General features: G+C 46.0%; 2 protein-coding genes across 3 annotated transcripts; one reads left to right on the top strand and one right to left on the bottom strand.

Moving 5' to 3' along the window:
• The first annotated feature begins 33748 nt into the window (after positions 1-33748).
• Drd2 (dopamine receptor D2) lies at positions 33749-104243 on the top strand. Of its 2 annotated transcripts, none has more exons than XM_045145836.1 (8): positions 33749-33762; positions 90757-91072; positions 96139-96248; positions 97621-97757; positions 98947-99137; positions 100040-100126; positions 102047-102374; positions 103671-104243. In XM_045145836.1, exons 2-8 carry the CDS (start codon positions 90788-90790, stop codon positions 103862-103864), a joined length of 1332 nt encoding a protein of 443 aa, XP_045001771.1. In that variant the 5' UTR covers positions 33749-33762; positions 90757-90787; the 3' UTR covers positions 103865-104243. The 2 variants fall into 2 exon arrangements, with proteins under 2 accessions (XP_045001771.1, XP_004666521.1); XM_004666464.2 differs by lacking the exon at positions 33749-33762 and adding an exon at positions 34278-34388.
• A 9307-nt stretch (positions 104244-113550) lies between these two features.
• Positions 113551-125110, bottom strand: Ankk1 (ankyrin repeat and kinase domain containing 1). Its single transcript, XM_045146076.1, is given in 21 exon segments — positions 113551-113651; positions 113654-113763; positions 113765-113876; positions 113879-113950; positions 113953-114030; positions 114033-114107; positions 114110-114240; positions 114242-114461; positions 114464-114583; positions 114586-114745; positions 116493-116569; positions 116572-116592; positions 117619-117701; positions 117703-117765; positions 118316-118390; positions 119929-120106; positions 120109-120147; positions 120150-120211; positions 124793-124815; positions 124817-124893; positions 125020-125110. Coding segments are annotated over 21 exon segments (1968 nt in total).
• Between the last annotated feature and the right edge of the window lie 19069 nt (positions 125111-144179).

A 144179-nucleotide genomic window follows, 5' to 3' on the forward strand; every position in this document is an offset into this window, starting at 1 on the left:
GCCTCAGTCTTTTATTTTCTGATCACGTCATGCAAGAACAGACTTCAAGAAAGGTACAATTTCACAGAATTCATAGAAACTTTTTGTTATTCCTTATCATCAAACAATCCCATAATTATTCACCTCAAGTAAAGTCGTCAGGCCCCTGTAATGATTAACTGTTTTTACATTTTCCCCATGTATGTGCGGTCAAGCACTTGTGATTTCCTGGACTTCTACTTTTAATTACTTTATTAAAGGTGAGAGGCAAAACAACCACAAATGGGGCTTCCCATCATTAATCACTGATCCAGCAGATCCATTTATCCTTTAATTATTTATTTTGAAGTTTCCTTTTTACGTCCCTCCAGTACTTAGACTTTGGTCCCCCCTTGAACTATTTCTGACTTCGGTTGTTTTTCTGTAAGGATTCCTGGTAAAGAGTCAATTGCAATTGCCACCATTTAGAAAAATTAGTCATATAACAATGTTTACGTTGTTCCAGGAGGTTCATTGTTTCCTCCTAAGTTTACTGTACTCCACGCCTGACTTTCTTTAAGGCCTTTAAAGAAAACAATTATCTTTGACCCATTTTCTTGTTTTTCCAATTCTATGCCAGAGCCTCTTTCAGGTACATTGACCAACACTTTACCGACAACAATTTTTACTGGAAAAGTAAACTTAGAGATTGGGACACCAAGTGAAAGACAGAGAAAGACAAACATTATACAGAAAACCACATATTGCTGTGGCGTAGAGAGCCAAAGATTTTTCTATAGAGGGGCCACATCGGACTTCAAGGAAGAGACAGCTGGGCTGGAACTGTGTCAAGCAGCTCTTCAGCGCTCGATTCCTCATGATCCTGAAATGGCATGCTTGCCGTCTCCGGCAATTGGGAAAAGAGTAACCTCACCTTGTCAGAATAAAAGCACATTAGTAAGGCATTCCAAGGGGGGGGGTAGTTTGGCAATGTGCATTGAAAAAAATATGACCTTTGACTCAGTGTTCTTTGCCCTAGGAATTCTGGTTTTTGAATGGATGGAGTGCTGGCTGTAAGCTGTCATTGTTCCAGGTAGGTTGACCAAGGCAGACTTTCCCCCTACCTATGATGTTTATATTAATTGTCCTCAACTTGATAGGACCTAAAATCACTTAGGAAACCAAGCTCCAGGAAGGTCTACAAGTGAGTATATAGATTAGGTTAACTTTTGGGTATGCCTCTTGAAGGATTTTCTTGATTAGATTAATTAAGGTGAGAAGAATCATCTTTATTGTGCATGGCACCATTTCCTGGATTGGGGTCCTGGACTCTATAAAAATGAGAGAGCTAGCTAAGCACCAGCATTCATTTCTCCCTGCTTCTCACTGTGTCCTGAATGTGCCTAGGTCCCTCAGCCTCATGCTTCCATACCTTTGCAGCCACAATGGACTATTACCTTGACCTATAAGCGCAAATAAACCCTTACTCTCTTAAACTGATTTTGGTCAGGTATTTGTCCTAGCAATGAGGAAGGTATCTAATACACTACCCTTGTGGACATTGCAACTTAGTCACAGGGAGAGACAGGAAGTACATGACACCATTTCCTGCTCTACAAGAATAAAGGCTGGATAATGATAGCTACTTGGAGAAGGATAGCTGAGTCACTCTGTGGTAATGATAGTTATCGGAGATTTTCTTCTGAGGAAGTCATATCTCAGCTGAGATCTGAAAGGTGAATGGGGATTAGTGAGGCAGGAAGTGTCCATGGATGGAGAGTGTTTCAAGCAGAGGATGCACCAAAGCACAGCGGCACAGAGCTTGCATGTTTAACAGATCCTGGGAGGTTCACTGTGGCCAGAAAGATGATCAAAAGTGAGGGGATGATAAGGAAGAGGGGCCCGAAAAGGAGGCAATGCCTCAAAGAAGTAACTCAGAATGCATGTAGAGGCTCAAAAAAGCATCCTTTATGGTTATGATATCCAAAGCTGTAGACAGCTGACGTCTCAAACAGTAGATCATCACCAGCAGTGACAATGTAATAGAACGCTACATGGCCATAAAAACATGATGTAGGAGAAGATTTATTGACATAAAAAGATGTCCAGCATTGTACTGTCAAATAAAAATCAACATATAAAATTATATGCACAGTATGCTCCACTTTATTCTAAAACTTATGCAAAGATCCTGGGGAAATGCATACCAGCCAATTAACCATCACTGTCTGGTTGCTGGGATTGCCAGTATATTTTAATTCTTCCCTTTTTGTTCAACTATAGATAAACTAATCAAGTATAGTGCAAGTTTTGCTTGGGCAATAAGTGAAACTTCCAAGACTTAAAACCACTGAAATGTATGTTTAAAATTTTAGAATCAGGAAAATCTTAGACTCTATGCTAAGCAAGGAAAGAATTGTTCAAAATTAATAAAATGAAGCTGATAGAAATGCAACTGACACAACATATCAATGTTAACATTTATATGCCTCAACAAATTCTACCTGGTTATGTATACCATGTCCATCCCAAACATGCTGCTATTCCGAGACACATGCAGCAGTGGATGGGCCTCAGACAAGACCAGCTTCCCGTACAGTTCTCTTTGGTTCTACTAACTACTTGGTTCTCTTGCTTCATCTTAGATACTTTTTGAGCCATTGCGATTTGCAAGCAAATAAACTTATGACATTCCACTACGGTTCACTCAAGGCTTCATGAATTTTGCTACTTGTGTGATCCAGTTTGGGACTTGTGCACCCATACCTAGGCATTGTAAGTGTACATCACTGTCTTGGAGAGAGGAGGAGGGGGTGAGAGAGGAGAGGCTGGTAACATGCTTTCTTCAGTCTGATGATATCTCATAGGTATAGGGACACATTTCATTTTTGCCTTGGGTGTTTTAATCAGTCAATTTGATGCTCAGTTATTAGGGAGGAAGAGTTGCTATTTGGGTTCAGTGCTTTGAGTTAAGTTTGATTCTTGAATGTAGGGTGCCAGCAGTAATTTGGACCCTTTCTATAGTGGGGCTGGTCTGTCTATTGAAGGAAGCATTCCAGCACTCTTTCTATCCTTGGGTTTCTGATGGTTCTCTCACCATCAATCCTTTCCATGACAATTGGTCAATCCAGATAATGCTTTTAAGTCCAGTTCATGGTCAACTGTGAGGCTCCCCCAGTGCTGCAGTTTATATATATCTTGAATCAATTTGCTCCATGGAAAAAGTATAAAACTTTTAAAGCTACATGGAGCGCTAAGATCAAATTTGATTTTAGTACTTATTAATTGAGTGGTCTTATAAAATTGACTTGCCCTTTAAGAACATGAGCTTTTTTTTTTTTTGTGAGACTGGATTATATTACATAAAATGATGGGATAGTATAAACTCTTGATGTTACAAAACATTACATGTATTTAACAAAAATTTATTAAGCACCAACTATGTAACTGATATTGTACTACACATTACATAAATACTAGCATTTAATAATCAATAATACTGTTACAAATAACTAACCAATAGTATTGCATTTGTGCTTCTAATGTTTTAGCCATGCTTTTAAATTTGTACGTGGTAATTCTTTCATATTATCAAATATTTGTTAAATTCCTACTATAAGCCTAGTCAGGATAATGATGAGCAAGGACTTCTCTTATAGCTGCATGGATATAAAACAATATGAAAGCTTACTGGGGAGACTCACAACTCACCAATATGCTGAGAAGTGACAGTACAGTGCTTAGCACTAAGGAAGACAACTCTATCTCACTCTCCAAGGCTCAGGGACCATCACAGAAAATATGGCAGAAAAGAATTTAAGAGTGAAAGGATAGGGAGGGGTGCTTTGGAATGCTGTCTTCTTGATACAAAGTGGCCATTGCATTTAGGACCTCACAACCTGTATAAGATGAGTCCAAAAGATGATGTTATCAAAATAAAAAAGGGTCCAGTAGGAAAAAAGAAGGGGTTCAGTGTGTGGGGGGAATAAGAAAGGTGAGACAAAGAAAGGTCATGGGGGGATTAGATCAGGATGCATTGTGTACAAGTATGGAGGTTGTTGATAAAATGTTTGAACAAAGGAAAGCTTTATGTAAGGAAGGAAGGGATGATTTGAGGAAATTTGTGTCTTTAAAAGGGCACATTTTTATCAAGGTATTTGGAACCTTCTCCCTTTTGCCTGCTGTGTCCATTATTTAGTAAATCTAATGCTGATGGGGAAGACTTCCTGACCTCCAGGCTTGGGTTTGGCTCCCTCCCTTGTGAGCCTCTTATATCCTTTGTAGCTCTCAACATGCTGGGCGGCCATAGTCTGGGCACTTGTCTATATGCCCAATCAGGCTGCCAGGTGTGATGCCCACTGCCTGTGCATAGCACAGAGCAGGTGCTCAGTAAATGCTTATTGCATAGATGGAAGCCCCGAGAAGAAGCTTTGGGGCCATGGCAAGACACAGACAGACTGCAGGAAGATGAGGGGAAAGAAAAGGTGAGTCTTGGAGAGAGTAAGAATGGATGCTTCAAGTATTTTGCCTGAGAAGGGACGAGGTGAGGATATGAGTAGATCGAAGATGACCCAGGGAAGATGGAGAATTTACTTTGTAATACGGGAGACAATCACATATGCTTAATTATTGATGGGAAGAATCTAGAAAAGAAGGAAGAAGATTAAGATATGGGAGACTGTATTGGTTAAGTGGTTGCCATAAATTTGCACAGCAAGCCATATCCTCTCAGCACTTTAGAATACTAACAGGTAAATACCTGAATTCAATTCGGTGTTCACAAGCTGGTCACAGGGCTCTGCATAACATCATATCTCTATGAGGAAGAATGTTCTCCATCCTCCTTGGACCCAAGAGCTAGCCAGACTGTCCTTCTGTAGTGTTGATGAAGGCTGAAGGAGGAGGGTTAGGGACACTGAAGGTCTTCTAAGGCCCTGGCTCAGTGCTGGCACATTATTGCTGCTGCCCACACAACATTATCCAAAACATGTCACAGGGAAATCTCAATCTCAACAGCCATAAAGCAGAGGAAAATATTCTCCCTGCAGTGAAGCAAAGCAAAGAGAGGGGGGAAGACAGAATTGTGGGTTAATAATAGAGTCCAGAATGGCAAGAGAATAAAATTCTGGCAGTAAAGTAACTCAAATGATAAGCTATGAGGTCCAGGCTAGATGGAGAAGGAAGAACAGAAAGTGGGGGCTACAGAGAGGATGGGTACAGGAAAGAAGAGGTGCTGATCGGGGCAAAGATGACCTGGGGTGTAAGTAGCTTAAGCATGTCAAAAGTAAGAGATTGAAGGGGCTGTTGAAGATGCTAACCACATTTGGCAGTGGCTGTGGCAAGAGAAGTACAGAGGAGGTGAACGCAGAGGAACCCAAGGAGAACAATGGTGGGAGAAGCTCAGGGATTTGCAGGGCAGTCTGTGCATGCAAGAAAATGCCAGTAAGACTTGGGATGTACAAGTTACAGCAGGGCACTTGGAAGTAGGATCAACGTGCCCATTGAAGGGAGGGTGTCACCCGGGAATCAGGCAAAGATAAGAATGAGTGCAATTTGCTTCCTTATCTGGGAATGGAGGTGAGATGTCTGCAGGTAGTAGTAGAGAAGTGGAAGACAACATCCTCAGCTCCTTACATAGACATTTCTGTACAGAGGAATGAAGAACAGTTCCTAATTGAGAAGCCTGCAGGGGAAGCAGCATCCCTGGGAGAGAGCCAAGTTTCAGTTAAGCTGTGAAGAGAGGAGGACACATGGCTGAAGAGTCTGCAGGAATCAGGAAGTCTGGTTACCACAGAGTTGGTTCTAAAGTAACAATGGGCTCTCACACTGCGATGGAATAAGTCCAACACAGTAGGAGAGGAGAGGTCAGTGAGGGGCACAACAGCAAGGGTAGGGGCAGTTTGAGGAGGAGCATCCCAGGTCCTTCTGGAGAGAGGGAATCCAGGACCAGGAGAGCATTCTGGTGATAGACTTAGTAACTTCCAGGACCCTCACCAAGTGGGAAAACCACATACATCCTTTGAGGACAAAGCATCTTTCACTCACTAGAAAAGCAGATGGCCTATAAGAATTTTTAATATATACCTCAGTGCAGCTGGAGAAAACTGTAGGGGAAAATGGTAGAAATGCTTAACCATGAATAGATTTTTAACTCTTTTTGTGGATAGGATTGTGGCTCAAATCCTCTGGCGCAGGCAAAGAGAAGGGTCCACATCCTGGGATGTAAAGTCACAGAGGTCAGCTCTGTTGCCTCCGAAACTTGGGAATTACCTGCCCAGATACTTCAGAACCTTTGGCTATGAGTTTTCATTTCTCATTAACCTTCGTAGGGCTGGCCCTGATAATTAAATCACATGCATTATGTACCAGTTCATCTTCTCCAATTAAGATGATAATTAGTTTCCACGTTCTACCAGGTATTTACCATCCACTCTATGAAAAGAAGCATAATGAAACAGTCACGACATGTAATCACATTAACAAGGGAGGAGCCCGTTGGGAGAATTTGAAAGGTCTAACAGTAGAGCGGAGAATAATGAGACTTCAAGGTAAACGCAGACCCTGTACTGACTATCACAAATCCAGTAGCGTTTGGAGGAGAAAATGGGCAGTGTAGAAGACTTGGTGCTTTTCACCTTGACAGGTCATAGGAACAGGAAGCTTGTCTCTACAACAGTAAAAGCTGTATTCTTATGAATGAAGTCTAACTGCCTATGCTGAGTAAGGAAGTGTACCCAGTGTTTTACAAGCATTATGTCTGTTCTAATATATGAGGTAGGTTATAGTTTGAATCTGAAATATCTCCCATTATATTTCTTTAAATTTATGTAGAGAGAGAGAGAGAGAGAGAATGGGTTTGCAGGGCCTTCAGCCACTACAAAGGAACTCCAGACACATGTGCCCCCTTGTGTGCATATGTGACATTGTGCACTTGTGTCACTGTGTGTCTGGATTATGTGGGACCTGGAGATTCAAACATGAGTTCTTAGGCTTTGCAAGCAAGTGCCTTAAATGCTAAGCCATCTCTCCAGCCCTTTCCCACTGTATTTGAATACTTGGTCCATAGTTTACAGTGCTATTTTGAAGACTGTGGAACCTTTTAGAGCTGGGCCTGGGTTGGTGGTAGTAAATTATGGGGGACAAGTCTTGAAATATTAAATCCCAACCCCTTTGTAATAGTTATTTTTCTCATTGCAGTGTCTATGCCTGACAAGAAGCAGCTCAAGGGAGGAAGAGCTCATTTTGATTGGTTTACAGCTCCAGGGGATGCAGTCTCACCATGGTGGAGAAGGCGTGGAGGCAGGAGCAAGAGGCACTGGATGCTGGCGCTCAGCTAGCTCTCTCCTTTCTGTGTGGCCCAGGACACCCAGCTCATGAAACGGCACCACCCACATTTAGGCGAGTCATCCCACCCCTAATTAACCTAATTTAGAAAAATCTCTCACTGACATGTCCAGAGATTTGTTTCCTTGCTGATTTTAAATCCTGTCAAGTTGGCAACCTAGGTTAACCATCACACTCACATTCCAATGGCTCTGTGTCCTGGTCTACAATAACATGAGGAGCCTCTGCCACATGCTCTGGCTACCATGGCTTTCCTGCTCCAATGGACAGAAGTGACTCTAAGACCATGAGCCAAAGTAAATCTTCCCTCTTTTAAATTTCTTTCTTTCTTTCTTTCTTTCTTTCTTTCTTTCTTTCTTTCTTTCTTCCTTTCTTTCTTTCTTTCTTTCTTTCTTTTCTTTTTTTTTTTTGTTTTTCAAGGTAGGGTCTCACTGTAGCTCAGGCTGACCTGGAATTAACTCTGCATTCTCAGGGTGGCCTTGAACTCACAGCAATCCTCCTACCTCTGCCTCCCAAGTGCTGGGATTAAAGGCATGTGCCACCATGCCTGGCTCTTAAATTTTTTTTTTTTTTTGTCAGACATTTTAGTCAAAGTGATGAAAAGCAGCTATTCGGAAGGTATTGTGTTTATGTTTTATGAAGCCACTGAGGCCTCAAGTCCTTTGGTTAGAAGCAGCAGAGCTGAGGCTTTGGTGCTGCTGAGAAGTGACATTCTCCTCCATGTGGCAAGAGATGGGTGTACAGCGGGAAAGCTCTGAAGACAATGGTATTCCTCATTGCCATCCACATTCCATAGTGGCTTGGTCATGGGTGGAAAACACATGGCACATATACAGCCTGTCACTCCCTCCACCTACTTGGCTCCTAGACATCTCTAATTTATCACTCATTCTCTCCCGCTGGGCCCAGACATGGCCTCCTGCTCCTCACTGCAGCACACCAGGCAGCCACGAAGCCAAAGACTGACCTACAAAATCCAGCCTCTTTGTTCCTCCTGACTTAGAGGCTCTGAGGAAGCCTGAGTAGCAAAACCGGGTCTGGAGTCTGTAGGAACCAGTGTGAGTCCCTGGTTCTCCGTCAAACAGTTCGCTGAGCTGTTCCACCTTGGAATATGAAAGCCCAGTGAATGCTGAAGTGTTGTAAGGTTTCCGTGGGAGAATGCCTGTCTGTCAATGTGGGAACCACAGTTGCAGGTTTCCTTCTTTCACAGTGGCAGTTGGCATGTTCAGAGTGTGTCAAGACCAAGGCTATATTTCTCAAAGTCTTATAACTCCCGGTTGTGGTTTGATTCAGATGGCCCCGATAAACTCATGTTTTCTGAATATGTGGTCCTTAAGTGGTAAAAATTTGGGAGGAGGAGCCTTTTTTAGGGAGGTGTGTTGCTGGGGGTGGGCCTAGGTAAGTTATAGCCAGTTCCCCCTTTCTAGAACTCAGCTCACTCTCTTGCTTCCATCATTCACCTGCCGTGGCAATAGTGATGTATAGCCTTTGATCTTGTCACGTTTCCCTTGCCGTCATGAAGCTTCCCCTCATCACTGTAAGCCAAAATAAAATTCTTCCTCTCATCACTGGTTTTTGTCAGGTACTTTGTTCCAGCAACCAGAGGATAACTCCAATGCCTTCCTCCTGGAAAGTCAATGACACAATCACACAGATCCTAAGGAATGAAAGAGAGTGTGAAAGTCCAGGGCCAGTGGTTAGAAACATGCCACAGAGCAGTTTAGGCAGGTGTAGAGAGAGACCACATAGAATGGCCAGAAAATCAGTTCTGGAAGAGGCAGAGAATTCTGGAGCTAGGCCGAACCTGGTTGTAAATCTAACCTATACTGTCTAAAGTATATAATACGGGAAGTCTGAGGAGCATCAGGAACTGTGGGAAACAAATTGTGTGCTATACAATAAGACATGCTGTGTTGGTTAATTTCTGTTGCCACCTTGATCTGTTTAGGCATCCACAGACTTTTTTCTTGGTTGGGTCTCTGAGGTTGCTTCCAAGAAGGACTGACTGAAGGAGAAAGTCTTTCCTCCAGAGTGAGCCCTTCCCCTAGAGTGGGTGGCCCTCCCAGAAGGGGGCTTTATGTAAGGAAGCTCTGGGAGAAAAGAGCCTCTTTCTTCCCACCTGGTTGCCTGTGCTGCTTGTTGGTGAGAGCCTTCACTTATGCATGTATCTATTCTGTCCAGCTACACTCCACCAGCATTGTAACAAAGTTTCCTGCTGAGTGCCAAATATGCTAGCAGCAGAGACCAACTCTGAGCCCCTGATATGGTGGCATTTCTTGGGGTGACCAGCCAACAACTTGATGACATTAAAAAAAAAAAAAAACACAGTAGGGAATGGGCAGCAAACAGCAGGGACCCAGGCAGAACTCAGGACCTTTGTATACCTTTGGGCTAGAAATCAGACCCACCCCCAGTGACACCTAGGGCTGAATTCCAGGATCCACCCCCAGTGACACTCCTTCTGTCAGGCAGTTGGTGGTGAGCATTAATAAAACACTTGAGTCTATTGGGGGACATACATTCAAACTACCACATTTTGCTCTTCTTGCACATAGTGTTCTGCCAGAACTACCACCTATGGACTTACAAAGTGCCTTACCAATGGTATTCCACACAGCATTACTTCTAACCAAGGAACTCACTTCACAACCCAGGTAGTGCAACAGTGGACTCATGCTCATAAAATTCACTGGTCTTACCATGTTCTACCTACCACCCTGAAGTAGCTGGCTTGATAGAAAGGTGGGATGGCCTTTTAAAGAAACAGTTACAGTGCCAATTGTAGGTGGCAATAGCCTAGAGGTCTGGGGCAGAGTTCTCCAGAAGGCTGCATATGCTCTGAATTACTGTCCTGTATAAGGTACTCTTTCTCCTGTAACCCAGATTCACAGGCACAGTAACCAAGGGATAGAAATGGGAATGGTATCACCTACAATTACCTCAAATGACCCAGTAGATAAATTTTTGCTTTCTATTCCCACAACCTTACACAATGTTGGCCTAGAGATCTCGGTTCTAGAGTGGGACGTGATTTTGTCAGGAGGCACAAGGAACACTTGACTCCCACATGGTCTCTTGGTATTACCATTCCCTGTGATCAAGGTCAATGGGAAACTGCAAAAACCCAATCAAGAGTGTCATAAATGGCCCAGATCCTTCATGGTTGAAGATATGGGTCTCCCCTTCAGATAAAGAACCAAGACCTGCTGAGGTGCTTGCTGAAGGTGGGGGAAATATAAGATGGGTGGTAAAATAAAATGTAGTTACAAATAGCTAAGGCCACATGATGAATTACAAAATGAGGACTATAATTCCCATGTGTGTTTCTGTCCTGCTATGGGAAACTGAGTCACAGATAGAGAATCAGAAATGTTATTCTTGTTGACATGGACTCAGGGGAATACCTTCCAAAGCCTCAGTATTGATTTCTAATTGCTCAGAGGTTTTATGGACAATTATGGCAGGCAGTCTGACATCATCTTGAATTCTTTATACTATTGGTGGGTGACAAATTTCTAAGGTTACATGATTTGGAGTCACAAACAGAAAATTCCTTAGCAATCAGTCAGTGATAAGAAAGTACAAATGTAGAGCAGAAAGCTCTTTGTTCTTATGGCTGAACTAGCCTGATCAGGCTGTAGCTGCATAGATAGGGAGGAGACTCAGAGTCATGCTGTCTCCATGATAAAGCTTGTACAACAGAACCTTGTGATTTAGAGTATCATCTGGGCCTGGATTCTTTGTTAAATTTCTTCTCAAACATTCCCCCCTTTTATGTCTTTTGTTAATACTACTAAGAGACATCATCTATTTTGTTGTCATCATAGATGTTGAGCCTTTGATATCCCTATGGAGGTTTTTATATTGAGAACATAAGGGCCAAACAGAAGGTTCATGAAGAGCATTAGGAGGGAGCCAGCAAATGGAAGAGGCCAGGATCCTTACCAGTGCCCTGATTATCTCTGACATATAGACCTTCATAGAGCACAAGCTGTTATAAGAAGCAGATACTTTTTCCAACCAGGCACCACAAACACCAGCAGGACTAGTGGACATTGTATCCACTTTCCCTGGTATCCCATGTCAAATTCCTCAGGCTTCTACTGTGTGTGGACCAGTCAGTTTCCAGGATTGTGAATGGAGCAGGGTAATAGGCTTCTCAGTAGGGACATGTGTCCTCTGGAGCTTATCTTTGAGAGGACCCCTGGGTCTCTGTCAACCTGTCAGCCTTCTCAATTGACTGAGGATGCTGTCCTCTTGCAACTGGTGTGATGAGTTTATTATATCTCTTTGTTGATGGGTATGGGTATAATTCCATAAGGGTATGTGGGTTGCTTTATGTTATAAATTTTAAGGGAACACTATCAATGGCAGAAGAATGTGGTTTACTTTTTACAAATCTAAGCAGAGGCACTGTCAAACAACCAGCATGACCAATGGCAGCAAGCATGAACAGTCAGAGTTCAAAATTGCTTTTTACCTTAGGGCTGGGCTTTAGATTTGTCCCAAATACACATTAGGGTCAGACTCTTAAGATCCAGTGATATACCTTTTCCTTGGTAGGGCTTTATCCATTGGAGACTTAAAATTTATGCTTGATTCTATTGGGTCACCCATTTAAATCATTACCTTTTGTCTTTGGCTGCCGCAAACTCATAGCCATCTCATAAGCAAATTATATTTGGTCTAACTTTAAAGGGCCCCATAATCTTTATCAACTCTAAAGATTATTGTATTTCCCAAGTTTCATCTGAGGTTTATTACTATCTGATAACTATAAGTCTGTAAAATCAAAACAAGTTACATATTTTTGATACATAAAGGCACAGGGAAGACATTTCTATTGTAATAAAGCATAACAAGGAGAGACTGGACTACTGCAAATCAATACCCATCAAGTAAACATAACCAGTGAGGAAAACTTCTTGATTAATAAAAATAAGGCAAATAGTGGCTGACTAATTAGGGCCAAACAGAGACAGAAGGCATGAGTTAAGAGCTTAGTATTTAAGTCAGAATCAAACAGGGGAGTCTATTGTTCTCAATCTTTGTTTATATTGGAGTATTTTGTGATCATATTCTCTTACTGGGTGTTTAAGACCATGTAGGTGACCAAAACTAGCAATGTGTTTTCAAAGTCAATAATGACTCTGTAGGACAGACTTTCATGGATCTGTGAGGAGCTCTACGGCTCTCAGCATTGTGTTATCTGCTAGTCAAGTGCATACTGACTACATGGCTTCTTTTGGAAGCATTTGTTGAGGCTCACCTTATTGCAGATACACTGATTTGGAGTTCATCTCTGGGTCTCTGGGTCTTCCCTGATCAAAAAGACAACCAGAAGCTAGAAGCTAGATGTGTTCCATCATCTCCTGTGGCCTTTTTACCTTGGAGAAGGAACCATAATATTGGTTATCCTTTTAAACTCCACTGTTTCCAATTGACTTTGGCCTTTACACATGGTTAATAATCACTCAGAGAGAATGGACACATCTGATTAGCAAAACAGATTTAAAGAAATTCAGAGCTTATCTGGTTAACCAAACAGATGTGGTTAGAGAATGACACAAAGATTTAAAATCATTCTTACTAACATTTAAGTTTAGTTGTCAGGTGACATTGTAAGCCACATCCAGAACATAGAAAGCAGACACATTTTATCCTTTAAATATGTCAGTTGTAAATATAGGTAGGCCCTGGAAAAAGTATTTTACCAACAACTTTAAATCAATTGATTTGATCTAGAAATTGTATGTCAGGAACAGACAAGACAGTATAAACTCTTGGCGCCTGGGTTTGAAAACATCTTTGGCTAGTCTGTATACCTGTATGGGTACCAATTACATTATAAAAACCAGAAGCAGAGTTTAAGATCATTTCTCTTCAATAAATAACATTTGAACATGAGGTTTTGTCCTACAGCAGGGAACATGTCTTAAGTATCAGTATATCTATAAGCAATAAACTTAAGATATCAGAAACTTAAGATACCAGATTTAGTAAAACTTTGAGACTGTTTGATTATACATAGCTTAAGAATAAAGCCTTGTCATTTTTTAAACTATTCTGATTTTAAGATACATTAGAGACATTTTAACAGATGTCAAGTAATTTTGTAAGCAAGTACCTTTACCCATTTTTAACTAAGCATAAAGCAACATTTATGACTGTTACAATATATGCAGCTTAGACGGGCATGGTGGCAAATGCCTTTAATCCCAGCACTTGGGAGGCAGAGGTAGGAGGATTGCCGTGAGTTTGAGGCCACCCTGAGACTCTATAGTGAATTCCAGGTCAGCCTGGGCTAGAGTGAGACCCTACCTCAAAAAAAAAAAAAAAAAAAAAAAAAAAGAATATAAGCAGCTTAGACAAACTATACCAACATTATTTTATATATCAGAATTTCCTAGGACATGGGGAGTTTTGTCAATTCCTCTAAGAACAAAGTCACAATGACTAAGTCACTTTTTATAAGACTTAGCTGATAACCTTAGTGATCATCATCAGCAGAACCAGCATGAACAAGAGAGGAACCATCTCAAAGTTACAGTGTTTTTAGACATCATAACGTTATAATAGAATATTAAACACCAATGCACAAATTTTAATCTTAAGATTTAGGTTGTTTTAGTAGATTGACAGACTCTAAAGTCAGTCTTTTATAATCATTGTCATGAACAGATTAACATCAAGGAGTTGAAGTTTTACCCTTAGTATTTTAAGGCATGGTGACATAAATTCAAGACCTGAATACCATTATATCCTGCAACCAGCTAGGATCATTTTTTATTAGTCTGATATTGGCCCTAGGAAAGTCCCATAGTCATCTTATATGCCTCAAGTAGTCTGTAATCTGATCAAGTACTATAAGACTCAGTTTATCTGCTTTGGCTTTTTGTCTAGTAAAAATTCTTATCTGACATAGGTGCTTTCAGGAGGTAGAAAACAGGAGAGAAAATGAAGATTTATATATATTTTAAAGTTTTGTTACTGTTTAAATTTGTTTCTTCTTGTATATCATATCTATATGTCTTTAAGCTTTCTGTTTAAACTTACACATACCTTTTATCTATATACTTTTACCCTACAGTCTATGTAATCATTCTGTTACAATATCTTTTTATCAGACATTTAATATCCAACATTTGAAGTTTCCTTTCCAGTTTATTCTCTAACCATTTAATCACATTATAACTACCAACAAAAGCTTTCATTAAAAAGTAACATTTTTTTTAACTGTATAGACAAATCACCATTGTTTTCATTCTCTTCTGCCAATAAATATATTTTCCATCCTATGGAGGACACTCCTCAGTAGGGTTATGCATGTATCAGTCAGTTTCTGTGGTGGAGCAGGGAGTCCCAGAATACTCCTTAACACTTTTTTTTTTTTTTTTTTTTTTTTTTTGGTTTTACGAGGTAGAGTTTCACTCTAGTCCAGGCTGACCTGGAAATCACTATGTAGTCTCAGGGGATAGCCTCAAACTCATGGTGATCCTCCTACCTCAGCCTCCCAAGTGCTGGGATTAAAGGCATGCGCCACCATGCCCGGCTCCTTAACACTTTTTAACATAACTATTTAAGTTTGTTTATGTTATTAGGGAGGCCATTGAAAGTCTATTCATGAAAGAGTAGGCCAGACTTGATTTGTAATGTTTACCCAGAATATACATTTAGATTTTTTTTATCCTTTTCAGATTTTGGAGCCTCTCTCCTTATAAGTTCTCTGAAACACATATTTATTTATTTGCAAGTAGACAGCAACCGAGATACAAGAGAGACAGACAGAGAGAGAGAGAGAGAGAGAATAGGCACACCAGGGTCTGTCGCCACTGCAAATGAACTGCAGATGCATGTGCTGCTTTGTGAATTTGGCTCTACATGGGTACTGGCGAATCCAACTCGGGTTGTTAGGCTTTGCAGGCAAGTGCCTTAACTGCTGAGCCATCTCTCCAGCCCTGAAACACATTTTTTAAAGTATGAAAGCAGTTTACAACATTATTAGAAATATTAGAAGTTTCCTGACAAACTTAGTATTGGGTACTTCTGAATCAATGCATAATCTTTAGGCTGCTTTCTGTTGGCATAGATAGATAAAATAACATTTAAACTGTTATAATTTATAGCAAACTTCTTACAAGGAGTCCCCATCTGTTTGCAGCAACTCAGGACCCACCCGTCCTCATCTTGGGCCCAGAACCTCGAGATTCCCCATGTCTGTGGCCCCCTTGGCTCTGCAAGGCAGGGAAGCCAAGGAAGGAGGGTCATCAGGGATTCCCCTGGGTGCGACATAAACCCCAGAGGGGTCTTTGCTTTGGCCTCTGTGTCCAACAAGGAGACTTGCGCGTCAGGTTTCCCCTCCAACTCCCTGGGTCACCTGGCCATCACACAGCCCAAGCCCTGTGGGGAAGCACCAACTGACACATTGTAGGTGCTGCTCATGTGTATTTTCCTATTTTTGCCCTTGTCCTGAAGAGCTGTCCCAGCCACCGCATATTAAATCAAGACAGATAGGATCCCCCCAGGTTTCTAGTATCTGACTGGGATTAGCCTCAGAGCTCTACTATTGCTGATCATTTCCTTACCCCTGCGGAGCACAGTAGGACAGCATAAACCTAAGGGAGATCTGTGCTGTGGCCAGGTCATCTCTTTCAGTTCCCTTTGTCAATTTGTACAAAGCAAGGAAGGGGGACAAAACAAATTTTGAAATAGATATCTTTCTTTAAGAGCCAAAAGCTATGAAAAAACAAAGGCTAGAATTCCTAGCAGTAGCAAAGAGCCAGAAGTAATTTCATTATGAGAACCACCTCAGAACTGGTCTAAGAATCTTATCCACGTTAAGTTCAGCGGCCTTGGCATAAACCTACAGCCACATTACCACCTGGGTTCATCTCCTTCCATTGCCCAGTCTTTCCCCCAGTGTCAGGCTGTGCAATGGTGGAGCACCATGTAGCCCAGACAGCGCTGTCTATCCTCCTGCCCATCCGTGGCCTTGGACTTCATGTCCTCAAGCCCTGCCAGACAGCATCTCATTACTGGACAGTGTGTTTGGAGGCAGCTGTGTGTGGTGGTGGCTGGGCATCTCTGGCCTTGGAGCTTCTGGTCTGACTCCAGCTAAGCTGTGTTACTTTCATATTCTAAGGAGAATTTTGAATTTCAGGCCTCCAGGGCAGCTCCCTGATCTCATTGTTTTACAACATTTTTTAAGAGTAGGAAAATCCTGTAGTTTTTCTGCCTATAATCTGAGTTACATGCAGAAATTCCCTCTGTCATCCATTTAACATTAATATCTGGCCATCCTAATTTACAGTCTTTAATGACCCCGTTATCATCTTAGTGTCATAATGTCTGAATATTCCTTTCAAAAGCATGTTTTTTTTAAAAAAATTTTTGATCATGAAGTCTAGGTCAGCAGGTTGGATGGAGGACTCCTCCCATGATGCATTTCCCACTGTACTAATGTTGTAGAACAGACACAAGACAAAGACTTCCTGGACATGTGCTGCTCAGGACAAAACTCATTCTGTAGCCCCAGGGCTGTTGACACACACACACACACACACACACACACACACACACACACACACACACACATTCATACCAAGTGCACTTTTCATACGGATTCCAGATGGCCACCTCTCCCTGAGATGACCTAACAGAGCAGTGACAATGGCTGCAGAGAGGTGATCAGACTCTCTCTTCCACCAGCTTGGTGACTCTGACTAACTGAGCACCTTGGGGTGTCTTACCAGATTCTGGACTTCCTCATCAGGTCCAGCAGGCAAAGCATGGTCTGATGGGCCTGGCCCACAGAGGTGGAGCGTGAACAAAGGCCAGGTGGCGGCTTCTAGTTGTCCTTGGGCTGCTCCTGGCCACAGCCAAGTCCCACGGGAGTGGTAGCTCAAAGGAGCAGCATTGTGTGTCAGCACAGGACACTTTCTCAGCCAATGCACCAAAAATATCATGGGAAACTGAGTCACACAGAGTTGGCACCAGAGATAGAGTGGAGAATCAGAAATTTTATTCATGTCAACATGGGCCCAGGGGAATAACTTCCAAAGCCTGAGTACTAATCTCTAAAAGCTCAGAGGATTTTATAGACAAAGATGGCAGGCAGTCTGACATCATCTTGAATTCTTTACACTATTGGTGTGTTACAAATTTCTAAGTTTACATGATTTTGGGTCACAAACAAAAAATTCCTTACCGATTGGTCAGTAATAAGAAAGTACAAACGGGGCTGGAGAGATGGCTCAGTGGTTAAGCGCTTGCCTGTGAAGCCTAAGGACCCCGGTTCGAGGCTCGGTTCCCCAGGTCCCACATTAGCCAGATGCACAAGGGGGCGCACGCGTCTGGAGTTCGTTTGCAGAGGCCAGAAGCCCTGGCGCGCCCATTCTCTCTCTCTCCCTCTATCTGTCTTTCTCTCTGTGTCTGTCGCTCTCAATTAAATAAATAAAAAATTAAAAAAAAAAAAAAGAAAGTACAAATGTAGGACAGAAAGCTGTTTGTTTATGAGTGTTTGTGCCTATGGCTGCACTGGCCAGATACAAGCAGGGTGCAGCTGCATCGATAGGGAGGAGACTCAGGGTCACGCTGTCTCCCTGATAAAGCTTGTACAATAGAACCTTGAGTTTTAGAATACTATCTGGACCTTTTTGTTTTTTGGTTAAATTTTTTTCTACCATAGTTCTTCTTTGTTAAGAGTGTTTGTGCATATGTACATCAATATTATTTTATTTCTTCTATTTCTCTATCATGTAATTAATACTGATTCAGATTATATTACTAATTAACTGTTGTTGAATTTATATTTAACTTAACTTATTAGATATTACAGACTAAGAATTCTTCATGGGACCTTGCCTCATATTGAGGAGAAAATTGGGCATTTCCAATTGTACATGGGATAGTTATATCATGTGAAATATAATTTTGACCTTGTTACTATCTTCATTTGGAAATTAAGTTTGATATATGGAGATACGGTTTGGTGTCAACTTGACAAAGGTTGGGCTTGGAATGATTAAGTTCTGTTGTCAACTTGATATGGGTTAGGAGTCCACAGACATTCCTCTTGGTTGGGTCTCTGTGGTGGTTTGATTCAGGTGTCCCCCATAAATTTAGGTGTTGTGAATGATAGTCTCCCCAGCTGATTACAATCTGAAATCAATGCCCCCTGGAGGCAGTGTATTGTTGGGGGTAGGCTTATGGGTGTTATAGCCAGTTTCCCTGTGCCAGTGTTTAGCACACTCTCCTGCTGCTGTTATCAACCTGATGTTGGCCAGGGGGTGCTGTCCGCCCTCTGCTCATGCCATCATTTCCCCCTGCAATCATGGAGCTTCCCCTCAAGTCTGTAAGCCAAAATAAACCTATTTTTCCCAAAATCTGCTTTTGGTCGGGTGATTTCTGCCAGCAATGCACACCTGACTGCAACAGTCTCTGAGGTTGCTTCTGAGAAGGACTGACTGAAGGAGAAAGTCTTTCCTCTGGAGTGAGCTCTTCCCCCTGGAGTGAGGCTCTCCTGGAGGGGGGCCTTATTCAAGGAAGATATGGGAGAAAAGAACCCCTTTCTTCCCACCTGGCTGCCTGCACTGCTTGATGGTTAGTGCCTTCACTTGCACATGCATCTATCCTGTTTGGAGATCCTTCATCACCATTGGAGCCAAGTTTCCTCAGCCTTTCAGCTTGGACTGAAGACCAGCAGCTCTCCAGGAAGCCTCCAGGCCCTCAGTGCTGAATTGGGACTGCTGAGGCATCCAGCCATGTGGACTGAGCAGCTACCGGTTCCTTGACTCTCAGGCCTGCAGACTGCTATTGTTGGACTGCTATAAACCAATACAATAAATTCCCTTTTTAATACAATTCATTTTTTCAGTTCTGTTCTTCTAGAGAGCCCTGACTAATATGCATGCCTTAGTTGGACTTTATTTTCCATTTGGGCTAGTTTTGGTTTTCCTTTAGTTTTATACAGCTGGAAAACACCAAGCTCTCTATTGATTTAAGGGTAGAGAAAACTGCCAGCAACAAAGAAAATTAGGGGTTCTGAGTGGAGGGTAGAGACCATCTTGAGGGAGAATGTGAAGAGCTAGAGGCCTGGAGAAGCCACAGAGGACCCCTGTGGGCAGAACTCAGGAAAGCAGCTGTCGGTGGTCTCCCAGGTCTGCTTTTGACTTTAAGGTGAATCATTTTTAGCTTAAGTAGATGACTGTATGTCCTTCTTGGGCCTTATCTAGACAAATCATTTACCCAGGGTCTTGACTTCAAGTTGACAGAGGTGGGAGAAGCTTAGAATGAGCCCCTCATGAGTGAGGCTCACAAGTACTGGACTTCAACTCAGAGCATAAAATCTTGGCACCAGGAGGGCTTGAGTCATGGGAAACAGAAGGAAATCACTGTTAGGACTAGATCCCAGCTTAGGGTGTGGGTGTGAGGATCCTCTGATGGAATGGTCTGGAGGCTTTCCTGGGTCACATCAAGTCAGTATACATGCTTGTGTGTTTGGAGTAAGGGGAAGGAGGCTGAGAGGAAGACCATGAGAGTGAGGTAACTAGAAACCCCAACCCTGTGGCCAGACCTTGTGAGTTCCAGGAAGGGTTTAGCAGTCAGGCCTCATGAAAAGCCTGGGACAAAATCCAAGAAGTTCCAGGGGTCATGACAGTCGTCATCTTCAGTGAAATGCTTTCCACTCTAAATGTCTGCCTCTTTATGTTTATCTCCCTCCCGGGTCACGGGCCAACACTCTTATTCCACTTTTATCTTCATCGTATTGGATTTGGATTGCTTGTATAGGTCACTTATTCATGGTCATTCAGGCCATTGCCTCTTCCTGGCCTCCTAGCACATCAATTTCTGCTCCTGACACCAACTGCACGACTCTCCATAGTGCATCCCACAGTCCCACTCTCTAGTAGAGGAAATATAACTAGTCCCGTTAGTCCTTGTCAACTCAACCAGGAAAAAAAATGCTTTTAAATCAAATCAGCTCATGTGTTGTCTGTTTGTACTGCCCAGTAATGGTCATGTGAGTGGCAGCCTCCCACAGAAAGCAGCATAACTGTGTAGCTGTGACTCTGTCTGCCCAGAGAAGATGCTGCTGAAAGGAGATTCCTCTGAACAGTTACTCCTTGCATCAGTTAGCAATGTCCCGGAATGATAGGGTGGAAGCTGAATTTAAAGCGGGGAGAGTTCAACAGCATTCCCACACGAGAGAGAGAAGGGCAGCAGAACTCAGAGAATAGGCGGTACCAGGTCACATTCGTTAGCAAAGGTCAACCTGGTCTTTACTTGTATCTAGGTGTCTAGGTATAGAGGCTGGGTCCTATCTGATGGCATCTTCCTGAACCTTGTATTCACACTATAAGAGGAAACCTTCACAGGTAGAAGAGACCATATAATAGCCCAGGGCCCTTCGTAAGGCAGGGCGCTTTCTTTTGACTGAGCATCTGTGATGGGCATTATTCCTGCCCAGATTGGCAAGGCTTGGTGCTCAGGGCAAACCTCAGTGCCTTCACGCACTGAGTGTCCATGTGATTTGCACAAAGGCCCTGTATATAGAAAGAGTTGACCAATGATTGCTGCAGTGTGGCACCACTGGGCTTGGGACACTAATCGAGTTGGGGAAAGTAACTGGGAAGCAGTCACCTAGCACCAGCCAAGGGATTCAGCACCGTAGGCTGCAGATTAGCTTGAGCTGATGCTGGAACTTGGAAAGTCCCTTCAAGGACCAGTCTCCTCTGGCCCATAATATCCTTCTCAGGGAGCCCAGTGCTAGTGTACAAGTCAGGAGCCTACTTTGCAGGCAACAGGATTCAATCCTGCCTAGGATTAGCTTAGACAGGCAAAGAACCCGGTAGAACGGTTTAGTGACTCTCAGAACAAGGAACTACGCATGAAGATGGGAAGACGCCAAGGCAGCTGTGTGGAAGAAAGGGATCACAAATGTCTTTCAGTAGCAGGGGCAACAGTCTTGGACATCACAGCCTGCAGGGTACACTGAGCTCTTAAGGCTCACTCCCTGTACAGTCACTTGCTCCAGAGGCAAAGTAGAAATGAGAGCATCCAGGGCACACGGTCATGCCTTTCCTGCATTGGGCGAGAAGATGAAAGACCCCTCCCACTTAAGTGTATGGAGTGCTTGCTGGGCAGTGCAACCCACCACAGGCGACTGTCAGGGGGAGGTTCTTCCCAAATTATAAGCAACCTGGTCCAAAAAAAATAAAGCCCAGTCTACTTTGTATTCAAGTTGTCTACTTGAAATTAATTGGATCTGCTTTTCATTCAACTCCACATTCTAACCCTTATACCTTTATTTGGTCATGTGGCGTATTGAAGCTTTTGCCTGAATACCTGGATTTTTACTTTGAGCATCTGCTCGACCTGTCAGAGTCCCAGCAGGAAACAGATGGCACACTCAAATGGGATCATTTGAAAGAGTTTAGTTAAAAAAAAAAAGACTACAAATGTGTAGGCAGGATGTAGGAGCAGCAGAAGGAATAATGCAGCTTTCTGGTGCTAGTGACAATGGGGACCCATCACATCTTGAAGGGGCCAAGGAGGAAGCAGTTTCTGGTGGGGAGGGAAGGGATAAGGAAAGTCAGGGAGCATGAGAGAGTACACCCAAGAGCTATGACCTGTGGCTTATCATTGAGGAGTACATTTAGCCCCTATGATTAACCTCACACTCCTCTCTTCCTCTGATGTCCTTTTGGTGGTCTATCTCAGTCAGTGTCCAGGATCCTTGATATAGTCCATATTGGTCAGCTGTTGGGGCATGAGGTAGATAAGATGGAGACCTGGCATGGCAGACAGATCTCCAATCCATAGGCTTTTCTCCCTGGCATCAGTCCCCAATCTGTTAAAGAACTGGACTACTGGTCATCTGGTATCTGCATTTCCTGGTTTGAGTCTTGTTAATTCACACCTCATGGCAGAGAGCTAGGAAGACGAGATGAAAACTGATGCCATAGCAAAGATCACCTCATGTTGAACAAGCTGGGCCTTGGGGTAGGGGTTGTGAGGCATGGTGGTGGGCTAGTCTGGCAAGTAGAAGATGATACCTGGAGACCTAGGCAGTGGATATCATGGTTGGGATGCTGTCATGGACACAGGAAGGTCCATCCCAGAAGACAAATATGTCCCATCTAGTGAGTTGGCACAGCCATGTGGACTCTCATGCAGGACTAACAGACCTCAGCATACACATTCAGCTCAATGTTCATTAAATATCTTCTCCAGTTGGCACCGTGCTAGGCTCTGAGAAACTTAAATTGGATAAGAGAATCCTTTCCAGATCCAAGTGTGGAATGGCATACTCATGATCCCAGTACTTTGGAAGCATAGGCAGGAGGATTAGGAATTCTAGACTAGCCTGGGCTATATAGTGCACTGTGTTTCAAAACAAAAGAAGTATTTCCAGTAACTTCTGTACAGTGTGAACTGTGATTCTATAGAGCTGCTCAAGGTATCCTGGGAGACTCATTTGAAGCTTTGTAGGAAGGAAGATGCCTGAGCCCCTTCAGAGGTGAGTGTCAGGCCAACAAAGGGGGGAAGGTCACTCCAGCTAGAAGAACAGCATAGGCAGAGCCTATGAATATTAGTGCTTTAGCATGGCCAGGCATGGCTGCAGAATGAAGGGGGAAGTGGAGTGGCAATGTGGCCTTGATGACGTGGGCATCTTGTCTATGGCCAGACAAGGAGGAGCACATTTCACTGTGTGGCAAACAGACAGATCTTGAGGGTTCATGGTCTCCTGTTCTTTGTGTGGTGCTCTCTGGAGGTCGGAGCAAAGTTGCATCTGATGGAGTAAGCATGGAGACAAAGGGAGAAGTGAAGAGAGAATTGTAAAATTATAGGCCAGAGAGGATGGGGGCCTGAATGCCAGCCAGAACTGGCCCTGCAGAGCCAGCAAGGGCATCTGTGCTCAGAACTTGTACTCTCAGCTCCCACCACTCCTCATATGGGGCTGAGGCCCTTCTCAGGAGGAGTAAATATTGTGCTATGGCTATTCTGTATTTCTATTTGACTGAGCAGAAATTAGCTCTAATTTCTAATAATAAGTTTCATGCATTTTTGCAAAATAGGTAACTATGGATAACTAATGATTATGATGGGCTCAGAAAACCCAGGTGGTTCTCAGGTTTCCAACTTGGGCAGCAAAGAGGGAAGCCCAGGCTCTTTGGGGAAAGCTTAATAGAGACTGTTGGAGTTTGGAAGAATGGGGCAAGATGGCTAACACCATAGCTGCGTGGGGGCACTCACCTGTTTCCATGAGAGACACAGGAGTGAAGGGGATACCCACGGGAGTTGGCAGGTTTGCTCCATGGTTCCTCAAAGTCACCTGCCTTGAAGGCTACAGGGTGTAACTAAAAATAGAAAGCCCCAGTCATGGAGCACTTGCTATGGACCAGGCATTCTTTCTCAAGGCATTTCCACAGGAAAACTACATGCAAGCACTATAATGGCTTTTTGTGTGTGTGTGTGTATATGTGTGTATGTGTTCATGTGTGTGCAAGGGCATGTATGTGGAGACCAGAAGTCACCATCTGGTGTTATCTTCATGAATGTCCACCTTTTCTTTTTGAGACACGATCTTTAATTTGACTTGAGCTAGCCAATTAAGCTAGACTGGCTGGCCAGTGAGGCCCCAGGATCCTCCTGTCTCTTACACTAAGCGCTGGGATTATAGGCATATACCACCATGCCCAGCTTTTTATGTGTATTTGAAGAACCAAACTCAGGTCTTTATAAGCAAAGACTTCACCAATAGATATCTCCCCAGAACTCCCTCCCAATGACTCTTAAAAATAGATTGCTATATCTATTTTACAGAAAAGGAAACTGAGACTCAATCAAGTAATGTGTTTCAGGCCACAAAACAAGGCAATATTATACTGCTTGGAGACATCCATGGGCTTTATCAGGGCATCACAGACTCCTCTCACTGGAAAAGCCCCTAGCTAGCTCTGAAGCAAGGCCAAGAACATGGACAAGGAACTTCCATGGTTAGACTTTTGTGCTCTTTCTTTACAGCCCATCAGACCAGGATCTGAGCTAGGGCTGAGTTGAAAGGTACGGTGGTTCCTTTCTATCTCAATTCTTCAAAGATGAGGTCTGGGACTGTCCCAAGCAAGACTCATCAGAAGACAAAGAGGATGTGCTGTGTCTTTGGTTTCATCATTCTCATTTTTTCCAATCCTTCTCTGCTATTCTCACCCCTCTCTCCATTCCTATAACCAGCAGATATCTAACACACTCATCTGCTTTTTTTTTTTTTTTTGAGGCAAGCCCAACAGACTAGCCTTTTTTTATGAGAGAGAGAGAATTGGCATGCCAGGGCCTCCAGCCATTGTAATTGAACTTTAGATGCGTGCATTACCTTGTGCACACATGTGACCTTGTGCATGCATCTCCTTCTGCATCTGGCTATGTGGGATCTGGGGAGTCCAACATGGGTCTTTAGGCTTTGCAGGCAAGCACCTTAGCCACTAATCCATCTCTCTAGCTCTCATCTGCTTTTTGAATCCTTCACAGTTGTGTCTGCCTGCCATCCTCATGCTGCCCTCATCTGGAGCCAAAGGATCTCTCATTACTTAAGAGACAACTATTGCCATCACTACCTCGGTCAGAACTTCTGTAACTCCACAGCTCCTTAGCCTTAGGAAGTCAGAACACATCTCATTAAAGCAGCTCATACCAAGGTATGTGCAAAAGGAAATCATTCTTAAATACTTAGAGGTGTTTTCTCCTTAAGATTAGTGGGTTACTAACTGGAGAAGTTTTTTTTAAACAAATGTTTGTTGAGAATCTATCCAGTGACAGGCTCTGTGTTTAAGGCAGCAGTGATGATAAGGTGAGATAATGGATCCTGCTTTTTAGCCAAAATAGCAAAACAAATTATTAGGTGATTGAAATCACAACGTGGTACATGTCTTCATTAAGACAAAAGGAAAGGTCTTATGGAATACAACCATGTGTTCTGCCTTAAATAACCCAGGGTGTTGAGAGTATAGATATGGGATGTATTAGCCTTTTTACCACAGTGACAGAAAACCTGACAAGAAGCAAATTAATGGAGGAAAGACATAGTCTGACTCATGGCTTAAGGTGATATGACCATCATGTCAGGAAAAAAAACATAGTGACAGGACTGGCTTACTTGTGGCTAGCAAGAGTTTTCTCACATCTTGAAGGACTAGGAAATAGAAAAGTGAATACCAACTTTTAGCTAACCTTTTAGTCTGGGCTCCCGTTTATCGATTGCTTCTCCCCACATTCAAGGTGGGTCTGATCTCCCTTAGTTAATCTTTTCTGAAAATGCTCTCACAGGTATACCAAAGATATACCTTACTAATACCCTAGATGTTTCCTATTTTATAATGTGTGTGGATGTATATAGGTGTGTTGCCATGGTGCACATATGAAGTCTGAGACAACTGCAGGTGTTTGTCTTCTCCTTACACTATTGTTTGAGAGAGGGTCTTCCTTGTTTATTTTTTGTCACCATGTGTGCCAAACTAGCTGGCCCATGAGCTTCTGGATTCACCTGGTGTTGCCTCTCATTGCCATAGGTGTGTAGGGATTACAGATACATGTACACCATTTTACATCTGGCTTGACATGTGTGCTGGGGAATCAGACTTGGACTGGCAGTCCAGCAAGCAAGTGCCTTTAATCACTGAGCTATCTTCCCTACCCTGCCCCATGTTTCTTGAGTTGCAATCTCAAGTTGACAAGCCATCACATGGAGTAATGACTTTTCAGACATTGGAAACAGAGGGACCTGGGGTATGTATCCAGCATACAATGGACAAACCGACTCATAGAGAGGTGCTGCTGTGGAACAGAGGCATAGAAGGAAATTTCTTTAAATCTCATCACTCCATTTACTCCCTATGGGGAAGGACTTGAGATCTACAATTATTTCTTTCTTTCCAGAATCTTCACCCCATCCAGTCTTTCTTTAGAAAGGTCCAGAAGCCACTGGTTGATCATTTCCATCGGTGTTAGGTCTTGTTCTGAACCACCTCCTACAAGCAACCTTCTACCTAACTTTTCAATTCCGTAGTGGGTTATTTTTATCTGACACAGGCAGGTAAGCAACGGACCTGGGTTCCTCTGTGGGGGTCTCAGAGCACCACTTCCCTCTTTCTCAATGGTTCTTTTCCATATACTTCTATAACTGGAACAATAGTCTTCTCTCTCTAAGAGCTTACCCACTATTTCTACCTAATCACCATGTAGCACAATAATGATTATATAGCACTAGCTATGTCAGGTTAATTTTGCTCCAAGTTGTGCTTCATTGCTACATCAAGTGAGAACCATTTACCTTGAGTAGTTAATCTTATTGGGTCTCAGCACCCACATATATAAAATAAAAGGTAATATGTTACATTAGTGTGCCCTCCCCCGTCTCTGGTTGGTAGAGTCACTGGTTATCTTTTTAGAAACACAGAACTCTAGTGCCCACCTTCTACATTCTCATCAGGAATTGGGACCTCAGATTTATATTTAGTTTCCCAGATTTCCTGGTTATTCATCCCAAGTACTGACCTAGGGGAAATTCTGGAGTAGATCATCTCTGTTTGTCTTTCCAAATCTCATTGCTGAATTCAGGGACTCATTCCCTCAGAAGAAAAAGAACCAGTGAAAGGCTGAGGAGAATCAAGGAGCTTGAGAACTTTTAAATTACTTTCACAAGATTAAACTTTATATCAGTGGCAATGGGAAAACTCCGAAGGATTTTAAGCATAGTGACATGATAAGATTTTCGCTTTACAAACAGAATTCTTATGTACTGTGGATGATGAGCTAGAGGTGGGGGAGCAGTCCAAAGGCTTTGTAATAATCTGAATGAGCCAGGTCTGGATCAGAGTGGTGGCAGTAGGCATGGAGAAGGTGGTGGATAAATCCACAAATGCTGCACTCAGAAGATAGAATGTACAGGACTCAGAGTTCCCCACCCCCAGCGTTGGATTTGGAGTGTGGGAGATTATTGTTTGCTCTGCAGTAGCCTTTGTCCCATTCCTACGCTGAGAACCCTACCTTGTGTTGTATGGTTCTTGGTAGTGGGAAGGGCCCTCATCCTACTAAAGGATGCTCATGTCACAGTTCCACCATGGACCAAAAGATGCTCCGGATTTCTACTAAGGAGTTGATGAACCAAGAACAGAGACAGTGGGGATCTATTCTGGGGGCAGCACAAGCAGCCACAACTTCCACTGTCTCAGAATAACATCATAGAATGCCAGAAGGATGCCAGGGCCTGGCATCAACAGCCATGAACATCCCATCTGGTGCCCAGAATTTAGTTACAATAGCTGAGTCTCTCTGACTTTTGCTCAGAATTTATTTTGGTTGAAAACCCAGCTGTCTAGTCTTTCAGTTCCTGCCTGTTTCACAAACCAAATTCTCTCATTTCCTTTGTGATTTGGGGAGCTACTATAATATTTCCTGTGAATCCCTTTTCTACTTCAATTGACAGAATTGTTTGTTTCTCACATCTGTACTGTCAGACACTACCCTGACTGTGTGAGAGGAGCAGAGGCCATGAGCGGCTGGATGCTGTGGTCCTCAGAGATGCATGCATTCAGGAGAGCAGGTTGTGGGTGCAGAGCCCCACATGATGCTGGTTAGTTTACTAAAAACACATCTACTTCAGTCTGCTCATGAGATGGAACATTGCTTTATAAGGGAGAGTTTTCTGTGAACACTTCAACCCCATTCACAACATAAATGGTTGAATGGTCCTTGTATTTTCAGGGCACTATGAAAACTGTCCTTTCTGGTTCCTTTCCTAATTCTGTCCTCTGGAAGGGGCATCCTTTCAGGACTTTCACGGTACATTCTCAAGTTAATGGCATTGTGACATGACCAGGCTATTGGAAGGTCATGGGACCTTCTGTGTGAGGGACCTAAGCTCCAAGGCAGTATTCTTTGCACTGCCTTAAAGACAACTGGAAAGCTATAAATGAATTGCTTTTCTAGAGACTGTAGTCACTTTTGTCAACTTTTTTTTGTTTCTGATGTTTGTCTTGAAATAGGGTCTCAGGTAGCCCAGACTAATCTCAAACTGACTATGCAGCCAAAGTGGGTGGGCCTTGAATTCCTGATCCTTCTGTCTCCACCTGCCCTGAACTGAGATTGCAGGCACACACCATCCAGTGTTTGTTTATGCATTGCTTGGGATTGAACCTTGGGTTTTGTACCTGCTAGGTAAGCACTCTACCAACTGAGCTACATTCCTGCCTGTTTTTCCATCCAATTTCCTTGCAACTTCCAAGACATTTAATTTGTTTTCACATATATTGCATGACCAGTGATACACGGTGTGTGTGCATATTTTTAATTGTGGCAAAAGAGAGAAAAGTACATGATTTACATTTACCATTACATCACTGCATGTTGATGATTTGCATTTCCTAGCGCATTACTCTTTAAGGGTGCCCTTCCACATAGCATTGAGTACATTCTCTGTCTTGTGCTACCAGCACCACTAGGCATCTTTTGAACTTGTTCACCTTCTGAAACTGAAACTCTGTGCCCATCAAATAACTCCTCATTTTCCTCCTGCCCCCAGTCTATGCCAAACCTCACTCCATTATCTATACAAATTGGATTTTTTTCAGATATCTTATATAAGTGAGCTGTAATCCTCTGTCCTTTTGTAATGAGCTGAATATTTCATGTATGTCTATGTCACATCTTGTTTATCCATGTTGATGGATTCTGCATTGTCTCCACCTTTTTTAAGAAAAAAATATACAGATTTTAATGACATGACTGAAAACTTGATCTAATGAATATATAGAGAGCTTTCTAATGCATTGCCATATTTTCTCTTCTCCCATTGCTACCCTCCCAACACTCCTATGCAATGTCCTTCCAAAGACCAAATCTATATCTCTTTTAAACCCTTGAAAAGTCTCTCATAACTTTGCTTCTCTGGCCCTGTGTCTCCAATTGTCTATCCTTCCCTTCCTTTCCCTTTCCTTCCCTTCTCCCCTCCCCTCCCCTCCCCTCCCCTCCCCTCCCCTCCTCTCTCTTCTCTTCTCTTCTCTTCTCTTCTCTTCTCTTCTCTTCTCTTCTCTTCTCATCAGTCTCTTTCCCTCCCTCTTTCCCTTCTTCACTCTCTTTGCATTCAATATTCCATGTGAATGTTGAACTGCATCTGCTGGTCTTCACTGGGCTTCTATTCTCTCTCTTGTCCATTCCCCACACATTTCTAGCAAGAGCATCATTCACCATGGATTTATGACAGTGGTGCAAGATTAGGAGTTGAGGAGCTGCCCACATGCCGGGGCAGCCCAGGAACTCCCTGCATGAGGGTCCTGAGTGATGGTAGGCCTGCAGCTGGGAATTCTGACAGGATGACACCTCATCCTCAATTCAGGTCAGGGGCTCTATGTTCATTATTTTACAGCCGCTCAGTGCTCATGTTCTCTAGACATCTGGAGAAATACTGTCTTTGGGGTGGGGGTTGGAAGCTTATCTTCACTCTTTAGGCTTCATAAAGGGACTCTAACTCAACCCAGGAGCTCTAGCCCAAACAGTATCCACGTCTCCACCTTTTGAGTACTGTAAATAATGTTGCTGTGACTATGAATGCATAATTAAGGTGTATTCTTCCATGACCATGACCATGAAGCAGAAAAATAAACTTGCAATATGGGTAGTGGACTGTAATTACTGTTTTGTAACTTTGAAGAATTGCATAGTAGAATTTCTTCAAGTGAGACACACCTGTATTCTTCCTTGTTTCAAATGAGAACGATGAAAAGAACATCTACAAATATGCCATTTCACACTGAGGTGGAAAGTCCCATTAGAGTCTGCCAGTGAGGAAATCATTCTGTAAGGGCGAATTGCACACCCATCTGTTAAAGCCCTCAGATAACTCTGCTCTCTTGTGTTTGTTGGAAACTGCCTGAAAACTTGTCCCTCTAGAAGAACACAGTCCTTCCTCCTTCCCCCTCAGGCTGACCAGCCCCTTCACTGGATTATTTTTATCTTGGGGGTATGGCTCTTCCAGTGACCTTGGTATCTAAGAATATCACACTATAGTCTCTCAAGGCTTTTGCACCATGAGAGGTGTAATCAGGTACCAACATGTAAAGTTCATATTCCTTTTGCCTCACACCTCTGATCCATCTGATTGATACCCTCATGTCCCCAGAAGTATTTGGAAATGGATAAGAACAAAATGACAAGAGACAGGGGACAATGAGAAATAAGAACTCTTAGAGCACAGAAAACAAGGCCTCAAGTTTCCTGACAAGGTAAGAAACCAAAAGTTGGCATATCAGGAAGAGTGATGAGGAAAAACACAATGAATGTCCATGTGTCAGTTGTCATCCTCTCACGGGAGTTCACAGTGTCCTGTGATGGGGAAGTTGAGTTTCAGACACACTCAGAGCTTTGGGGAGAGAGCTCATGGCTAAAAGCACTGGCTGTACTACTGTGAAGTCCTGAATTCAGATCCCTACTCTCTGCATTGAGAGCAGCTGAAATCCCAGTGAATGTGTCTATGGTATGATGGGAGGTGGAGACTGGAGAATCTCCCTGGAAGCTCACAGTCCAACTAGCCTCATGTACACAGTGGAGAAAAACAAAGAGATTCCAGGTCAAGTAAGATGCCAGGCAAGGACTGACACCTGAGGCTGTCCTTTGACCTCCACATGCACATCATGGCATGCACAGCCCCATTTTCCACATACACACTCAAGAGAGGGAGAGACAGTGATTGAGGATTTAGCTCAATGGACAATGTTGCAGTCAGGTTCCCATTGCTGGCAGAAATCACCCAACCAAGAGCAGCTGTGGGAAAAAGAGGTCTATACTGGTTTACAGGCTCAAGGGGAAGCTCCACAATGGCAGGGGAAAATGATGGCATGAGCAGAGGATGGACCTCACCCCCTGGCCCACATAAGGTCACAACAGGAACAGGAGTGTGTGCCAAACACTGACAAGGGGAAACTGGCTACAACACCCATAAGCCCTCCCCCAACAGTACACTCCCTCCAGGAGGCATTAATTCCCATATCTTCATCAGCTGGGAACCTAGCTTCAGCAGACCTAAGTTTATGGGGGACACCTGAATCAAACCACCACAGTCAAATTCTTGCCTAACCCTGGGTTCAGTCCTCAGCACCAGGGGAAAAACAAAAAGAAAAAAAAAAGAATAGAAAAGAAAAGAAAAAGACACACTCAGAGCTTTCCCAGTTTATGGAGTTTGGAGAAGCCAGACGGTCCGTGTGACTGTAATGTTTGGCTGATCTCACCTTGCCTTCTGCCTCTTCCGATGGGCATTTCTCTATTTCACTTACAGCGACTTTTGGAAGGGATGTTGTGATATCCATGTTTCTGTGTGGGTGCTGCCGAGTTGGACAATGACCAGAGCGAGGGCCTCCTTTCTACAGCCCTACCTGCCCTGATTCTCCAGCACAGAGGGCAGCTCTGGGCGCACATGAGAACGACCTTGCCCTCCCCATCCTCTGTTGTCTCCGTCCGTTCCCTGTGTTCTCATGTCAAAAGCCAACAAAACCCTCACCTGACCCCCAACTCCTTACCCTCCCTGGCTAGGGTCTGAGTGTTGGTTCCCTTTGATCACCTAATCACAGGCTGCAATCTCAGCCTTCAAGTTGGGAGAATTAGGTGGTGGGGCCTTTGGGAGTGGAAAAATATCCATGTAAAGAGCCCAACGGAATTCGGTTGTTTTTTCGACCATATGAGGCTGTCAACAGAAGGCACCATCTATAATACAGGAGGAAGGCGGGCACCAGACGCTGAATCTGCCAGGACCTTGATCTTGGGTTTCTTAGCCTTTAAAACTGAAGTAGGCATTTCTGTTATTTATGAGCAGTCCAGTTCATGGTATTGTATCATAGCAGCCCAGACAAAGACAGGCCCTAAAGCCCATAATTTATTTCTTAACTATTTTCAACAATGAAAACGGTTGAAAAAATTCAAGATTTAGTTAGCTCATCAAGTAGAACTTCCTAGATCTTAGGCTATGGCACATATAGATAAAAGTTCAAAAAAGCTGTAGTGGCTCCTTTTCCAGGAAGTATATGAGGAAAAGGGACACCCTGCCTCCATCTGTCCTACTTGGATTAGGTACAGTTCTGCCTGGAGGCAGGGGAGGTACCAAATGACCTCCACAGGGCCCTGAAAGCCAGGGAAGCTGGGGGCCTCTGGTACAGCCTCTTCTGTTGCCTGTCATCTATCGCTCAGTGCATCTGTTTTCTGTGCCGCTTGTTTAAAGAGTGAAGCGTTCACTAATTGAAAACTAAAAGATCCACCCGTCTCACAGCCAATATGAAATTACTCAGCCATGCAAGACCAGGGTCAAAAAGGTAGCTCACAGGTACGGTGTTCTTGGGTGGGTGTATCTCCTTGGAGGTCACCTGGCTCCTGCTTCTGCCTCCTGACCCAGCAAAACTAACTTCCCCACTTCATGGCAGCCAGGGCTTGTCTAGTTTGTCTAGCCAGACTCATCTATTATTCTCAATGCAGCCTAGACACACAGGTATCTCTTGCCTGATTGAAAGATGGTAACACTGAGATAATTTAGCTGAGCCCTACCAATCCTAGAGAGGAGCAAGTGCCAACTGGATGGTACCAAAGGCAGGGTCAGGGGTGGGGCACATTGTGTTCACTCTTCCCCATGCCTCTGCCGGTGGCCATTATTTGATGAGAAGTGCTGAGCAGGGCCTGGGGAAGGACTGCTCCACTGCTGTGTCGTGTGGGGTTTGGAAGGGTGCATCTTCTCTCTGAGCCTCAGCTTTCCCCTTCTGAAGTAAATGGGGATTGGACACATGCTAAGGTCTTTTCCAACCTTGATTTTCTAGAGTGGTGTGGGACATTGGAAGAAATTTCGTCTCTGTGGCTGAGTGGCATGACTCCAGCCGTGCATGGCTGATGCTACACGCAGTGAGCCTGTGTTCCCGCTATTCCCTTCGTCCGTTCATGCTCTCCTTGGAAACTCATATTGCCCCTCCGATGCCGGGCTCCTGTGAGGCCTCCACAGGTAATGTCCCTGTCACTCTCCACTCTGGTTGGCACTTCGAGGGCGTGGGGGCCTGGCTTTATTCCTCTTTGTGGCTCCTGAATCTGGCCTAGAGGCCAGCAGAGAAGTTACAGAGGACAGGAAAAGGACGGTCCTCTGCATGGAAACTAAGAACACCACCTCCTGTCCTCTCCCTGCTCCTGCTCCTGGTGACAGCTTGGAGGCCAAGGGGGGAGGGACCTTCTGCCTTCTTTGGCATTTCCAGGAAGGTTAGCCCAGGTTCGTCCTCTGGGAGAGTGCAGCACCAGACCAGACTACAGACCTCCAGACTTGAGGTCTGTACACAAAACCTGGACCTCCCCACCCTCTTCCTACACCCAGACTGTTCAATGGGTAGAACCTCTCCCAACCTTCGGCCGGCCTTCTACTCCTCGAAGCGAGGGCCCAACCAGCAGGTGCTGCTCCCCTGGACGGAAGGCAGGCGGGCATGGACAGTGTATTTTCCCGGGAGTTTAGGGAGAAATTGGTGGGCAGACGGGTCTGCTCAAAGCTCGGTATCCAGGAGCCTCCCCAGCCCTCGAAGCTTCCCCGGGCCCCCGGGATGGTGATGTGCCAAGCTGGCATCTAGGCGTGCGGTGGGGTGGGGCCTGCCCCAGGGGCGGGGTCCGGGGGGGCCTCGTGGCCAGGGCGGCCCCGCCCCCTCCTCCCGCGCGCACCGAGCTCGGGCGCCGCGGAGCTGTCCATCCTCAGAGCCCGAGCTGGCCGCCCCCCGCGCGCTGAGCCGCCGCCTCCGCGCCGGGTCCCCGCGCCGCGCTCCAGCCCGCCGGGCCCGCGGCGCGCCCCGCCCCGCCCCGCCCCGCCCCGCCGCGGCCGCTCCCCTGCTCCCCGCGGGCCCGAGCCGGCCGAGCGGCTGCCCGCCGGGACTCTGTACGGCGCGGCGGGGCCGGGAGCCAGGGACCCGCCGAGGAGAGCGGCGGCCCCGGACGGCTGCCGGACAGGCGGCCGCGCGTGGATGCGGCGGGAGGCGGAAGCCTCGAGCAGCCGGCGCCGTCTCTGCCCCCGGGCGCCCTATGGCTTGAAGGTAAGCCCCGGCCGGATGGAGCGACTGGCGAGCCGGGGGACCGCGGTCGGGTCGCTGGGGGGAGGTGAGGCAGCTGGGGACCGAAGTTTGTCGGGCCACACGGGCGCCTCCTGCCCGGGGAGCGCCCTCTCCGCCGGGTCGCCGTCGGGCAGCTCGCGCCCGGGGCGTTCGGGTCCCAGCGGCTGCCATCCCCTCTCCTTCCTCCTGGGCAGCTTTCGCGCCGCCCGGGCGGGTTCCGCACGCCGGGTACCAGCGGGCGCGGACCGCGAGCAGGTCCCGCCAGGCGTGCCTTCGGAGGGCTGCGGGTTCGCCACTATCTTGACGGTGCACTTTCCGCCTGGCATCCGAGGCTAGGACTCCAGTGCGCGCGGTCAGAGCTGTCCACCGTCCTACAGGAAGAAGGGCTGTTTTGAGCATCTCTGTACTGGTGCAACCCAAGACTTTTCAAAGGGCAAAAGCCAAAGATGGTGGAGACTTGGGTTTCGTGCTAATCTGCGCCCCTTTGGTAGCTGTCCTTGGTCCTTACATCTCCTCCTTGGCCTTTCTGTTTGAGAGCCTGTCTGGGAGGGAGCAGGGAAGTCCAGCACCTTTTCGACCCGGGAGTGCGAATGACTGTGGGAGCAGTGGCAGGGGTGACTGTCTAGCCTTGCGACGGATCCCGATTCCTGCTAGACCGGTCTGTGTGCAGAAAGACGAGGACCCCGCATGTCCCCATCCCTGTGTGCGGAGGGCAGCCTGTGAGCAGTTTCTCTTAGGAGCAGAGGTAAGAGCGCAGAAGCGTTGCGTCTACACAACAGGCTTCGCCATGGACACAGTCACAGCACTGCAGCTCCCCGGGGACAGGCCTTTCTCTCAGCCACACGGAAACTGCCTCAGCGAGTGATTGTTGCCCAGCCTTCACCCCACTTTCTGCGTTGTGACTTCCAAGGTTGCTTGAGTTGTGAGCCAGTTTGTGGAGACCTTCTCCGGGTCCTTCTTCAGACCCAACTCCTGGATTTTGACCGGGCTAAAAACCTTTCAGGTTAATCCTTGCTCTTTCTCTGGGGAACTAGATGTTCAGTGCTCCCCCCCTTCTGATGCAAATATTGTGCTTATGAACTGATTCATCCTGCAGTTTTAGGGACAATTATAAAAGCATTCTTTTCTTCTTTCCCATGTGCTGCTGTTTGATGAGGGTGGACAGAAAGCTGCTTTAGTGAATACAATTAATTTCAAGAGAATCAGCTGGGTCTCAGACCTCTACCTCGGACTTTTCTGCCAGTGTTCAAAATTCATGGCAGGTTCCTTTTCAGGGAGCTTCGATGAAGCCCCTGAACCCAGATATTTGGCAGGCATGGAGTTTGGGAGGGTTAGACCTAGAGACCAATGGGTGCCATGAAACTCCCAGCATGGCCTTCATGTCTCCTTGAGGAGCTGGGGCTCACACCCAAGCCTTGTGAGGCAAGTGTTATGCCACTGAGCCCCCAGCTCTTCGACCCCCAGTCCTTCTTAGCTTTGGCCACTTAAAGGATGCTCTGAGTTTCATCTACTTTCCTCACACAGCCTGAAGATGGAAGGTGCCTGGGAGATGGAGAGATTCTGATTGATTGTGGAGGTTCTAAGCAGCATTTCTCTGAGGGATTCTTAAAAATAAATTCCCTGCATCTGAATCACCTGGGAACCTGGTTAAAATGTGTATTTTTCCTTCTCAGAAGAAAATGCTGAATGAGAACCTCAAGCTGAAGCCCATGAATTTATGTTTCAATAGCAATCCTAGATAATTCCTATGTACAGTAAGGTTTGAAATCACCTCTCCTACAAGCTCAGTGTACTGAGAGAGTTCAGATATATTTTAAACTGGTAAGAACTGTTTCATTTGTACCATTGTCTCCAGTTTTAAGTTCTTCAAATGTAGGCCTTCAAATGTGGTGGAAGAATTACCCACTTGATTCAGTCCATTGGCTGTGATGAAGGATGCAATTCATCCCCCATCCCTTCCCCCCCATTCTTCCTGGCTTTTCTTCCTTCTAATACAAATGTTGGCCTTCTCCAGGCGTCACCAGAATTGTTTCAGGCTGGCTTGTGTAAATACTAACTGCTTCTCTCTGGGGGCTTCTCCCCTTATGTCCCTCCTACCCTTTCCTCTCCTCTTCTCTCCTTTCCACTCCTTTCCTTTCCTTTCTGTGGGTTTCCTCCTCTTTTATTATGCATGTGCTGTGATCTGCTAACACAACTGCTTCTGAAATGCCAAGGAGTGATTAGTTCAGCCTAGTAGCACGTCATGCTCCCCAAGGCTGGTCACCACTTATGCTCCCCCTGGCAGTGACTTGTTAACTGTATCAATTCAATTCTTGTGCTCCATAAACTAGGAGGCCTGTGGGGGTGAATCAGCCAGTAATCATGCTTCTGGGCTAGCCAGTCTTCTACCTCCAAAGCTGGATTATTTCTGCCTAGAACGTGCGAGTATAGTCTGGAGAATGATATAGAAGAACCTGAGAAATATCCTGTTTTTCCTCTGATAGTACAAGAAGCAAAGGGGGACTGTCAGAGTCTTACCACAAATATGGCCTTAGGTATTCTTGGGATTGCCTTGCTGAAGCCACATGGGTCAGATGTCACCATTTTCTGCAGAGCAAGTGTTAGGGGAAAGACATGGGGGCTCTGCCTGGAGACAGCTGTCCCCATCCTCTCTGCAAGTGAAAACTGCATTTCTGGTACAGCTGTGAGGGTCATTGCGTGTGTGTGTGTGTGTGTGTGTGTGTGTGTGTGTGTGCACAAGCACACAGGCAGATGCAGTGTGATTTTTGATGAGATGTGCCCTTTCTAGTGATTCATAATTCCTGACTTGCCATCTCTCTTTCTTGTTCCATGTATACCTGTAAATCTTCAGCAGAGAAGGTGTTTTAGCAACTGGGAAGAGAGTAGAGAATCAAAGTTGGGATTTGCTTTTTCGAGGTAGGGTCTCACTCTAGCCCAGGCTGACCTGGAATTCACTATGGAGTCTCAGGATGGCCTCAAACTCACGGTGATCCTCTTACCTCTGCCTCCTGAGTGCTGGAATTAAAGGCATGCTCCACCACGCCTGGCTCAAAGTTGGGATTTTATAAAGCCACATTTGCAAAAATTTTCTGGAGTTGTGTTGTGCATCAACAGGTCACCTCAGGTTTGAGATCAGGAAAGAACTTAGAAGTGTGGTTCAGCCCTGCCTACTTCCCTTGAAACATGGTTTACAGGTCCTTAGAACCATAAGTTATTTGAGTTCTTCAGAGGTCCTTCTGGATGTTCCTGTTTCCAAACAGGGTAGCTTCCCAGAAATGCTTAATCTTTTCCTGTGACTAAAGTTGTGTCACAAAAGAATGGTGTTGCATTTCTCAGTCCTAGACCCAAGATTAGCCTTACCAAACCGTTTCCACATTGTACCAGGTGTTCTGCTTAGCAGGGATGCCTCCTGTGTTCAGGGAATGTTTGGAAGCCACAGGCAGCCTAAAGGGCACAGTTTGGTTCAGCTTCTCAGTGGAGCCCTCCGCTGTGTGTTTCTCTCATGTAGCTGAGCCTCAGCATCTTTCCCTCCTCCTATCTCAGGAAGGCTCTGGGAGGAATCCAGGGGTTGTTCTGGGTTATATGTCCTCCTGTTTTCCATGATATGTCATAGAAACACTAAGAGCATGCAAGTTGCCTATTCACTAATTTTGCATGGTAGATTGATATTATCCCCATATGCCAGCTCCTTGAAGAATGCTGAAAATCAATGTTAATATGCATTGTCTCTCACTTGTCCCCATCACCAGTGTAATGGACTTTTTTCTTATTTTAACAAATATAATAGGACCATATTACCTACATGCATAGGCTTAGAAAATAGCTTGATTATAAATGAAATTGCAAGACTCAGTTTGCTTCTGAGTTCAGGGAAAGCAGAAAGATTTGTCCACTTTTCCTGTCTTATCCCTTTCACCTCAATGTGATAGATAGGTTAAATGTGTACCCTTGACATCCAAGACATCCCTGGGGGAGCACTAGCTGCTTTTTCTAGGACACAGAAATGTGACTTTTCAGAGGAGCCAGGACTCAAATATACTGGGCGGAGTCAGAGATGACTCACTGGGGCCTAGGACCTCCCTTAGACGGACAAGGGCATTCTGCTGCAATGTCCCACACTCAGAGACATAGAGGTTGATGAGGACCTTTGGGAGAATATGGGTTGGTGTGTATAAAGTGGGAGCAGAGGCGTGGCACCTGCATTGGAGTGGGGAGGGCTCTCAGATAGGCTGATGTTAAATAATGCATTGAATAAGGCATCAGCTTTATGTGAGCAGTTCTCCTGTATCTGCTGGCACCTGCAAGGTTTTCCGTTTTTCCCAGGAGATGGGGAGAGTTGGTATTTGTAGGGATGGGAAAAGAAGGAAGGACCTCTGACTTTCCCTGAAGCCCTAGAGTTATGTCAGCGTGCTTCCATTGCAGAGGCTGATCAGTGAGATCAGGCACACAGCCCCTAGTGGTCCAGAGCACTGCCTATGGCATACAACTATAATCCATGGCCTCAGGGTCTCTCCCCACAGATGTCGTGGAAACACAGTGAGCCACAGGATCCACCCATTCATCATGGGGCTCCCTGAGAATGTGCCTGCCCTTCTTGTTTTCACCCCCGCCTTGTTGTTATTATTTGGGTCTAAGTGGCCCAGCAGGGGAAAGGCATTAGAAATGAAATTATTTTTGTTGCACACTGTATAATTGCCTCTGTTCCTTCCTGCTACCCCAGGCAGCTACATCAGGAGCAATTCCTTGGGAACCCTTGGTCTGAGGACTTGGCATGCTCAAAGGCCCCCTTAAGAATGGCTGCTTTCCACAAGTGGGCCCTGCTCACCAGAGCTCCACTGCATCCTTGTAGCAGCCAACATGTGTCCCTCACTGGCTTGCTATCTGCAGGGGACTGTGCATATCTCTTGACATGTGTTTTTCATTTTGTATAACAATTCTAGGAGATGACTACTTTAATTGTACGTATTTTGTGGAGGAAGAAGCATGGGTTCAGAAAAGTAAGTGGCTTGTACAAGGTCACACAACTGATATGTGGGGTGGAGGTTCACAGCTGGGCTGTTTGGTGCTTAAATAATGGGCCTCAATTACATATTTAAGTGGAATAAACAATTGAAAAGGAAGAAAGATGGGGATGAGGATAAGCCTTTAATAAACTGAAGCAATAGAAAATATTGTAGAGAATACCAGGATAGAGAGGAGGAGAGACAGCCGAGGAAGAGGAATCCTTAGGATTCTTAAGTTGGAGGATCATTTAAGAAGTGTTGTTCTATATTGGATTTGGGCTCCCTTGGATGCAATGCACTAGGAATGCACGTTGACAAGCAATGGGAGCAGAGGGTGGGGAGGCAGGAGCAGAAGGGAAGCAGGTCAACCAAGCCTTCCAACTCATGAGCAGGAGCAGGGAGCAAAGTCTGGATGATGTGTCATGCTGGACAGTAGCTATAATATTGCCTTCTGTCCCATAGCTCTTTGAGTGAAACTGAGCTGTCCAAACTGCCCTCCTATTTCCAGCCCTGAAGACCAGACTTCTGCCAGCCTTTAGGCCTTTTGTTGCTTTCTTATGATACATGTTAGTCTCCAGTATTAGGACGCTGTTCTAAGTAGAGTGGAGAGGGTGGGATGTCCTGGGATCCCGCACAGGCAGGAGTGACTCATGAGAGCTGTCTGTGCATTTCTTGTAGGCAGAGGCAGGAGAGGCCTGGGTGTCCTTGGTTGACACCCTCAGTCTGTGTGTCCGTTTCTTCAGGGACAAAGTGAAGGAACTAAGATGCTACTTAATAACTTGGAATTCCCCTAGGATTAAATAGCACCAAAGTATCCATTCAAATGACTGAAAAATGACGCACATCTTGCAGTAGGCTAGAAAGTTTCAATTTCACCATGTGTTCCATGAATGATGTGTTCCAATATTTGATTCCTTATTTAAGCCTTTTAAAAACAACTTAGCATGTGAGCTCTAAAATCAGATTCCCAACATTTGAATCCTTACTCATTCTTGCCATGTGACTATGGGCAAGTTGATTGATCTTTATCACTATGGGTTTCCATGTATGTGTATGTCATAAATAGCATCATTTGGTGGTAGTGATTAGAAGTAATAGACATCAAGGCATTTGAAAGGCATCCTGGTTAGCAATCTACAAATGTTACCTGTATTGTTACTGTTAACCAACTGAATTTCAGGAAGAATATTCTCAGCTGCTATCCTTTTACATAAATTCACAGCCTGATTTTATATCTCTGAAACCATGTCCCTAAAACTTACAAAATTCAAACTTACGTTTACCATGTATCTTCACCAGAATACTCTGGCGGGCACCTGTCAGGAGCTCTTAGTCATCCTGAAGAAGAATGGTTTGAATTGCTTGTCATCCCTCTGAATTAGATACTGCTGAGCTCCCATCTCACCCCACATAAGCCAGAAAGAGGCATCATTCTTCCTATGATGTCTTGCATGGCCTGATTTTTCTCTCTAGCTTCCTAGGTTCTGCCTCTGCTACCCTGTTGCTGGAACTTTCCTGCCTGGCAGTGTTTCATGGTGTGATGCATTCTAGCAAGGCCACTTCTCTTTCTAAATGAGGAGAACATTTCAGTGCACAAGGACAAAGACATTTCCCCAAACTGAGAAGGGAAGAGCATTTCACACTAGGCAGAGCCCCAAACCTGGCAAGAAATACTTGCTCTCCATCTTCTGTGGATATTAATGTCAGAAGCAAATGCCATCCACACATTTGCGTGAAATATGGTCAGGCCTGAGAAGGGAGGGAGGAATTCAGTAGCTTCTGGCCCTGGGGCTCTCCAATCCAGAAGGTCTACTCATTCTTTTGGGCTTTTAAAATTTTTTCTATGGATCTTTCCTCATGAGGGACTCTGGTATGTGATGCACCTAATTCTGGCCAGTTACACATGATTGCAGCTTAGTGAGGGTAGATTTCAGAAGGCGCAGCACATGAGTTATTTCCAGGTCACTTTCCTCAGATTATTTCTGCTTTAGGTCCTAAGCTCCTTCGTTTCCTTCATTCATGTACAGTAGGGTCAATACAGGAAGTATTGAGAAAAACACACTAGCAACCTAGGTTTCCAGCAGAGGGTTTAAAATCTCCAAAGTTGATCCATGTTTCAATTTTCTCCTGATTTGTGTGTATGGCTAAAGGCCTAGGATGACTCTGGGTAACTACCAAGACTAGAATGACTCGAGGTAACTACCAACACAAAGCCTGTGGCCATTCATCTTCAGGGAGCTAGAGGGAAGTTGCCAGAGGCCATCATTGCTGTCTATAAATCCAAATTGCCTTCCAGCATCTTAGATGTTTCCTTAGTTACAATCTGTGGTGGCCAACTTGCACCCAACCATAACCCTCAGGCTCCCCACCTCCTGGAGTTCATGTTCTTTTGTAATCTCCTACATTAATCAGTGTGCATGAGTGTGCCTATGAGATAATGCTGGCAGGACACGATGTGATTGCTGAGCACGACTCCAAAAGATGTCATGACTTGCACCTGCCTTTCTCTTGGAATGCTCCTATGGAAAGAGTCAACAATTCCACTAAGACATTTCTACAGCCCTCCAGAAAGTTTGCATGGTAAATAACTTGTACTTCCTGCCAACAGTCTTGAGGGTGAGCTGTGTATGAAGCAGCATTTCCCTCTGTACATGAGCCTTTAGATGGCAATAACCATGATCTTCACTGGAGCCTAACGAAAGACCCTCAGTCAGAAACTCCTAGCTGAGTGGGTCACATTCTTGACCACAGAAATAATGAACAATATATTTATGTCACTCTAAATTATTGAGTTTTGGGACATTTTACTATCCAAGAGATATCTGATATGCTGTGAAGTTATTCTCCATGAAGCTACTCCTTCTTGTCTCATGAAATGATACAGAAACTATTCACTGTCCACTGTACAAAAGTGGGCTTCTATGGATGATGAGATGGTTCAATGGATAAAGTACTTCCTGTACAAGCATGAGAACCTGAGTTCAGATCTCTGACACCCATACAACAGACAGGTTCAGTAGCACACACCTATAACTTCTGCTCTGGGAAGGTGGGACAAGAGGTTCCCTAGGGCTTGCAGGTTAGAATTGGCGAGATTCAGATTCAGGAAGAAACTCTGCCTCAAAACTTAAGGCAGAGAGCAATTGAGAAAGACACAAGATGTTGACCTCTGGCCTGCATGTTCAGGTGAATACACATGAACATATACATGTCACGATACCCTTACACACACAACGGGCTTGTGTTACTGGGCTAAAATCACCTCTTGTAAGCTCCAAGGGGTCCTTCTACTTGTATTATCCTGAGGGTTAGAAGCTCACTCCTGTGGCCATTACACTCACGAATTCACAGCAGCTGTGGATTCCTACATAAGATTGAAGCTGTCAGTGTTTTATCATGGATGGGGAAGGGTTTCTAGGACCCCACATCTCCCCACGTAGACAATGGCAGCTAGTAGCTGCTGGGAGAGAGAGAGTCATACTGTTCAGTGGTATAGCCAGTGGTATGTTGTCCATTCCACAGTAACTAACCTCCTGCACGTGATTTTGTAAGCAACCTTAATTTAACTCAGTAGGTTAAAAAAGGAAGGAAAATAAGGTGAGGATTAGTAGAGAAGAAGAAGGGTGTCAGTGGGAATTGGAAGGGAAAAAGACAGGGTAATTGGGGGTTAATATGATAAAAATACATTATACGTGCATGAAACTTCAAAAATGGAGAAAGACAAAAACCTCCTGTCTAGTACACCATGACCAATGCCCTGTTTGGGGTGCACAGCCCTGAATTTAGGGAAGACTAGCCTCTTCCTACCCAGAAGTGGGCAAACTGCTTCTAGGGGCAGAGCTTGAGAAGTGGAACAGCCCACCACTGGCACCTCCATCCAGAAGAGGACTAGTTGCCTCTAGCTGCAGCCTGAGGATGAAGAAAACTGATGAGGAGTTCAGTTTAAGCCATTTGTAAACCTGCTGCATCTGCTGTCACCACCATTCTGGTCTTACTGTGGCCGTGGCTTCCTCTGCTTATAGGTGTTCGACAAAATTTTAATTGAACAGCCAAAGACCAGTAACATGTGAAGAAGTACATTATATGAGCAAAAGGCAGTGGAATTTTGACTTCCTGCAATCATTAGACATTTGCTAAAGGAAGAGATTTGGGGTTTTGACCTGCTGCTCTCTGTTGATCCAGAACATGCATGTACTCTGATCACAAGAGGAACCACATTAAGCCTACCTATTATCCTCAACAGATCTGTGGGCCCACAGTTACTGACCCCATTGTCTTCAATACTATTAACAGTACTTCTGATGCATGTATGTTTGTTCTGACTCGAGAGTCCAATCAGGACTCTCAGGAAAAAAGCATAATTTATAAGTCAGTATCACTAAACATTGCTTATCAATATTGGTCATCTTTACTGTTCAGCACAAAATTACATCAAGGCAGAGGTAATCTAGTCACATTACTTTAAATAGGTGGATTTCATAGCTGTAAGATTAACTGTAGCCGGGTGTGGTGGCACACGCCGGTAGGATATTGCTGAAGAGGCAGAGGCAGGAGGATCAGGAGTTCGAGGCCAGCCTGGGCTACAACAACAACAAAAATGATTAACTGTAGGGTGAATCACAAATAATAATATTTAATATCTCACAGCAACAATCCCATAAAAATTATTTGCAAGGTCCATTAGACATATCCCCACAGTTATTTTCCATAGGTCCTTCCTATATTTCATTCTCATACTTCATTCCCACAGTTTTTTTTAAATAATTCATCTCCACAAGCCATAATTCCCCTCCAGCATCATTTTTCCATACCAGCTTCTAATTTCTGTGTTCTGTTTTTCTATACTCCTCTCCCCTGAATATCTTCTGCTATGGTAGCCATCTAGTATGCATTTTTGTGTTTATTCTTTTATTTAACAAGTATTATTGAGCACTAGGTACTTTTAGCAGTTACCTTCTCATTACTGAGACAAAACACCTTGTCAGAACAACTTATAGAAGAAAAGGGCTTATTTTGCCTTACAGTTTTGAGGGGAGGATTCAGCATAGCAGGAAAGGGCATGACACAAGGAGAAAGTTGGTTGTCATGTCTTGCTGGTCATGCGAACAGGGAGGAAGTATCAAGAGTGAACTCACAAGCCCTGCCAATCAGGGATGGCCTAATAAACTTCAAGGCCCATCCTCAGTGACACACCTCCTCCGGCAAGGCTCGTCATCACAAAAATTCCACCAGATGAGGATTAACTACACAGCTTAGTCACAGACACATGATGCTATGGGGGACATTTTACATTCAAATTGCCAAATTAAGCCCTTGGTCCTTATTGGCTCATGGCCATCTCATGATGCAAAATGTATTCAGCCCAACTTTAAAAATCCCTATATTCTTTACCAGTCCCAACACTGTTCAAAGGTTCAAAGTCTCATCTGAATATCAAGATAACTTCTTAACTGTGAGCCCTATGAAATCAAAACAAGTTACATACTTCCAGCACATAATGGCACAGAATAAATATTCCCACTCCAAAAAGGAAGAATGGGGGCATGGAAAGATTGGACCAATACAAGATTTGAAACCAACAGTGTAAACATGAAACCCTGCAGCCCCATGTCCAGCACCTGGAACTGGTAATGAAACCTTCTGAGCTACCCTCTCCAGCTGTGTTGCTTGCTTACTGGGAAGAATGAGCTTGACCCTGCAGCTTTCCTTGGCAGCTGGCTCATAGTTCTGGGGTGTCCACTGTAATCCATGGTTTCCCTTCACAGCTGCATGTCAAGACCTGTGTGGTATCCATGCAGGAATTTCAATCCTGTCTCACACTGCCTAGCAACCATATCTGGAACTGTGTGGATTTCATGACCCTTTATTTCTTGAATTTTAGTGCTTCCAAAACCAGTACCAGGTAGGCTATTCTGCCAAATTTGTTTATCTGGATTTGGGGATGAAGCCCAGCCTTGAAACTCCTTTAGCATTCTTCCCCCAGGTCCCCTCCTCTCAAAAGAATCAACAGTCCTCCTATCACCCCAATGCATAGTGGCCCATCTTCAATAGTGGCAATCTCTTAAACACGTGCAGCTGAAGTGGCTATAGTCTTTGGACTTGGGCTATATCCCATCCACACTTCCTTCTATGCCAAACTTTACATCTTTCACGTCCTTCTGAACTGTGTTTTTCTTCACCAAACACACTAGTCCACTGTTTCTGAATTTACCTTTTCTCAAGTTCCCAGGACATGAGAGGAATGCAGCCAGAATATCACATAGATTGCTTCTAGTCCCGTTCCTGACAAGGTCCTCTTCTGAAACATCCTAAGTGGAGCCTCCACAGTCCACACTGCTCTCTATGTTTGATTTTTTAAAACTCTCATCAGAATAACCCATTAGGCTCTTCTTATCTACTCCAAAGTTCCAAATTCTTTTATATTCCCCCTGCAAATCAGTTATATGAACACCACATGGTCAGGTTAGTAGCAGCAATGGCCCCCCATTCTCAGCTCCATTTTTTTTTTTTTGCATCAGTTAACCTTCTCATTGCTGAGACAAAATATCCAACCAGAAGTAGCTTATGGAAGGTTTTTTTTTTCTGGCTTATATTTCATCATGACAGGCAAAACATGTCCAAAGCAGACAGCCGGGTATCACATCTTGTCACATTAGTAGGAAGGAAGCAGCAAGAGTGAGCTAACTAGCACTGGCAAGGTGGACTGGAGTATAAATCCTAAGGCCCAGACAAATTGACACACCTTCTTCAGTAAGGCTCCACCCCCCAAAGTCTCCATCAGTTGAAAACCTAGTATAAGGCTTAACACATTAGGCTATGGGAACATTTTACACTCTTAACTACCACAGTACTCATCAGTGAACAAGGCAAAATCTCTGCCCTTTTGGAATTTAGATTCTAGCAGAAGGTAAACAACAGCATAAGTAAATTGCTGAGCAAGTGAAAAGATGAAAGGAAGGAAATGTACTACTGAAGCACATGGAGAGAGGGATGCAGAAGTGGTGCCCTCAGTTGAGGCTGAGGAAGGTCTGCTACTGAAGCATGGGTCACACGTCCCTCTGGATCCTGCTGTACTGCCTTTCTCTTCTGCTTCCTCACTAGCTCATGGACTCATTAGACTGTATTCCTCTCACCAGCAGCATAGGATGGGAGAGGAAAGAAAAGAGGGAGCAAAGAAGGTGGTGAGTGGGTATAAAGATGGGGTTGATAGATGAAAGGGGTGGAGGTTAGAGGAAAGAGGGAAGGGGGAAAACTGGCTGATACATTTGCTATTCCAGTGCACCCAGAGTACCATAGTTGATCATAACATGCTATTTTTCTACTTAAATGAGTGAGCTCTTCACCTTATAATCTAACTCCTACTCAGTCTTCCAAACTAAGCAGAGGCATCACCTCATCCAGGGACTGTCTCTGGATGTCCTTTCTATACTGTCCACCCTGCCTAGGCTAAGGTCTCCTCCTCTTTATTCCATAGCATGCAGTATAGTGTCATTTGTACACGGATGCATTGAAACTGGCTATTGACTGGCGTGTTGGCCCCCATTGGGTGGTAAGTTCCTAAGAAATGGGAATGGGATTCTCATAGCTCAAGGTGAATTCCACTGAATTGCCCATGATGGTAGAATAATTAATCACTCCCCAATACCATGTGCTTGACAGGTAATAGGATGACAATAAATGTTCCATCAATGAAAGAAGGAATGTTATCTGTCCTCTTGCAAACAGGCTGGGAGTTGCTCAAAAGCATTTAGAGTAGGCTCTGGGAATGTAGCTGCATGGTACAGCTCTTGCCTATCATGCAAAAGGCCCTGGGTTCCATCTTTAGTACCACAAAAGCTTTAAAAGTCACATGGGGGTGCTGGAGAGATTGCTTAGCAGCTAAGACACTTGCTTGCAAAGCCTAAGGACCCAGGTTTGATATTCCAGGTTCCATATAAGCCACATGCACATGGTGGCATATGCATCTGGAGTTCGTATCCAGTGGCCAGAGGCCATGACATGCCCATTCTCTCTCTCTGTGTCTCTCTGTCATAAATAAATAAAAAAATTAAAACTTTTGAAAACCTGTGACATTCTTTTTAGAAAAAGCACATGGGATAGGATGGTTGTATATCTGAGTGGGGTCTTAGAGCCCCTAGGACATTGGCAAAGCCTCCAGAGGGAGAGGCTGCTGGGAGGACTTTCAGAGCTTACAGCCATATCCTTAGGACTCCATGAACTTGGGGACCATATTAGTTTCCTTGGCTATCATAATAAAGTTCCCCATACTGGATGTTTAAAACATGAGACTTATACTCTCACAGTTCTGGAGGCTAGAAGTCCAAGGTCAAGGTGTGGGCAGGGCTGAAGTGCACCCTTTGAAGTCTTCCAGCTTCTCATGGTTGCCAGCGTTCTTTGGATGTGGCACTCTCTTCTCCATGTCTATGCTTTCCTTCCTCCTCTTATAGGATTTAGGGCCCCTTCTAGCCCTGCCCGATTTCATCTTGATCCTTAACTTATGTCATCTGCAAATGCCCTCTGTCCAGCACCAAGTCACATTCTAAGGTTCCAGTAGACATGATATTTGGAGGGATGCTTCCCAATCTGGAGCACAGAGCTTCCTGCCGTGTTGGTTCCTGGTCTCCGTGGGCATCTTTCATTCCTCTGGGGCAGACCTCCTTCCCTGCTAGTCATCTGTTTGAGAAGAGCTGCCCACATGCTTAACTGAAGTCTCATCTCCTGAGTTGGAAGCAAATAAGGATGAGAAAGAAGACAATTAGTACAACTGGGAGCTAGAGAGTGAAAGGGATTCACTGACCTGCTGACACAGTGGTTAGGAAGGGGAGTGAAGGAAGAGTTTAAGGAAAGACAGAGGAAATAAAAGGGTGCTTTTAAATGTTTCAGAAAGGGGGAACCCATGAGAACCTTAGCTCCTGGGTCTCTTGGGCTTAAGACTAATGATCCCAATGACTGGGTACAAATAAATGTTAAGTATCTTATGGCATTGTAAACAACTCAGAGATTTGGAATTTCTTACTAGATATTCATTCCATAAGAATTTATTATGCCTTTTATATACTCAATCTAATGCTCCCATTTCACAGATGAGGACACTGAGGTTCCAGTAGGTCAAGGGAATTATCCAATGTCTCAGATTCAAATATAACTCTCTCTGTTCCTCATAGCTCTTCTTTCATATGTCACAGTCTACTATGGGGACCTTGGATTCCCTCAGGTAATACTAACAATCAATATTTCCTGAATCTAGACAGGACTTGACTGCATATTTCCACCCATGGTTTTGTTATTGCTTGCTGATGTGGCAGGAGTGGAGTTAGGAGTCAGGAGCCTCTGGGTTCAGCTTTGTAAGGCATAACAAAAGGGAATCAAAAGGGACCTCCTGCTATGGAGAAGAGGCAGGACCTCATTGACAGGTTAGCAGAGCCTTACACCTCCGAACAAACTGTAACAACAGCACCCAATTTGCTGAGCTGGCTGGTGTGTAAGGACAGGGAGCTACCAGTACCCAGGAGCTTGCCCGGGCTCTGCAGATGAGAAGCCTGCAGCCTTGCACATTCACCTTCCTTGTGGACCTGCCTGAGCACACATGTGACCACACACTTGGAGTAGTTGTCTGGAGTGTTTCCCAGTAGAGCTTGTGGCCATCTGAACCTACATGTGCTCTGTGATGACTGGGTCACTAGGAGATGCTTAGTAATCAATTGTTGGATGACATGAGTCCAGAGAGAAAAGTAAATCCTCTCACTGGGGCAAGAGAAGGTGTAAGGAAAGAGGTGCTAGGGTTTTCCAAGGAGCTTGTCTCAGCCCAGCTTTGGAACTTGAGGTCTCAGACCAGCTCCATCTGCAACTGGGCTTGTGCTAGATTCCTGAGCACCCAGGATGCTGGCCTCCCCCTCTTCCCTCCCTGACTACCCTCTGTTTTCCATCTTCTGTATCCCCAAGCAGCTACCTGCCCTTTGCATCATCTCTCCACACCTTGTCTCCATGGTAATGTCATAGTCATTGAGCCCATGGTCCTGGTCAGGGAGAGAGGAGAAAAGGGCAGGGGCAGGAGGGCAGGTGGCCAGCAGTATCCATGTGCTTTTACTGAACAATGCAGCTACAACAGGCCAGGGGGAAGTGAAGAGGGGCGGGGTTGAGGGCTTCACTGCAGTGCCTACTATACTTTGGCCCAGAAAAAAACAAACAAACAAAAACAGGTGCCTCATTGACAATAAGTGGAATCTTTGTCTCCAGGGGACTTTTGGAGGTTGACAGCTTGGGTGTTTTATTTGGTGGTACTCACATTCAGTTTATGAAGCACAAACTAGATTCCATGTGGCCCCTAAAAGCCCAATGTACTAGTAATATATATATTTTTTTTATCACTGTGACCAAATTCAAGAACAACATCAAAATACTTAAGGGAGGAAAAACTTGTTTTTGCTCATGGTTTCAGGGGACATAGTCCGTCGTACTAGGGAAGACATGGAGGAAGGAGTGTGTGGCTAGGATTCCTCACCCCCTCACATCTCTGTAAAAGAGGCAGCAGAGAGCGAGAGGAAGGCTGGTACTCATCTGGCTTACTCTTTTCATTCAGTCCAGGACTCCAGCTCATGGGATGGAACCATACACATTTACAGAATGCCCCACTACCACCTTGGTTATTTCTGAAAATGCCCTCACAGATACACCCCAAGGGTTACCTTACGTATGTCTCATTCATCTAATGCTCCTGGGAATCCACTCAAGTTGACAGAATTAACTGCCACATGGTGGTCCCTCTTCTCTTCCTCCCTGTCCCCAACTATGTTCTGCCAGCTTGCAGCAGCTTACTGCATCTGCTGGGACTGAAATGACCAAGGGGGAGGAAAACGACAGTTAATTGCAAGGGCTCACAGTCTTCAGCAAACAGCCACTGGCTGCTTTGGCCCTGGGAACACTGTGCCCTGGTGACCAGGTGAACTATAATGATGGCAGACATGATCCACTTATTTGGACAGTTGATTTGATAGTGGCTCCAATCACAGCCTTCCAAGTTTCTGTTCCCCAGACACAGAGTTGCTGGAAAATGTACAGAATGGCAACAAAAAGCAAATAAATGACAGGCAGAGCTGAAACCAATGTATTGCTTCCAGACCCACAGCTCTGCCCTTGGCAGTCTGCTAATTTGCTGGGCTTTGTGTCTGTGCTGCTAGGCTCTCAGGGCCTCTCCAACCTCTGGTGTCTGAGACCCTAATTTCATCCCTCTCTCCCTAATCTTAACTTTTCTTTCCCCTGTTATTAAACTTTTCTTTTCCCCTAATTCCTTATTTCTCAAATGATGGATAGGATCAAATGAAGTTCCCTCTAGTGTCAACAGATGTGGCCACCAACAGTTGCTCTTATGCAATCTCCCCTCCACCCAGAGCTGCATTTAAGGGTCACACGCTTTGCTAACATATGGATGTGACCTACATACCAATTTTGCAATTAGATGCTTTCCTGTGTGTGATAGTTTTCTGTGTACTGAAGTAGATGACTTCTGCATTTAAAAATATGGACTCTGCCTTTCTCACATAGTCTTTAATACTTGAGGCAGCTAGAAGAGATAAAAAATTATTATTTCCCTTTCTATAGATGGAACACTGAGACTCAGAAACATTGAGTGATGGATTTCTAGGACACACCAGTGGTAAGAACTGTAGCTGGTGTTTAGGCCAGTCTGATCCAATACCCCAATACTACACTCCTCAATTGCATTAAATTCTAGCATGGATTACATTTATCTCTTTCACTTTTTAAAAACAATGTGTAACACAATGTATTATCATGCCTTGCCTCTTTCTCCCTTCGGCCCCATCAGTATGTGAGGACATCTTATTGTGTAGTGACCCTATGAATGAAGCAATCTGTATATTGCTTACATTTTAAAGCTTGGGTAAGTTAGAGACTTTTGAAAAGTAGAAATATAGTTCATAGCACTATATACAGGAGTGTGCACACAATGAGTGTTAATTCCTATACACAATCAGTGATCGTGTGTTGTGACATACACAGAATGTAAACAATGGCAGAACAGCATTTTCTCCCACAGGTCACAACTCACATGTATCCTTGCAAATAACTTAGCACCTTAATTTTGGCTGAGCCATTGAGAGGAAGCAGTAAGTCTATAGGTCAGACCAGACCAAGGGTGACCCCTGCAGCCTACCTATCACCAGCTATAAAGAGCTGTGTTTCCTTTGTTAGGAAACTTCAAGAAGTAGTAAGGTAACTTTTTCTCTCTTGTTTTCCTGGTAGGCCCTCACCTGGCATCGCAGGTCATTCATGAAGGCCAGAGAGTACAAAATACATCAAGAAAGGAGTCAAAGTCTTAAATGAGGAAATAAAAATTAAAGAATTTGCAAAAAAAATACACCTGGATAATGATTATAACTGAAAAGCCCCCCACACTGAGTGTACTATTGAGATATGTGTTTATGTATGAAGATTGCTTAAATATCCAGGTTAGACACGATTTAACCTGCTGAGCTGTGGCTATTGGCAGCTGTTTTCTAATTGTAGGTCTCAGCTATGTCATCAATAAGTTCAGATGTCTCAGGGAGCTAAAAAAGGTGTTCTTTTCTTTTTCTACTTCCTCTCAGCCCAGCAAAGAACAAGTCCTTGGTAGCCCTCCCTAGCGCATTCCTGGCTCTTTCCCACCCCCCGGCAGGACTAGCCCTAGGAGCCAGAGGCTGATGCTAAGCTCAGTTTCAGGGATGGAGAGTACTTGGCCCTTCCTTTAATGAGCAGAGGCAAGGTGACTGAGCCTATGGCCAATTGGAACTGCTACCTGCAAAGGAACCAGGACCAACCAAGATTAAGCCAGTGGCCTACAGAGCCTCTCGGACAGCCCATCATTTCTAAATTAGCTATTTCTGAGGCCTGGATTTTGTGGTGCACACAGAGCTCAGAGGCAGCTTTGGCAGGAGCTGGCAGATGCAGAACTAGGGAAGTCTGACTTGAAAAGTGATTTTACTCATGGTCACCAGGGCCCCAGGCTTCCCTATCCCCCTTTTTCATTTAGATGCAAATGGATCTTCTGTTCCAAGAAAGTCCCTGGATACTTTGGTCCTGGTTGGGATGGTGGTGGTGTTGGGAGGAGGGATTTCAGAGCCCCATTCTGAATTCCTGGAGCCTGGGGTTAGTAGGAGGTGTTGGAGGCATGGAGGCAGAGTTTAAAGCCCATTCTGAGCCAGGCTTTCATCTGGGGAAAGAGTACTACACATGTCCATGCCTTGGACCCATCGCTAAGTTCTGTGAACAGGCATAGGCAGGACTGTATACACCATCCACGCATAAGAACACAGGACACTGTTTTGTACTGTAGAGAAACATCCTTCTTTCTGTTTATTTGCTGCTTTTTGGAGTCACGTGAGCTCATATACAGTGGATACAGCTGACATTGCCAGGCATTTATCCTCTCACCGTCCAGACTAGCTGAGGGAAGATAAATATGCTCTGATGAGACCAGCTGAGGGAAGATACGCTCTGATGTGGCCCCTGAGCCTTATAGCAGTTAAGTGACTCACCTAAGGAAGTGACACAGTCAGAAATCACATGCGCAATAGTCATTCCAAGCACTCATCTGTCTCTCCCACTGGACCGGCAGCTCTAGAAGCCCTGTGTTTTTTACAGGGCATCTGTGGGCTCTACCAAAAATGGGTGGCACACAGTAGGCACAAATGCCCATTTGATAAACAAAACCCATGCATTCATTTTCAGAACTGACCTCCAGAGCTGTTGAGTCCCTTGAGGTCAGTGTTCCTGTCCCAGTCGCTCCTATGGGGCTGGCCACCTCTTAGATGATGCACATAGGGCCTGCCCTAATTTACTCATTTATATTTGTTGCAATGTGATGTAGAGTGTGCATTCTGCTTGGGACCACAGTTTCTTTTTTATTGTTAAGTAACAAATTTATAATCTTGGACCATTTTAAGAGTACAGTTCATCAATGTTAAGTTGATTATTAGTGTACAATAGGTCTCCAGAATGTTCCCTCTTGTAGTGCTGAACCTCTATATCATGAGACAGGAGTTCTCTATTTCTTCAGCCCTCAGCAGATACCTGTCTAATTTTTATCTTTGTGAATGTGGCTATTGTCGATTCCACATATTAGTAGACTCATACAGTGTGTGTCTTGTAGTGCCTGGCTTATTTTACTTAACATCACATTCTCAATAGGATTTCCTTCTCTTTTTTTAAATGACAATCATTATTATTGCTATTATTTTTATATTTGATATTGTTGCATCTGTATGTTTGTGGTATGTGTGTAAACATGTTCATATGCATGTCACATTGGGCAAGTGTATGTGCACCTACGTATGTGTGTATGTAGAGACCAGAGAAGAGTATTAAGTGTCTTCCTCAATTACTCACCATCTTATTTTTAGAGACAGTATCTCTCACTGAACCTAGAGAGCACAGATTCAGCTAGTCTACCTCAGCTCCAGGGACATCTGTCTCTGCTTGCCCAGAACTGGAATTATAGGGGCACACCATCACACGTTATACATGGTTTTTGGGGTTTAAATTTGGGTCCTCATGCTTGCTCATCAAGTAATTTATCCACTGAGCCTGGTCCCCTGCCTCTAATTATTTTTCTAATTTTTTTTTAATTTAGCATGCAAAGTAATGGGCTTTATCACAGTATCTTATTATACTTTGTTACTTGTTTCCCTCCCCCAATCCCTCCCCATAAAACAATTATTTTTATTGAAAAATGATCATGGCAAATAAATAGGGGTATAGTATGATGCTTCAGTACAGGTCTACAGTGGACAATGAGCAAACCAGGCTAATTAATGTATCTACTGCTTTACAAACAACATTTCTTTGTATAAAATCGCTCTCAGAAGTTGGAAATGTACAGTGCTTTATTATTATTAACTGTAATCACCATGCTGTGTAGTGGACAGCCAGAACTCAATCCTGTGAACTGAAACTCTGCGTTTTGAGCAGTGTTTCTCATCCTCGCCCACTCCCTGCTCCTTTATACGTCAGTAGCTACCATTCTACTCTCTTCTTCTGAGTGTGGTGTTTTCTATTGTGCATGGAAGTGTGATCATGAAATGAGGCAGGATAGAAAGAACATGAAAATGGTGGAGACAAGAGGAAGGGAAAGGATCTTTTCACTCTTGATTCTGGCTGAATCCTCTCCCCTGCAGAGAGATAAGAATCCAGCACAATTAGCAACTGCTTAAGGCCTTTCTCTCTTCCCAGCTGCAAGTGCACTTTTCTAGGAATCCCACCAGAAAGTTCATTTATAGGGAAAGAACCTATACTAACCCCATTGTGCCACCCTGGTAGCTTCTGGTTTTACCCTAGCAGATTATAATTCCACTTAAGATGTCTCAAAGCCACCCTGTATAGAGAGAAAGATTTCTTAACAACCCTTTGAAATGTAACTAAAGAGTCCCCAATATGGTATGCATGGCTAATGCTAAATCACCTAATTGAGACTCTCCTTTGGGCTCCCGAGGAGCCTGTACTCACATTTAGGTATATCTTACTTCTGTTACCCTCCCTTGGGAAGACATACCCACATTTAATTGTGTCTCTCTTTCTGGGCAGCTTTCTTTCTCCTAACTCTTGAGCTAGACTTAGTATTACAATATCATTAACAAATTTTGCAGCTCTGCTTTGTACAGGATATCCTGAAATTCTTTCCAGCATTGAAGGCACAAATTCTGGGTTTAGCCTGAGCTGAGATCCTCTAAAAATCTAGGAGTGACCTGTGGAGCTGTGACTCAGTCTCTTCAATGCCGACAATGCAGTATTTATCTTTCTGTCTCTGTCTTACTTCATTTAGTATAATGTTCTCTAAAGTCGTTCATGTTGTTGAAAATGACAAAATTTCAATCTTTTAAAAATATTTTTGTTTATTTGTAAGGAGAGAGGTGGGGTGGGGGGAAAGTATGGATACACCAGGGCCTTAGTGCTACAAATGAACTCCAGATGCATGCACTACTTTGTGATCTGGCTTTATGTGGGTACGCCTTGCAAATAACTTCTGAGCCATCTCCCAGGGCCAGGATTTCAATCATTTTAAAAGCTGAATAATATTCTACTTCATTAGCATACCACAAATTTTAAAATGCATTCATCTGTTCATGGGTGGTTCGTTTATTGTCAGATCTTGGTTCTTGTGAACCAGGCTGCAGTAAGCACAGGAGGGCAGAGATTGGTTCCATATACTGATAGCAACTCTTTTGAGGACATACTAGAAGCCAGACTTCTGATATACAGTAGTTCTCTTTTCAGTTTTTGGAGGAATCTGTATATTGTTTTTCCAAAATAGCTCTATGAGTTCCCCTTCCCTTCAATTTAAAAGTTCCTTTTTCTCTGCCCCTACCCTTGTTACCTTTCATCATTTTGACAATAACCATTTTAACAACTGTGCAGTGCTATCTCTTAATTTATATTTTCATTTACCTCACGGTTAGTAATATCATTTTTTCTGTATTAGATATGTGCATACTCAATGTATAAATGGCACATGTTGATACCATCCTTAACCTTATCCCTATCCCCCTCCCCGAAGCGACCCTCCTCACTGGGGATGCCAGTTATCCCCATGGGGGTTATGGGTCGTGGATTGTGGGGATAGCCATCTGTTATGGAGAAGAGGCAATGCCTCTGTGCATAATGTCCCCCTTGTGGCTCTAACAATCTTTCCACCTCCTCTTCTGTGAATTTCTCTGAGCCATGTTGGGTTTGTTTTAGGTCTCTTTCTGTGATGAGGTCTTAGGAGCCTCTGTGTCTCTGGATCTCTGGTTTGGTAGGAGTTGATTGTTCTCTGTGTCCATCTCCTTCACCCTTGTGATGGTAACAGGTTCACCAAGAAAGCAACACTCTTGCTCATTTCTCCATTTACTCTATGGTTTCAGCTGGGGCCCTGGTGAGGTGCAATGGACTGATTCTCTCCTCAGAGTCTGTGTCCATCTGTAAAAGAGAAGCAGATTCTCCAATAGAGAATGAAGTCAGCACCAGATAAATAGGATAACCATTATTAATTTAGAGAGAATTTAATAGGTGTTGGCCCTCTTGTAGCCCAAGAATGGTGGCAGCTTGATATTGGAGAGCAAATTCAGTATTTGGACATAATTATGACTTCTTTCCCAGTTCAAGCTAGGGTTTTCATTCCACTGAGTTGATCTGCTAGCCAATCCAAGAGCAGCTGTGTGCTACTATGCACTTTTGTGAGCATCCCATCAGGCTGTTTGCTGCTGAGTAGCTTAGACCTCAAGTTGCTTAGACAGATGTTAGCCACTTTCCCCAAATAGCTCATGTAGCACCTTCTAGCATGAGGCATGGTGTCTGGGGACTGGCTCTCTTCCAGATTCCTGCCAGGTCTCTCCATGTTCTACTGACAGTATATGGTAGCTTTGACAGTAGGATCTTATCATTAACCTTTGGTTGGTAATCAAGTGCTCTGGCAGAATTCTCTCTTCTTTTGGGAAACCTAGGTTTCTCTGATCAACAGATTTTTGTGGATATTAACCACATCCTGGTAAGGGAGTTATAGGCCAGTGCCAAGGGAAAAGAAGGAAGAAAAGATAGGCAATATAAAAGAGAAAGAGAAAAGAGAGAGAGAGATAGGAGAAAATTAAGGCTAGTTTTCATCATACCCTCTCCAGGGCCCTTTGATTCAGCTGATCCCTCTAAGGACCCAATGCAGGTTCAACCTTTTATCCTGTCTTTCAGGATATAGGAATTTGTGGTACCAGTTGTTTCTTTATGAGACAGGGTCTCACTCCGTAGCTCAGTCTCATCTGTAACTCACTATGTAGCCCAGGTTAGCCTTGAACTCATGCCCATCATCCTACCTTAGACTCCTAAGTGCTAGAATTATAGGCATGAACCCCCATGCCCAGCTCAGTTTTTTGTATGTCTATTGGCATTTTATATGTCTTCTTTTGAGAAATATCCATTCAGGCCATTTATCTATTTTCAAATGGGGTTATCTGTTTCTTTGTTATTAAGATGTTTGAGTTTCCTATGCCCTTTAGATATGAGCTCCATAGGTAATGAATGATTTGTAGATATTTTCTCCCAATCTGTGCATCACCTCTCCATTCTTTTAATTGTTTCCTATGCCCTGAAGAAGCTTTAGATTGTAGTTATAGAATCCTATTTGCCTATTTTTGCTGCCTGAGCTCTTTGGGTCATTTGAAAGATATCATTTTCCAGGTTAATGTCTTGTAACTTTTCCTGTTTTCTTCCATACAGACTGCCAGTTTTCCCAACCTCACATATTGAAGAGTGTATCCTTTCCCTGTTGCACATTTTTTGGTTGAAGGTCAGTTGTTGAAGCTCAAAGATACATAAGCTTATTTCTAGGCTCTCTACCATATTTCATTAGGATTTACTCCTTTTTAAAGGCTGAAAAGCATCTAATTATGTATATAGTCCATACTTTCCTGAGCCACTCATCTACCAGTGGACATTTGGGTAGCTTCTTCTGCTGTTGTGAATATATAATGCCCATAACAAACAAGGGGGTACTGTCCTTTCAGTTCTTTTGGTTCTCTCTCCAGAGGGAGGATTGCTGGATCTTATGGTAATTATATTTTTTGAGGAATCTTCATACTGTTTGCCATAGCAATTGTACTGATTTATAATTGTATCAGAAAATGTATATGGTTTCTGATTTTTCCACATTCCACATTCTGATGATTTCCATGTTGCCAACACTTTCTCTTTTCTGTGTTCTAGTAGCAGCCATACTAATGGGGTCACTGTAGTCTTAATTTACATGTCTTTCATGTTTAGTGAGGTTACGGATCTTTTCAGAGGTTTGTGCATTCTGGCAGAGTTGAACAAGGAGCCCCCAAGCAGACAATAAAGTACACAGATAAATGGGGTTCTCATATACCTCAGCCTGGGTCCAGAGTGCACCAGTGCTTGTGAGGAGTATGACAGTGAGCTTTTCTTCTCTGCCCAGGATGACAAGGGGGATGTTCTGATCCACTTGGAATCAAGCCTCCTGGGGACAAAGAGTGAGCCACAGGAAATGATTGGCCAAGTTTCTGATCATCTCTGACTTCATTTCCTCATCTGTAAAATAACTTCTTGTGATAGATCCATATAGTTATCCTCAAGTAAATGTACCCTGATCATAATCCCCTGCCACAACCCTCCTTTGTCCTTGCCCTACCATCCCTTTTCACAGAATCCTTGCTTCTTTCCAACTAGTTCTTCTTCTATTCTAATGTCAATTGTTTGCCCTCGTATTCTGTAGGTCTTGTACAGGTAATGATAGCCACTGTGAGGTCATAAACAACAACAACAACAAAAATCACCATCATTTTGTATCTGGAAAACAGCATTCTTAAAGCACTCCTCCCCATCCTTTGGCTCTTACATTCTTTCCATCACCTCTTCCCTGGTGGTCCCTGAGCATGAATGAGTAAATGCTTTAACAGCCAGCTGTGATCTGCGGTGTCTTCAATTTTATTGTACAATTACCTAAAGTGTAGCTATTAGCAAGCTTCCATCCAGGTGTCTGTGAAGGCAGGGCCAGGGAGAGAACCCACATAACCTGCTCCGGGATGTCGCACTGGTCCCTATGGAAAATGCCTGCCCTAGAATTTGGGATGTGTGGGGTTCTTCTTCCTGCCTCCCAGAGGGGCCCTGCATGACATAGATATTAAGAAAGGTGACTCAATTGTTCAAGTGTACCCAAGTATACATTGACCTGCTAGTATGTATAAAACCCTCTTTAGGAGCAAAGCATGAAGATAAGGAAAAAGAGGGAGGAACTTTTAAAAACTCACGTGACTCAGCCTTGTCTTCAGAGACCCCCAGATTGGTCGGTGACCATTTGGCCTGCTGCCATCTCCAGTATGGACTATGATGGCACTTATGCCTTTGTTTCTCCCCCTGAACTGCAGCCTTCTTGAAGACAGTTGTCTGAATTATTGAGTAAAACAGTTAACACTTAATGTGTACTTATGGTATGCTAGACATCAAAATAATTGCTTAGCATACATTGTGTCATATCTCAGTTTATCTTTATAACTGCCCCAGTGGTGACGATTCTCAGTACCTCATTTCATACCTGAGTAGAACAAGCAGTGACAGCTAAGTAGATGCCCCAACATTTTTTATTGTTGACATTATATGTGTAAAATTAGCATACAAACCTAAGAGATGCTCCTTGTTCCATAAAGTAATAATATTCTCATTTGATAAAGGAGAGAGAGAAAGAGAGAGAGAGAGAGAGAGAGAGAGAGAGAGAGAGAATGCCTTAACCCCACAACTAACAAAATACAGAGCCAGGATGAAGTCCCAGGCTTTTTAATCCCTAATAAAATAAGTGCATAACACAGAGTGTGGTCTGCAGTATTCTAGACAGCAAAGCCTAGTTCAGGGAAGAACAACTCTGGATATCAGGTGGTCAGGAAGATTATAGAAGATATGATATGGGAGGTGGTTGGAAGAGATGACTTGAGTCAGCAGGTATTATCTTCCATACTCCAGTTCACATTCATGTACACACACACATGCACACGCACACACACGCGCGCGCACATACGCGCACACACACACACACACACACACACACACAGGCCTTGCCCCTACACCTTAATGTGAAGAGTAGGAGATAAATCTTAGATAAGCTCTCCCCATCTTATGAGGCCCACAGGAGTAGGAGGGCTGGGCAGCTGCTGTCTTTCCTGTGTGTTTGTTTTCTAAGCTATGCACCCAAGAAGCCACCTGCCCTCGGGCTGCCCAGACAACACTGGCCTTTCTCTTGATGTTCATCTCTGACTCCTGGAAGTGGGTCATGCTTCCAATGACCGGAAAGAGTGTATGTTCCACATATGCATGTGAGTCATCCTGCCCCCTCCCAGGCTGCAGATGAGAAAGCTAATAGTAGTCCCTTGTGCTGGGATGCAGAGGCCAAATGAGGGAAGAAAATATAAGAGATGAATTTACTCATCCTCATCCATCCCACTGCTAAATTCTCTATGGGTGTTTATTTTCTGCTTCATGTAAACTATTTAATACTTTTTAAAAGGTTAAAAACCTACTTCTCAAACCCTTATGTGTCAAAGATTTGCTTAATTTATTAGAGGGGAACCAGTGGAATGACAAAGCTGGATTCAAAAAAGGATAGCAGAAACATCAGTGGATATGGGGTTCATGCCTGTAATCCAAGCACGAGGAAGGCTGAGGCAGAAGGAGTGCAGCAAACTGAAGGTCAGCCTGCGCTACCTACTGTGGCTTTGTCTCAAACAAACAAACACCAAAATCCAAAACCAAACCAGATGTATGTACATACACATACACACATATGAGTGAAAGAAAGCTAGAGTAAGACTGCTACAAGACTTCATATCCTAATAACATCACAAAGTATGCAGGTAGCTTCTCTATCTTTCCAGTAGATGGAAATAATTACATGTTTTCAGTTTTTCATTTATCTATTTATTTATTTGTTTATTTATTTTGTTTTTTCAAGGTAGGTTCCCACTGTAGCCCAAGCTGACCTCAAATTTACTATGAAATCTCAGGAGGGCCTTGAACTCACTGTGATCGTCCTACCTCTGCCTCTAGGGTGCTTTGATTAAAGGCGTGCACCACCATACCCAGCATGTTTTCAAGTTTTTCTACCTGCTAACATCTATCTTATTGAACAAGCCTTATAGAGGGCAAACCGTATACACAGAACGTACATCCCTATAGTCAGATGCTTCTAGACCTTTCCTCCCTTTTTTGTTGCATGTGTATGTGTGTGTGGTATCTGTCTATGCATGGTGGCACACACGTGAGCATGGGTGCATGTGCACGTGTGCACGTGAGGCCAGAGGTCAATGTTGTGTACACTCCTCAGTTGCTTTTCACGTTATTCTTTGAGACAAGGCTTCTCTTTGAACCTGGAGCTCATCAATTCAGCTAGACTAGCTAGCCAGTAACTCCCTGTCTCTACCTCTGCAGTGAGGAGTATAGGTGCATGCCAGCATGACCAACATTGTACATGAGTTCTGGGGTTAGAATTTAGGTCTCCATTCTTATAGCATAAACACTTTATCCTACTGAGCCATCTCCCCAGCACCCTGTCAGACCTTTTCTTAACAGCTCAAAGACTCCAGCCACAACTCAAGCAATCCAGCTGGTCTGGTGCTATGGGAGAATTCTCTAAGTTGCTAAATATGTCTTTTCCAATTATGTATTCTGGAACCAAAGAAATAACCAAAGGATGAGTTTGTGGATCTACTGGACCCACTGGGAGAAGGACTTGCACTGAAACTCCATTGACTACCTGATTGCCCTCAGTACCTATGCAGACGTGAGGCTTACCTCCTGGAATTGGTGCCCTTCAGAACTGTTGTTGCTCAGTAACTCAACCTGGCCCCCACATCTGATTACTTCTCATCTTTGTTTATGTATGTGTGTGTGCATATGTGTACCTATGAGTGTATGTCTGTGGGTACACTTGCATATGTGCTTGGGGAGGCCAGAGGACAATATCAGGTGTTTTCCTCAATCACTCTCCATCTTATTTTTTGAGGCATGATCTCTCACTGAACCCAGAGCTAATCGATTCAGGTGGCTAAGCTAGCTAGGGAGCCTCCTGTCTCTGCTTCTCTAATACTGGGATCCTGCATGGCTTATGCATGGCTACCAGGGATCTGAACTTACTTTACCTACTAAGCCATCTCACAGCCTGTTGACTTCCTTTTTTCCATGTGCAGCCACAATGGTAAAATTCAGAGGCCCCTCTATGGAAGGATTGTGTTTTAATTTTTGGCTTCATAGCATGGCTCTTCTTCAACAAGATCTGGCCTCATCTAACTCAAGGGGTTCTGCTTTTTGAAATTGGCTCTTGCATCGAGATTGAGGGAAGGCCATGACTCAGTTCTGGTGATTCAAGGTAGACTTCTGTCCATTTGAGTGAGAACTCTTCTGCCTGCACAAACAGTTCAATAGACTGTCTCTCTACTTCTCCTCTAAGGACACCAAGACCAACAGCTGATGCCACAGATCTCGGGCTGTTGTCATCACTGTCTTTGCTCATCTGCCCTTTAGAGCCTGGAGATAATGTGGAATGTGGGGAAAGAGCCTTTGAGGAGGCATGTTGATTGTGAACTCTCATCATGCCTTTGCTACCAACCAGCTAAGGGACCTTGGGAAATTTAATATGTCTATTTGGGGTCAGTTTCTGTAACTCTTAAGAAAAGTTTGTCAGACAGCTGTTGTGGGACTCTGAAAAATGCAGTGCCTTTAACTGTGGTGGCTACTCCTTAGCTTGGGTGTTTTAGACAGTCTGAGCCAAGCATGGAAGCTGGATGTGGCTCATGGATTAGCTATCAGCCTTTCCACATAAGGGAGTTTCAGATTAAAGCACACATTTCTGAATTCTGAATTGGCAACACTGGAAATCCTATGCATTCTCATATGGCAATAGTGGATGGAGGGACTCATTCTGTCTAGTGGCCTAGCCCTCTCCTGCTACTTCACTCATGTTCAGTGGGGAATCCCCAGCTGCAAGTGCAATGTTGGGGTCAGATGCAAATGTGAGGGGACACTACAGCTCAGGGAATCCAGTGCAGTAAATGGCAATGCCAGCCAGAGCAGTAGCTTGGAAGTAGCCATCTCTTTCCTGATGACAGTGACCCTTGGCTAACTCAAGACCACCCACACATTCCTCCCTCAGCGTCTGGCCATCTTGGAATGACTTTTCTTGTCTCTGGAGGTCTCTCTGCCTTCAATTTTGGAAGATCCATCTGGCTTGCTTGAGTTTATTCATTTGCCAGATATGAAGCCCATTTCTGCTCTTTCCTATGCTAGTCCTACTTAAGATCTTGGGTGACGTTTTCAAAGTTATCACACGGTTAGACATCTTCTTGATGTGTTTTGGCTCCTTTCTGTTATTGTGACCCAAATCATCACATAAACTCCTGAATTTTTTTTAGAGGTATCACTTCAGCTTGGGGAGGAGGGCATGGCAGAGCACAGCAGTTCACATCTTGGACAGGAAGAAGACAAAAGAAATGCAGGAGGGAGTCTGGGCAGGATATAGCCCCAAGAGACATGCCTCTAATGAGCTACTTCCTCCACTTAGGACCCACCCCTTACCTTTCACCATCTCTAAATAGTGCCACCATATTAAGAATCCCTCCAGTGGTTAGTCCACTGACTGGATCAGAGCTGCCAGATCTTGTCATTTCTGCAAACACGTCACAATCGCCAAGGTCTGCTTTACCAACCTCCTAGGTGTTTCTCAGTGCAACCAAGGTGACGTGACCAGCCATCACTCTCTGTTAGCACAGTGTTTATTTATTCAGCAACTTTTTACAAAAGAATTTTTGTCGTGTGTATGTGTGTGGCGTGTGCTTGTGTATGTATGCGTTGTTCATGTGCGTCTCTGCACTGGTGGGTGTGTAAGTGCAGGCACATGGGTGTGGAGGTTGATTCAGGTTGAATCACTCTCTACCTTGTAATGTTTTGATGTGTGTGTAGTATATGCAGCGCAGGTGTGCGTAGGCAAGCAAATGTCATGTACTTCCCCATGTGCACACATGCAGGGCCAAAAGAGAATATAAAGTGTCTATTACTTTTCCACTTTATTTCCTTTAGACAAAATCTCTTGCTGAGCCTAGAGCTCACCATTTTTTGTTAGACTAGCTAACCAGGGACCCACCATGGTGTGACAGTCATGAGAGGTCAGACCCTGCTGTCTTATATGAGTGCTGGGGACCAAACTCCTGTCCTCATGTTTGTGCAGCAAGTGCTGTAGTCCACGGAGCCATCTTTCCAGTCCCTGAACCTGCAGCTCATTGACTTGGCTGGACTAGACAGGCAGCAAGTCTTAGAGATCCTCCTACCTCTGCCTCCGTTGTGCTGGGATCACAGGCGGGCATTGCTGTGCCCCACTTTTACTTGGGTTCTGGGGGTTCAAACACAGATCTTCATGCCTGTTCAGTAAGTACTATATCAACCGAGTCTCTCCCAGCTCCAATTTTTTTCACTGTGTATATTCATTGTACATGGTATTCTGTTACACGAAGACATTTTCATACAAGTATGTATTGTATTTTATTTTGAGCACTTTCTCCCAATGCCTACATGACCCTCCGACTCCCTCTTTCTGTTAGTCCCTTTTGTTCCCCTAAACAGCTTTGCTTCTGCTTTCATGTTATGTATACATACATGGTTTTGTGTATCTATATAAAACCTAGAAACTACATATGAGAGAAAATATGGTAGTTGTCTTTCTGAGACTGGCTTAATTTGCTTAATATGATTATATTAGTTAAATACTCAATTTTTCTGAAAATTCAGTCATTTTATGGCTGAAAAAATTCCATTCTATATGTCTACCACCATTTCTTTTGCCATTCCTCTCATGGAGAGCTAGGTTGATTCCATAATGCAGCTATATAAACACGGATGTGCAAGTGTCTTTATGATGTGTGGACTTGAAGTCTTCTGGACAGATGTGAATACCCAAGGTGGTGTAGCTTGGCCATATGGAAGATCTAGGTTTAGTTTTTGAGGCATTTCCATGCTATTGTCCACAGTGGTCACCCAGTAAGATTTACTAAGCACTTTATATGGTCATTATTCCTTGACAAGACACATGCTATTCAAAAACTGCCCTTGGCTCACATGCTATGTCCCCACTGGAAGAACACTTGCATATCACTCTCACATGCACAGCACAAATGCCTGACATATCTAAACTGAATGAATACCAAATTCTTCCTGCTCCAGCTGCCTAACTTCCCAAGATATTACAGGTCTCCCTCACCCCAGGGTCTCTAGGGTATTCTTTAGTGCTCCAATGTCATTGCACTAAACCCTCCTCTGTTAGACTATGAGAATGCAGAAGGAATACATACTGATGAACAGTGCTCAGGACCTCCTTCAGGAGGTGGGTTTTGCCCCTTGAAGGCTGATAGGAATTTGATCATTGGAATGGAAATAGGTAGAGAATTGGTGACATGCATGTTGAGGAAATGGGGTGAAAAAGATAACATAGGCAGCCAAAGTACATGTCAGTTCCAGCTAGATCCTCATGTTTCCATGGGAAAAAACCCATTGGTTTAATTTGGAAGGTGGTAGGGAAGGGGAATCTGTGTGCAAATAGTTGCATACACAAATGCCTACACACTCACACACACACATGTGCATACACACACAATTTTAAAAGAATGGGCTTGAGGAAAAGGTAGAGCTGCTGGAGACTTGGGTGAGGACAATTAGGAACACCAAGCATTCTGGTTCTGCCTTCTCCCTTTCTGCTTCCCTTGACTGGTGCCAGGAACAAAGAAAGGTGATTAGTGCTGCCATCAAGAGATTGAATGCCAAGGCGCCATCACCACCTCTAGCCAGAAACAACACGACAGTGATTCTCTGGCTTATAAAAGAGGAAAGCTGCTCTGAGAAGTCAGCAGTCTTTGTGTTCCCAGAACAGCCAGGGTAGTCCCCTTGTGCTTAGAACATATTTCCAGCTGTAACCCATCTGGGTTTGGGTGCTAGAAATACAAATGTAGTCCACTTGCCTCTGAGTCTGGACTGTCCCTGGATGAGGCTAGATTGCCTGGTTCTTGTTCAAAGCTACCTTCTGTGCTTGGGTGCTCTGCTGGCCTAAGGACCAGGGATCTTATCACGACTCCAAGAGTGTCATCAGCCCTGTCTTGCCACTTATTATTCCTGGTGACTCACCCACTGACTTTCTACTTGGCTGTGTCTCACAGAGAAACTATCACTTCCTAATATGATGTTCCTCTCCACCACATTCTCTGGTGCAGAGGAGACCCTGTCAAGGGTCCTTTGGGGGGCTTTATCCTCATCGTGGATGCAGACCCCTGACTGACAGGTGCCCTCGCTACAGCAAGCTAGTGTTCCCTGACTGATGGCCTGAGATGATCCAGCCATTTCCTCCTTTGCCCGCTGGCCCTTCAGCACAGACACAGTTGGAAACCACATCATGGCAAGTTGGTATGTCGGCCTGGAAGGATGAAACCTAGGAACCTGAGGGCCAGAGGAGTGGCTTGCTTGAGGCCACACAACTGGAAGGGAGACTGGAGATGGGGCCAGCACTCTTTCCTCACACCCCTGCTCCTGCCTCCCCCGGTCTTGTCTTGTGTGCCTCTCATGCCCCGGGCTCTGCCTGTGTCCCTGCTGCCCACGGAGTTCTGAGGGGCTGTTTGTGTACAACGTGACTAGCATGTTTTCCGACTGGCTGTCTCACCATGTGAGTACGTAATAAGCTTTTCCTTTCTCTTCTTTCCCCCCCAAAAAAGTCTTATGCAAGGCTTCAGTAGTGACACAGCTTTCCTATTCTGGTTCTCAAGGCCACTTCCATCCACGCCCTTCTAGACTCCTGTGCCGCAGGGGTGTGTGGAAACTGCATCTTCCACAGGAAACCTGAGAGCTGGCCACAGAAAGGTGCAGGCAGGAGTAAGCATCTTCTGAGAGTGATCTGGCAACAGTACCTGGAGATGACACAGCTGCCAAAGCCACCCCAGAGAAGAAGGGCGGAGGAGTGAGGAGCAGGCCGCCGCTAGCTCCGGAGTCTCCCTGCTTCAGTCTGCTCCTTTCTTAGCCCATGTCCAGGGCGTGTAGAGTCTGCTGCGCTCAGGTGCTGGAGCGGAAACAGTACAGGTTGGGCTTTATTTTTTTTTAAGTCAAGTCCCGCTGTAGTCCATACCGATCTAGAATTCACTATGTAGTCTCAGGGTGACCTCAAACTTATAGCAATCCTCCTACCTCTGTGTCCCAAGTGCTGGGATTAAAGGCCCGAGGTTCTTTTTTTTTTTTTCTTTTTTTAAATGTATTAATTTTTCTTATTAACAACTTCCATGATTGTAAACATTATCCTATGGTAGTACCTTCTCTCCCCCACCTTTCCCCTTTGAAACTCCATTCTCTATCATATCCCCTCCCCCTCTCAATCACTCTCTCTTTTATTTTGATGTCATGATCTTTTCCTCCTATTATGATGGTCTTATGTAGGTAGTGTCAGGCACTGTGAGGTCATGGATATCCAGGCCATTTGGTGTCTGGTGGAGCACATTGTAAGGAGTCCTAGCCTTCCTTTGGCTCTTACATTCTTTCTACCACCTCTTCTGCAGTGGACCCTGAGCCTTGGAAGGTGTGATAGAGATATTGCAGTGCTGAGCACTCCTCTGTCACTTCTTCTCAGCACCATGATAACTCTGAGTCGTCCCAAGGTCACTACCATCTGAAAAGAGAAGATTCTCTATCAAAAGTGGGAGTAGCATTAATATATAGGTATGAACATTAAGAGAAGTGCTTACTGGGAAGATTGATGAGCATAGTATATGCATTTAGCCAGACATCAGCAGATGTTACACCCCTAGGGCTCATGACTACCCCTGTTGTAGGTTTTTAGTATCAGGGATATATTCCCTCCCATGGAGTGGGCCTCTAGTCCAATTAGAGGGCAGTTGGTTTCCACCATGACAGACATGCCACTATTGCACCCATTGCCTCATTTGGCCTTGCTGGCAAAATATAAGGCTTGCAATGCCCACTGTTGCGTATCTTCATTGGTGATTTCTATCTCTCCCACTGAACTGCATGCAGAATGGCTTCTTCCAGCTTTCTGTCAGCTGGTCATGGAGGAGGTTATCAGCTCAGTTCCAGCAGGATTTTTCAGTGGCTTTGCAGCCCAAGTATATGGAGTCTTCAGCAATATGGTCTTATCATCTATTCCTGGTGGGAAACCAAGGGTCTTGGCAATGGCCAGTAATGTTTGGGGGGCATCAGAGACCTCCCTGGCCAACAACTCACTGGAAGGTGTCCCATACCTGGCATTGAAATTTTTCTAGTAACAATCTGTGGCTCTTAAGTGTCCCATTGTCCCAAAAAGTAGGTTTCCATATGATTTATTTATATCCTCTTCAATTCTGATAAGCCCTCCCTCCATCTTTCCTCTATTCAATCTCTTCTCCTGACCTCACTTACTGGCCTGGGCTTTTTAAGGGCTGTGATACACTACAGGAACTGGTCCCCAGTGGCCCAAAGGTTCTGTGCAGATTGGTATTTACTCAACATTTATACCATTATCCTCTTTGCCTGACACTAACCCTGCTTACGATTCAAAGCTCCAGCCATGCCAATGGCACCCAGCTAGGAATTCTGTCACTAGCTGACTTGCATGTGTGGCAGGAAGGCCTATGGGAATGTGCCATGGTCCTGTGCAGACACTATGGCTTCCTGTCTATGACAGAAGCATTGACAATGCCTTAGAACCTTGTCCTTGAATGGTCCCATTATGTCCACACATCCCACTAGGCTTTCTGTCTGTCAGTACATTACTAGAAGGCCAAGGATACTGGGCCCTGACTCTGATGATGGTAGAAAAATCATGGGTTAGGGCTGAGTCTGATCCCTAGGTGTGCCATTTGTTAGCCATGCAGTTGTTCCGTTTCTCAGGGATATCCTTAGTGGAAGCCAAAGAGGTAGCACATTGGCCATTGGCACTGAGAAAATGCAATTGAGGGGGCGGTTGGGGCTGGATCAGTGGATTGAGCACTGGCTATCTAAGTGTGAGGACCTAAATTTGGCTCCCTAGTACCCAAATAAAATGCCAGGCTTAGTGGTGTGTCTTTAATCCTAGCACTGGGTTGGCAGAGACAGGAGGATCCTTAGTGCTCGTTGGCTTAGCTACTGTGGCTGAGCTAGTGAGCTCTTCATTCGGTGAGAAATTCTGCCTCAAAAAATAAGACAGAGGGGCTGGACAGATGGCTCAGTGGTTAAGGTTTTTGCCTGCAAAGCCAAAGGATCCCAGTTAATTCCAATTCTCCAGTTCCCACATAAGCTAGATGCACAAGGGGGTGCATGCATCTGGAGTTCGTTTGCAGTGGCTGGAGGCCCTGGTACACCCATTCTCTCTCTCTCAAATAAATAAATAAATAAATAAATAAATAAAATATATTTAAAAATACAGAGAGACCTAGAAGTACACACAACTACAGTCTCTCTGTATACACATGCACTAGCACCTGCACATGCATGCACACATACCACACACACATATACATTTTTTTTAAAAGGTCATGGTTGGGCTGGAGAGATGGCTTAGTGGTTAAGCGCTTGCCTGTGAAGCCTAAGGACCCCGGTTCAAGGCTTGATTCCCCAGGACCCACGTTAGCCAGATGCACAAGGGGGCGCACGTGTCTGGAGTCGTTAGCAGTGGCTGGAAGCCCTGGCGTGCCCATTTTCTCTCTCTCTCTCTGTCTGTCTCTTTTTCTCTCTGTCACACTCAAATAAATAAATTAAAATGAACAAAAAAAAATTTTAAAAAAGGTCAGGTTAGTTTTTCTTGCTTTTGAAGGAATTACATCAATTGGTACTGGAACATGGGGCCATTGTAGTGACTGTGGTGGGGTGATGTGAGAATTAAGAGCAACTTGGTTAAAACATCCCCATATGTCTCATCTTGTGTTTGTCACATTGGTCTGGCAGCCTCATGCCCAGTCCAGGAGACTTTGCTACTAAACAGACCAGGCATCAGTCCTCCACTGTTGTTTACTGGCTATGACTCTTGCTTGTTCTCACTGTTTCATCTGCAATAAAAAGTTAGTAATATTTTATCATTGAATGTTATGTTCAAGATTAGAAAGAAAAGGTGTGTATAGTGTATAACCGTGTCCAGACCCCAAGGAATAGTCAGCAAACAGTAGCAACTATTACTACAATTGTTGTCCTAATGGTAAAAGTGAGAGGGTTTTCTCTAGCACTTTTGTGTTTCTCCAGTCTTCATAGTTGAAATGAGTATAAGAAACCTTTGGATGACAAGGGGCTTGGTAATTAGAGTGGGCCACATGGACCTTGGAATAAGGGAACGGCTCTGTAATCTTCATCACATCCATTAGCAGAGGCCTGGAAGGGGAACGTGGACAGCTGGAGCTGGAGACCCTCCAATGGCCTCACATACATGCGGTGGAGTACATGTGTCCCAGGATGAGCCACTGAGGAATGACAGATAGCCAGAAGTGAAGGGCAGAGAAAAAGACTACCAGTGCCCAGTACCCCGCCAATGGGCAACTCACCTGTGCCTGTGGCCTCATGCTCCTGGAAACAGATGGTAGCCGAGAAGTGCCTCCAAGGCCAGGCCATTCCTGGCAGCTCTAAAGGCAGCATCGGCTGTGGGAATAGCTCGCCTTGCTAGAGTCCTGTTCCTGGTACCAAATGACTAGGACAGTGGTTATATTCTTGAAGTCTTTTGAAAAATGGGGACACTATGAGGGTTAAAGGAAAGCACCTGGACTAGGAGTGTCACTGCCTGGGACATGGGTTGTGCTCAAATCACTGGTATTCAAAAATGATCATTTGGTATGGCAGTCTCTGCCTCTTTCCAGCAGCCAGTACCGTGCTTGATACACACCTGACACTTGCATCTGTGGGTGGCTTGGAGGGGAACCTCCACTCTTTACCAAGGAGCAGTCTTCTTCCTTGCCTGCAGATCGAGGGAGGGTGCAATTTCTGGACAAGTGAGTGAAGTTGTCCCTTCATACAGGCACCTGGGTGTCAGAGGTGCCTCCTACTATCCATCCTGAGATACTTGTGCATGCGTCTTCTTTTTTGTTTCCTTTTAAGTGTTTTTGTTTTGAGACAAAGTCTCATGTAGCTCAGTCTGGCCTCAAATTTGTATAGCTGAGGATGGTCTTGAACTCCTGATTCCCTTCCCTCTGCCTCCCAAGTTGTGGGATTATAGGCATGCATCACCATGCCCGGCTTGGTGCCTGTATTTATTTAATGTAACTTTAGACTTCCAGGGAGTTGCAAACATAGTTGAGAGAGTTTTTGTGTATCTGCCACCCACCTTCCCCTTAATGCTAACATTTTACATAACCAGCGTACAGTTGTCAAAACTAGGAAAGGAGCATTGGTTCACTGTTCTCAACAAATGATTTCCTGTGCACTTTGTCAGTGTTTTCATTAATATCCTCTTCCTAGTCCAAGATACCCAGTATTTACCCATCGTGTCTCCTTCGCTTTCTCTAATCAGGGATTGTTTTTCACTTTTTAAATGTCTTTTGTGAACTTTTGAAGGTTACTTCGCTTTTTCATGTCTTTTTTTTATGAGGCTTTAGAAAGTTACCGGTGAGGCATTTGCAGAATGCGAGTCGCAAACCTCTGGGAGGGAGTGGGCAGCGCTGAGCTCCTCGCAGGCTTGCTTTCTGTCATATGCTTCCACTTTCTTACGTTTCTCCCCTGCCAGAGCCTTTGCTTCTGCCAAGAATCTGTCCCATGGAGCAAGAGAGCCTCTGCAGTCACACAGTGGCAGCAGTTAATCTGTTTAGCGTGCTACATTAGCCACGCTTCCTCCCCTCTGCAGAACGTGTGGCCTCTGTCCTCCTTGCCCTGGCCAGCTTGTGTTCACACGTGGCCACTCTATCTAAATGGTGGCATGGGGAGGACAAGGGGGTTTGCCTGTCTTGTTCGAATCCCAATCAAGGCTGCAGATGACAGGACTTAATACCATGTGCTAATTAATGCATAGTCAGCCCCACAACAAAGTGACAGCCACCCTTTGCAGTAGGCCATGGAGTGCGTGTGAGTCACAGACATGGGAGACTTGCCACTTCCTGGGCACCATTGCAGACAGACAGAAAGAGCTAATATACTGGCCAGAGGTCAATAGAAGCTTGGTTACCCAGGATGTTCGATGGGCTAATTAAATGGGGTCTTTAAAGAAAAAGTACATTGGCAAATAATGCTTCAAACATTGATTTACTGCAGACCAGTTGTGTCTATTCACTTACCACATTGTTTGAGTACATCCTGGGTCTCATTTGGGGTCTGCTATTTGAAGTTTAGCCCCATCTCTTTTGCAAAATGTTTTACTTACAACTTCTAGATTTTTGGTTTTAATTTCATTTATTCATTTGAGAGAGAGAGAAAAAAAAAAGAGAGCAGAATATAGAGACAATAGGCATGCTAGAGCCTCTAGTCATTGCAAACAAGTTCCAAATACATGTACTACCTTGTGCATCTGGCTTATGTGGGTCCTAAGGAATCAAATCTGGGTCCTTCAGCTTTTCAGGCAAGTGCCTTAACCACTAAGATATCTCTCTAGCCCATTGGGTTTTACTTTTAAAAGCAGAATAAATAGTTAAATTTTCAAAACAGTGTGTGTATAAATGTTTAGATGTTAACAAGTATTTAAATTTTGTTTATTTAGTTACTTATTATTTGATAGAGAGAGAGAAAAAGAATAGGCATGCCAGGGTCTTTACCCACTGCAAACAAACTCCAGACGCATGCACTACTTTGTGCATCTGGCTCATGTGAGTTCTAGGGAACTGAACCTGGGTCCTTTGGCTTTACAGACAAGCACCTTAATCACTAAGCCATATCTCCAACCCATTAAGTTTTTTAAATGATGTCATTTTCCTATACTAGTTAGAATTTAAAATTTTTAATCTTTTTTTCTTGTTCTTTTTATTTGTTTCCTTTTTTCCCCATTTTTGGGTGTGTGCATGCATGTGAGAGAGAAAGAGAAGTGGGGGGGAGTGTATATGTATGGACACATGTGTGCCAAGCATATGGAGGTCAGAGGACAACCCTGGGATGCTGACTTATGCCCTTAACTTTGGTTTGAGACAAGGTCTCTCTTGTTGAATGCTGCTAGGAACCCCAAAATTGCATTCCTGAAAGCTTCAGAGTTCTCCTGACTCCACATCCCACTGCCCTAAGTGCACTGGGATTGTAGATGCACGTATCACTGTGTCTGGCTTTACATGGCTTCTGGGACTTAAATTCTAATCATCAGGCTTGTGAAGTACTTTTAACTGTTGAGCCATTGCTGTAGCCTATCTTTTCTTTCTTTCTTTTGGTTATTGTCATTTTTTTTAATTTATGAGACAGAGAGAGAGAGAGAATTAGTGTACCAGGGCCTTAGCTGCTGCAGTCGAACTCCAGACATGTGCACCATCATCTTGTACACATGTGTCACCTTGTGCATCTGGCTTTCATGGGTTTTGGGGAGCTCAACTTTGGCCCTTAGGCTTCACGGGCAAGTGTCTTAACTGCTAAGCCATCTCTCCAGCCCTGTCGTTGTCATTTTAATCTTGTTTTGTGTTTTTAATTAACATTTTTATTTGGAATTTTTCTTTGTCAAAATCTTTCCCAGTGCATTTTTATTTCATTTTTACTGGTCAGCAATACAATTTTATATCCATATGTCATTGTCTATAAAACAGTGAACTAAATTGACAAGTTCAGAACTGGCATATACAAGTTTATGGAGCAGATCTCATTGACAAGCTACCTGAGAGCTCTTCCAGTTCTGAGACAATGGGCTGAACCAGCATTCTCCCAGCGTGTGTGTGTCATGAGCCTTGATCGAGCATCCTTTGCTGAAACCATGACTGGTGAATGATAGCTAGACCACCACACCCATAACCCAGAGGTTGTTGGAGAGCTCCTCGTGTACATCATCCCTCATCTCAATTTAGTAGCTGCTGCTAAACTCCCACAGCATGCCAGCAGCTACTAGATGTTTGAGAAGCTAAAGATGAAGGCAGCACAAGCCTTGCCCTCAACAAACCTAAGAGACAGAAGAGACAGATTTGCGGGTTTTGATACTCCAAGCACCAAGAATCACAAATCATGGGTTATGAATCTGGAGAGCAGTGAGTAAGCAATTCACCCTAGCAGACTTCATAGAAGGCTTCTTGGAGGAGGTAGCCTATAATGGGCAACAGAACTATAGTGTGAAAAGAATTTAGCATCATTTTCCCCAAATAAGCCTTGTGTACAAACAAAGCTATTCACAGGGATGCTCCTTGCCATGGAAGTTGCAGGTACTAGCAGCAGCTGGGTGCACTTATCATTAGAAACATGCATCTTAGAGGGAAACAGAATCCTTGGGCCCCCTACACCATCTACCAAACCTTAGCATATATGTGAGAATTACAGGTAAGGAAGGAGGTAACAGAGTGCCTCCCCTCAGGGAGCTCTGCCCTGCACAGTGAAGACAGCAGCAAAGATAATAGACAGGGCTCCTCTAGGTCGCCAGTAGTCCTCCCTATCAAGCTGGTGCAGAAAGCAGATGCTAGGCCTTGATTTGTTGCATGCCAGGAAGATGGCATGCTTTCTTTCAGACTGGTGCACACCTCAGTTGCTGAAGAGATTCCCACTTCCTGGGCTGCCAGTGTAATAAGATAATCAATCATAAGAAGTCTAAAGCCAATACAACTTTGGCGGGGTGGGGGGAGATATTTTACTGTACCACTTTGACTATCAGCAGAGAAGGAAGAGGGCCCAGGAGGGCTAGTCCTGAGAGAGGGTCACGTCTCTGTGGGTCCTGGAGAAGTGTAGAGAATCGCCACTCCGCCTAAAAGGCACCCAACTGTCCTCAAGCCTCTGCAGCCCCGTGCCCCTGCTGCCACCTGTAGAGTTCTGCATAACAACTCAGAGACTCAAAGCCCAGAGACAGCTCACGTGGTAAATGCACAAGCATGAGGACCTGAGTCTCAACTCCAGGTACTTACATTAGAGCTGGGGGCGCACCTGTAATCATAGAGCTGGGTAAGCAGGGCCAGGAGGAGCCCCGGGGCTCACTGGTGAGCTCACCTCGCTGCTTCAGTGAGCTATGGGTCCAGTGAGAGACACTGTCTCCAAAAATAAGGTGGAGAGCAATTGAGGAAGACATTGAATGCTGACCTCTGGTCTCCACATGCACCTACATACACACATGTGTCCAAACACATACAAACAAACATCACACATACAAACATCTATATACCACATATGCATGCATACATACATATACAACAAAAATCCCACAAGAAAAACAGAGGGCACAAACTTAAATGTCTTCTGAGACCTGAGAGCAAATATAAACCAGGTGAAAGGAGTTGGGTGTAGGGGTATAAGGATTGTTGGGGTTTATAGGACACCTGAGAGAATGGATCCCAGCCACCTGGGGCTGGATGTGATGATAGATGGAAAGTGGCTTTCCCAATCCTTGACAACTTGCCTTTTCCAAGTGGGAGCAGTTGAGGAGCTGAGTGGGTAAAGTGCAGAGTAGAGATGGAGCTCCTGCTCCTTCTCTCATCCCTGGAATGCCATCACAGCGCCTTCCTTGTGTGCTGGGTCCTTTTCTGCCTTCTTCAGTCTTGTATGCTTGCAGACTGTCTCAGGTCATTATTGCTAGAGCCAGATGTAGTGGTGGATGCCTGTAATTCCATCACTCAGAAGGTGGAGGCAGGAGAATCAGAAGTTCAACAGTGGCTTCAGAGCCAGTCTAAGGTGCATGAGATCCCAGAGAGAGGGGAGAGAAGCGGGTAGGTGGGGGAGGAAGGGAGAGAAAACACTGACCCAGTGCTCCCAAAAGTTACAATTATTTTTTTCCCCTGAGGTAGTATCTCACTGTAGCGCAGGCTGACCTCAGACTCAGTGATTCTCTTACCTCTGCTTCCCGAGTGCTGGGATTGAAGGCATGTATCACATCTGGCTTATGTATTTAAAAGATTCATAAGAAAAGGTAGTGGGTAGGGGAGATGGCTTAGTTGGTCAAGTGATGACTGTGTTAGTATGAGGACCTGAAGATTCCCAGCACCCCTGTAATAGCTGGGTGTAGCAGTGTGTCCCTGTAACCCCAGTGCTTGGCGGGGGAGACAGGAGAATCCTGGGGTTTGCTGGATTTGTTGCTGAGCTCTGTCAGTGCAAGACCCTGTCTCAAAGAATAAGGTGAAAAGCAAAGGAGAAAGACACCTGACATCGACCTCTGACCTCCACATGCACGCATCCATATATGCCCCTGCACAAACACACACACATATATGCACACGTACATTACACATCACATGCATGTTAAATGTTAAGTACTGGTAGTGAATTTCAATTTTTCCACAATGCTGTGTGAGCCCAACACCTCCCATCTGCAAGCTAAATGTGGCCTGCAGGCTAACAGGTCACGTCTTCTGGGCTGATGAGGGCTAGCTACCAGTGCTGGGTTGGTGAACACTAACTAACCAGGTAGTTGGCGGCTCTTTAACTAAGACAGGCTTCCCCAGTCTGTCATCCTCAATTCCCATCTCCCACATGGAACACATAGATCGTTTCTTTGTTATGTCTGCCCAAAGTTGCTAACTGCCTGAGAACTTCTGGCAAATGGCCCATTTCTCAGGTACACAAAGACCAGACTGGAACTTCCTTGGTGGTGACTTCGTAGGTGAGTGTGCGTGATTTGCAAATGAAACCGAGATGCATGGACTTGGCAGCCTGAAGTGATGCCTGTGAGGGCGCTTCCCCTCCCTCTTGCCACAGGCATCAACGCGCTCCTCTGCCTGTTCCTCAGGGAGCTGTCACAGCCTCATTACTGCTAATTCATCTTCACTTAGTGTTTCAAAAGGCTGATTTATAAAATTGGGTGGGTGCATAGGAAGTTTGATTAGCAACATTATGTTGTTTGGCATGATGGGTTCCAAAAACTTAGCTCATCTGTGTCCCAGGAGCTCCAGAGAAGACCCAAGTATTTATGTTCTTCCTCTGAAATTTTCAGGATCAGGAAACAGTGTGGTAGCTTTGACCTGGGGATAACTCTCCATTTTTCTCTCTCCCTCCCTCACCTGTAAGTGAACCTCTGGGGTACAGTGTTGATTTATTATCCCCTCAAAGGAGGGCCACTAGCATTGTGACTCAGTGGTAGAGTGCTTCCTAAGCATGCATAAGACCCTGGCTTCAATCTGCAGCATCAAGGGAAAATAAAAAGTGACAATATTGTCCAAAATGTGTAGCTATTGAGTTGGGAGTAGTGGTTCACACCTGGAATCCTAGCAGTTGGGAGGCTGAGGTAGGAGGATTGCCAAGAGCTGAAGGCCAGCCTGTGCTACATCAAAAGTTTCAGGCCAGCCTTGTCTGTATAAGACCCTGTCTCTAAACAAAAACTATGTGATGTCAGCTGGGCCCCTGATCCCACCCATTCCATCATCTCTGTGACTGAGTGGCTCTCTTGCTGGGGATTCTCTTTCATCTTTGCCTCAAGGAAGTGCTCTGTGGTTTGCTTCTGCCATGGCTCTGTCATTACCCACATCTGCCTACTGAGCATCAGGTCTAGAGGGTGAGCTCTTCTACTTGGTTCCTGGAAAGAAAAGGACAAAAAGCCTCTGAAAGAAGTTATTTCACAAGGCAACCTGCTAGGTGTCATGTGCCATGGGCCTGGGATGCTGCCTGAGCATCTGGAGTTACTGTGAGCACCCTCATTGAATACCTTGACCAGTGTCTGGCCAGGAGCGAGGAGAGAGTAAGAAAGAGAAGGACTGCTAGGCTGGGAAAGCAACTATTCTAAAGAAAGGTTCAAGGCAAGGGTTATGGCCAGACTACGAACTTGCCAGGTGTAGCTTCGTCTATGGAGTGCTTCCACCATCAGCTGTTTGCCCTGTGTGCAGAGGACGGGGTCTGGGGCAGGTGAGCACACTCTGAAGTGGGTGGGGTTAGGTTGGATTCAGAAAAGACACTTATCGGGGCCCCAGGGTTCCTTCAGCTGACTTCTTAGCTCTGAAGGTGCAGATGACAATAAAGGTAGTGACCAGGATGCTGGCTTCTACTTGCCATCTAGGGAGCCGTTTCCACATCCCAGACAGCTGTGCCAGATAAAGCACAAGACCCGCTTTGAGGTCCTAACTGGAGTCTTTAGACTTGGTTATTGAAATAGCAAACTCTTTGAATGTGAGTGAGTCTGGCTTTATGTGGGTGCTAGACAATTGAACTCAAACTGACAGGCTTGCAAGCAAGAACCTCTAACTGCTGACCCATCTCTCCAGCCCAAATATTTATCTTTCTACAGGACTTTAGAGTTTGCAAGACCCGTTGAAATATGTTGTACTTGATTCTTCTGCCATTCTCTGCAATTAGGAATGAGAGCTCTTATGGTTAAATTCTTATGGAGTATTAATCATTCAACTGAGAAGTGGAGACATGGCTCATGGATGATCTGTCTGCATTTCACATCTGCAGCTGGATGAATGAATCTGGAGTTGGAGATTCCCTGATATTGTTCAGAGTCTACCAGACCTGACCATGCCTGAATTCTCTGTCTGGCCACTTCTACCCTGAGGGGAAGAGGTCTCTCATAGCTCAATGTTCTTGAAATTATCCAGTAAGGCTACAGGCAAGGTAATGCTTCTTTCTGTAAGATTTACAGGGAAAGGTCAGGGATATTACAGATCCTCAGAGCATACATCAAGAGGACTATAGATGAAGCTCCTAGGAAGTGTTCAACATCTCAGGGAAAAAAGATCAGGGCTTGCTGGTAGGAACTCTTTAACATTAAGGCTAGAGTTCTGGAGAGTTTAGAAAACTGGGAGTCACAGAATAAGGGGTCTCTCCCCCCAGATCCCAGCATGAGTTTTTGCCTGGCACCCTTGTATGGTGAAGGTCTCTCTGGTGACAATCATGTTAATGACATTGCTGCTATTTGTTGGATATCACGTTGATAGAGTCATTTCCCATGTTAAATTCACAACAATTCCAACAATGAGGGTTTTTTAAAAAAATTTTTATTTATTTATTTGAGAGCGATAGACACAGAGAGAAAGACAGATAGAGGGAGAGAGAGAGAATGGGCGCGCCAGGGCTTCCAGCCTCTGCAAATGAACTCCAGACGTGTGTGCCCCTTGTGCATCTGGCTAACGTGGGACCTGGGGATCCGAGCCTCGAACCGGGGTCCTTAGGCTTCACAGGCAAGTGCTTAACCGCTAAGCCATCTCTCCAGCCCACAATGAGGGGTTTATTGCTCTGTTTTGCAGATAAGAAAACCAAGACCGAGGGTGCTTACAGTGTCTAGGTCATCCTGCTAGCAAGTAAATGCTAGAGGTGCAACTGGGTCATGGTCTGTCTGTGTGGAAAAAAAAAATAAACTAAAGAAAGGAACACTGACTGCATCCATTTCTGCCTAATTTCTGGTAGGAAGAAGCCACCACCGTATACTTTGGTTATCACTGCTTGGAAAAGCCTCAAATGTTGGGAAGGGTGGAAAGAGGAAGCTTGGTATATGTCCCCCAGCCTTTTGTTGGGACAGGGAACTGCCTCCATGATCCTTTCTGCATGATATATGTCTTTCCCTCCTCTGGGTGGGGAACCAGCAGCCCAGGTGAGCAAGACCCAGACCAACAGTGCTGCCAGGGGCGGAGGGAGCATGCGTCACGGAAGGATGAGAAGGAAGCCCTGATGGGCAGGTGGAGGGAAGCCAGGCTGATGTCTGAAAGAAGAGCCCCAAGGCTGCCAAATGGTACCTGCATCTGTGATCCCAAGGCCCTATTATACCCAGAGGATGGCCAGATAGACTGGGACGCATGAGGCAAATGGACAAAACTGACATAACAATGGAGGAGCTGTCTGGAGCAGAATGGAGGGAGAGGACAAACACCACAAGGTTGTCCTCGGACCTCCATGCATGTGATATGCTACACACACCAGATGGATAGATAGATATTAGATTGATTGATATAGATGATATGGATCATATATATATATATATATATATATATGTATATATATATATACATGTATATATATACATATGTACATTTATATGTGTGTATGTATGTATCACATCATATACATACACACACAATAAAAAATGAGTGGGGCATTTTGGGGGGAAACATCCAGAATCTTGGATATGGTGAGCCTTGACCCTTCCCTATCTACAAGGCTGTGAAAAATTCTTGTGCCTTACGGTCACCCAACAGGCTAGTGGTCCTGGCTATATTCATGAAGCAGTTCATTAAAGGCCCCTGTAAGTGTACATTGGAGATGGTTGCCTTGAAGACTTTATCCCTCTTCCTCTAGGTTCTGATTCCCCTTTGGTGGGCCTGTGTAGATAGCTCAGTCTACTAAGGAGAGCTTGGCCACACTTCTCACCATGTCTGTGCCTGCTTCGTCACCAGCACCATGCAATAATCTAGTCTCACAAGGCTGTGGCACAGAGCAAATGAAACAATAAATGCACAACACATTAGACAGGCCCTTGCATGCAAAGGAGATCAATAGTTGTTATGTTGATATTTTACTCTACCTCCTGTCCCTATCAGCTGAGGGACCATCCCCTGAGAAGATAAAGTCACTCACAGGACAAACAGTGTGTCTTTGAGGAGGGATTCTGGACCACAGAAAACACTGCCAGCTTTCCTTTTCTCAATGCATGCGTCCTATGTGTTTTAGACAAGGTCAACAGAATAACCTCAATCAGGCCAGCCTTGCAGGAAAGGGAGCAACCATTTATAATGATGGAATGGAATTGGAAAGAGAGCTTGAATCCCAGTATGCACCCATCTTGGGGAGAGAGGTAAAAAGGTAATGGTTAAAGGGAAGATTTAATGTTAACACTTGGTTATAGAAATTTGCAAACAAATGCAGGAATAGGAAGGACAGTGCCATGAAATTCAATACATTTATTACCCACCTTCAGCCACTTTTGTTCCATGGGTATTTTATTATTTCCAAATAAGTCTCAGAAAGCATATGATTTCATGTATAAGCATTTCAATGTTAATCTTTTAAAAAAGACTCTTAAGCAAACAAAACAAACCACAAAACTGTAATCAGAATGCAGCCTACCCTGGTGGAGAATTCCAGCAATTCTAGCACTTGGGACTGGAGGCAGGAGGATCAGGAGGTAAAGATCACCTTTACCTATATAGTGAGTTCAAGACCAGCCTGGGTTACATAAAACCCTGCCTCAGAAATAAAACCAACCTTAATCATAATGCCCAGTCCACTTCTAAAGGTTGTTATTGCTATTCTAATACCCCAAATCATCTGCTGAATTTCTCAGTTGTCTCAGAAATGTCACAGATTTTTAACAGCTGGTTTCTTTGAATCAGGATCCAAATAAGGGTCTCACAATGCAATTGGTTAAACCATCATTGGTTGGTGTCTCTATTATTCTAGATTCATATTCTCTTTCTCTCTGTCTCTCTGTTTCTTTGCAGTTCATCAACAAAGTAGGTCATTTGTCCTATGGCATTTTCTACAACCTGCATTTTGCATTCCTGTGGTGGGGTTTCTCCTCAATGTGTCTTTGAGGTCATGACACTAAATGTGTGTTATGTGGGAGTCATATAGTTCAGTCCCACTTGCCTTCCTCATCCACCGAGGGAGGGGCACATTTCTGCTTTATCAGTGGGAACAGAAATACCCCTGGCCTTCACTTGCTGAGGCCTGGGAATGGGAAAGCTGAGAGAGGCTTCCCAAATGTTACCAGCCGCGTTGATGGTGGACCGAGCTATTATTTGGACTAGAGGTCCATTTTTATGAACAGGGCTGTCTTTTCATAAAGCAGAGCAATTTTCGTCCAAATAGCCACGATTGTTTTCCCTCCTTCTAGAGCAATAAGACTCAGGATTTGTCTCCCCCTTGACTTTCAAGAGCATGTTTTCTCAATTCTTTCCTGAAATTAAAGTAAAGGTCAAGGAGGCTGGTCTGAGACTCAACCCTCCCTCCCTTCCAGCTCCTGCAGATGAGGGACCAGCAGCCAAGTGAGCTGTGCTTACCCTGGGCTCGGGTGACCTGCCCAGCCCCTGGACCAAGCCAAGCACATCTTCCAGATCTTTCCTTTTGTGGGGGAAGATTGAAGAGGTAGAAAAAAAGAGAAATAGGAAAAATGAAAACCACCAGTCTGTGGGCTCCTGTTCTGAATTTAGATCCTCTGAACATTTTCCAGAGGCTTCACCTTCCCCACCATGATCCCTTTCCTGAGCATGAGGCTCTGTGCCCCACTCCCTCCAGCTGCTTCCTACCCTCCAGTTCTCTGCAGCACACGTGAGCTGCCCTGGCGGCCTGCCCCTTCCCTCGCACAGTGCTGAGTTTTAATCAAAAGGCACCTTGCTTAGCATTAGTGGAGCCCTTCTCCCCACCCTTCCCCACACTGAGTCACTCCAGCACACAGTTAATTAATGTGTGACACTTTGACAGTTTGTGAGGAGACATTTTTACGGAGCCATCAAAATCCACAGGGATGGGACTGTCAGGCACACACCCCTGCTTGCTTTTATTGTGTCCTCAAACCCTTACCTCACCTTAATTGAGACCCCCACAGGACTGTGACCTGATCAGATGACAAAGACCCTGATGTCTACTGCTGACTGGACCTCTTTGGGAGATCCACGTCCTCTAGAACCTGGAACAGCTGGCCACAATGGGAAGGAGAAGAGCAGGAAGTTTTCTGGGAGGATGGTCCTAGAAGAGTTTGCACACTCAGCCCCTCTGTCCCTGTGTTCCCATCACAGTCTCACTCAGGTGTCCGTCGGGAGCTGGGTGAAGTGTTGTATGCGCTCCCACACGTCCTTGGGGACTCTGTCCCTTTGCCCTGCTCCACACATGCCTGGGTTTCCTTGTTCTCGCTCTCATGCTTTAGTGTCCTGCTTGGTGCTGATATGAGGTGATAGCTTTGGGCCACCTTGGCTGCTGTGACTTTACGTCCCAGTAGGGAACTCTGGGACCTCGAGGGCTTCAGTAGCCCAGAATTCATCTCCCCCAGCTGTAGGCTCCCCTTCTGTAGATACACGTTAGCTGGGCTCTAGCACCACTTCCTGCCTACTGCACATACCTGCTTCTAGGCCCCCTCTTTCCTTCCTGGGTAGACCCTCACCAGTGAGTCTCTCACCCTAGCCTACGCTATGATTGGTACCCGGAGGGTCGTGGAGAAGGATCCAGAGGGAGAATTGACTACAGAGTAGATAAGACCCAGGGCCTCCCTCTCACTGGCTTCACCCTCGAGTGAGATGCTTGCTCTCTGAGTGGCTCTCCAACATTGATGGAGACCTGTCATTGCCAGGCTTTGTATAGGGAGGTAGCAGACCAGTAGAGACAAGGCCCATGTGATCCTTCCACTGAGTAGCTCACAGTTTGGGGAGAAGTGCCAGCACTAAGTGAATCGTTAGACCAGTAATGACTTAATTACACCGGTGGGAGGTCTCTGGAGTACTGTGCTGTGAGCATCAAGAAGACTTCCCTGGAGAAGGGCTGGGAAGGGAACCCTGAGGGGTGGGAAACCTAGAAGACCATGGGCTCTGGGCCCTAGAGCAGTGTTTGGGCCTGGTAAGGAGATAGAGCACTGGAACCCCAGGGAGGGAGCAGGTGGTGGTTTGCCTGTGCCAGTAGATTTGTAGGCTTGGTGACAGGAAGTTGGGTAAGGGCCCATGGAGAGCCTTGCTTTTTGCTGTGAGGAAGAGAGTGAGGCCAGAGGCTGCCATGGAATATTGAACTCAAGGGAACAGGGGGAAGGCTTTGGGCAGGTGCCCTTTCTTTTAGGAAGTGGCTGTGAGGCTTTCAACCTCACACTGAGTCATTGAAGTCCCTTGAAATACTGCCCAAACCGCTGGCTCCAGGTGGGCAGGGGCAGACAGATCCAGAAAGTAAGAGGGAAATTGATTCATCTTGGCTGTCCCATAATTGCTCAGGAAACCTTGACAATGTCCCCCCAGACAGCTGAGTGATGGTCTGAGTCCTGCTACTGAGTCCCCCAGCCCAGTGCCAGTTCCCTACTGACTCTGCTGAACTCCAGACTAGACTCGCCATGTCTGGAGTGGGTAGCATGCATGGATGGTATGGGTACATGGTACTCCAACCTCCCTCTTGAAAGCCTCTGCCATCCCCAAACAGTAGGCCAGGTCATGGGAGAGCATGTTCCCCCACTAGCTTGGGTCTCTAATTTGTCCAGACCTGTTCCTTCACAGCAGTGTTGAGGTTACATGTGGAGGGCATTGGTGACACCTGTAGTAGTCAGCTTCCCATTACTGTGACAAGCGCTGAGGGAATCACCTAAGAAGAAGAGTTCATTTTGGATCACTGTTTAGCTGTTCCAGTCTATCCGCCCTGTCGCTTTTGCCTGTGTTGAGGCAATATGCTGGAGAGTAACCCTGCCTGTGGTGGAGAAAGCTACTCATCTCATGACAGCTAGGAAGCCAAGAGAAGAAAGGGGTCAGAGTCTGCATGCCTTTTGAGGTTCACCCTCCAGTGACCTAACGCCTCCCACTGCACTCACCTCTTAAAGTTGCCATCACCTTGCAATAGTGCCAAGATGGGCACTGAGGCTTTAACACATGCACCCCCAGGCAACATTTAAGGTCTGAACTGTAGCAGCACCCTTCCCTCCAAATGGGAAAACTCCACCGGTGATTCTTCCCTCAAATGAGGATGCTGAGACCTAAACTAGACCCATAGTCTTGCCACTCAGCTCACCTGTGCACTTGGGATGCTGGGCAAGGCATCCAGGGGTAAAGAGAGGGCAGGGCTGGGATTGACAGCATCCATCATATATTTTCCTGGCTTTCCTTTATCCTAACATTCTATTTCATTCCTCCTCATCTTCCTCTTCTCACTCTTCTTCCTTCTTTTCATCTTTATAGACCCTTAGCCCAGGACTTGAGAGGCCCTACCATTTGCACAGTGATAGTATATGTCACTCTAGCCACCCATTCCAGCCTCAGGAAGTCTCAGCTTGGAGAACCTCAGTGGTGGTGGTGGGTACCTGGTCTAGGACTCTGGGCATATCCATTTTCTTTCTGAAGCATGCAGACCTCATTGAAGGACTTTTCCTATCTTCAGATGGGAGTACTTCCCACCTTCCAGCCTTCCAAGAGCCCCCAGATTCTAGGAAAAGGGCCAATCCTAATCCACAGCCTGGCCCTCTACCTGGAGGAAGAGCAGGTGGTGGCCTGGGTTCCCAGAGGTCCTAGAAAGGAGCGCTTTACCTATACCCAATCCCCACCCAACCCAAGTCACTCTACCCACCAAGCTGCTTTTGAGATGTAAATGCAAAATGCCTCCCTCCTTCTACTTTTTCATTGAAATGCTTCAAATCTCAGAAGAGAAGAAAAAAAAATGATGTGTTTAAGACAGCAGTGTCTCACCCGCCATCGAGCCTGATAAGGATTGTTAAATTTTAATTAGACAATTAGATTCCTTCAAGTGCCAAACTTTAGAGGAGGCAGCAGAGACCTGAAGCTGAGGCAGAATGCAGGAACGAGGCTGCTGGGTTCGCGCTGCACCCAGTGCTGTGGGCCCTGCTGAACAGAAACAAGCAAGCAACACAGAGGCTCAGAGGCAGGGGGAAAATGGCATCCTTCCCTCCCTGGACCAATCAGCTTTCTCCCAGGGTCCCAGGGCCCTAACAGATTATCCCCTGTGACCCCGCTCCTCGAGCCTGAGGTCTGAGGGAAAGCTCATCCCTCAAGTTCTTTCCCAGAGAAAATGTCACATTTGGGTGTCAGCTTGGAATGGTGGAGCCGTGAAGCAGGCTTTTCCCCCAGCCTACTTGTGAGAAGCTATTTCTGTTGATAGGCAGGGGACCGTGGCTGTCAATGCAGTGTGATGGGGAGTGTGTCCCCTCCAAGTCACCACCCTTGCTAGCCTTCCTCCCCAGACATTGGTGCAGTGGTGGTTTCAGCAGGGTGTCTGCCCGGACTGCCTGCAGAGTGGCTCAGCCCTAGTGCTAATGGCTTTCTTTTTGAAATGGAGAGCTAACTCAATTCCATATTAGGGTGCACACAGGAAACAGCACTTGTAAGACACATCGGATGAATGGCAGAGGCTGGGGTTGGTATGACTGGCTCCGTGGTCCTCTTGGCCTGACATTTCTACACACCCCAGCTCATTCCGGAATCCTCCTAAGCTTCTGAAGAGAGCCACTGTCAAAGCAGGCTAGTTCTAGTCTGGGGAGAGCTACTGAAGAACCAGAGTGGATGGTTTTCTGGAATCTTTTAGTTGCTCTCTGTCTTTCTGAAGAAGGGCAGAGAACAGTGAGTTCTGGAGACAGATGAGGGGCAGATGGTTTCTGGTGCTTCGCTGGCCTGAGGCTTGTAAGCTATCCACACAGATGGCTCCCCATGCTCCCATCTCCCACTGGGGCCGCTAGAAAGGCAGGCTTCAGAAGCCCCGGAGCAGTCATGGAACCTTGGCTGCAAGCATCTGCCTGCTGAGGTGGGTAGAGGTCAGTCATGGCCACCCTTTGTTGTGTTGGGAGACGTAGGGAACACATAGACATAGGAACACTTATTGAGTGGAGCCTGACACCTCAGGGTTGGATCATCCATCTTTCTCCCAGTAAGGAGACACGGTCAAGTGGCTACACTTGTAAAGGTTGAAATATATATATAAGCCTTGTCCATGCCTGTATTTGTTGGTCATCAACTGCTCATTGACTGGGGACCGTGACTTGCAGCTTTTGCAGGCATTTATGCATGAGGCAGGAGCCACTTAGGAAAATGGAAGTAGCATTTGACAGGTGGCAAGCAACTTGATCATGTTTTTAAAATTCCAAATCAAGATCTTTGTGCTGACAACACATTTAGAAAAGCATGTGATTTTATTTATGCGAACATCCTTATGACTTGCTTCACCTTGGGTGATACAGTCAGCCTTTTCTTAAAAAATAATTTAAAAAAAAAGAATTGGAATCCTCTGGCACATCCTGAGTGTTAGGTGCTGTGCAGGCTTTCATGTCCCCTACCCATGTCTCAGAGAACAGAATCCATCACTCCCAACAGAATTCAGCTCATAACTGGACCCACCACACAACCACTACACCTTTGGGCCGTGTTCTTTTGTGGATAGACGCGGATGTGGTGGCTATGTCAGCAGGAATGTTTTGGAGCCGGCGGGCTTTTCTTCCAAGTCATATTTAGCAGAGCCTTTGAGTCACTTCAGCAAACATCTATGCAATACTCGCTGCTTGCATGCCACAGAATAGGGAGTCAGAAAAGAACAAAAAGCTATGATTTTTTTTTTTGTTTGTTTGTGTGTTCCACAAAGAAAGTGAAGCCGAAGCCATGCATATGAAATTTGTCAAAGGTTGTACCTCAGTGAGAAAGCAAACAGGTCAACAGGGGATATTCCAGGACAGACTATGGTCAGAGCTATAGAAACCCTGAGGAGGCTGGGAGACAGGCAGATTCCAGGACAGGAGGTTCTGAGCCACTTTTTCTTTGAAGGATGTATGTATAGGCTCTGAATAGAGTTTTCTAGATACTTTTCTCATTTCTAGAGTGGGATAATCACTGAAAGCCATAGTGATTTGCTGTGAGGATTGATGAGATACAAGGTATTCACAATACCTTGGCAAACTTAATGCCTTTACAAGTAAGTATATGATGTGAATATCTTAGGCAGGCTAGACATTGTGTTGCAGACATGAAAATCTGATCTGGTATGGGGCTGAGGGATACAGGGAGCTGAGAGTCCTGACAGATGTCACTGCCTTGACCAAGAGAGGACCTGAGGCAGTAAGAGGAGGAGCAGAGAGGAAGGGGGTAGAACCAAACCTGGTAGCACAGGTCTGTAATCCCAGCTGCTCAGAAGCTGAGACAGGGAGATTATTAGTCTAAAGCAAGCCTGGGTAACATACTGAGACCTGTCTCAAAATAAAAGGCATAAAAATGGACTAAAGAGATGGCTTAGCAGTTAAGGTGCTTGCCAGCTAAGCCGAGAGACCCAGGCTCTATTCCTCAGTACCCACATAAAGCTGGATGTACAAGGTGGCACATGTATCTGGAGGTTGTTTGCAGTGGCTAGAGGCCCTGGTGTGCCCATGCACACCCCCATCTTTTTCTCCTTCTCTCAGATAAATTAAAAAAATATTATTTAAGAGGGCTAGGGATGTAGCCCAGAGGTGGAATGCTTGCTTAGCATTTACAAGGCTTTTAGCTCAATTCCCACACTAAAAACAATTTAAAGAATGGAGGGTAAAAACTGTGCTTCTGTCTTGGTCTTCAAACAGTGCTTTCCATTAGTGTTTCATATGTAGCAAGTTCAGTAGATGCTGATTGAATAAATGAATGTTAGAAGCAGCCCCAGTTGCCTGATCAATAAGTACACACAGGTCTCCTGCCGTGTGCTCCAAATGAGAAGAGAGACAGGTTGGCTTTGCTGAATACAGGATCAATAAGACACACTTTACAGCCTTAGAATTGGAAAAGTTGCTATAGGATGACGTTCCATGTCACCCCACATGGCATTAGGCATTTTGCTTTCCCTGGAGATCTCAGAGGGGCAGTGCTGGGTAGGATACCATATGTACCCCTCTGCTGAGAGCTGGCAGGGCACCTATGGCAGCAAGGGATGAGGGTGTAGAGCTGGGCAGAGCCTTCTCCAGCTTGTTGCACTGAGTGTGCCTGCCTGGCCATTTTCATCCCAAGTGGCATAAACTGGTGGTCTTCAAGTCCATTGGGGTGTCAGAGCACCAGCAAGTCACAGTGCTTCATGTAATACCTTAAAAGGCTGATAAGGTTAATTTCATTGCACGAGACAGAAACACTTGTTGACAATGTTCTGCCTACATCGCATGTGCATTCTGTCCAACCACAACCAAATCATGGCCTGTTAAGGTCCTTGCTGAGTGTGCTTCCAAGCCCTCTGCTCCCTTCATGCTAAGTGCACCACTGCAAGCCTATCAGAACCCCAGGCTGAAATCTTCCGTCCTTCTCTCCCTGATCGTCCATGTTCGCCCTCCCACCCATCTATCTAATACCCAAGTCCACGTCTCTGCATCCTCACTCCTATCAACTTCATTCAGTGACTGCTTTCTCTTTGCCAAATTATAGCCACCTCCTTTAACTCCATACTTTTTTCCATACCACAGTAGGCAGTGAATTTTCTAGAACCCCAGTCTAATGGAGTCACAACTCCCAACCTTTCAAGGGCATGCAAGCTGACAAGACCCAGTCTGGCCTATGAATATCCCTCTGGCTTCATTTTCCCCACTCCCATTGTATTGCCCTATATTTTTAGCTAAGCAGAATTATTTTCTGCTGGACTGTGCTATGTTCCCTCCAGTGGAATATCTTCTGTTCCTCACTTGTTTGGCTAACCTCTCCTACTTCATCTCAGATGCAGCTCCCTCTGGATGTCTTCCCTTTTCCTGGGGCCTGCCACTGGATGCCTCCTGCTGAACCTCATAATTTCTCACTTGGATTCCTGCAATAGCCTCCCACGAGCACCCTGCTTCTGCTGTGAACCCCTCATGTCTATTTCTAATCCCTCTGCAAGGCAGACCTGAGCATGGGGCTCCTGCTGCCCTTAGGATGAAGTCTGCCTCCCACCATGATTTGAAGGCCCTCTATTCCTTCATCTGTGCAAGCTGCCCAGATTCAGCTCATGCCAAAGCCCTCTAGGCTTCTGTTCTTATGAAGCGTCTTTCAAGCCCTACACCATGAACTCCAGCTGCTGTCTAACTGACCGCTTTGTACACATGCTGCTTCTTTCCAGATCCTGTCTTGTACCTTTAACTCTCTACCCTGGCCAATTTCTACACATCCTGCAAGTGTATATTGATTATTACTTCCTTTGGAAAGTCTTCCTTCATTGCCTAAATATGCATCTCTCTCTTCCTTCCACTTCTTAGTTCCTATCGCCCATCAATTTAATTGCTTAATCGGCCATTGTATCCTTTTCTTTTTTCTTTTTATAACACTAGGGCTGATTTGATTTGAACATGGGGCCTTGCACATACAGAGTAAATGCACTACCACTAAGCTAAATCCCTAGTCCTCTTTACTTAAAAAAAAAAAAAAAAAAAAAAAACCTTGAGACATGCTCTCCTTAAATTGGTCTTGAACTCTCTCTATAGCCCAGGCTGGCCTTGAATTTTCCATTTTGCTACAGCCTCCCAAGTGACTAAGATTTTAGGCCTATGCCACCAAACATGACAATTAATTTCTTCTATAATATAAGCTACAGAACCATGTATATATGGTTTATGCTTATGTTTCCTAGTACTATGTAGAAAAATGTTTAATTGCTCATAGAATTAAGAATTAGTGAGCACTTGTTTCCATTCCTACTACTGGAGGCTTGTTTAAACTAATATATTGGACTTATGAATCTGTTAAATAAGAAGAAATGATCAGCGCTTTTGATGCTGGTCATTTTATTTTATTCCACTTGAAAAACTGTTCTGCCATCTGCAAGAATTTGCTAGTAGAAGAGTGGCAGCAGGTCCCAACACTGTGAGGAAATTGTTGGATGTAAACATTAAAATCCCAAAGTTGGAGAATGCTCTGGGTGGTTGTGTGTGTGTGTGTGTGTGTGTGTGTGTGTGTGTGTGTGTGTGTGTGGTTTTTCGAGGTAGGGTCTCACTCTAGCTCAGGCTGACCTGAAATTCACTATGTACTCTCAGGGTGGCCCTGAATTCATGACAATCCTCCTACCTCTGCCTCCCAAATGCTGAGATTAAAGACATGCGTGTTTAATTTCATAGCCGGCATTTTTTCTTTTCTTCTTCATTTGATGGTTGGAGAATTCTCTACTTCCTGTCAAGATTGCTGTCTTGTCCTGGAGTCCTGTGTGGCAGACAGTGTGTTTGAAGACTCTCCTGCTCACTTCCTGTGTTCATTTCTCCCGGCCAGAGCCTTGCCACCCAGTGGCTCCGCTGCCCCGATGGATCCACTGAATCTGTCCTGGTATGATGACGAGCTGGAGAGGCAGAACTGGAGCCGGCCCTTCAATGGGTCGGAAGGAAAGGCGGACAGGCCCCACTATAACTACTACGCCATGCTGCTCACCTTGCTCATATTCGTCATCGTCTTCGGAAACGTGCTGGTGTGCATGGCCGTGTCCCGGGAGAAGGCGCTGCAGACCACCACCAACTACCTGATCGTCAGCCTCGCCGTAGCTGACCTCCTGGTGGCCACGCTGGTCATGCCCTGGGTCGTCTACCTGGAGGTAGGTCTGGGTCCTGACCTCCTTCCAGCACCTGCTCCAGGACAGCCCTATGCTAGAGCCTGCCAAGCCCCTGGTTGTTTCTCCCAGCCTGCTGTTTGCTAGTTCCCCAAGTGATCCCTCTCTCGTGGACTAATTTCCTCCTTGTCAAGCAGATAGATTGTCTCCTTAATAATCACAACTGTCACATACAGAGTGCTTTCTAAGTGCAGAGCCTGGCACGAAGTACTTTATATGTGGCCTTTTTCCTCTGTGACCCTTACGGCAGCTCCGAGAAGCTGGTGTTCTTGTCATTTTTGCAAATAATGAACCAGCTTATTAGAGAAGTTAGGTGACTTTTTTAGCATTGCTTAGCTGGTTTGACCAAGCTGCAACTCAGTCTGGCCCTGGAATTGGTTCAATAGGTTGTACAAAAAACGAGAGTAACTGGTAAAATTCTCCAAGGAGGAGACATGTCTATACGCCCAGCACTAAAACCCTCATCCCACTGCTCTCCCCATGTCAGAAATGGGGGCTGTTGCTTATCTGCAATATCTGGTTTATTCTGGTGCCTGTATGTTGGTAGAGGTGATGACAAACTGTACATGATGCAGCCAAACCATGCAGCCTCCCAGGGCAGAGCCCAGCTTTGCACCTACAGATGGGGAGAAGGCAGCCCCCTGCTGTGGCCCAGTACCAGGTGGGCTGCAGACACAGATCAGACCACCCTGGGAGTTAATGTTTGTAGAACAGGAAACACGGGCTCTGACAGAAGTCCTGCTCCCGTGGATGCTCTCCAGGCCTGGCAGGCAGATGTGAGGGGACGAGGGAGTGTAAATGAGCACACGCTGGGTGCTGCGGCTTTCCCGGCCTAGGACCCCAGGATGGCCAGTCCAGGGCAGAAATGGGCTTCAAGTCTGGAACAACGGGAAGATGTCTGACCATTGAGGAAGGGCTACCTCTGTAGTCCCTCCATGGCCCACAAGTTTCTGAGGGTCCCTGGGCTCTGTCCAACCTCTGTGCTGTCAGGAAGCCTGATCCTGAGGAGGCTTTTGAAAATTCTCAGGCTTGATCTGCTTCGGTTGCCTTCCAAAACAGTGTTCTAGACCTCTGGCTATCAAGGAAAAAGCAGTAGAGAAAAATGGTAGCACAGATCACCTCTGTGTGTCTCAGTTTCCTTATCTACAGCATGGGGATATTAATAATAGCTTGTAAGATTATCTGAAGGTCAGATGAATTACTGTAAGAGAAGTGCTTAGAGTGATACCTGACTTTATTAAGCATGTGACAAGAGAAATGAAAGTGAACATGGTGACAGATAACAGGACCTCTCTGCTTACAGAGGACCTCCCTCTTCCTGTCGCTCTCTGGGCCCAGACCAAGGGGCTCCCTTTCCAAGATGGCAACATTCTGAGTTCTGCTGACTTTCAGCCTCCTCATTCCTACCAGACCCTAGGAATCCCAGTCCTTCAAGAAGATTTGGTTTATTTGTTTGTTTTTTGAGGTAGGGTCTTGCTGTAGTCCAGGATAGCCTGGAATTCACTGTGTATTATACACACTTTCCTCATTGTTATTTAGAGGTGGAGCTGAGTGCTCCAGGGCAAGACGTAGAAGGACAACCTCATAGGAGAATACTCCAGTTCTCCTGCAGAACCCCATTTGAAACAAGAGCTGGGCAGTGGCCCACCTAAAGGATATGTTCTTAGTTATTTTTGCCCCTAGAGAATGTCCCCCATAAAGCATTCCTCAACATCCAGTCAGGCTACTGTCCCTCAACCATATATTGTGCCTTCTCCAGGAGGCACCTTTGTCATCTAGAACTTTCTATCCTCCATTGCTAGCCAAGTTCAATGGTGCCGATAGCCTGTCATGTCTACCTGAGCCAGAGATGCAAGGCTGGGCTGTGTCCTGGAAGGCTGCTGGCTCGTGCCAAGGAAAGGGTTGTGGCATGCACATGCCCTGCCAGCCCATAGCTGACATAAGTCTATTTGTGCTCACAAAGTATGCTGGATTTGGAGAGAGAGAGGTTGAGGTTCAAATCTCAATTCCATCCCTTTCCACCTTGGCAGCAGAGAAAGAAGTTCCTGAGAGGGCATCCAAGGGCCACCTGTCTACATGTAGACTCCACCAAGGAGTCTCCTATTCCTCAAGGTGGTTTAGAGTAAGCAAGATGTTTCAGAAAGAATTACACTGGGGCTGGAGAGGTGGCTTAACGGTTAAAGGCACTTGTCTGTGAAGTCTAAGGACCAGGTCCCACATAAGCCAGACGCACAAGGTGGCACATTTATCTGGAGTTCCTCCCTCCCTCCCTTCCTCCCTCTCTTTCTCTAAAATAAATAAATACATACATACATACATACATACATACATACATATATGTAAATAAAATAATTACCCTGGAGAGGGAGCCAGGCAGAGACTTCCCAGCTGGAAGTTTCTATGGTCAGCCATGACCCTTGTTACCTTGAGGTTTACTGTCCTCATTCCACAAATGTAAGTGTGATGTATCTGAAATAGCCTATCATGCAGGTCTTAGCGCCACACAAACAAAAATGTTAATGACTGATGTCCAAAGGTACAGAGAAAAGAGCTCCAGGTATGGCTGGAAAACCTGAGCCTGTGCTGATAAATCTCTGGGTGACCTTGGGCAAGTTGCTCTTCTTCTATGACCCTGTGTGTCCACCTTTAAGAGTAATGCTAATTGCTTCCTGCCACACTTTATGTTTGCCAAATACTGTTCACATATGATCTTCCCTTTTTAAATTTTATTTTTATTTATTTATTTGAGAAAGGGAAAGGGGGGAAGAGAGAGAGAGAGAGAAAAAATGGGCACACCAGGGCTTCCAGCCACTTCAAACGAACTCCAGATACATGTACCATCTTGTGCATCTGATGGACATGGGTATTGGGGAATCAAACTGGGATCCTTTGGCTTTGCAGGCAAGTGCCTTAACCGCTAAGCCATCTCTCCAGCCCATGATCTCCCCTTTTGACAAGTTAGTTGGTCCCTTCCAAGACAACTTGGGAGGGAGGATGGGATGTGATGTCCAAAGAACTTGCCTCATTTCTAGCCTTGTTGAATGCTTGCCAAGTGAACTTGGCCAAAGATGTAGTTCCCTAACTTGTGACTGAGGATAAACAATTCATTTTTATTCCCATTTGTTTTTCTTTTTTGCGTTCTATCAAGTGAAGTTAACAAGTGAAGTTTATTAAGTATACACCTCAGATCTGGGTTCTCAGAGTCAGGAAGGCAGCTCCCAGTCCTAGGAAGAGCTGAAGGCTAATGTGTGGGGCTGTAGTCAATAATGATGCCTTGAAGGTGCATCCTGCACCCAGGAAGCCCCAGCCATGCGCCCACTGGACATCCAACTGCCAACTGCGACAGCACAGGAAGGATCTGGAATAGGGCTCTGTGAGCCCCCGAGAAAACAGTCCCTGCAAGAAGGCAGCAGCCGCATTGCCCCTTATGTAGCTGAAATACCAACATTTGGTCTTATGTCTGAGAGCAGAAGAAAGGGCTATGGTAAGAATGAGCAATATGATAATTAGCTGGGTTGCTGGGCAAGATAAGACACTGTAGACAATGCCCTGCTCCCGTCCCTAGAGGACCTTTTTTACTCTCTTCTGTGTTATGGGTAGAAGCCACAGGTGTCCTCTGTGGTTGGGTCTCTCCAAACTTCCATAGTTGCTGGTTGCTGGGACCAGCCTGCTGTGTGACTACATATGTCTGTGTGTGTGTGTGTGTGTGTGTGTGTGTGTGTGTGAGAGAGAGAGAGAGAGAGAGAGAGAGAGAGAGAGAGAGAGAGAGAGAGAGAGAGAGAAAGAGAGAGGGAGAGAATGGGAGGCATGGGAGGGTGTGGATGTGTGGGTATGTGTATGGGGTGTGAGTGTATGGCAAGGGGAGGATGCCAAGAGAGGGAACTCTTGTTTCTCATCATACCAAAGTCAGGTCACCCCAGATGGCATTACTCCCATCCTTGTCTTTCTAGAGCTCCAGCACAGACTTTTCTTCTTGAAGTGTAACAGGAAACAGGCATTTCTTCCCTATGTCCTGCAAAGTCGCTGTCTTCACCATTACTATTGCCAGCAACATTTGGGGCCCTGGCTATACACAGAAGGCTTCGCCTGACCCACCCAGAACCTGGGTTTAAACAGAACAAGAATTCTAGCCAAATAGCCATGAGAAATTTAATGAGCCCCAGCTCAATCTCCTCATTAGTAAAATGAAAATTCTGAGGAGATACTTGAGGTTTAATTTACATAAGTAAGAGTGAGTAATGGCACAGAAAAACAAATGACATTGAAAAGACTTTTAATGCTACACCAGGTCTCTTAGGTAGGAGAGACACAGCATACATGCCGTGCAAGGTCACAGGAGGAAACAGCAGATATGCATCAGGAGGCAGAAACCAAGGCAAAGAAAAAGCCCAGACCCCAGCCTCTCCTATGGTATTTATGGGAAATGCAAGACAGCATAGAGTATAGAGTGTAGGATTGTCTAGCCGTGACTTTGGGCTACACGGGTAGCCCGACTTTACCTGGCAACTGGCCCTGTGATGTGCCCTGGTGGGTGAGAGTATAAGAGAGTGTCTGGCTTGCATTTGAGAGCTGGTAGCATCCCACATGAGCAAGCTGCTCTGTCTAGGAATTAGCCTTGGAAAGCGCAGTCTCTCCTCAGATCTTTGAGGTTGCCAAGTACCAGAGCATCGAGCCTCAGAAAAATATAGTTAGTGTAGCCATGTCTGTGATGAATGGGTGCCAAGTAGACAAACACAGGACTTAAGGAAACACACGGAGAGCATGGGATGATTGCACAGATGTTTCATAGATTAAGTTGTCAGATTGAGGCCCTCCATTGCATTGAGGTGAGTTGTCTGTCTTCTGGCACAAGTATTGGCACAAAGAAGAGAGGCCAGGGGCACAGGCTTCCAATCCCCACTGGTGCTACTTATTTTACTTTTTGCTCAGCTAGTCACTCCCAGAACTGTCCTCTGAGCCCACTGCTTGTCCTGCCCCCGGAGGACCGAGCCTCAGGCCTGGACTAGTTCCTACCCTCCTGCTATCGACTCACTGTGCTGCTTTGTCCCTAGGTGGTGGGAGAATGGAAATTCAGTAGGATTCACTGTGACATCTTTGTCACTCTGGATGTCATGATGTGCACGGCAAGCATCCTGAACCTGTGTGCCATCAGCATCGACAGGTAAGCCCAGCCAGGACAGGAAAGGCCACTCTGACCATTTGCTTCTCCTCGGGGTCAGGCTCTGTAATGCCACAGCTGTGTTGTGTGGCTGTGTGTGTGAGTGAGTCCATGTGTTAGAATTCATGTGTCATATGTTCATGTGCATGTGTGAGTCCATGTGTTAATATGCATGTGTCATATGTTCATGTGTATGTGTGAGTCCATGTGTTAATATGCATGTGGCATATGTTCATGTGTATGTGTGAGTCCATGTGTTAGAATTCATGTGTCATATGCACATGTGTGTGTGAGTCCATGTGTTAGTATGCATGTGGCATATGTTCATGGGTGTGTGTTTGGCTAATGTAGTACAGGCTCCCCAAAGAGAGGCCATCTCCGACAATGATGTCATAAAGACAACCCATACAGTAGAGCTCCTAGCTCTTCTTTAATATATAATCAAGAATTTTAATATATGAACTATAATTTGATCACAATCCCTTCCCACTGCCGCCTTTTATTTCCCTCCCCACCCCCATCACCCTGAACCCATTCTTCTTCCCAAAGAGTCCTTCTTGTATTTTGGTGTCTCATTCTTCCTGTCCTCATCCATCCTCTGTCAGAATGTATATGTGGAGCCCCAGCGTTGCCACTTCCAACTTACATGCCCATGGGCAGTTTGTGGAAGTTCTCACAATGCCCATTTTCATTTTACTAGACACTGATGATAATAACATCTACCCCCTAAGTTGCAGCATTCAGTTTTGATTTTATGTCCGGCATAAGTTACCTGGTCAAGGGGGTCCACAACATGCCTGCTTTGCTGAGCTGTACTTTTGGAGCCTTTCACTAATATGCACAGACTTGCCATGAAGTCTCCCAGAGACCCCATCCTCTCCTCTCACAGTGTCCTGGGAAGATGAAATTAGTTACTGAATGAGAAGCGCCAAGCAGGATTGAAAATAGGCACCATTGTTATCACTTCTCATTAAATACAGCTAAAACCTTGCCCCCAGGGAGCTAACTACCAATCTGTCAACAAATTCTTCCACCTGATGCAGACCCAACACAGGTGTAGGAAGTTCAATTTCAAATATGCAAAGAACCAGGCCATGGCCCATCAGAAAGCCTAAAATACAGGTAGGACAATTAAAACAAGAGATGTGGTCCTGGGTCACAGAGTACTGACCATGCATAGTGTTTGTGCCTTGCTGATTTTCTTCAGTGTTTGAGTATGGGGGCTTGAGGGGGGGGAAAGCTGAGTGAATGAGTCAGGCAGGCTCCAGGAAGGTGTTCAATGTCCAGACCAGGGGCAGAGGTGTTTCCCGCTTCTTTCAGTAAAGTGAGTAGTCCCTGGGCCTGCAGCGCACACTCAGGGTCTCCCCCGTCACAGGTACACCGCGGTGGCCATGCCCATGCTGTACAACACGCGCTACAGCTCCAAGCGCCGAGTCACTGTCATGATAGCCATCGTTTGGGTCCTGTCCTTCACCATCTCCTGCCCCCTGCTCTTCGGACTCAACAACACAGGTGAGTCTTGCCTTTGTCAGCCTGTAACTCAGGTGGCTCCAGGTCTCTGTTTCTACGCAGGGCTCCGAGGGGCTCAGGCTCAGACACAGATATGGGTGAAAGCTCAGTGGGGGCCCACTCCCACACTGATGAAGGCTGAATCTCCCAGGTCTGACCTAAGAGATATTCCAGATAATTGCAGAGACACCAGTGGCCCTGGCACTGGGAGAAAAGTGGGGAAAACAGCTTAGGAGGGGATCTGGACATTTTCAACCTACTTTATTTTGTTTAAAGCAGGTCGGGCAGCCTCATATACTGCGCATGTGTGTACATATCTATTTGCTCCTGCATATCAGTGTCGGGGGTGGGAGACTGTTTGGCTTCAATCTACCTACCACAGTGGTATTTTGAGGATGAAGCTGCCAAGACCATTTGAGTCCAGGCCAAGCCTGAGTCACTTGGTACAGGAGAGCTAGAAACAAGTAGGAAGTGAGTCAGCCTCATGCCTCTTCTGGTAGGAGGCAGCACTGGAGCATCTCAGACAGAAAAGTCACCTGCGAGGAAGAAGCGACTTCTCAGTGGGGAGACAAGAGCTATGACATAGACCACAGCAGTGAGACAGGCTACTGCAATGCCCTGAAAACACATAGCTTTAAATCCAAGGACCATAGGAATTCCCATGAGTGGGAGTAGGGATAATTATGTCTGAATTAATTCAATATGGTATTGGAATAGACATGCATCTTGTAGACTTTGAAGGGACCACGAATGCATATGAAACCCTGGAACACAGGTAAGTTCAGCAAACAGGATCAAGTTACTATATTCCCAAAAGGACAGAGTGGTGCACACCTCCTCCCCCTTAGTATCCAAGAAAAGCTAACATAATGGCTCAATCTTTTGAAAATAATTTTCTTGTGTAGTTCCTTCTGAACATGGTGGCTTTCCTGTGTGTTCAGTGATTTCCAAACTAGGAACAAGTAATGAGGGAATACGAATGAGAAAAGTTGGAAGCAGTCATTTCCAGCTTAGTGTCTTGCTCTCTGTGCTGTATATCACTCATTTATTTGCATCTCCCATTACAAGACAGGCCTAAGCATTTAGTCTATAAGATTGTTTCTCATTCCCAACAAGGAGGTAGATGTACTCTGCTGGTGCTATGGCCCAGTGGGCCCGCTGACAGAGTTCCTGCCTGGGCTTCTTTCCCCAGACCAGAATGAGTGCATCATTGCCAACCCTGCCTTTGTGGTCTACTCTTCCATCGTCTCCTTCTACGTGCCCTTCATTGTCACCCTGCTGGTCTACATCAAAATCTACATCGTCCTTCGCAAGCGTCGCAAGCGGGTCAACACCAAGCGCAGCAGCCGAGCTTTCAGAGCCAACTTGAAGGCCCCACTCAAGGTCCCAAGACCTCCCCTTCCCAGAACATGTCCCTGCCCCGCCATTGCCAAGGGATCTTGTCTCCTGCTTAGGAGCCTGCGGGCATCACAGCAAGGTGGAGCTCCAGGTGGAAAGAGCTCACTGGGGATGGGTGAGGGTGTGGACATCAGTGGAGTGACTGAGTCTGCAGAAGGGGAGGTGGGAGTCCATGGTGGGCACCAACTAGAAATCATTTATGAGGAGATCTTTGTGGCTGAACACAAGAGTTCTTGTTTTGTCCCATCCTTGACTCCTCTCTCCTTGCATGGTGGCTCTTTCTCCTACTCTGGCCCTTCTGCTTTTCTTTCCCTCCCTCCATTTTCTGCTTTACCTGCCACTTTCTGTCCTCCCCTCCATGGATGCCTCCTGCCTCCTCTTCCCTCCTTCCCTCCTCTGTTCCTCTCTCCTGTCCTTGCTATTTTATGGTGTGATCGCTCTTCTCCACTCAACCTTCATTGAGGAAGACAGTGTGTCAGCATGGAAGGAGCAGGAACTTCTGAGTTAGGTGCATCAGTTTCAAATCCTTTTTTGTTGTGTGTCCTTGGGCATGTTGCTTAACTTCTGTGAGCCTCGGTTTCCTCATCTGTTAGATGGGAGTCATAGCATACATATCGCAGGTGATCTTGAAGATCTGGTGTGAGAAGGGATATGAATATGTGTCTAGCATGATGCCATACCTTGAGAAGTTGCTGCACAAAATACAAGGTCCTTTGCCTTGCCCACCTCTTTACACTTCAGTCTTTTGTGGCTCCCTTTCTCCTGGTCGCTGATCCCCTGTTCTAAGTCTGAGTCTTCCATGGACTAGCCTGCCTTGAGTTTTTGCTCCCTCACTACTCAACTACCCTCACTGCCTCCTGTGACCCATGTGCTGGCTCACTTCACAGGGCAACTGTACTCACCCCGAGGACATGAAGCTCTGCACCGTTCTCATGAAGTCTAATGGGAGCTTCCCAGTGAACAGGCGGAGAATGGTAAGTAGTGAGGCCAGGGACCCAGGGGCAAGTCTTCCTGCCCCCAGTGGAGTCCTCTTTCCCTGATTCCTGGACCTCACAGGTGGTTAAAGGGAGAAGCACCTCCTGCCACCTCACTGTGCCTCATCTGAGGGAACACTCACCTTGCACACTTCTATGGAGTTGTACAGTAAGACACCTCAACTCTGCAAGGCACAGCTATCTAGAGACTTGTTTGGGAAAAGGCACATGGCCATTATCATATCATAAGAGTGATAATACTGGCTGTTTCCATATCTCAAACACTTGCCATGTGTGTTATTAGCTCATCAAATCCTCATCATGACCCTGGGAGTTAAGTCGTACTGAGCTTACCCATCTTTGATTCTCAGAAAAGGAAACAGAGGCTCACGGAGTAGAGCTAACTCACCCAAGTCTAAACCGTCAGTGACAGAGTATTTGAGCCCAGATCTATGTGACTCCTGAATCCACACCTGAGTTCTTTCCAGGAGCGTGTGATGTCTACAGAAAGTCAGGTTCTGGGGCTGGAGGTTGGAAGCTGGAGGAGGTCAAGGCAGAGTATCCATAGAACCCATAGATGTAGAGCCCAGAAGTGCAGAATTAGGGCCTGGGAGATAGCTCAGCGGTTAAAATGTTTGCTATAGAAGCATGAGGACCTCAGTTTGGATCCTCAGAACCCAGTAAAATACCAAGTGTGGTGGTGTGCCCCTATACTCTCAGCACTAGGAAGGTGAGGACGGAGAATCCCTGTAGTTCACTGACCAGCTATTCTAGCTGAATATGTAAGCTAGGTTTGGCAAGAGATCCTGTCCCAAAGAATAAGGTAGAGAGTGATTGAGGAATACACCCTACATTGACCTTTGTCTTTCATACACATGTGCACACACATGTACCTGCATCTGCACACACATGCATGAACACACACACACATACACACACACACATCAGCCAACCCAAGCTCTCTCTGGTAATATGAGCATCAGGGTCCATGAAGCAGATGGTTCATCCCTCAGCTGGTCAGGAAAACCTCAGTAGGTCACATGTGAAGTCCAGTGAGGTGTGCCCACCATTTTCCTGAACTGCAAGGGTAGGGCTCTAAGCAGCTGTTTGTGAGGTAGGTGCCAAAGCAGGAACTCATGATGGAGTCAAGGCAGCAGCCCAGTTCCACCACCTGGTATGCACTTCTGTTTTTTTTTTATTTTACGTAGATAAGTGGCAAATATACTTCTTTTTATTGTGACTGCAGTTGACTCCAAATGCCTTTCAGTATGGTATGCACTTCTTACACTAGTCTAGGACCTCCAAATCCTGGGACAAGAGAGTCCCATACTCAAACAGCAATATACATTTTCAGTTTAATGATTTGGGAACTGTTACTTTTAAAGTGGGTCCACACTGGACTCTGCTGGTCATCTCAGCAGGGAAGATGTGATTGCCCAGGGGCAGTCCTTGGGCTTCTTGATCAGACTCGTCAGTCCACATATATATTCAGGGTACGTACCCACAAAGCAGGAGCACAGAGCTATGTTCCATTCTGGCAAAAAGGATGGGTTGGGGTGCTCTTTATGCAGTCAGAACTGAGTTCTTGGAGGCAGGACTGAATGTCAGTCAGAGACTTATCTTGGCAGCCAGTTTGGAGACCTGGCACTTGGCTGGCACTCAAGTGTCATTCAGGTAATAAAAGAGAAGTGTCTGGATACAAATGGTTGTGGGCTGTTGAGGCTGCATGAGGATTGCTCTGGGAAGGCGTTAGGAATGACTACTGTAGGCCGGGGTCCCATAGTCAGGTGGTCCCTGCCTCCCAGCAGTGGGCCTCCTCGCTTTCTTGTCAGAGTAACCCTGGTGGTTTTAGGAAGGCCAAGAGGACTGGGGTGATTCCTGCCAGGGAACTTCACCCTGAGTTCTCTTCCTCTGTTGCAGGAAGCTGCCCGCAGAGCCCAAGAGCTGGAAATGGAGATGTTGTCCAGCACCAGCCCACCCGAGAGGACCCGGTACAGCCCCGTCCCACCCAGCCACCACCAGCTTACTCTCCCTGACCCATCCCACCATGGCCTCCATAGTAATCCCGACAGCCCTGCCAAACCAGAGAAGAATGGGCATGCCAAAGACCACCCCAAGATTGCCAAGATATTTGAGATCCAGACCATGCCCAATGGCAAAACCCGGACCTCACTCAAGACGATGAGCCGCAGGAAGCTCTCCCAGCAGAAGGAGAAGAAAGCCACACAGATGCTTGCCATTGTTCTTGGTGAGTTGGCTCTGGCTGCTGGCTATAGCCTGTCTGGCCAGCCCTGGATGGGCAAAGATCCCAGTTGCTACCATGCCTTGCTGACCAGGCTGGAGGGATCATGGATCAGGCACTTTCTCAGAAACAGGCCACACCATTGCCATATACACAGCCAACCTATCATTGTGCTCACTGTCTACATGCAGAGTTTGTGAGCCCCACTGATCTACCATAAGGCCCCAGGGCCTGTGTCCCCATGTAGATCCCTTCTCTCTCTCTCTGGCCTCCCAGTTCTTAAAGCAGGTGGCTTCTCTGGACTGTTGTCACAGTCAGATGGCATTCAGCTGGCGAAAGAAGTGCACATATTTAAGTATCATGTATGCTACCCACGTTGCATGGTAATCCCCTTTGATGGCTTGGAAATCATGCAATGTGTGTGAGCAGATGCTGCCATTCCCATTTTTTATGGACGGGCACATGGGTCTCAGCAGTTAAGAAGTTTACACTCAAGTAGCTGGGAAGTGGCAGGGCAGAGTTGACTCCAGACCCTGTGTGGCAGTCTACAGATATTCTACTTCTGGGTCCTGAACTTCCCATGCACTGCTCTGTCCCTAAACCACTTCCAGTGCTACCACTCGGGAGCAAGCACAGTAGAGCAGCAGGGAGGTCTGCCTGTGCAGGGCGGGTGGTCTTCGGGCAAGGCTAGCAAGGATGTGCCCACTAAGACTGGGAGGAACTCAGAAAGGCATGAGCCTGGCCATTTGGGACAGATGAGAATTCAGATCTCAGCTTGCCAGCCTGGCCCTGGGGACATTACAGAGCCATCAACTTCGAGTGTGCAACACGACAATTAAGCACGATGAGTAGCTAGGGCTCCTTTATCCCAATCACTGTGTTCCACACTACCAGGAACAAATTTCTGCCAGTTCCAGCTCTAGGATGTCATTGCTCTCAAAAGTGACTGAGAAGTAGAATCAGTGTGCCATTTGCAATGATTGACTTGGGTCAAGATGCTAGCATTTTCCATTCATTTTCTAAGGATGTAGCCTTCCCTAGCAGGCAAGTATCATCATTTTCATTTAGTTGGTAAGGAAGATGAGGCTGAGGTTATGTGAAACAACTTGTTTCTACAGATGAATATAAGAGGCAGGTCTCGAATGCAAGATCAGGACTCCCATTGAAGTGCCCCTGGGACCAGAGCCAGTCTCTGAGCTTTGGCACAGTCTGAGACATAGGAGACAGGTACTCACGGAGCAGGGCCTGAAAACCCCAGTGTCTCCTTTGCTGGGGACGAGCCTGACCCTGCCTTCTCCCCAGGCGTGTTCATCATCTGCTGGCTGCCCTTCTTCATCACTCACATCCTGAACATACACTGTGACTGCAACATCCCGCCCGTCCTCTACAGCGCCTTCACGTGGCTGGGCTACGTCAACAGCGCCGTGAATCCCATCATCTACACCACCTTCAACATCGAGTTCCGCAAGGCCTTCCTGAAGATCCTGCGCTGCTGACCCCGCCGCTCGCCCGCACGGCAGCTGCTTCCTGCCTCCCTGCCCGGGGCCTCACCCTGCCAGTCGTGGGCAGAGGGGCCTGGGTGGCCTCAGCTTTCCCTGGACCCCACCGGCCCTGCAGCGTCAGCCTGGCTCCATGTCCCTCTCTGCCCACTCACCCTCACTCTATCAGGGTAGGGCCAGGGAGCCAGGCATCGTGCCAGCCCTGAGGCTGGACCCATGGCTCAGGGTAGCTCACAGTGTGGCCCTCCCACCTCCAGAAGCCCTGTTCTTGGCACCAAAGTCGCAGCTGCCTTCCTTGACTTTTCTCTGGGTTGCCGAGGAGGGTGTCTGGGGTTCCCGGGGCAAGAATCTAGCTCAGAGGCTGAGCACACCTTGACTGTTGCCTTTACCTGGTCCTCACTGGCCTGTGTTGGAGCAAGTGGTGGGAAGAAGAGACAGTTCACACCCTATAGGGCCCATACAAGAAAGCAGGACTCACACCAAAGCCCCAGGAAACTTCACTCCTGAGAGACACATGTAAACACCAGGTGGCTTCATGGACCCCAGAGAATCTGAGGCTGAAAAAATCTGTTTCCCACCTCAACCCTGGAGTGAGCCCCTACTTTCCACAACAATGGCTCCTGCCCTGCCCCACCCTGTTGCAGCTTCCTCTGAGGTTTCCACTCTTCCTGGGGGAAGAGCTCTGATCTCCAGGGGCCCCAGCACGCTCTGTAAGGAGATGAATACTGAGTCCCTCAGCCCACTCTACCACCTCCAGATGAGCCTTGGACACATCCCTTCCCCATAGCAAATGCTGGCCAATTAGGGAAGTCAGGCTTTGGGCCCACGTTGGAGCTTGAGTGGGGCAGGTCACCCAGGGCTCTGTGAGGGATTGCCCCCTGCCACAAAAGTCTCTTTCCTTTTGGCCTCTTCTCTCTGTTCCCCTTCATTTCCAGTGCCTCTGCCTTAGAGGAGCCATGGTAAGAGGCTGCTGATGCCTCTGAACCTAGCGTACCCCGGCCCTGAGGGAGGAGGGAGGCCGCCGCTGAGGGCCCACGGCCCCAGACTCTATAACATCACTGTACATGCACCAGACCAATAAAACTTTCACAAGAGTCACTCCCACAAGCCCTGGGGTGGCCCAAAACGGTGCCAACACCATTCTTAGCATTTAGGAATAGCCAAACCTTGATTGGCAGAGGATGGCCAGAGGGAAGCCAGATATGCCCAAATCTCAAGCCGTAGTGCTTCTGGAAGGCCAATTCGGTGTCCTTCTTAGCCACCAGGGCAAAGAAGGCGCCATGGGAAAGGTGGTGTCTGAGGCGAGGTCTTTGTCTGTGTCTCCCTGTCCCTCGGCCTATCTCTGGGGCAGGTGGTGGAAGGCAGGCCAGGCCTGAGTGCGGTGGCCGGACAGGCTGTCTCCCTTCTCACCCCCAGGTGGTCCACAGCTTCAAGCAGGCTGTCTCCTTTCTCACCCCCAGGTGGTCCACAGCTTCAAGCTTTTGGGGCTGCAGGTTGGCACTGCCCTCACAACAGAAATCTGGCTTCTTAAAGATGCAGTAGAACAAGCCAGTGAAAGAGGAAGGTTCTTGGCACCTTGAGCATAACAGCAATGATGACAAACAAGGTAGAGGCACCCACGGCTCAGCCTCTGGGGAGCTGTCAGGGCATAATTTGCATGCTAAATATAATATTTTTAGCACCAAAGTTTGGAGCACTGAACTTGCCCTGAACATTTAATTATGGACTTTGATCTTCTCCCTGAACTTGAATATAGTGCTAAACCCTGGGAAAGGCTCCTGTCCCCAGGAGCACCTTTATGCCAAAAGGTAAGTCAAACAGGACCCTAGGGTAGCCAATAGCTTAGTGGCTGTTTCAAGGAGAAGACAGGCACTCATCAGGCCCAGAAAATCTAGGAACCTTTGAGCTAATAAGGCACACACACACACACACACACACACACACACACACACACACACACACACACATTCCTGTGCACCCAGTCTATGGATGATCTTGACCTAGAAAGGAACTGAGAAGTTTGTCTCACCACTGGGAATCTGAAGAGGGCATTCAAGTTTATCCACTATGAGAACTGGAACAGGTGACAGGGAGACGAGAGGAGGAGAAAAGGGGGAAGGGAGGACCGCGAGCGGGGCGTTGAAGCAAACCCCAGAGCAGTCAGAGAGGAGCCCTGTCAGAGAGAAGAGGGGAAGAGGGCAGGGCAGGGGCGGGAGGCGGGGCAGAAGAAAGTTGCCCACAGTTGTCACGAGGCTTAAATCTTTCTTCCAGACAGCAGATTGACAGCTAGAGTGGGCAGGGGGAGGGCTGGGCTCCACCCTCTACCCCCTTAGCATTTCAGGAGCGAAGGAATGGAAGGAGTGGGACCTAAGAACACAGAGTGGAAGGGGGTATAGCCCATGTTCTGGCTTTCCAATGAGACCCTGACCTTGGCCCTGTGTCGTGACTGGAGGGTAGGAAGGAAGTCTCTGGAATTGTTTTTCCCCTCTCTACCTTTCCCTGGGTTTCTTTCTGGACCCATGTCTCTGTAAATGACCTTTTAGTACCAGGAGCATTGATTTGTCTTTACAGCAGGTCAACTCTACAGCAGTCTTCTTGCCCCTTCCTTCCTTTAGAGCACAGCAGAGCCACCGCCTTAAGGTGAGGCCCAGCTGGGCACAGGTCGTCTCTGATGGAAAGCAGTGACACAGCTACAAAAGAGGGCAGATCAGCTTTATTTGGCCCTCTTGAAGGCTTCCAAAACATATTCTTTCCAGATGGGTTTGGAGGGATCCCGGATTGCCAGGGAATCCTGGAAAAGCTGAGAAATTACATCATTCCACCCATCTATCTGTCCATTCCCTCGTTGTCTTGACGAATATTTATTGAGCAATCATTGCGCTCCAAGTCTTCAGTGAGGTACTGGGAATAAAGCTCAAGAAGGAGGTCACGAGCCTTGCCTCTGTGGGCTCACAGTCTGAAGGGACAATAGCTGTAAACCTAATTATATGTACACTCCACTTCCCTCCAGGGGAGCTCTAGCCAGAGGTACAGACCGCTGCCAGGGACTCCAGGAAAGCAGCAGTGTACAGCAGGCATCTCAATTCCAGAGCACCGTCTTCCCGGATGGATGCTATGAGATGCAGCTGCTGTCCCTGGGCCATGGACATGCAGTTGGGGAACTGGCGAAGGAAGAAGTCTGGCAGCGGGGAGAGCACCCCCCACCCCCAGGATGGGCAGAGGTGTGGAGGAGGCACCTGTCGATCCTGTTTCCCAGGTGGCCTCAGGAGATCGGAGCCAGAGCCTCAAGGAAAAGCAATGAAAACTAGCCTAGCCTGCGTGGGTGTTTCCCACGCTGCCACCCATCCTGAGTCTGTTCCCAGAGGCTGCATGGCTTCCTTACCTGCTGCTGTGTCTTCCCCCTGCCACTGGCTCTGTGTCCTCCCAGGTTCCAGTGCCTAGGCTCGGCCCGTGACTTGAGCTCCTTCCTGTGTGGGGCTGCAGTCGGCTTGCTCTCACTTACTCTCTTCAGAATCCCCAGGGACCCATTGCTGTGCTCTGCACCCACAGAAGAGAGGGTGGCGTGCCTGGGTGGCAGGGCTGGCCTAGACACCAGGACTGAATCTTAATGGCCTCCATTCAGCTCAGCGTAATTGGAAGTAGGTAGTGTAATTAGAAGATGTTCCTTTTTGTTTGTTTTTAAGTTTATTTTTAATTCACATACAAAGTAACAGGTTTCATGATGGTGTTTTCATAATATTTAGGTTTGGTTGATTCATCTTTCCCATCCAATCCTCTACCCTCTCACCCATCCCCCAACTCCCTTCCTCTCTTGTAACCTTCACCTCCAGTATTTTCCCTTCCACCTTCATATCACGTGTGTTCTATTACCATGCCCACTTACTCCCTTAAAGCAGCTTTCAAAAGAAACAAAGAGACAGTGAGTGAAACCCTACCTCACAAAACCAAAAAAGAAAAGAAAGAAAGAAGAGAGTGAAAGAGAATCTGTTGGAGATCAGGCTTTTAAGGCAATATCCCAAAGTCTATGCAAATAACGGCTGGCCATGGGCTTGGGGGCGAGGGTGGCGACGCAGTTATTACTGTCATGAGGCTGAATCTGTGCTCCTGAGTGTCCTCTCCTAGCCATCACATGTCCCCAGCTATGCCACACCCCAGGTCTAGGGCTCCTAATGAAGCTGAAAGCTGGGGGGGCGGGCAAAAGAACATGCTGGACCCAGTCATGGCTTTATGAGTGAAAGGAGAAGTGAAGGAAGGGGCTTCCTGACAGAAACAGCTTCCCACTCCCATGCCCACTCTGCACAGGGCATCCCCAGGAGCAGGTGCAGGGTGATCACTGCTGTTCAGAACCCTGGCCTGTCTAGAGATGCTTTTTACTCCTACCTGGAGCCATAGGCAACCAAATCCACAGAAAATACCAACCATGCGACCACAGCCATAGTTTAGGGCTTTCTGGCAAGGACACACTTGCCTTCCATCCTGAGTCCTGGATCTGGGCTGAGGCCAGCCTCCCCAGGACAGTGAGGCAGTGTGAGTCCAGTGTTGTAGGTCAAGTGAAGAGGGAACGCCAGCCAGCCGGGGGTTGGGGGCCAGTTCGTGCCTTTGGAGAAGCAAAACTAGGACAGCCATACCTTTACTTTCTAGGTTATCCTGACCAGTCCCATCCCTAGATGCTCTGTCCTGCTGCTTCCCAAAAGAGCTATGTGGAGGCCGTGTTCTGAGCTGCCTTCAGAGCAGAAGAAAGGAGAGGGCAGGCAAGAAAGGAAAGACATCGCCACACCTCTCCGTCACCTAGTGTCCTCAGGGAACAGGTGCTCTGGAATCCACAGCTAGAAAAGCTGTCTCACTCCTTCCTGACATTCCTCCCCCTCCCACTGAAGTTGCTTTGTCACCTGCCTGTGCACAGAGCCCCATGTCCCTTTGAAGGCAGACTCCAACCAAGCAGCCCGCCAGCTTCATCATAGCCTAGCCCGCTGAATACAAACATGGGGCCGTGTCTTTGTCTACACAAGCTCTCTCCTGGTTCCTGGGGCTTCTAGTAATATGGTCAGTGGGTCATCCTTGCAACCATGTGCAGTGGGACTACAAGGTCATGCCTACTGCTTTGTAGCTAACTCAGCAGCACCTTAGGTGGGCCTCCACTCCAAGGTTCAGAAGAAAGTTTCCTCTCTTTTCCCAGAATGCACTGGCATGCATAGAAAACCAGGCAGCTGCTTCCTAGAGCATCCTCCTCCTGAGGCCCCCAAAGCCTGGCTCATCTGTACCTTCCTCAAGAAAGGAATTCCTCGGTGAGGAGAAACTACCAGAAACTAAATTGCTGGGTACTTACTTCTGAACCCTTGGATGTGCTTGGTATTGGATTTAACTATGACAACAACGTAAGGAGAGAAGCTTTGTCACTCTTAGGTAGTGTGATTGAGGCTAAGAAAGTTTCAGCAACTGATGTCATGCATAATTGCTTATGGCCCAGTCAGGACTTGTACCCAACTCTCTTGCCTGGGTCCACCCAACCCAGCTCATCCAACTTCCCTCTCGTGCCTCAGCACATGTCTGCTCCCATCCTCTGCCCCTCTTATGACATTGAAGAAAGCTCCTACTTCTTATAGTCTGACTCATGGGTGGTGCAACTTCAGCCGCCTGGGATCCAAGAGGGATGGGCAGCAGAAAAAAGCAGGACATGTGGCATTGCATGCAGTGAGAGAAGGAGCAGAGCAGCAGCAGCTCTCCCTCCTGTGTGCAGGCGGTGTGAGCAGCAGTCCCTCGTGGCAAATGACCATCTGCAGCGGGGCAAACTGGGGAGGCTTCATGGGCAGGAGTTAGCAGGATAGATCCTCCTCAGGATAGGCAGGACCCCAGTAAGGGTAATAGGTGAAGAAAACATGGCTAGCATGGGGATGGGGTGGGGTGGACTTGATGTGGACCTGTAGCTAGAGAGCAACGGAGAGGGCTGCTCCTGAACGGAACATGACCAGAGCAGCCTCTGTGCGTCTAGGAAGCCCCGGGCCTGCCCCAGCTCTGCTGGCTGCCCTCCTATCTGCCACACAACCAGAGACCTACTTCGCCCTCTATTTTCTTGTCATTCTTCCCCCTTGGAGCTTCAGAGAGTCACAGCCTCCCCATTCTCCTTTGCCCAGAGTTTCCTGGTTGCATTCCCAGGCTTTCCAACCTTCTGCCCTCTGGAGTTTTCTTCAGATCACTGCAACCCTGGCTCCCTTCTGAGAGTGTCACCCAAGCCACTTGGGACTTCCAGCCTGCAGCTGAACTCTGCCTGTGCACCTTGTCTAACTGACCTGCTCCTTGTGACTTCCTGGCCTTCTACTTGAGAGGGTGCTACTCAGTGATTCCTCTCAGTGCAAGTCACCCAGGCAGAGCCATCTGGGGACAGGCAGGTCAAGTTGACACCATCTCCCAGGTAGGATTGGTTCAAGCAGGATTTAGGATGAGAAGGGAGCTCTGGTCTTGGGAGAAGGTAAGGAAGGAGTTGTTACATTGGTAAGGAAGGAAAGGAGCAAGGAATTGGCCAAGAAGCAAGGTGACGGTAGATGCTGGTGCAGGCTGGCGCTGTGGGCGATCTGACAGCAGCCTCACACCAATAAACTTACTACACATATTGAGGTCAGAACCCAGAAAGTTGGGCAGAATCAAGACTTCCCCGGCACTAAAAATCCGTTGCCATAGTCTGGGATCCCCATTTTCCACCACAACACCCTCTTCCTCAGTACACACGGTTAGAAGGTTCTTCAGAATGCACAGCATGTCCAGATCACACCCGTTCTCTGCTCAGAAAGCGGCAGCGCTTCCCTCCGCACCTCACACTGACAGTACAGACTATGTTGCTGGCTGTGGCTACTTGGGTTTAGAGATATTAAAACCTGACTTCTCAGCCACATTTCAAGGCTCAGTCCCCTATGTGGCTGGTGGTAGATACCTTACTCAGCAGTAGATACAGGTTCTCACACAGGCCTGTTGGACAGTGCTGGTCCTAGGTTCAGAGTCTGGGTGTTTTTAACTAACATAGGGGCAAATGCTAAGGGATAAGCTCATGGGGAATGGGAATGGTCACTTTGGGATAATGTGGGTTTAAGGATTCTCTAGGACTTCACCAAGTAGAAATGTCCAATAAATCAGTCTAGTACCCTAGGTTCCACGAATACAAAACTCCACTAAGGGCCTTCTGTTTGGCAACATCAAGGACTCTTCACTTTGAGAAGGCAGTTGTGTTAAAATGGGGCTCAAGAGAGAGTTGATATCTGGCTAGGTTAGCTTAAGGAGGTAGCAGAGGATGCTCACAGATAATAAAGGGGCCTGTTGGCCAAGGCAGATCCCAGGCTATCACCTCTTTTATCTCTTGGAGGGAGGAACTGGAGAAAAGAGAGATTGGAGGACCTCATCACAGATGTGGGATCATCAGAGACAAATGGTGCCCAGGGAGAGTCCTGTCCACATCTGCCATGTATTGGATAGTAGGTTCTAAAGGAGCTTCCTTTCCCCACACATTTCTTCAAGGTCTTTCCTCATACTCTTCCTAAGAAGACAAGCCAGGCACTAACTGTCCTTCCCTGTGACTCAGCCTCCCCGCCCCATTGGTGGTTCTCTGCTCATCCAGCTGTGACTGTGCTGCTCTAGTCAGCTCTCTGGATCTTCTAGAGCCCTGAATTTGGAGCTCTGTCAGTGCTCCAGGGTTCATGAAGACATGAACAGCCCTTCCCTTCTCCTACCAGATGATCCTAAGGGACAGGAGCATCGCTAACTACAAAGGTCAGGAAGACCTGAGAGATGGGTGCAGGCAGCTGGCGGGGAGGAGGAGGCTGCAACAGTCAGCTGAGTGGCCTCTGACCTCAGGGGTCATCACTCATCCACTCATGGGTGGAAAAGCTTCCCCACCTGTGCAGGCCACCAGGCCTGAGTTGCCAGCATGGTTCTGCTAGGAAGAGGTGCAGAGAAAAACCTTAGGACGCCCCCTGGTGGCATTCTCATCACAGTCATGGTGCTCACAAGATTCTACCCTGGCAATTCTGGTTTAATTAGCTGAGGGTATATGTCAAGAGCCCCTCACCTGGAGATTCTATGTACAGACTAGATTGACAGATGCTTCTCAAGGACGTAAGCCAGTCCTGAGTCCAGAATGTGCCTTCAACCATAGGCTGGAGTAAGGTTGAGTGAACTGTCCACAGCCCAGCAGCTGGAGCTGGTCAACACCCCAGAATAGAGGAAGTAATGCTGCTAATGCCGCTGCAGTACAGCCATGTTCTTGGCAGGCCTAGACGTGGGCCACCATGTTTCTTGTCCCCCATATGTCAGGCCCTTCCACATGGTTGATGAGGAGGGTGGGGCGGGAACCTATTCTAGAGTGCCTGGCCTAGAAGAAGCACACACAAAGGCAGGCTGGAGTTGGCTGCTAGGCAGGGCATCCAGGACCCTTTGTCTGACACTGAAAAGACTTCTTGAGCTGGAGGCTTTTTGTGCTGTATGGGGAGCAACACCTCCTCCAGACCTCCGAACAGTCTTTCCTGGAAACCTACCAGCCCCTGAGCCATGACTCCCAACACACAGCAAGTGTGAGCAGCCCCGCCCAATGTGTCTATAACAGGTGAGCCACGTTGGGCCAAGTGTATGGGTGTCTAGTAGGTGGCCACCAAAGAGCCAGTGCTGAGCTAGTGCTAAGGAAGAAAGGAGTTCCTACCCGGCCAGTGCCACACCAAGCTCAGATACCCACCCCTTACATCATCTCTTCAGATTCCATGCCTCCTGCCCAACATAAATTCACACGTAGGTATTATATGTATGCACATGCCACAGTAGACAAACCACATACACACTTCATCCAACTCCCCTTGTCTACTCTCATCTCCCTCCCATGTGAGCTCACAGCCATATATTATACAGTTACATAAATCACATCACACATCAGACACACACACATGCACACACAAGCACCATACTGACACCCATGGCTCTTATAAATACCTTATCAATAAACCTCTAATGGAAGAGTCAGATCCACAGTTTCATTGTCTGAGAGTTACTGGCCATACAATGGGACACAAAGAAAGATGGGATTGGGAACAGGAAACTGGTGTCCCACATAGAATCATACATCTATAGTTGGTGCATACCCTTTCTTCATCCCCAACAGAATACACAAGAGAACAAATGAGTCAGGGCCACCAGAAAGTGTGGCCAGTATGGAAACAAGGGCTTGGCTAAGGCTTTAACGGGGAGCATACATTTTTTTTTTCAAGCTCTGAGTCTGCTCTCTGCACAGAGTGGGCAAGCTTCTTGTCTCTGATTCTCTTGCTCCAGCCTGAAGACCAAGAGCAAAAATCCCAAACTATGAGTAGTCCATTTCCCTCACCTCTTGGTCCTCCATCTTCAGAGGGGCTCTGTGAACCCAGGCACAGGTGGAGAAATGTTGCCAAGGTCTCACACTGAGTAGAAGAAGCTTATCTTGAGGGCTTGAGCCCATGGGAGAAAAGAGCTGGGCTCTGTGGTCATGACTTGGAGGGGGCTGGAAACAGTACTCTAGGCAGGCGCCCTTCTCCAGCTATAACCACAGTGGTGTCACCCCTTCCTTTCATCAGCTGGTTCCACTCAAGGTCATATGACAGGTGGGAAGAGATCGTCCCAAAAGCCAAGTTTCACTTTCACCAACTTCTTGGCTTCCAGGCTAGGAGGTCTGAGTTTGCTTAAACTTCCACCTGGGCCCCAAGCTCAGCACGTCCTCTGATGGCCAGCGAGGGCTCCTCACCCTCCAAGAAGGCTACAATGCTCTGTCTGTGGCTCCGAGGGCCAGTTGCATGGGTGAACAACTCACTCCATCCTCAATGTCTAGTTGGGCACCAGCCATGACCATAATTTTGAGGATGGCTATGTTGCCCTTGATAGAAGCCAGGAGGGCTAGATGCTTGGACATCGGCATGATGTTTGAGAAGGTAAATGACGCTCAGGAAGGCACCCCTCTGCACTGCTAGGTGGGGGGGCATCCAGTCTGACTGCTTAGCAGCATCGGGTCAGCCCCACCCTATAGCAGTGCCAGCAACACCACGTACTCCCCATGGCGTGCAACCAAGTGCAGGGCCATCCAGTCATACTTCCAAGAGTGCCTAGGTTGGCATGGCTCTCAACCAGCAGGTGGATGACCTCCGGTTGGCCCTTGTAATTGCTGGATGCAGTGATGTCCAGCCCTGATGGCTGGGCAGCTTGAGGCTCGCCCCATACTTGAGAATCATCTTGCAGATAAGGCAGCAGCTATGTGCAGTGGGCTATGGCCACTTCGGTCAAGGACGTCCAAGGACACTCCACTCTTTCACAGGGGTTGGGTGGCCCTCACTTTGCCCCTCTCCACTGCCAGGTGAAAAGGTGTCCTCAGTTTTCTCTACCCACTTGCCTGTCAGCAGCTTAGCCAGGTCGATGTGGCCAAAGTAGGCGGCCACATGGAGAAATGTCTTGCCCTCAGCCTCACACAGATTGGGATCAGCTTGATGGGAGACCAGAAGCCATACCACACTCTCAGAGTTCTTCTGTACAGCCAGCTGGAATGGGGTCCAGTTTTCATGTTCCTGGGCACCCACTAGGGCCCCACGGTCCAGAAGTATGGGGTAGTGCAGTCGTACCCATTCTGGGACACAAAGTGCGGTGGGCCCCAGTCATCCTTATCTGCCAGGTTGGCATCAGCACCGAGTGCCAGAAATAGGGTGCAGAGGTTAGGCTTCTGGTCCTAGTGGCGATGAGGAGGGGTGTGTATCCAGAGTCCACATGAATCTCGTGAATCAACAGCAGTCTCAAGTTGCACTAGGCCACCAGAAAGTGGAGGGGGGTCACCTTGTTCTCATTGACACACAGTTCTTCATCATTGGGGCCAAAACCCTCGCTGTCAGAGGGCTACAGCCATCACCTCAAGGAGTCTTTTGAGTCTGCTGGGAGGAAATTACACCAATAATCTGAGCAGAAGCCATCTTAGTCATTCTCCTGTCTCTAGCAGCTCCTCCTCGTCTGAGAGTTCTGAGCCTGCGCTGCTTCCTGCACAAAGGAGCCTGACGAACCAGCACAAGGAGGTCTGGGCCTCACCCCACTTGGCTTTAGCTAGTTCTTGACATTGTTGAGCCTCATGTCCGGTTCTATAAAGGGAAGATGAACCAGGCCTCATTGTACCAAGGCAAAGACAGATTAGGTAGGTGAGAATTGCTGGAGGAGGACTGGGGAAGAGAAAAGTCAATGAAGGTTGGAAAGGCATTGGAGGTTGGTCCTGTGTGATCTAAACCCCCTCTGAGGTGTTCAGGCCTCACTTTCTCCTGCTTTAACCAGTGAGGGTCAGCATTACAAACAACACAAAGATCACTGCCCAGGTGCACCCCCACAGCTCCTGACTTGTCTAGGGTGGGCCCCAGGCATGTCTTTATTTATTTATTTATTTTGTATATCTGTGTGCATGCATGTGTTTCATGGTATATGTGTGGAGGCCAGAGGAAAACCTCTGGATGTCTCTCCTTGCTTTCCACCTTGTTTGAGTCAGGGCCTCTTGTTTGCTACTGTGAGCACCAGACCAGCTGTACAGTACTGCTGAGAGTCTCCTCACTCTACCCACCATTGCTGTTGGCTCATCTCAGGAGGAAAGATACCTGTGCTACTTGGGTAAGGCTTTCTGTGGGCTCTGGTGGTCAGGCTTTCCCAGCCAGGGCTTTAACTCATCAAGCCATCTCCAAAACCTCCCCTATTTTTTAAGTTCCAAGTAATTCTAACACAAAGCCAGCATTGAGAGCCAGTGTTCCACCTCTGGGGTTAGAAATGGAGGAAATCTGGTTTTGCAAGGACACAGATGTGAAGGAGAAATAGCACCAGGGCTCCAAGGGCAAGGCCGTGTCTGAGCCATGCGCTGCGTTTCAGGAAGTGTGACAGGCCTGGGGAAGAGGACAGGGAGAGGGAGGATGAGCAAAAGGTATGGCTGGGGCCTACCTTCTCCTCCCTGTTGATTGCACTGCCGTAGACTCACTGCTGTCCTGGTTGGCTTCCTCACTGACCAGGAGAGGCAGACATGCCAATCCAGGGTGGATCACTTCTGGCCTGTGCTGTCCTCCCTTTCCTCTCTCAGCATCCCCTGCTATTCCTCAGGATTCAGATCCTAGTCCACCTTGGAGCTCTTCCTCTGCCATTGCACCTCCTAACCTTTGCCTGGCCTTCATTAAGGGTCACAGGGCTACAGAGCCATGGTTCCACTTGGATTCCCCTAATAGCCTGATACTTCCCATGTGAGAGGAAGGACAAAGAGCGGAAGGATGATGACACTCTCAGTGTGACAGCTTAGGAGAGCAATAGGTCTCCTTCTGTGGAGCTCCACACATACGAGAGGAGCCTTGTCCTCCCCAGGAACTCTGAGTCACAGCACCCCATTGCGTCAATTAGGGAAAGTGTCCCCTATGGACGTAGGCAGCCAGCAGCTGGGCTCCCAGCATGGAGAGCAGTGTGGGGATTAGCTGGGCCTTCAGTTCCTGTGTTCCCACCCTTGTGCCCAGATGGCCTTGGGAACGATATAGCCTTTGTCTGTGTGCCCTTGCTGTCCCACCATAAGCTGCAGAGGTCACAGAGCAGCCTTCAGCAGCACTACGGTGGCCTACCTGACCTGCTACACCACCTGTGAGGGCCGGCACAGGGGTGGCTTGTAAGACACCTTTCTGGCCAGGGCTTTATTCCCAGGGTCTGTCATGGGCTCTGGAGCAGGGACAGCAGCATGGCTGTCTTGTTGGTGGCAAGGGTAAGAGGAAGGGGGGTAACAGGTTGGCAGATAGTCCCTTCTGCATTTTAGATGCCCTAGCTCTTCCTTTTGCCCAAGCAAACCCATTCCCCACATGCCTATGAGGAGGCAGGACGCTAGTTCCCAGCCTTGGCATGGCAGGGGCTCATCTGACACACTGCTGACCTTCTGAGGGGTAGTCCTTCTACACAGGACCAAGGGCCTCTCCGTCTATCCCTCTCTCGGTCTCCCTCTCTCCCTCTCTCGGTCTCCCTCTCTCCCTGTCTCTCTCCTTATCTCTGTCTTCCTCTCCCTGTCTCTCTGTCTCTGTCTCTCTCTCCCTGTCTCTCTCCCTCTATCTCTACTTTGCTCTCCCCCTCCCTCCCCTCTCCCTTTCTTCCTCAGCATACGTGTGACATGTATGTGTGTAGGTGTGAGTGCTTGTGGGTGGGAGCTTCTGCCTGTGTGTATGTATGTGTGCATGAGGAGTCCAGAGGTTCACCTCAGGTGCCCTCCTCAGTAGCTCCCCACATTAATTTTTTGAGACAATATTTTTTGCCAACTGGAGCACCAATTCAGCTAGACGGGCTAGCCAGTGAGTCCCAGAGATTCCCTGTCTCCAGCCCCCCAGATCTTGAATTCTAGGCACATACTGCATGGGAATTTTATGTGGATGCTAATGACCTGAATGCCAGTGTTCAGCTCAACCATCACAGAAAGCAGTTAACCCACTGAGCATCTCCCCGGCCAGGCAAAGGGATCCCTAAGATGCCCAGACTTGTGTTTTGCTACTTACTGGAGGATCAGATAAGCTCATTGTCCCCTTTATGTCTGTGATTTCAAAGTCTCTACAGCCCCAAGAAGCCCTGGGACTGATGGCATACCAAACCTGTCCTTAGCTGAACTCTCCCCCCAACCCTGCTCTACAGATGTGCCTCACATATTTCTCTGAGTCCTAGTGCCCTGGGTGGGTCTGTGTGTCTCACAGAAGTGGGTCATCCCCTGGGCTGGGAAGGGTGGGTGACACCTGGAAAGCAGGGGTCTTGGTCCCAACACCACCTCAGCAGGTTCACCATCTGCTGAGCCACATCTGGTCACTCAGCAGACAGCTTGCAAGGAGAGTCACATGCCCGTGACCAAAGAGATGACGATGGTCCTCATGTCGAGCCCTGCAGGAGAAAGCCCACACTGTGTGGGCATCAGCGGGAAGAGGGAGGGGACCAGTAAGAGGATGGGAGCTGGACATAGCCTGGCAGCGTGAGCATGCACTCCGGGCTCTATACCTGCTCAGTGAGCAGACAGCTGCGTTTTGGACACACATGAGGCTCTGGCTGGAGCAAGTGAATCTTTGTTCCAGCTCTAGTCAAGACTGCATGTGACCCTCATCTCTTTTCTGTACAAGACAGCAGACCAAACAAACAGGCCTGGAGGAAAGTTCTGGCTTTCCAAGTTGCAAGAAGCAAGGTGGGGAGAAGGGAAGCAAGCACTTTGGGGACTCAGAGCATTAGAGCCACAAAGCAAGGTTTGGGCGGCGGCTGTCTGCCATTCCTTTTATCATCATGTGAGCCCTAGTGGCCACGGGGCAGAGGAAGCAGGGTAAGGTGGAAACAGTCCCCAACACAAAGCTAGTGTTCACCACCCTCTGTCCCCAGCAGTCCTTTCCAGGGCCTCATCTGTAACACCACCTCTGCCTCGGGCATGAGCTACAGGCCCTGTTAGCTGCATGCGGTTTCTTCTAAGTGAGGGCCTCCCAGATGCCAGTCCCAAAGCGATGGTGGGGCAAATGTTCGCTGAGAGACCTGCTGGACAGCATGAACAATGTGGGCAGGGGGACCCTACAGGTTCCACAACCCCGCACGAAGCTCCCCCAGGTCCTCGTCATCTCTCCCCTTCCACTGTCAGCCCATCCTGTCTCAGTACAGCAGGTGCTTTTCTATGCCACCATCTCCCAGTTCCCTACCTGGGTGACCTCGGAGAAGTTACTTATCTTCTCAGAGCCTCAGTTTTCTAGTCTGCCAAATGGAAATGAGTACTCCACTCAGAGGGTTACTGTAATGTTAAATAAGATGACATTTCCAGGCATGGTGGCTCACGCCTTTAATCTCAGCACTCAGGAGGCACCGATAGGTGGATCACTATGAGTTTGAGGCCAGCTTGAGACTACATGGTGAATTCCAGATCAGTCTGGTCTAGAGTGAGACCCTACCTCGAAAAACCAAAAAAAATAAAAAATAAAGTAAATAAGTAAGATGACCTGCAAACAGCACTTAGAACACAGAGTAAGACCTGGTAGAGGCTTGCCACCATGCAGGCTCACCATGGATACACTTGCCACCTCTCATGAGCTTCTGCCATTCCTATCGCTATGGACTCTGAAACACAATGTGATCCATCCTCTGCTCTCAGCTTTTCAGTCACCCACTGGAGGACAGACAACTATATGAGGTCCCGAGACACCCATCCACACTTGGATCTAACATGATGGGTATTCAATGGGGGTGCCCACTTAAAATGATTATATACTTGCAACTGGGGTTAGCCACAGGAAGAAACAGAGGTCTAATGAGGGCATACCACAGAGGCCTATTGGAATAGATCAAAAAAGATCTCACCAAGGAGAGATGATCTAACTGAGAGCTGAAAGATAATTAGGACTTGCTAGATAAAGAGAGAATTGGGGGAATAGAATGTGTGAAGGTCTTGGGACAGAAAATTGTTAGGAAGAGGATTTTATTTAAAACTTATTTATTTATTTATTTATTTGAGAGGGGGGAGGGAGGGAAAGAGAAAAAGAATATGAATATGAGTGTGCCAGGGCCTCCAGCCACAACAAAGGAACTCCAGACACATGTGCCACCTTGTGCATCTGGCTTACATTGGTCCTGGAGAATCTAACCTGGGTCCTTTGGCTTTGCAGGCCAACGTCTTAACAGCTAAGCCATCTCTCCAGCCCAGGAAAAGGATTTTAGAATGGTTTAGGAACTGAAAAAAAAAAAAAGAAGAAGAGGTAATGATGACTGTTTTAGGGCTTACCTCATTTAGATATATCTCCACCCAAGCAAACAATGTAAGTGATAAGAATTATTCTACCATTCTAGAATCAGAAAACTGAGGCCCAGAGATTACTGTTGCAGGCACCATGACCTACATACAGCCTCAAGCACAAAATTTCCTTGCTTATCTGCCTCTGCTTCATTTATTCTTACATTTCATTCATTCATTCATTCATTCTTACATTTGTTCAAGAAGAGAACAGTTCAAACTCTGGGTAGGCAAGTTAGCAGGCAGATGGTCTGGTTAACATGCAAGCGGGGGTGGGGCAAGGAAGGTGACATGCATTTCTTTCTCCAGCAGAATGCTGCCTGGCTTGAGGTCCAGGTGGAGAAGAGGTGGCTAAATGCTGTGGAGGAAGTTCAAAGCCAAGCTGGTCTCATGGATGATGTGGAACTTGAGTTGCCAGCAGAGGCTGTGGGTAGGCAGCACCTTCTCCAGGGAGCCCTTGGCCATGAACTCATCACAATGCCCAGGGGCTGTTGGCACACCCCATAGATAGATAGACATGCTAGAAGTTGACCTTCTCCATTTTGACTGCTTCTTGGATGAGGCAATTCACCTCGGAGCTATCAAGGGCTGGAAGGGAAAGATAAATAGCAAATGGCAGAACACACAAGCTCAGGGGATGCTGAGAAGCCCCAGCAGCTTCCAAGGCAGCAGAGGGGAAGAGGGACATGGAGGAATGTGCAGCAGGCAGCCTGGGCTGAGGTGCAAGTGGCCATCAACATCCAGTAAGACAGGAGAGCTGTTGACAGGCTTAGGGGCCCAAGTGTCTGCAGAGCAGAACAAAAAGCCTGGAACAAGCCCTGCCATTCAGTCCATCTGCTTGTTTACATGTGTGTCTCCCAGCAGATTTCAAGCCTCTGGAGGACCGCTATTATGTCTCATCTGCTTTAAAATACCATCTACTGCCAGTTTGCTCACAAAAGTAACACACACACACACACACACACACACACACACCCTCAAAGAAAACCTAGGAAATACAGAGAGCTATCAAAAAGAAAATTAAATCTCTAGTAATCCAACCTCACAGAGTTGGCCTTTGTTAATATCTTAGTATATTCTTTTATGATTCATTTGCAAGGGCTCTCTGTTCCTTTCTCCCTCCCTTTCCCTTCTCCTTCCTCCTCTCTCTCTTGCAGTCACGTGGCACTGGAGCCTGAGCACTTCCCCACAGGGCTGTTTTCCTCAAGTATGGTCTTTGATGGATGCAGGACACTCTGCCTTATGGAGGAATGGTAATCAGTTCTCTGTGTCCACCCCACAACATTGGCATACACTGCACAGCACATCTTTGCAGAAGTGAGGCCAAGGCTTAAGGGGAGGCCCTGGAAATAAGCTTCGCAAGCCCTCTCACTCATTGCACTGTTGGTGCTCACAGAACAGCAAATATGCAAATGGTCAGGGGACCCTTTGGGGATTGTGGAGATGGGAATTAAGGAGAAGTTGAATTTTTCAAAGCACAGTGTCAGCAAAGTTGCGAGGCTGCTGCAGTGGGACATTGTGGGACATTTCTGATAATGTGCTCTCAGGGTTACTTTGGTAAGCCAGACAGACAGCCCAGACTCCAGGGACAGTCATCCATCCACAAGACATCGATCAGATCATTTGGCAACTGAGGCATTAGGCTCTTCTAGCCCTTACTCCTCTGCTGTTCTGAGTTCTTCCTGCCAGCTCTGTGATGTGCTTGCTGTCGCCTCTCTTTCTCTACGGTATGCAGGAATCAGAATCATATACATTATGAGGCGGAGGGAATATGGGATCTGGAGGTCACACTGTACTGACTTCAAGTGTTTGTTAAGCTACTTGCTCACAAAGTTCATGTTCAGATCTAGATTATTTGTTTCTCAACGGGCTGCTGTCTCTCTAGCTGCAGCTGGGTTTTTTTTTGTTTTGTTTTTGGTTTTTTTTTTTGCCTATTTGCAACATTTTGGTGTCAGCAGTTGATTGAATACCTGTTGCCATGCACGTGGCCTAAATTCCTCCTCTCAGCTGACAGTTTTTTAAAATATTTTATTTTTATTATTTATTTATTCATTACAAAGGGAAAGAGAGGCAGGCAAAGGCAGATAGATGAGAGAAAGAGACAGAAAGAGAGAGAGAGAGAGAGAGAGAGAGAGAGAGAGAGAGAGAGAATGGGCATGCCAGGGTCTCCTAGCAACTGCAAAGGAACTCCAGATGCATGTGCCCCCTTGTGTAGCTGGCTTTACATAGGTACTGGGAAATTGAACCTGGATTCTTTGGCTTTGCGGGCAACCACCTTAACCACTAAGCAATCTCACCAGCCCCTCAGTTTTTCTCTCTTTTCTTTGAAGTTCTTGTACCTCAGCCACGAGTTAGCATTCTCCTATCTGGCTCTTTCTCTTGCACTGCATGCTTCCTTTGTCTCCTTGGCTGACTTAGAACACTTGGCCACTGACTTTATGTCAGGTGCTCTCCTCTCCTCACCTTCTACTTTCTCTGGTCACTCTCCTTATCTCTAAGTAGATAGTTATTAATACTTAACATGTAGAAAGCTCAAACTCTTGACTCTTCCTCTAACACTGGCTCCTCCCACAGCCTTGCATAGCTCAGCAAATGTGATTCCATCTTCCAGACCTCAGGCAAGGACCTGGGTGCACCTCTGACCCTTAGGGTCACTCTCACAATCAAGTCTCCATGAATTCTGATAGCTCTACTTCTGACATGTAGCAGGAATCTGACCATTCTTACCACCTCTGCTATTTGCATCTTGGCCCGTGCCTCCTAAATGCCTTCTCTGTTGCTCCTTCTTCCCCACTAAAAGTGATTATATATTTTTTTTATGAGAGAATGAGAATTGGCATGCCTGGGCCTTCAGCCACTGCCATCAAACTCCAGACATGTATATCACCTTGTGTGCATGTGTTATCTTACTCTTATGTCACCTTGTGCATCTAGCTTATGTGGGACCTAGAGAGTTGAACATGTGTCCTTAGGCTTCATGGGCAAGTGCCTTAACTACTTAGCCATCTCTCCAACCCCACAAATGATTCTTAATCTAGCATCCATAGCAATACTTTAAACATGCCCATGGTAGCATGCCATTGCCTAGCTGGAAGTCCTCTTCTCCCTCAGAGCAGTAGCCAGGACTCCTACAATAGCTAACAAAGTCCTCTGTCATCTTCCTCTTCCTCCCAAAATAGTTCACTGACCTTCTCTCCTACCTACCATTCTCTCTCTCTCTCTCTCTCTCTCTCTCTCTCTCTTTCTCTCTCTCTCTCCTTCCACATGGGCTATTTGCTGTTCTGCCAGTTGCCTGCTTCTTTTTGTTTTTTAGTTCAGAGGCTATACATGATTTGGACAAATTCTAGAGTCATCTGACTTGACTCTAAAGCCAAGAGTGTTCTAGGCAGAGAAAGAGCAAAGATAAAGGCAGATGTTCAGGGGTGTTGTCAGGCCACACAGAACATGACAACTAGCATTCTGGTAAGTAGTTAGATGCCACTTGGCCTCTTGTTGATGTCCCAAGTGTCTCCTTCCTAGCTGTAAGAGGACACACAGCAAAGCCAGAAGCAGTAAGAGAAAAGTGTGGCAGGAATACACATGAAGAGAGCCAGGGACAAAAACAGACATACACCACAGGACCCTAGCATTGGTCTTCTAGCAGGACCTGTATGAGAGCTGGCAAGTGGACTGGGCAGGAAGGTCCCCCTGCTCCCAACTTGTGGAAGGATGGGGAAGGGGAGCAGGGTGCTGCAGCTACTTGGTGGCATCTCGCTGGGTCAGTTTCCAACATCCAAGCATCTATATCCTACAATGGTTGGCATGGGAAGGAAGAAAGTGGCTCCCTACAGGTTGCTGAGCAAAGCTCCACACACTCAGGAAGTCCAGGCCAGACCTGAGAAGGTGGAGCGGGGAGGGCAGTGTCAAAACATGATAACCTCTGTGGTGGTTAGATTCAGGTTATCTCCATAAACTTAGGTGTTCTGAATGCTAGGTTCCAAGGCCTGTGAAGCAGTTGGCTGAATGCCTGATGGAGCCATAAGGATGAACCATGGATTGCAGTGGAGACCCATTGGCAATGCTGGGACCACGAGATGGCTGCTAAGGAAAGCTGCTGGGACCAGGGACCACGAGACAGCTGCTAAGGAAAGCTGCTGGCCCCAGATGTTTTCCAGGACTGTGAGTAGCCTAGCTGGAGGGGCAGAATTGAAACTCCAGAGACTTGTCACTGGTTAGAATTATTGGACTTGGAGACTCATCACTGACTAGAGTTGTTGGACTTGGAACTACAGAGTTTGATGTTTGCCCTGGTTGTTTAAAATCTTGTAATGGTTAAATATTTCTTTGCTCTGCCCAATGCCATTTTTTGCAGTGTGAATGTTTATTCTGTGCCATTATGGTTTTTTTTTTTTTTTTTTTTTGGTATTATGGCTCAGTTAAAAGAACTTGGACTATGGGGATGTTTGAACGTCATTAGGATTGATAAAAACTGTGGGGACTTGTAAAGTTGGACTGGATGCATTGAATTTTACGTCATGGATGGCTATCAGTTTATGGGGGGTAAGGAATGGATTGTGGTGGTTTGATTCAATTGTCCCCCATAAATTTGGGTATTCTGGGTTCCCAGCTAATAGGGATTTGGAAATTAATGTCTCCTAGGGACAGTGTGTTGTTGGGGGTGGGGTTATTAGTCAGTTTACCCTTGCCAATGTTTGGCACACTCTCCTGCTGTTGTGCACCTGATGCTGGCCAGGAGGTGACATCCACCCTCCGCTCATGCCAATGTTTTCTCCTGTCAACATGGAGCTTCCCCTGGAGTCTGTAAGCCAAAATAAACCTTTTTTTCCACAAGCTGTTCTTAGTCAGTGATTTCTGCCAGCAGTGCAAACCTGATTGCAACAACACCCAAGAGGAAGAAAGCAGAACAATTCTGAGAGGTCAGATTAGACAAAGGCATTCTTTTGCAGGGTAGTGCCTGCCCCAAACAGTTACCACTTGCCTACTGTATTTCAGATGCGGCCAAAGAAACTATTGACAGTGGGGAGCTCAAGTGACTAGGCAGAATTAGAAGCACTGGCTAGAGTGCTCAGCCTTTACCCCAGCCTACTTCTGCCGTGGAGTTCCCTAGGCCAAAAGCTTGCCCTGCCTCAGTGGAAAGAGGAGGACAGGGAGTCAGCTACCTGGTGGCTTCATGCTGGGGGCAGAGGGGAGCACTTGATGGCGTACTGAGTCCTCCAGTTCTTGTGCTGTGCCTGGAACACCTGGCCAATTCCACCAGTGGCTACTTGGCACAGTCATGGGTGAAGACAGTGAGGTTGTCCAGCAGCTGCTCCATGGGGCCAGTGGCCATGATGTCTGCCCTGTGGCCACCTGGCCCTTTCTGGCACCAAGTACTCCCAAAAATCACTATGGAGCTGCAAGCTGGGTGACCCCAGGAGCTGGGCTTCCAGCTCCTCAGGTAAAGGGTAGGTGGGGATAGAGATGATGAAGTAAGCCATCCCTGCTTTTGCAGGTGGGGAAATCCCAGCCTGGGGCTCTGGCAGCGGTAGAGGGAGCTGGGCCTGGCAAGAGAAGATGTCTCTCTGCAGCACTCGCACCCCATTCTTTCTTAGTCTCAGGCAGCTGGAGCCCCCCAAGCTAGGGAGGGGCAGATTTCTGCAGCCAGAAGTAGTACAGCCAGAGAGACTGTCCAGTCTCACTGAGTCCCTGTGTGAAGTATAAGCAGATTGGTTGGTTTTTATCTTCACACTGCTCATTTGTAGAGGACCTAGGAAGGGGTCAGGCCTGATCTCTGTCCTGGAGAGTTGGAGGTCTAGTCCTCAACCCTCCACAGCAAGCATTTCCATACAGGTGGTTTTTTTTTTTGTTGTTGTTTGTTTGTTTTGTTTGTTTGTTTTTTTTTTTTTTAATGGTCCAAATCTGTTTTCCTGCTTCCTTTGTAATGGTTTGCTTAACCAGTCTTGACATGCTCAAGTTCACCAAAGGGAGTCAAGCTGGAACAGAAATGGAGTGTTAGGCTAGACTTCTGTGTGCAGGGAGCTCCTCTTCCTGCCACCACTCTGGGAATCAAGCACAGAACTGACTTATCTTCTGGGAGCCATCATAGGGAAGGTGGGCTCTTTGGGTGGCCTAAAAGGAGGCCCCAGCGAGCAACCTGATCTATTGGAGGAGGGACAGTAGAGCTGTGAAGACCATATAGTAGTGTTGGGCTATCCAGGAATCATAGCTCAGAGCAAAGACTTGGGACAGAGGAGGAAGAAAATGTCCTTGGAGAGCCACATTTAAGAGCTGGACAGATTGGGGGCCATGTTGGTGTGGAAGGGCACAGGCAGGTGTCCCAGAGAAGCAGTGGCAGCATGGTGTGATGGCTCCCTTCCTGTCTCTGAAAGGTCTTCTATCTTGTCCTTCCTGCCTTCCACTGGGGGATGTGCCTTTGTAATGGGGTGCTTGGGGGTCCAGGAAAATCCTTGAACCCCAAACTCTAGGTTCATTTCTAATTTTAATCAAAGAATTGAAGTTAGAAGGACTGAGAAGGATAATTATTATATTTATTGAAGGAAGTATAGAGCCAAGGAAAGGCACCCGTATGGCTAGAGATCTCATATGGAGGGCCTGGGAAAACCATGGAAGGAAAAGAAAAAAGAAAAAAAAAGTTCAAAGAGCTCCTGCCATGTGGGGAGCTGGAGGGGATAATGAGCCCATGTGAAGAGTAAGGGCTAGCGGGACCTCCCCTTGACTCGGCCCAGCTGGGACAAGCCCAGGCCCAGCTGAGGAAAAACTCACCAATAGCTGAAAGTTCCCAAATGGTTAGGCAGCTCAGAGACCCTGTCCTCCCCTTGCAAAGGTGTTTATGACAGGTGGTAGGCTGTCTTCTGGCTCAGGTTAACCAGAGGGACAGCTGATTGATTAGGGTTAGGGGCTGAAGAGGCTAGCCATGACACCAAGTTCCGGGGGCTAAACCTGACCAACCACAATGTTTAAATCAAAGACTTCCCTCCCAGGAGGGGCCCAGGATTCTTGTGGAAAGACAGGTCTAGGTAAGAGATAAGGATTCCAGGAAGTGTGTACCATCCTACCTGCCTTTTGAATTTTAGGGGCTCAGTCACCCCCATTGCCTACTCCCTCTCACCTTGGCTGTGCTGACAGACACAGGTGAAAAGGAAAGGAGCTTTCTGATGCTGTGGGGTGGGTCTTTGGTCTACTGAATTGCTTTCTCACCTCAGAGACCCTCAGAGCTTGACAGCCCTCGTGAGTCCCAGAGGTTTGGTAAACAAGAGCACATTGCTACAGGACGGAACAGGAGGTCAGGGTGAGACCTGTGGCCTCCCACTGATGGGTAAAGATGAAGACTGGGGAGCTGAGTGGCTCCCTGGGCTTGAGGAAGTGTGACTCAGATGTGGACCTTAGACATTCAGCAAGACCAGCCTAGGTTCCTGGAGGAAGGAGCAAGGGTGAACCACCTGAATTCTCTCTCCAGTTTACTGGCCCATTTGCACCAATAGTGACTCCCCGCGATAGCAAGAAGCCAGAAATTGCTTGTGTTGCCACAGGAGGGTCGGTTGAAGCTTCAGCCCTGAAAGTAGGGATACCCAGGATTTGGAGACAGGCTTCCAGGGTCCTGAATAAAATACCTCTGTGTCTTTCTCACCAGAATGTAGTGTAGGGACATGCCAGAGGAGGCTGTTACAACTGAGCCACCTGTTGAAACAGGCCAGCTGTGGGTTCATGCATCCTTGGGGCTTCTGAGGAATCAGGCAAATGGATATAAGAAAGCATTTACCTCTCGTGAATGGAGTGGCAGAACTGAGCAGGACAAAAGGCTAAGTTTTTGCATGAGTTCTAGGAGAGAATGCCCTGCATGGGTATATGGGGGTCACTGAGTCCAAGAACTCCTGTTTCCCCTATGAGTCAGTGATGTGACTATGAAGGATTTGGGAAGGAGAGAGACCCACCCAGAGACTGGTGACTTCTCCTCAGTTATTAGTGCAATGTAGTCCCCTGCTGTGGCAGAGTGGGAAGGCCTGTGAGCAGTGAGAAGAATGCTGAGGAGAAGCTATTTCTATGTAGTAAGGAGGAGCAGGTGTGCTTGAAGAGACGGCTATGGCCTAACTGTGTCTCATGCTCACCAGTAAAAATGAGAAATGTGTTTTAGTCATAGGTTCTTTTATTTATTTATTTACGTTTTATTTATTTGAGGTAGAGTTTCACTCTAGCCTAGGTTGACCTGGAATTCATTATGTAGTCTCAGTGTAGCCTTGAACTCATGGCGCTCCTCCTACCTCTGCCTCCCGAGTGCTGGGATTAAAGGCATATGTCACCATACCTGGCCTTAGTCATAGAGGTTCTGAATCAAGGAAGGCTCAGAGTCTTTCCTATTGGCTGACATCAATACCACAAGTACAACCCATAACATGAAAAATTCACAAACTGGATGTGATGGTTTGAATTAGGTGTCCCAGTGAGCTCATGTGTTTGGAATGTTTGGTCCGTAGCTGATGGGAATGTGGGAACTGGAGCCTTACTAGAGGAGGTATGTTGCTGGGGGCAGGTTTATGGATGTTATGCCAGCTCTCCCTTGTTAGTGTTTGGTTCACTCTCATGCTGTGGTGTTCTACCTGCTGTGGCAGAAGTGATGTCCAGCCTCTGCTCATGCCATGTAGTCTCCTGCCATCATGAGGCTGTCCCTCAAGATTGTAAGCCCCTCAAAATAAATAACTTTCCTCCCATCTGCTGCTTTTGGTTAGGTGCTTTTTGTCAGCAAAGAGAAGATCACTACAGCACTGGACTTGATCAAAGTTACAAATGTCCACTCAGTGGGAGACTCTGTGAAGATGATGGAAAGATAAAGTACACACAGGAGAAAATAGTGTGAACCACATCCCGGACAAAGTGCCAGCTCCTAGAGTATATAAAGAAGGCTTCTGGGGCTGAGGAGGTGGTTCAGCTGTTAAGGTATTTGCCTGTAGAGCCTAATGACCTGGGTTCGATTTCCCACTTCCCATGTAAAGCCAAATGCACAAAGTGATGCATCCATCTGAAGTTTGTTTGCAGTGGCTGGAGGCCCTGGCATGCCCATTCTGTCTGTATGTCTCTCTTCTCTCTCTGCTTGCAAATAAATAAGTACATAAAATATTTTTTTAGGGCTGGAGAGATGGCTTACTCGTTAAGGTGCTTGCCTGAGAAACCTAAGGAACCATGTTTGACTCTCCAAGTCCCACGTAAGCCAGACACACAAGGTAACGCAAGTGCTTAAGGTTGCACGTGTTCACAAGGTGGCACATGCGTCTGGAGTTCGATTACAGTGTCTGAAGGCCCTGGTATGCCCATTTTCTCTCTCTCTCTCTTTCATTAAAATATAAAAAAAAAAATAAGTCTTTCAAGTTAGCAGTAAACAAACAAGCCCACAAAAAGTTATCAAATTAGCAAATGAAGGAAGGGCATAAAATGTTTCACTGGAGAGAATGTACAGATGGCACACAGTACATGAAAACATGTCCAATATCATTAGCCATTAAGCAAATGAAAATTGAAAGCACAATGAGAAATCATTGCATGCTAAAAATAAAAATAAATAGTGACAACATCAAATGCTGTTGAGGAAGTAGAAAAAATGGGTCACTCGTGCATTGCTGGTGGGAATATACAATATTCTAGAGCCATTCTACATGCAGCCTGGCAGTGTCTGATAAGATTCAACCTGTGATTACTATCCAACTTAGTATTCGCACTCTGTAGAATATATCCCAGGGAAACAAATATCATATTCACATAAACATCTGTACATGAAGACTTGTTGAAGCCTTAGATGTACTAGGTAGAATGTAAAAAGCAGCCCAGATGACCTTCAACAGGTGAAAGGTTAAACGCACCAAGGCATATGCAGAGTGGCACACTTCTTAACAACCATTGGAAAGCACAGCTTAGGAGAATTCTAATGACTGAGCCAAGCCAATTTAAAAATGTATACAGGGCTGGAGCATTGGCTTAGCAGTGAAGGCACTTGCCAGCAAAGCTCAAGGACCCCAGTTTGATTCCCCAGCACCCATGTAGAGCTGGCTGCACAAGGTAGCACATGTGTCCAGAATTTATTTGCAGTGGCTAGAAGTCTTGGCTGGTTCCTTTTCTCTCTCAAATGTGTACACATACACACACACATACACACACACACACACATACACATACACACATACACACATACACACACATATGGTGAGTCCATTTATATTCTTTTTGTTTTGTTTTGTTTTTTGAGGTAGGGTCTTACTCTAGCCCAGGCTGACCTGGAATTCACTATGTAATCTCAGGGTGGCCTCAAACTCACAGCAATCCTCCTACCTCTGCCTCCCGAGTGCTGGGATTAGAGGTGTACGCCACCATGCCCGGCTCCATTTATATTCTTTTTTAAGACTTTTTTTTTTTTTTTTTTTTGAGAACAACAGACAGAGAGGGAACGAGGCAGATAGAGAGAGGGAGAGAGAATGGGTGCACCAGGGCCTCCAGTCACTGCAAACAAATTCCAGACGCGTGCACCCCCTTGTGCATCTGGCTAACGTGGGTTAGTCAAGCATCAAACCGGGGTCCTTAGGCTTCACAGGCAAGTGCTTAACCACTAAGCCATCTCTGCAGCCCTTATATTCTTTTTTAATGCATGTATGTATGTGTGTGCACACAGAGGCCAGAGGATAACCTTGATGTCATCCTCTGGACCACTGCCCACCTTTGGTTGAGACAAGGACTCTCATTGGCCTGGAACTCACCAATTATGCTAGACTAGCTGGACAGTGAACCCCAAGCATCCTTCTGTCTCTGCTTCCCCAGAGCTGGGAATACAGATGTGCACCACCATACCTAGTATTTTTATGTGTGTATTGGGGATGGAGCTCGGGTCCTTGGGCTTGGAAGGCAAGTGTTTTACTGACTGAGTTATCTTTCTAGCCCCTTCACTCACATGCTCTAAGTAGCAACACTGTAGGGATGGAACAAAGAGTAATGGGTGCCACAGATGGGAGAAGAGAAAGGTAGATACAGTTATAAAAGGGTAGTGCCAGCAGTCTTGAGAGGAAACTGTTCTGTATCTTGACTGTGGAGGTGGTCACATGAATTTATATATATAATTGTAGCAAACTAAACACACACGCACACACAAGTTCATGTACAAGTACTCAAACCTGAGGAATATCCATGAATTGTATTATTGTCAATTTCCCAATTGTGATAATATGTGATAGTCACAGCCAATATTACCTTTGGGAGCAATAGAGTGAGGGGCTACAAATATTACCTATATTATTATTGTTGTTGTTAATAATATTTGGTTTGTCAAGATAGGGTCTCACTCTAGCCAAGGCTAACCTGGAATTCACTATGTATATCAGGCTGACCTTGGACTCACAGCCACCCTCCTATATCAGCCTCCTGAGTGCTAGCGTTAAAGATGTGTGCCACCATGCCTGGCTCTATATTATTTTTTAAAAATTACACCATAGTGCTCTGAATATGAAATGTTCCATATAGCTCATGTGTTTGAACACTTGGTCCCAAGCTGGTGGCACTGTTTTGAAAGACTGTGGAAACTTTTGGAGGTGGGTGGAGACTTGATGGAGGAAGTCAATCACCGGAGGTGGTCCTTGAGGTTTGGTAGGTTGGCCAGACTTCTGAATGCTCCCTGTGGTCTTAGGCTACACCTGCAGGAGTTATTTGGGATGATCTAGAAGAGAAAGAAGTCAGGGGTTGGCCCAGGGAGCCAGGAATCAGGAGCAATCTGGAAAGGAGGAGTAGAGTTTTTGAGAATGATCGCTGAGGGACTGTCCCATTTCCAGGCATACAGTGGTTGAGGCTTTCTGTGCTGGGCACAAGTGCAAGTATGGGCTTTCCACAGAGTCTAACAATGGTTCAGACAGGAGCCTCCAGCTATTTCCTACATGATGATTTGGATGGTTAGTCACGGTGGTCAAGTTGATTGGACTTAGAATCAACTAAGAGACACTCTTCTGGGTGGATCTATGAGGGTTTTTCTCAGGAGGAGTCATTGAAGGGGAGGACCCTCTCTTGCAGCAAGCAGCCTTTCTGACAGCCCAGATATAAAAAGGTCTGGGGGGAACTACTACTGTTTTTTCCAGCCCACCATCATCCCTTGCTGGTGAGGGCATCTACCCTGTTGCTGCCATCTTTTGCTGGCATGGAACACAGATTTCATTTCCTTCCAATTGGAACTGAGGACAAGTGGTTCTCCAGGCTCTCCAGGCCCTCAGCTTCAGATTGAGACAGCCTCTGGGACTGAGCAGCTACTGTTCTCCACCTTTGCAGCCTGCAGGTGGTCATTGTTGGACTGCCTAGTTCATATTCTGTAAGCCAATCTCCTTTGGAATAGACATTTATTCCATCAGTTGTGTTCCTTTGGAGAACCTTGACTAATGCAGAGCATCATGTGATTCAAGAGCAGGTAAGCAAATGAGGCAGTAAGGGGTTTAACTTGAAAGTCAAAAGAATGAGAGAATCTACATGGCTTGTTAAGGAAGAATCTGATCTGGCTATAGGATGGTTAAAAATGTTTATGGAGATACCTTCAATCAGGTCAGACAATGAAAGTGAAAGGGAAATCAGAACACACCTTCTGGCTCTAGCTGTTGTTTTAGCCTGGGTTTCATTCATTTCTCCCAATCTTCTCACCATATTCTCAAACCATGTGCATGCCCACCATCTCATCCTCCCAACATAGGAAAGGGACTACTCAGCAAGAGGCTGCTACCTCACTCTCTGTTGCTCCATCTCTGTCTCAAACACTAAGCCCAGTGGTGTGGCTCTCCAGTGTGTTCATCTCCTCCACTTTAACCGGGAGCTCCTTGAGGGGACAGGCTGCCCTATTCATCTGTGTGCTCCCAGTCTAGGGTTCAGTGGGAACCTAAATGGAAGTCAATATTCACTGTAGCATTTTATCTTCAAACTTGCCACTAGCAGTGGGTGGGTGGGGGTGTAGAGAGTTTGAAGTAGGTCTAGGCTGGCATTGTTAGAGTGCTTTCCCTTTCTACATGTCACAATTCAAGAAACAAGTATTTACTGAGTACTTCCCCCTATTCATTAGTAGTTTTCTAAGTTCTTGGACACATCAGTGACTGGAGGGTAAAATTCATGGAGTTCACATTTTACTAGGAAGAGAATGCAGCATGTAAACAATAAGAAAAAACATCATGATAAGCAAGTGATTATAGTATTTGAGAATAGTATATATCTATTAAGATATTATTATGTTGGGGAAAAATAAAGGAGCAAATAGGACAGACACACCTAACATTTGATCTGAAACCATAATTACTGGAAAGTAGAATTTGAGCAAGATAAATTGGAACAGCAACTCAGATTGAGGGACAAACTGATAAGCACTTTTGCTAGTGGTAGCAATTCAAGTTAGCTTAAGTAAAAACTGGATTAATTACTCCACATAAATGTATGCTCGTGATCCTTTAAATCACTATGACAAATACCTATGAGAAAAGGCTTAAATAAGAAGAGATGTATTTTTGGCTTATGATTTCAGAGTTCTGGCCCACAGTCATCTGTCTCCATTACTTTTAGGCCTATAGCAGAAAGATACATGGTGCTAACTAGAGCTGCTCTCCTTGTGCTTTCCAGGAAGCCAAGAGAGACAGAGAATGAACATGTGTGTGATAGCAGGTTTCCTCCTGCTCCCCCTTTTGTTCTTTCTGGGTCTCCAGTTTATTGGATCATGCCACCCGTGTTCAGAGCAGATCTTCATCTACCGTTGCTATTCCACATGCCTCAGCTTCTGAAGTTATGATGTGATAGTTAATTTCAGGTTGTCAATTTGATAGGACTTAGAATCACCATGGAAACAAATCTGTGTATATATCTCTGAGAAAATTTCTAGATTAGGTTAATTGAGGCAGGGAACCCACCAACCATTGTATGAGCTGGGCTCCTGGACTGCATATTAAAGAGAAGAATATACATATTTAATAGGTTTCAAGACAAAACAATAACCAATGCTACAACAGTTGTTAAGCAAATGGAGATAGAGAAAACACCAAACTCCACAAAATCATCAATATGATAGGGATTTTCAATAATGACACTGAATATTAAAGATTTTAACTCTACCATCAAAAGACAAAGATTAATAGGTTGGATCAAAACAAAAATAGGATCTCTACTTCTGGCTAAGATAGCAGATCAAGAACCTCATCAAAAACATCAGGTGGAAAAAAGGGGTAAACTAAAACAAGTTATGCCTCTTTTTGTCCTTTTCTGTTGGAAGTCTCCTAGCCCCAAGGCCCCCTAGCCTACCTGAGGCAGTGAGAGTGCTGGAGATTGCGGGGAGGGGCTGCCCCATGCACACCAGACCTGCAGGAATATCTGCAGCACAGATTTTGGGGTTTGGTTCCTAGCCCAGAAAACAGCAAACACTGGGGATCCCAGTGCTCCCGGCTAACGCTGGTGAGAGTGCGGCGGAGAGCAGAGTGACAGGCACGTGGCAGCCCCCACCCCCCCACCTCCCCGCCCCAGCAGTTCCCGAGGAGCCCAGCATCTCAAGCTACCATGGCAGGATTCCTCAGTGCGGAAGGCTTCTGCATTCTTCCTGCCCACAACTGATTGAACCTTGGGGGAAAAGAAGACCAGGTCTGGGACCAGTGGAACAAGACAAAAAGTTTTCATGTTGTTTTTTGTTGCTATGTTTTGTTTGATTATTTTTGTTTCCTTTTCGTTTGCCTTTTTTCCCTCTGATCTGAAGTGTGATCTCACTGTAGCCAAGGCGGCCCTGGAACTCACACGGTGGCCCAGGACGTTCCAAGCTCAACAGCAACACCCCTACCCCAACCTCCAGAGTGCAGGACTAGTTGCCTAGCTAACATTATCGCAGACACTGGGCTTTCCCCATGTACACATGACCACTACTGTTATGGACATTAGTCCAGGGGAGGATGAAAGTACATTCACCCATATACATATGTGACTAATAACTGGGTGTTTGTAATTTAATTTTTTATTTCCTTCTGTCTCTTATTTTTGTTTCCTATTTTTACTCACTTATTATTGTTATTTGTTACCTTATTTCTTTCACATGTTTTTGTTTTGCTTAATTAATTTTGTTGCTGTATTGGCTTCTGTTACACATTTATTCTCTCTCTTTTTTGATCTGTTCTTTTACATAAGTTTGTTGGATTACTCCTGCTTGTTTTATCATGCTTGCTCCTCTTTTCTCTTTCCTTTGTGTCTCTTTTCTCACTCTTTCATTTTCTTTCTAGCCTTACTGATTTGGCTTTTAAGGTTCTCTTACATTTTATTAGTGTTGATGTAGTTATTGCTTTTTAATATGAATGTTAAAAGCCTTACTAGTCAAAGCCACACTAGTAGCATGTTGATATTAAGCTAGATTATTATCTATTAACTGTTAAGTTATCCAAAGGACACAGAATGGTAACACAAAACACTACCACTCAACTGAGTCAAAGCAAACCTACCATCAAATCTGTGGGACTCAAAACTGGGCCTACCTCCGAAAAACCCCATAAACAAACCTCCAAGTGAAAATAACAGAACAACACAAGGCAAAAGAAACAACCAAGTAGAAGGCTTGGGGGAAGGGACCAGTTGTGGGGAGACACAAAACTGAACCTAAATTGAACTTGTACCATAGAATCCTATATCCTGGAAATCAAACTAAAAGGTGGAACCCTCAAGAGGACTTTAGGGGAAGCACCTGAATTGAAGGGCCCTGGAGAGGGTAAGATGAAACCTAACCTCATATTTCTCCTGTTTCTCTTTCTTTGTTTCTTTTTTCTTGGTGCTGGCCCTTAATCCCCTGTACCAGGATGTGGTCTACATCCACAATGAGATGTTGATCAGAGAGACCCACTAGATCTCCCAAAACAAACAAGACAGACCTCTGTCAGAGCACTTGATTATTCACCAGAGTTTAATGGTAAGACTCTACTGCTGAAGACACCATATGCTGTTGACATGGACCATGGAGAGACATGGTTGGAATCCAGAGGACAGCCAGTCCCCAGACAATTAGTTCATCTAGTACTGGAAGGCACGACATGTGCTACTGGGGAAAGTGGCCAACATCTGTCTGAGCAACTTAAAGTCTAAGCAACTCAGAAGCAAACAACCTGATGTGATGCTCACACAAGTGCAATAGTGGCACACAGCCATGGTGGGTAACCAACTGCTTTTGGATTGGCTAATATATCCACTCAGTGGAAAGGAAACCATATCTGGAACTGGGAAACAAGTCAGAATCATATCTAGATAATAATTCTGCTTTCTATTGTCAAGCTCCCACTAACCTTAGACTATAAGGGGGTTTACATCCTTTTAATTCTCTCTAAATTAATAGTGGTTATCTCATGTAACCAGTGCTGACTTCATTCTCCATTGGAGAATCTGCTTCTCTTTTTCAGATGGGAGCTGGGCCTGAAGTGATAAATCACCCAGTGCACACCACCCCGGCCCCAGCTGAAACCACAGAGGAACTGGGGAAATGAGCAAGAGTGCTGCTTTCTTAGGGAATCTGTTACCAGCACAAGGGTGATGGAGATCAACACTGAGGACACACAACACCTACCAAACCAGAGATCTAGAGGCTCCTAGTGCCCATCACTGAAGTAGACATAAAATGTTCCCAGCATGGCTCAGGGAATTTTGTGAAAGAGGGGCCAGAAAAATTGTTAGAGCTGTAAGTTGGGACATTTCACACAGAGACATTGCCTCTCTCCTACCCATAATGCATGACCCACAATCCCCATGGTGTTGACCTGCATCCCCAATGAAGAAGTTCTCTTCAGAAAAAGGGCAGGGAGGAGGGAAAGGATGGTACTAAATATGCTAAATATATCCATATCTAATAAAAAGTAAATTTAAAAAAAGAGAGAGCAAAACATCTGTTTCCAAAATATGCCCAATTTACAACAAAGAAACTCAAAGAACAAGGGACAATAGTTCATAACTCACCCCAAACTCTCAGCTCCTCCAATATGAGAACATAAAATGAGAGAATGGAGATACTAGAGAAAGAATGCAGAGTCCTACTTCTCAAAACAGACTCTACAAACAGGCAAATAAATGCCCTTAAAAAAAATCAAGATTTTGACAAGACAATCTTCAAAGTGAATGAAACAGTGAGCAAATTGGAGGAAAAGGTCATAAACATGGAAGAAAAATTTAGCAAAGAAATTGAAATGCTAAAAAAGAATCAAATGACAGCAGTGATCAATAAATGAAAACTATATCAAAATCCTATATGAATAGTCATGATCATACAGAAGAACAAATCTCAGGGATGGAGGACAAAGTTGAGACAATAATATACACAGACTCACATAAAACAATAAAGAACAGGACCACTATTTCCAAGCATTCTTGGAAAAATTCGAAAGACCAAATCTCATAAAACATGTATAAGAAGGAGCTGAGATAATTATAAAAGGAATTGATTTCAATGCAATTATAAGAAAAAGTTTCCTATGTCTAGAGAAAGAAATTGACATTCAAACACAAGAGACATATAGAACCTCAAACAGATTTGATGAGAGAAGGACATCAGAGCAACAAAAAAAAATCCAAAGCAAAGAAAGAATTCTGAAAACTGTAAGGGGAAAACTGGGATTATGATTGAAAGGATTGAAATGGTCTAAGAACAGTCAAGAGAGGGATGGAGAAGAGGAGGGAGTAGAGAGAGGGTTAATCGTAATTTAAGATGTTAAGCCTTATGGAAATCTACTTCTTCACTAGATCATATATCCTTTTTTCTTTCAAAAACAAATGTTTACTTCAAGCATGAAAAGTAATGTTCAGACATCCGAAATTTGTGTTCAATTTATAACAAGTCTAAAATAAGACTTCTTAAAAAAATACAATTAAGTACAAAATACTTAAAATATATTCTTGACATTCACAGTGGGTATTTCTGAAAGTAAGTTGTGCTAATGTATCTTAGAAACAACTCATATTTATAGTCCCAGTCAAAATAACCAGGTCTTCAACCAATGAAGAGTTATTTCAGGAGTTAGCATTTCAAAACAAGACTCTGGAAACAACCTCGTTTGCTTTTTGATACAGGTTCCCATGTAGCCCAGGCTGGCCTGGAATTCAGTAAACTCATATCTCTTAAAAAAGAGAGAGTTTGGGGATGGAGAGATGGCTTAGCAGTTAAACACTTGCCTGTGAAGCCTACGGACCCCAGTTCGAGGCTCGATTCCCCAGGACCCATGTTAGCCAGATGCACAAGGGGGCATACGCATCTGGAATTCATCTGCAGTGGCTGGAAGCCCTGGTGTTCCCATTCTCTCTCTTCTCTCTCTCTGCCTCTTTCTCTGTCTGCCGCTCTCAAATAAATAAATAAAAATAAACCAAAAAATAGAAAAGAAAAGAGAGATTTTGAGCCTCGAACGGGGTCCTTAGGCTTCACAGGCAAGTGCTTAACCACGAAGCCATCTCTCCAGCCTGAGTTACCTTCTAAGTGAGCTGTTGCCCAAGGAAGCCCCCGATGACCCCAAAACATCAGAGGTCATTGCCAAAGTGACTGGTTGCCCACTAGAGCTAGCTAGTAAGATCTTATTGTTAAAGACTTCACATACATGGACTACAGGTCACTGAGCAATCAAACTGGAACTGAGCTGGAAGCCTCCTCCCTGTTGACTAGCTGCTAGAAAGACCATTGCAGCAAATGATCTAGAAGCTAGCTGTGTAGTGCAATTAGGATTAGAGCACTAGAGTCTCTAAACCAGTAGCATTTGAGTGTAGAAGGGTGGGTGCCTCAGTAAACACCAAAGGGAAAACAAAGGTCTTCATAGCTTTAATGGCTGAAGGTCATCTACTGGTCCTCTATGAGACACTCCTCCTCCTCCTGAATATGGGTAAATAAGGCAGAACAAATGTCTTCTTATGTAATTAAAACCTGGCTATGTTAGTTGGTTTTTCATTGCTATGACAAAATGCCCATGATGGGTGCTTTTTCTCTAGAATGGGTAAGGACTGGAAGTGTAGCGCAGCAATGGAGACTTTGTGTAACATCCATGAGGACATAGTGGCACAAATCTTTAATCCCAGCCCTCAGGAGGCAGAGGTAGGAGGATTTCTGTGAATTCGAGGCCAACCTGAGACTACAGAGTGAATTCCAGGTCAGCCTGACCCTACTCAAAAAAACAAAACAACAACAACAAAAAAATGTCTAAGGAGTTATTTAGTTAAAAGTTCTGGAGGTTCAAGATTCAAAGTCATGGTGCCAGAATAACTGGGCTCACTGTGAAAGTGATCACATAGCAAGACAGGGAGCCAGAAAGCAGCTGGAGCCTCACCAGAGAGAATGCCACTAATCCCTTGCTTCTGAGGAATGCCTCCAGTGACCAAGCCTCCCCTACTAGGCCCTATCACCTCAAAATCACCACATGAAGACTCAGATCCCAAATAGGAATCCTTTGGAAAACAAACTATACCCAAATGATAACACTATCTTTGTGACAAAAAGTTAATAGACCAGTCCAGAAAAAAAAAAAAAAACTTTACATAGGACAGGGTTTATTTTAACTTTTCATTTATACACTGATGGGGTACTGAAAGCAGACAGAATTCTGAAGACTCCAGAATTTTCCTTTGCTTAGGGGACCTAGACACCCTCTATACTTGAGTTTTGGAGTAACAACTCTATAATCCAAAGGCTGAGGATTTGGAGAACCTTCCAGGCCAGCCAGGCCCCTTCTTCTCCCCTCACAGGATATTTCTGAAACACTGGACATGAGTGCATCCAAAGTATTGATAGTACCAAGAGGATTTTTTTGTATATGATGTATTGAATAATATATCACACAGTGGGTGCTTGATAAATATTTATTGAATGAATGAACATGGAACATTTGAGGGACACACTGTCACTTCTATAGCCTTGGCTGGGTTGCTGCTCATATCCACACAAACACTGGACTCCCACCTATCTGAAGAAGGACATCAGTGCATGGAAACTGGAACATCTTCATTTTTGCAGAGAAAGCCTCGTGGCTTCTATATACTTTTCTCTATCCCATGGCTCCTCTCTGGCACCATGGCTGATCAGATGGGAAGGTAATCCTTTGCACAGGGGAGATTTAAGCTGCCATCTCACAGACTGCTGATGGATTAACATGGCTTTCTGATACAAGCTTAAAGGGGTTAGATTCATTTTCCCTTTCATGCTCAGGGAGTGAAGGAAAGGGTCAGCTAATTGAGTAGTACTGCAGTTTGGATTGGAAAATGAATGAGAGAATGAGAGGGCTTCAGGTTCGAGGTAAAGACTAGGCTATCAGTGTGATGCAGCCGTGATGTCCTCAGGAAATTCTGGACAAGACATGTTTCTCCAGGCCTCTCTGTCCTTCGCTTCAGATGGAAAATAATGGTACCTGTCTGACAGGGACACTATACAGCTGAAATGAGCTCATTGCCATGAAAGGCTTTTGCAGAACTTAAAAGAATCCCCGCGTGAGGCTATTATAATCCTGTGCAGAAGACACACTGCAGGCCTGTGGCTTGGTCCCCAACCCCAGGACCCTCTGAGACTTGCGAATGGTAGCCTGAGGCTTTTACTTGCTTACAGGCATCCCGTTCCAAGTCATGTCGATGTGAGGGGAATCATGGCAGCCTCATGCATCTTAGTAATGTGGACAGAAGTGGGATCTAACCATAGCTTTGGGAGGCAAAGAAGAGGACACCAGGATGGACAGGGAAGCCACTCACACTGCGTGCTCTTGAGGACAGGCCCAAGGACAGACTCAAGGTCACCCTCCAGGTGACTTGTCCTTAAAGTTATTAAGCCCTGTCCGTCTATGTGCAATGCTTGTTTTTGAGTGCATAAGATTGCTTATATGTAAAGAAATCTGAGTTCTTAATAAATTTAAATTCTATTTACAAAGGAAAACAGCAGAAGAATTTTGTAACAATATTTTACAGAGCAGCAAGCATGCCTCAGCAATTCAGAGGAGGGGCATGCAATGTGGCCTGCGGAGGACTTTTAGTGGGGTTAGAATAGAAACACAAGGAAGGGAGGACTGATCCGGAGTTTGTACCATTCATTGACCCTCTCTGTGCCTCAGTTTCCTCATCTGTAAAGGAGGAATAGTACTACTGCCCACTTCTACATGCATACTACATACATACATACAGAATCCATAACCTACTAAGTATTTTAACAGAAGATGCCTGCCACTTTCATGATGCTAGGGCTTTGTGCATGTTCAAGAAGAAAGGAGATGGCCTTTTAAGGGATCAAGGGACAGCAGGTATGGGATGAATAGAATATATACAAACAAACACTAGGAAACTATTGTGGAGAAGAGAGGGTGTGGCAGTCTTCTATGAAGTGCTGGAACATGACAATGAACCACAAAGGTATAACCCAGAGTTGAAGTAGAAATGTGCTGGCCTAAGAGGGAACCAGAGCAGGTTCCCAATCCAAAACTCATCAAGGTTACACTGGATTGGCTATGTACAAAGGCCCTGTAAAATTAATCAGTATTTTTTTAAAGGAATAGGTAACTTAAGGGATAATAATAGAATGGGTTATTCTAAATTATACCTAAACCTTATGACTCATAGCTCTTGCTGATTAACAGTACAAAGGTTTTGTAGATTTCTTATGGTAGTTTCAATAAGAGTGCTTTCTCAGCAGTACTTTGAGAATTAGACAAGCTGCATGGTCTTATTGCCTTTGTACACACACTTGCAGATCATACAGGGAAACTGTGTGAAGGTGCCTGAGAAGGGGGCGGGATACACTGAAAGTGGTTTTTAAGAGGATTACTTTGGCTACAGAGGGCAGGGTGCCATAGATCTCCAGGGAGGTGGGGAGATTAGCTAGGTGGCTGTTGTAGTCATTCGAGCAAAACAAATCCAGTGTGTGTCTTTTTCTTATTTTCCTCTGATGTTGATAACAGTGTAACAACTTGTTCAACAACATCAAATACCTCTGAATGCTAATTTCAATCCTTGGTATTCTCCCAGGGTCTTCTCTTCACCCATATTCCTAGCACTCCTCCTTTCTGCAGGGTCATCTGTGGGTTGTGGGTTGTAAAATCATGAAGGATAAAGAGGAGCTGTGAGCCTGAACTCTGACCACTGGGCAGGCTGCCTCCCTAGGTGTCCTGATCTTTTGTTCTTGTCCTTTTATGACCCCTAGATTAGGGTCTTTTGTTTCTTTCCTTTTTTTGTGTGTGGTTTGTACATGCATACTTGCATGTGTGTGAAGGACAGAGGTTGATATCGTGTCTTCTTGATTGCCCTCCACTTATTTACTGAGGCAGAGTCTCTCACTTGAACCCAGCACTTGCCCATTTGCCTAGTCTAGCTAGCCAGCTTGTCCTAGGGATTTTCTGTCTTCACCTGAGTTCTGATTCCAGGTGAGTCACCATGCCCACCCAGCATTTACTTGGGTGCTAAAGATCTCAACTCCAGTCCTCACACTTGCTAAGCCATGTCCCTTGCTCTGGATCTAGGACTTTTGAACTGGGGACAGGATGAATATTGAGGATTGCTTACATGGCCCTTCTGAATCTGGACTTCCTTATTTATAAGATAAGAAGGTATAGGGAAGACATTTGGGTGTCACTGAATTATATTAAGCAAATGAAATCAGATTCCAACAAAGCAGGTCCTACAGAGATGAACCCTGAGTACTTTCCAGCATGGTCATTCTAGGGGCCCCTTTTCTTGCCACACATTCCAATAACTTTCACTATCATGTCATGCCTTTGATCCAGCCTAAGCCTCCATGGTACCTCATTTCCATGTGAAAATTCATCTATTGGCTTCAGGGAGAGAGATGAGCTGTGTGAACATGTGTAGTGTTCATATGTGTGTGCCATAGCTGGAAAGGAAAGGAAGGTTCCAAACAAGCAGATGGAGCAGCTGAAGATTAAAACAAAAACGTGAGATTGAAGGTGGACATGTGACAGTGGGTGATGCTTGGGCTAAACACCATCAGCACATCTGGCAGACAGTGCTAGTAACATGAAGCATTTTCTTGGATCTAGTCTTGACAGGATACCAGCTCATGACCTGGGGAGTGCTGAGGCTGAGTGGCTGGTAGAGATGCTCAGCAGCCCAGCACTCCCCTGTGCTCTGGTGGCACTCCACGGCCTACCTCCCCCTTGCCAGGGTTAGGTCTCAGACCACAATCACAGTAATGGGCCAAATGCCTACTGGAGGGGCTGATTCTTCATTTTGCCTTTTGGAAATTAAGGTTAGATTAGAGATCTTGTTAGAAAGAAATACCATCCAGTCAATGTCTGATCACAGATGCCAGACTTGCCTGCCATACAGATACCATATGAGCAGTTGAGGAGGGTTGACGGTCAGTGGGTGTCCCTTACCATCTCTAGGGCATGGGGAGGGATGGGATTGAGGAGAAAAGAGCTAATGATACTCAGATGAGCATATTGTTGGAGTGACAACTACTGGAATCAACAGGTCTTTCTAGTAGGAAACTGAGGGCAAACAAAAGTGCTAAAAGCATGTATAATCTGTCTGAAGATGTTGGGACAGAAGGCTGATTTGGTTGTTTGGGATCCTGGCACATGGGATATATCATTGATTTTTTTCTTCCTTCTGATGCCTGGGATGTGTTGGAGGGACAGCAGCTCACACTTCATGAACACCAGTACATATGACATTTCTTCCCACCTGTGAGAGGAAGGCATGTCTCAGAAGTATCTGACCCTTGACCAAAATGAAAATCAGGCTCCTTTCTGCAGGCACTCTGAGGCATAAATAATAAAATTTGACATTTCCCACCCATTGAGGATGAGCTTATAGCAGTCACTTTCAACAGGCAGGAAAGAGAAGTGCAGAGTGGGAGGAAGAGGGGTCTGAACTTCCAGTCAGTCACTGGCCTGTTGCTTCTGTACACAGGCAGTGGTGGTGCTTTCCAAAGCGCCACTAAATTCTTAAAAACAGCAGGTTCTGCAGCCTCTTATTTTCTTCTGTGCTCTGCTTAGTAAGTCACTCTCTCCCTTTGTAATTTCGTAGCTTCTGAAATAGTGTTTGTTTGTGTGAGGGAATTGAGTTCAAGCAAGGTCCTGGCTGTTATGGCACTGTTGTAGAGTATCTAGTGAGTGCATGCCACTGATCCCAGAGGGAAGGGTCCATGTCAGTGATTCTCCTCTAGTGTCCCCAAAGTGTCAATTATTCATTTTGGCCTTAGGAACAAAGGTCTCAATTTAAAGCAAATGGCTGCTTTACCAGTGAAGAATCTTCCAGGAAAAGGAGTGTCTGCCTTCCTACATGTTTTAGAAAATAGCTGGCTTTGATTTTTATCTTTTTTTTTTTTTTTTGCGGCAAGTCCAACAGATTGCCTTTTTATGTAAGAGTGAGAAAGAGAGAGAGAGAGAGAGAGAGAGAGAGAGAGAGAGAACTGGCATCTGGCATGCCAGGGCCTCCAGCCACTACAATCAAAATCCAGATGCGTGTGCCCCCTTGTGCACATATGTGATCTTGTGCACTTATGTCACTGTGTGTCTGGCTTACATGGGAACTAGAGAGTCGAACATGAATTCTTAGGCTTTGCAGGCAAGTGCCTTAACTGCT

Source organism: Jaculus jaculus, chromosome 3 (genome assembly GCF_020740685.1).
Source record: "Jaculus jaculus isolate mJacJac1 chromosome 3, mJacJac1.mat.Y.cur, whole genome shotgun sequence".
NCBI classification, from domain to species: Eukaryota; Metazoa; Chordata; class Mammalia; order Rodentia; family Dipodidae; genus Jaculus; species Jaculus jaculus.

Coding starts and splice junctions, on each gene's coding strand:
- Drd2 (XM_045145836.1), top strand. CDS start 90,788: ATGGATCCACTGAATCTGTCCTGGTATGATGACGAGCTGGAGAGGCAG. Junction 100,127..102,046: donor CAGTGAACAGGCGGAGAATG/GTAAGTAGTGAG, acceptor CCTCTGTTGCAG/GAAGCTGCCCGCAGAGCCCA. Junction 102,375..103,670: donor GATGCTTGCCATTGTTCTTG/GTGAGTTGGCTC, acceptor CCTTCTCCCCAG/GCGTGTTCATCATCTGCTGG.